General features: G+C 56.9%; 6 protein-coding genes across 15 annotated transcripts; 2 read left to right on the top strand and 4 right to left on the bottom strand.

The window, feature by feature from the left end:
* Nucleotides 1–7,975: 7,975 nt before the first annotated feature.
* Nucleotides 7,976–17,299, bottom strand: SCARF2 (scavenger receptor class F member 2; the record flags this gene model as incomplete). Its single annotated transcript, XM_080717746.1, has 11 exons — nt 7,976–8,658; nt 9,445–9,597; nt 10,364–10,479; nt 10,555–10,672; nt 10,743–10,846; nt 11,609–11,737; nt 11,814–12,032; nt 12,102–12,621; nt 12,970–13,071; nt 13,149–13,207; nt 17,166–17,299. The coding sequence occupies 11 exons, from the start codon at nt 17,297–17,299 to the stop codon at nt 7,976–7,978; spliced, it is 2,337 nt and encodes a 778-aa protein (XP_080573872.1).
* Nucleotides 17,300–22,915: 5,616 nt separating this feature from the next.
* On the bottom strand, nt 22,916–40,872 carry KLHL22 (kelch like family member 22; the record flags this gene model as incomplete). The annotated part of the gene is made up of 6 exons (XM_080717925.1): nt 40,643–40,872; nt 33,786–33,951; nt 30,381–31,099; nt 29,036–29,228; nt 26,380–26,613; nt 22,916–23,281 (listed from the first exon to the last, which is right to left on the bottom strand). The coding sequence occupies exons 1-6, from the start codon at nt 40,867–40,869 to the stop codon at nt 22,916–22,918; spliced, it is 1,905 nt and encodes a 634-aa protein (XP_080574051.1). The 5' UTR covers nt 40,870–40,872.
* A 7,539-nt stretch (nt 40,873–48,411) lies between these two features.
* Nucleotides 48,412–78,547, top strand: MED15 (mediator complex subunit 15; the record flags this gene model as incomplete). 6 transcript variants are annotated; one of them, XM_080717388.1, is made up of 17 exons in its annotated part: nt 48,412–48,479; nt 58,288–58,375; nt 62,845–62,896; nt 65,057–65,086; nt 66,624–66,836; nt 69,515–69,729; nt 70,722–71,060; nt 72,568–72,687; nt 75,639–75,766; nt 75,842–75,969; nt 76,464–76,598; nt 76,667–76,730; nt 77,222–77,288; nt 77,371–77,531; nt 77,610–77,776; nt 78,125–78,223; nt 78,411–78,547. In XM_080717388.1, 17 exons carry the CDS (start codon nt 48,412–48,414, stop codon nt 78,545–78,547), a joined length of 2,211 nt encoding a protein of 736 aa, XP_080573514.1. The 6 variants fall into 6 exon arrangements, with proteins under 6 accessions (XP_080573514.1, XP_080573515.1, XP_080573513.1 ...); XM_080717389.1 differs by having other exon boundaries at nt 70,719–71,060; nt 75,690–75,766; XM_080717387.1 differs by having other exon boundaries at nt 70,719–71,060.
* Nucleotides 78,548–79,736: 1,189 nt separating this feature from the next.
* CCDC74B (coiled-coil domain containing 74B) lies at nt 79,737–84,980 on the bottom strand (the record flags this gene model as incomplete). Its single annotated transcript, XM_080717881.1, is given in 8 exon segments — nt 79,737–79,875; nt 80,699–80,755; nt 80,840–80,929; nt 80,931–81,179; nt 81,843–81,978; nt 83,297–83,356; nt 84,075–84,119; nt 84,716–84,980. Coding segments are annotated over 8 exon segments (1,041 nt in total).
* Nucleotides 84,981–87,737: 2,757 nt separating this feature from the next.
* On the bottom strand, nt 87,738–110,409 carry SMPD4 (sphingomyelin phosphodiesterase 4; the record flags this gene model as incomplete). 4 transcript variants are annotated; one of them, XM_080717415.1, is made up of 20 exons in its annotated part: nt 87,738–88,067; nt 88,165–88,293; nt 88,400–88,531; nt 88,622–88,855; nt 90,019–90,224; nt 90,529–90,692; nt 91,038–91,138; nt 91,308–91,398; nt 91,753–91,898; nt 94,500–94,586; nt 98,008–98,079; nt 100,749–100,881; nt 103,914–104,065; nt 104,208–104,260; nt 104,361–104,469; nt 104,896–104,971; nt 105,443–105,585; nt 106,128–106,214; nt 107,562–107,645; nt 110,335–110,409. In XM_080717415.1, 20 exons carry the CDS (start codon nt 110,407–110,409, stop codon nt 87,738–87,740), a joined length of 2,604 nt encoding a protein of 867 aa, XP_080573541.1. The 4 variants fall into 4 exon arrangements, with proteins under 4 accessions (XP_080573541.1, XP_080573543.1, XP_080573542.1 ...); XM_080717417.1 differs by lacking the exons at nt 94,500–94,586; nt 110,335–110,409 and having other exon boundaries at nt 107,562–107,615; XM_080717416.1 differs by lacking the exons at nt 94,500–94,586; nt 110,335–110,409 and having other exon boundaries at nt 90,529–90,728; nt 107,562–107,600.
* A 559-nt stretch (nt 110,410–110,968) lies between these two features.
* On the top strand, nt 110,969–117,043 carry MZT2B (mitotic spindle organizing protein 2B; the record flags this gene model as incomplete). Of its 2 annotated transcripts, XM_080717632.1 has the most annotated exons (4): nt 110,969–111,135; nt 111,305–111,453; nt 112,069–112,248; nt 116,889–117,043. In XM_080717632.1, 4 exons carry the CDS (start codon nt 110,969–110,971, stop codon nt 117,041–117,043), a joined length of 651 nt encoding a protein of 216 aa, XP_080573758.1. The 2 variants fall into 2 exon arrangements, with proteins under 2 accessions (XP_080573758.1, XP_080573759.1); XM_080717633.1 differs by lacking the exon at nt 112,069–112,248.
* Nucleotides 117,044–138,066: the final 21,023 nt, after the last annotated feature.

Here is a 138,066-nt window from a genome sequence, read left to right as displayed (position 1 = left end):
CTCCTGCGCGTCCTGCCTGGAGTCTGCAGTGTGTGCGTGACACTATACCAGTGTACGTGGTCCCGGCCACCTCCCTAGGACCTTTAAAGGAAAAGAGCCGCCAGGCGTGGTGGTGCACGCTCGAAATCCCCGCGCTCGGGAGGCGGAGACAGGAGGATCGCTGGTTCAAAGCCAGCCTCAGCTACTTAGCGAGGCTCTCAGCAACTTAGTGAGACCCTGTTTCAAAATAACGAATAAAGAATAAAAATCAGGGCTGGGGGTGTAGCTCGGAGGTAGAATGCCTCTGGGTTCCATCCCCAGTAACACACACACACACACACACACACACACACACACACACACATCCTCCCAAGCAAGCACTGCGCCCCGACCCACACCCAGGCCGGTCGGACCGACTGGCTGATATTGCAACGCCCACTTCATGCCAAGTCCACCCCTGGCGCCTGGCTTTTCGGTCGAGCTGTCCTGCTTCGGGGACTGACCTGCGCCCGGGGCCCCACATCCCTGCTTGGCGACACGGCCAGTACTAAGGGAGCCTCTTCCAGGCCAGCGGTTCCACTTTCGGGTGCCACCTACAGTCACTAGATGGCGCCACAAGCCCATTTCTGCCTCCCCGGCAAAGGTCTGTGTTCAAGGAGGTCACGCGGGCATCCCACCACAGGGGGCAGCAGAGGGCTGGCAGCGGCTCTGCTGAATCTGCTAAATACCCTACCTGGCCTCAAAATCCACTCAGGCCGGTAAGGAAAAGCCACTGGAACAGGCACAGTGGTGCACGCCTATAATCACAGTGACTCTAAGACAGGAGGGTAGCAAGTCCATGGCCAGCCTGAACAATTTAGCCAGGCGCTGTCTCAAAATAGAAAGTAAGCCGGGCGTGGGGGCGCACGCTTGCAATCCCAGCATTTGGGAGGTTGAGACACGAGGATCGCGGTTCGCGGACAACCTCAGCTACTTAGTGAGACCCCCCCCCCCGCAACTCGGTGAGACCCGGTTTCAAAATAAAGAATAAAAAATAGGGCAGGGAGTGTAGCTCGGAGCTCGAATGCCCCTGGGTTCTATCCCCAGACCCGCAAATAAATAAATAAATAAATAAATAAATAAATAAATAAGATGGGCATGGGGCACACACTTGTAATCCCAGTACTTGGGAGGCTGAGACAGGAGGATTGCAGGTTCAAAGTCAGCCTCAGCAATATAGTGAGATTTTAAGACTCTGCCTCAAAAAAAAAAAAGAAAGAAAGAATTGGGGTGTATCTCAGAATGTGTTCAAACCTCAGTTTGAAATCAATGAATCAATCAATTAATGGAGCCGGGCATGGTGGCACACGCTTGTAATTCCAGCATTCAGGAGGCGGAGACAGGAGGATCATAGCTCCCGGACTGCCTCAGCTACTTAGGCCCTCCGCAACTCGGTAATACCCTGTTTCAAAATAAAGAATAAAAATAGGGCCGGGAGTGTAGCCTGGAGGTAGAATGCCCCTGGGTTTCATCCCCCAAACCAGAAAATAAATAAATAATAAATAAAGAGGAGCCGGGTATGTACACCTGTAATCCCAGGTTCAAGACCAGCCTCTGCTTCAAAGTAGAAAGAAAGCCAGGGCTTGTGGTGCACGCTTGTAATCCCAGTACTTGGGAGGCTGAGACAGCAGGATCACAGGTTCAAAGCTAGCCTCAGAAACTTAGTGAGGCTCTCAACAACCTAGTAAGACTCTGTTTCAAATAAGATATAAAACAGGGCTGTGGTTGTAACTTGGAGGTAGACAGCCTCTGTGTTCAATTCCCCAGTACCAAAATAAAAGTAGAATTTTTTTTTTTTAGCAGCACTGGGGATGGAACCCAAGGGCATTCTACTTCTGAATTATACCCCCAGCCCTATTTATTTATTTATTTATTTATTTATTTATTTCTTTATTTATTTATTTATTTTGTGGATCTGGGGATGGAACCCAGGGGCATTCTACCTCTGAGCTACATTCCCAGTCCTATTTTTAGTCTTTTTATTTTATTTTATTTTATTTTATTTTATTTTATTTTATTTTATTGTGGTACTCGGGGGATAGAACCCATGGGGCTTTTCTACCCCCGGGCTACATCCCCAGCCCTATTTTATAATTTATTTGGAAAAAAGGTCTCACTAAGTTGCTGAGAGCCTCACCAAGTAGCCGAGGCTTACTTCAAACCTGTGTGGATCCTCCTGTCTCAACCTCCCAAACAATGGGATTACAAGTGTGCACCACTTGTCGTGTGATGGTGTGTGTGTGTGTGTGTGTGTGTGTGTGTGTACGCTGTAGCTCGTCTTGCTGTATGTACGTGTGCTGTGATTGAGGTGTGTCTTTTTCCGTGTGTGAGTTGTGTGTGTCTTGTAGTCCTCTGCATTGCTGGCTGGACGTGTGCCGTGTGCACAGAGATCCTTTTTCAAAATACTTTTTCCCCCTGTGGCACTGGTGATTGAACCCAGGGCCATTTTAACCTCTGAGCTACACCCTCAGCACTATTTAATTTTATTTTTGTGGTTCTAAGGATTGAACCTAGAGACCTTCTACCTCTAAACTACACCCCTTATTTTATTTGCGAGAGTCTCACTAAATTGCCAAGGCTGGTCTCGAACCTGTAACCCTGCTGTCTCAGCCTCCCAAGTCCTGGGATGGCAGGCGTGCACCACCACGCCCAGCCCTCGTGTGGCTCTTCTGTGGGTCCAGGGGCAGCAGACCGTGTGTGTGCGTGCACGCGTGGGTGTGTGCATGCGCTGTGCCCACAGGGAATCTGGGGCCTGGTTCCCCCGGGTGAGCCCAGGGCCTCTGGGTAACGTGCTCCAGCCCTGCTGGAAGCCAGACCGGCCTAGGCCCTTCTCCAGCCCCCACATTCCTTTGTGCTCTGTGCTACAAAAAATATTTGCATTTTCCACGACTCGTAATTTTTCCTCCTCAATCGCTACCAGATGTGGGGCCTGTGGTCCCCGTCCCCATGGCAACGGAGGTTCCAGCAGCCGCGGTTCCTTGTGTGGCGCCTGCCCTGGGAGCTGGCACTGCAGCTGGCGCAGAGGGTGGGGAGGAGCCAGTGGCGGCAGCAGGGGGCCTCTCGGGGGCCCCCGCAAGGGGTCCCACAGACGGGCTCTGGCAAATGGGGCTGGGAGCGTGGCTGGGACAGGAGGAGGGGCGGGTCCCCCAGATCTAGCCCTAGGACATCCCTGATTTCCCTAAATCATACTGGTGCCGGGCTTGGGTTGGGTACAGCCTTGAGTGGGGGCGGCCTGAGCCTCCGTCCCAGCAACCCTCCCACCCGACGGTCACCGTCCTGCGCTTGGAGCCCGTGGGCGCTGCCCTTCTTGGCCAACATTTTATTATTTGGTGCTGCTACTGAATCCAGGGCGTTCTACCACCAAACTACACCCTCAGCTCTTTTGTTTATTATTATTATTATTTGTGTGCGTGTGTGTGGTGCTGGAAACTGAACTCGGTTCAATTCTACCTTTGTGTTACACATCCAGCCCTATTTTGCTTTTTATTTGAAGATAGGGTCTTACTAAGTTACTGCAAGCCTCGCTAAGCTGCCGAGTGGGCCCAGTCCTTGAGCCTGGCCCTCATTACAAGCGAGCACGTCCTCATTCAGCTTGTTTTTTTTTTTTTTTTCTTTTGTACTGGGGGTGGAAGCCAGGGGACTTCTACCTCTGAGCTACACCCCCAGCCCTATTTTATTTTTATTTTGAAATATGGTCTTGCTGCTGGGCGTGGTGGCGCAGGCTTGTAATCCCCGCGCTTAGGAGGCTGAGACAGGAGGATCCCACAGGTTCGAAGCCAGCCTCAGCTACTTAGTGAGGCTCTCAGCAACTTAGTGAGGCCCTGTTTCCAAATAAAATATAAAAAAGGTCTGGGAGTATAGCCTGGAGGTAGAAAAGCCCCTGGGTTCCACCCCCAGTACCACACACACACACACACAAAAAAAAAAAATACACACACACACACACACACACACACACACACACACACATATGGTCTTGCTAGGTTGATGAGTCTCAGACCTTGCTGCAGCTGTCCTCAAACCTGTCATCCTCCTGTCTCAGCTTCACAAGTCCTGGAATTACCAGGCATATGCTTCCATGCTAGGCTTACCCCTGGCTCTTTTTTGTTTGTTTGTTTTTTGATGGTACTAGGGTTCCTGGAAGCCCTTCTAACTCCGGGCTACACTCCCAGACCTATTTTATATATTTTTATTTGGAGACAGGGTCTCTTAAGCCAGCGCAGCTGGCTTCGAACCTGCACAATCCTCCTGTCTCCGCCTCCCAAGCGCGGGGATTACAAACGTGCGCCAGGGCCCTTTTTAATGTTTGCTTTGAAACAGGGTCTTTCTCTAGCTGGGTGTGTTGTTGCACACATGTAATCCCAGCATTTGGGAGGGTGAGACCGGAGGATTGCAGTTCACAGACAGCCTCAGCTACTTAGTGAGGCTCTTTAAAACTCAGTGAGACCCTGTTTCAAAATAAAGAATAAAGAATAGGGCTGGGGGTGTAGCTTGGAGTTAGAATGTCCCTGGGTTTCATCCCCAGTACTGGGGGAAAAAAAAAAAAAAAAGCTGTCTCTAGTTAGCGGAAAGTCTCATTGAACTGGTAAGGCTGTTCTTGTCCTTGAACCTGAGATCCTTCTGCCTCAGCCTCTGAAGTATTGGGATTACAGATGTGCACCACCTCACCCAGCTTAGTTTTATTTTAATTCAGGGTCTCCCTAAGTTGCTGAGGCTGACCTTGAAAACCTGCGATCCTGTCTCTCCTTCCCAAATACTGGGAACACAGAGGTGCACCAGCCCGGCCACCCACCCACCCCACCCCACCCCCACCACCCATGAGCCTGGATCCTCCAGGCCAGCAGCTGCCCGGTGCCTGCTGGAAGGGCGGCCAGGGCCTCGAGGGCAGCCGCGTGTTCCAAACCAACAGGAGTGGGGCTGCGTTCCACCTGACCAGGCCAGTCACAAGGACGGCGCGCCCGCCAGCGGCTCCCATGTCCTTCGTGGCTGGAGACCAGCTCCGTTCAGCGGCTTAGCCCTGCGTGGGTGAGCAGCATGACCTCAACATGGCCTCCAGCCAAGGGCCGAAGTTCTGCCAGGGAGCTGTCCCAAGCCGCTACAGCGTTAGTCACAAGCGGCTGGTCTGGGGCTGCAGGGGGTCAGGGAGCTGTTTGGAGGCTCTTTGTTTGTTTGTTTTTCTTGTGGTTCTGGGGATGGAACCCAGGGGCATTCTGAGCTACACCCCTAGCCCTATTTTTATTCTTTATTTTGAACAGGGTCTCACTAAGTTGCAGAGGGTCTCCCTAGGTAGCTGAGGCTGGCTTCGAACCTGTGATCCTTCTGTCTCAGCCTCCCAAGTACTGGCATTTTCAGGCCTGTGCCACCACACCAGGCTTGTTTTCTTTCTTTTTTTAAAATGTCTTTTCAGGGTTTAACACACTTTATTCTTATGAGGGAAGCTCCACAGAACAGGGCCCCTGTCTGTGGTCCCAGATGTCACCATGGCGACGTGGAGACGATTGCAGAGGTGGCGATGGATGGAGAGGTCATGATCGCAGAGGTGGCGATGGGATCCAACATGATGGGGAGGTAGCCAGGGATGCAGAGGACCCGCAGCCCCGGGCGCGAGGCTGCCCCTTCATTCCGCTTCTTGGTTCTTGTGGCTCTCCGGCCGTGACAGGACCCAGCCGCCCGCAGGAGGACACACAGGAAGCAGGAGGTGAGACCGGTGGCCATATCCAGGGTCCGGTGCTGCTCCCGCCACGGCTTCAGTGCACCGGGAGCTGGTTCCTCAAGCTGCTCAGGGTGACTTTGAACCTGTGATTTTTCTGTCTCAGCCTCCCAATTACTGGAATTACAAGCGTGTGCCCCCACACCTGGCTCCCCCACCGTGTGTATGTGTGTGTCTCTGTTGTGTTGTACTGCGGATTGAACACCTAGGGGTTCTACCTCTGGGCTACACCCCCAGCACTATTTTATTTTATTTTATTTCATTTTATTTTATTGCGGTACTGGGGACGGAACGCAGGGACATTCTACCTCCAAGCCACACCCCTCAGCCCTAGTTTTTATTCTTTATTTTGAAACAGGGTCTCACTAGGTTGCTGGGGCTGGTCCTGAACTCATGATCCTCCTGCCTCCGCCTCCCAAGTACTAGGATGGCAGATGTGCGCTGTCATTCGGGGCCTCTTGCTGGAGGATTTGGGCAGAATCAGTGGATGGAGGTGGGCATCAGTAGAAGAGGGTGGCCGGCGTGGTGGGCACGCTTGTAATCCCAGCATTTGGGAGGCTGAGACAGGAGGATCGCGGTTCGCGGACAGCCTCAGCTACTTAGGCCCTTTGCAACTCGGTGAGACCAGGCTTCAAAATAAATAATAAAAAATAAAGTAGGACTGGAAGTGTAGCTCGGAGGTAGAATGCCCCAGAGTTCTATCCCCAGTACGGAAAAAAGAAAGAGGGGTGGAGGAGAAGGAGAAGCCGCCTTCTAGACAGGCAGGGAGATGGGGGAGCCAGAACAGACCAACGTTTGGAACTTAAGGAGAGACGTAGAAGCCAGAGAAAGGTAAGGGCTGTGGCTTGGGATGGCCACGAGGGGGGCTGCCGGGAGCTGGAAGTTGCCGGAGGCAAAGGCTCCAGATGGAGCCCGGCGGGGCTCTGGACGGCTCCCCTCCCCTGCCGGCCTCCGCTGGTGGGTAGGGCAGGCGGGTGAGGAGTTTCCGGCTGAGGACAAGGGGCCCATTGAGGTGGACAGCAGGCCTCTGTGTGGCCGCAGGCCGTCCTGTTTGTGGCAGCGGAGGCCCGGCTGGAGACTGCGTGCGCGCCCGCTAGCCCCTTGGCCCCAGCCTCTGACCACCCCAAACAGCTCTGACCTCCAAGTGCAACAGAGGCCTTGGCGTGGGAAAGACTGATCAGAGGCAGCCCGCCCAGCCAAGGCCACCCTCACCCCCAGCTGCCCGCAGGAGCGGCAGGCCCAGCCGCGGGGCTCATGAACCCCAGCGAGAATGAACGGTGCAAAGGTGAGCAGGCCCCCTCTCCTCGAGCTCCCTGGGGCCACACCTCAGCTCCCAGGCCGGCTTAGGCGGAGGGGCCCCGCCGGTGTGCGTGTCCACCAGGAGAGGTCAGACCCCGCTTGCGATTTCTTTACGGGGGCCGCTTTGCCCTGGGTCTGCACACAGAAAGTAATCAAAACGCAGGGGAAAAAAAAAAAAAAAAAAAAAGGCACTTTATTTAAAAGCTTTGGCCAAGCCCCTGCTGGGAGGAGCCCGTCCTGGGGCTCCAGGGTGGGGCGGGAGCAGCCCTGCCGGGGGGCCTATAAATACATCTCCGCAGGCCACTGGAGTCGCCCCTGGGGTTCCCAGTGTGCGGTGGCCGGAGGCCATCCAAACCAGCTCGATAGCCGAGGGGCAAAGACTGGGAGGCCAGCACAGGGGAAGGGGGATCGGCTGGGCCGGGGCCAGAAGGGCGGGACCCCTGAGGAGCAGAGACCAGCCCTCCTCCCCAGGCTCGGTCGACTGGATGCCCTAAAGCCCAGCCAGTGGGAGTAGCCTGGAGCTACTGCCAAGCCAGGTAATCCTCCAGCCAGAGGCGCCAGGCCCTGGCCAATGAGAAGAGCCGGGGCAGAAGTGCTTCTGGCCTCAGCCAATGAAAAAGTAGCCCCAGCCAAGTGTACTCTTGGCCAGTAAGAGGCGGTTTCTAAGCAAAAGCTCCTAGTCTGGGCCAATAAGACGCGAGTTGGTCGGATAGTCCGACCCATGGAGAAGGAACCACCCGTTAAGAACTCAATCAATAGTAGTGGGGGGATTCCGAAGCGTACCCTCCAATCGAGGAGCGGCTGCTAGAGCCCGGACCAATCAGATAGAGCCCCCCACTCGGGCCTCGGCCAATGGGAGGCCCCCGTGCCAGGCCGCGCGGGAAACGCCGAGGGCCGCGCGGCGGGGAGGCGAGCAGCAGCGAGGCGGAGCCGGGGGCGCGGCGCGGGCTACAGGGTGGGCGCGCCCGCCGCCTCGCGGCTCTTCTTGCGGGGCGGCTTCTGGATCGGGGTCTTCTTCCGCGGCGCCTCGGGCGCCGGGGCCGCGCGGGCCGGCGAGGCGGGCGGCACGGAGCGCTTGGCCTTCTGCGGCGGCGCCGGCCTCTCCCGCGGGCCCTGCGCGGCCGGCGGCCCCTCGGCGCGGCCCAGGCTGCGGGGCTTGCCGCGCAGCTCCGCCGCCAGCATGGAGGCGGCCTCGGGCGCGCTGCGCGGGGGCCCGCCCGCGTCCGTGGGCTCCGCGGGGCCCCGACCCCGCGCCCGGGCCCGGGGCGGCGAGGGCGCGGCGGGCGCCGGGGCCTCCTCGGCGGGCGCGGGCCGCGCCGACGCGTCGCTGGGTGTCCGTCTGCGCTGGCTGGGGCTGGGCGCGCCATGCTTGCCGTGGATCCAGGACACCTTGGGCTTGGTGGCCGGGTCCGGTGGCGGCGGCTTCCTGCGCTCGGGCGATGGCGACGGGCCCCCAGCTTCGCCCCGGGCCCGGGCCGGCCGGGCCACGCGCGCGTACAGCGCCCCGCCGGGCCCGTCCACGCTGCACGCCGACCGCTCGCTGTCCGAGGACGCGGCCAGGGGCGCCGCCTCCTCCGCGGACGCCGGGGAAGGCGCGGGCGCCTCCGCGTCCCGGCCGCGGGCTGCCGCTTCTGGCAAGGGAAGGGCGGCGGCTCCAGCCTCGGGCGCCGGACCCCCCTCCCCTCCCCCGGGGCCGGGCCGGTGCAGCCTCAGTTCCGAGCTCCGCGCGTGGCCGACGGCCGGGGAGGGGCTCGTTTGGGGCAGAAGCCCAGCCCTGGCCTGTGCCCAGCATCAAATCTGACCCTCCAACATCTCCGAGGGGGGTTTATTTAAGAAATAAAGCCTTGGAGGCGCCGCGGCCCCCTGCCCAAGGTCACCAGGGCCCCCTGCCCAAGGTCACCAGGGCCTTCGTCGGCTCTTCCTGCTGTCTGCGGCCCAGGACTGCAGGCTCAGGCGCACCCCAGCCCTGTGGAGCCCCAGCCCTTTCCTCGCTACTCACTACCCGGGCCGAGAAACGTTCCTTTGCCTCGTTTCCCCAGAAAGGAGCTTTGCTCCTGACTAGTGACAGCGAGCCCAGCCCAGCCGTGGCTCTGCAGCTCTGACCTCACCCTCAGCACGACCACGCCCTTGCTCCAGGCGCTGTCCAGTGCCTCCAGCACAGGTAGGGCTAGCCACTGCCCACTGGGGACTGAACCCGGGCGCTCTACCTCCCAGCCACGCTCTCAGCCAGCTTTTGTTTTTTCATTGGGAAACGGTCTTGCTAAGTTGCCCAGAGCCTTGTTAAGTTGCGGGAGGCTGGCTTCCAACCTGCCATCCTCCTGTTCCAGCCTCCCCAGTGGGCTTGCAGGTGTGCATAGGTATCTTACGGCGGGCACACTGCACTGGTCTAAAAGGATGCCCAGGCAGACCTTACTCACCCTCATGGGGTACGCAGTACACGGGGCCTTCATCTGTGGTGTCGAAGGAGGAGAAGGAGGCCCGGGAGGACCAGGAGGGTGAGGGCTGCTCCAGCCCCGAGGGCGGCTCCAGGAAGCTGCAGCTGAGGGTGTTGTCCAGGTCGTGATGGGCCACTAGGGGGGACGGACAGGAGCTGCAGGGTTCGCCTCGCCCCAGCCTGTGCCCTCGTTTGCCAAATGTGAACAGAGCCCAGCCCAGGCTGGCATGCACTGCAAGTGAGCACGACACGCAGCTGGGCTGGGAAGTGCCCAGAGGGAGAGGTGGACAAAGAGGGGCAGAAGGGTGCAGCGCACGCGGGTGCAGAGGCACGGAGGGTGGAGGGAGCCCAGGTGGCCAGGCCGCCCTTGGCTCAGGTCACCTCCGCAGCCCGCCTAGGCCTGGCCTCGGGGAGGCACCACACTGCGCGGGGTGGGGGGCAGTGGGGTCCTGCTCACACACGAGTCTGGGGACAGTAATCAGGAAGGGCTCAGGGCACACTGCTGGAGCCAGACAGTGGGGGGCCCTCGCCTTGGGCAGAGCTGTGAACTCGGCCTTTCTACCTCCAGCCCTAATTCACTCTGCAACAGGGCCTCTAAGTTGGGAGGCTGCCCTTGAAGCCGCACCCGGTCCCAGCCTCCCAAGTCCTGAGGTGACCGGCCTCGGCTGGGCCGGGCGCCCTGTAGGCCCGCACTGGCGGGCTGTGGTCTACACCGGAGGGGCCTACCGGGCCCAGAGGTCCGCGCAGCTCTGACCAATTCGCTCGCAGGACCACCCGCCTCCCCGCACACCCAGAGCCCTGCCTTCCTCAGGCTACATCAGGCGGTAGCCGGGGTTCACAGCCGCTGCCCGACATCCTCCGGCACCCGCGGGTGTTCCCCGAGACCCCGCCCCCGTCCTCACCTACGACCTTGGGCAGCTTCTGTCTGCGGAGAGGGATGCGGGGCAGCTTCATGCTGATGCGGCTGAAGCGCCCGCACAGGCGATGCGGGGCTTTCTTCCTTCCGAGGGACAGCTCCCTGCGGGGCGGGGCCTGAGTTAGAGCGGGCGGGGCCTAAGCTCGGGTGGGCGGGGGCTGGCGCGGCGGGGCTCACCTGCGGGCGGGGTCCTGGCCGCGACAGGCGCAGCAGCAGCCGAGCAGCGAGAGCAGCAGGCCGAGGAGCAGGGCGAGCAGCGCCCCCGCGCCCATCACGCCCTTGCGCTGGTTGGCCTCTGCGGGGGGCGCCGGGTCAGCGAGGCCCGCACCCTCCGCGCTCCCCAGCCCGCGGCCCTGCCCACTCACCCAGGCGGCAGGCGCCGGTGACCGGGTCGCACGAGTCCTCGCGGCAGCTGCAGGCCTGGGCGCAGTCCACGCCGTGGAGCCCGGGCGGGCAGGTCTCGTTACAGCTGCGGGAGCGTCGGGTCAGGCCGGCCACGGGGCCGCGGCGGTTGCCTGCCACCGCCTCCCTCTCCTCCTCTCCCTCCCTCCCTCTCTCACGTGCGCGCGCGTATTACTGGTGTTCTACCTCCAAGCTGCACCCCAGCCCTATTTTTTTTTCTTACTTTGAAACAGGATCTCACTAAGTTGTTGCGGATCTTGCTAAAATCGCTAAGACTGGCATCTAACCGGAGATCCTCCCGTCTCTGCCTCCCACGTACGGGGTTACAGACATGCCCCGCTCCTATTTTATTGGTACTGGGGATTGAACCCAGGGGCATTCTACACTGATCTACACCCTAGCTCTAATTTTTATTTTTTTAAACAGGGCCTTGAGCCGGGCGTGGCGGCGCACGCTTGTAATCCCAACATTTGGGAGACTGAGACCGCAGGATCGCGGTTCGCAGACAGCCTCAGCTACTTAGGCCCTCTGCAACTTAGTGAGACCCTGTTTCAAAATAAAGAATAAAAGTTAGGGCTGTGGGTGTAGCTCGGAGGTCGAATGCCCCTGGGTTCCATCCCCAGTACCGGAAAAGGGTAGTGGTGGGGGGACAACAACCCACCTTCCTGGAAGGCCCCCAACTCCCTGCCCTCAAAAAATAGCTCCATAAAACGTTTCAACCTGCGGGCCCTTCACCGGCCACGGCCTGCTTTCTGCCCGGCCTGCGGGCTCCCCCCCCCCCGCCTCGCACTTCGCTCCGGGCTCGCGGCCCCCGCCCATCGCCACTCACTGGGGGCCCTGCACGCCCGCGCTGCACACGCAGCGCCCCGACTGGAAGTCGCAGTGGCCGCTGCCGCAGTCGGCGCACACGAAGGCGCAGTCCTCGCCGTACGTGCCGTTGCTGCACTTGGTCTCGCACCTGGGGGCGGGGGGGGGCGTCAGCGGCCCGCCCCCGCCCGCCGCCCGCCCGGCCGCCCGCCCCGGAGGAGCCTCACCGGTCGCCGATCCAGCCCGGGTTGCAGCGCGTGCACTTGCCGGTGACGTGGTTGCAGGCGTGGCCGTCGCGGCAGGGCGGGCAGCGCTGGCCGCAGCCCTCGCCGTAGAAGCCGGGCGCGCACGGCTGGTCGCACTTGGTCCCGTTCCAGCCCGGCTCGCAGGTCAGGCAGCGGCCCTCGGCCACCGTGCACGGCTGCTGGCCCTTGCACTGGCCGCACCTGCGGAGGGTCAGGAGCGGCTGCCCTCACGCCGCGCGCCGCCCGCCCCCCCGCCCGCCCCGCGCTTACCGGCGGCGGCAGCCCAGCCCGTAGAAGCCGGCGGGGCACGGCTCGCGGCAGTACTTGCCGCGGTAGCCCGGCTCGCAGGCGCACGTGCCGTCCAGCGGGTGGCAGCGGCCGCGGAAGCACTGGCAGTAGCGCTCGCAGCGCGCGCCGAACGTGCGCTCGCGGCACTGGCAGCGGCCGCTCTGCTGCTCGCAGGGCGACGCGTTGCAGGCGCACTGGTTGTTGCAGCTGCGGCCCCACCAGCCGGCCTGGCACAGGCAGGCGCCCGTCTGCGGGTCGCAGCGCGACGTGGCGCTGCAGTAGCAGGCGCTGGCACACTGCGCGCCCCACCAGCCCGGCTCGCAGCGGCACGCGCCGCTCCGCGGGTGGCACGCGCCGTGCTGGCACTGGCACGCGTGCTCGCAGCGCGCGCCCCAGCGCCGCGCGTGGCAGGTGCACTGGCCCGTCACGTCCTCACACTGCCCGTGCGGGTGGCAGCTGCAGCGCTCCTTGCAGTCGGGGCCCCAGAACTGGCGCGGGCACTCTGCGGGGACCAGGGGGAGCGAGGCTCCAGCGGGCCCCGCCTCCGACGAGGCCCCGCCCACCCGGGCCCCACCCACGCCAGCCCAGCCACCGCCCATCTCGGCCCAGGCCACGCCCACGGGGCCCCACCAGCCCACCTCGGCCCAGACCACGCCCACCCGGGTACCGCCCCCCAACACCATCCACCTGGGGCTAGGGGCACGCCCACCAGGGCCTCACCCACCGCAGATACCCCTCACCTCGGCTCAGGCCCCGCCCACCAGGCCCCGCCCATCGGGGACCCACCCACACCCGGCCCCGCCCACCTCGGCCCCGGCCCCGCCCCCAACCCGGGCCGGCCCGCGCTCACTCGTGTCGCAGTTGGCCCCGAAGTAGCCGTGGCGGCAGCGGCACTCGCCCGGCCGCACGCACACCTCGTTGTCCGAGCACGTGGAGTTGCCTTCGCACACCGCTGCGGGGAGACAGCCGAGCTGCGGCGCGCCCCCGCCTCCCGCCGGCCGCCCGCCGCCCGCCGGGCCCCGCACTCACCGATCCCGCACTCGTCCCCCTGCTGCCGCCAGCCCGCGCAGCACGTGGGCACCTGGGAGCTGAGAGCAGAGGGCGCTGAGCCGCGGCCGCCCCAGCTCCGCACCCGCCGGGCCTCCCCCGCGCCGCCTCCCGCGGCCTCCCCACCGCCGCCGGCCGGGCGGCCAGCGCGGGCCCGCACCCGCACTGCACCCGCGAGGGGCACCCTGAGGACGCTCGTCCTGAGCAGGTGTGCGGCCAGGCCCCGCAGAGGGCCCCGCTCAGGCTGAGCTCCCTGCGTGACCGCGCAGTGGGTGTAGACGGTCCACGCAGAGGGGCGCGGGCAGTGCGGTAAGGCTCCCCGTGGCTAGAGGCCGAGCCGGACAGCGGTGGCCCCGGGCTGTCGGGCAGGGTTTGGGGTGGAGGCCAGGTGTGGTGGCCTCTGTCTTTGATTCCGTACTGGGGGAGCTGGCCGGTGCCGCCAGGCCTGGCTTTCCAACCCTCCTTTATTATTTTCTTATCTTTCCTTCCGTTCTTAGATTGAACTCTAGCATTCTATCTCTGAGCTACACCCCCAACCTTTTTTTTTTTTTTTTTTTTTGCGGGTCTGGGGCTGGAACCCAGGGGCATTCGACCTCCGAACTATACCCCCTGCCCTATTTTTTATTCTTTGTTTTGAGACAAGGTCTCACTAAATTGCACAGGGCCTCACTAAGTAGCCGAGGCTGTTCACAAGCCGTGATCCTCCTGTCTCAGCGTCCTGAATGCTGGGATTACAAGCGTGCGCCACCACGCCCGGCTCAGAAGGCCATTTCTAACAGAGTGCTTCAAGGTGGAGCAGCCTCTAAGGCCCTTGGGCACACAGGATGGAGGCCCTGGCCGACAGGAGCCAGTGAGCACATCTGCGTACTCCGCAGGTGTGTGGCCAAGCTGGGGCAGAGGGACAGCGCCCAGGCTGCAGCTCCCTGCGCCATCAGACCCAGAAGGACGTAGCCTCAGTCCTACAGGGGCACAGCAGCCATTCACACCTTAGAGAAAAGGAGGGCCGGAGGGCTTGGAAGGAGAGGGAAGCCCCTGGCCCTGGCCGGGGGCAGAAGGAAGGGAGGCCCTGCACACTGTTCCCCCGCAGAGCCGCCCCATCACGCCCAGCGCGAGATAGCTGGCACACCTGGACAGGGCGCAGGGCCCACGGGAGCCTCCTCCCACCAAGAGCTCGGCTCTCCCCGGGGCCAAAGTTGGAAACTGGGGACCCATAACATCCAGAACCTGAGCCGAGCACGGCGGCCCAGCCTGTAACCCGTTACTTGGGAGGCCGACGTGAGAGGATCGCACGCTCCCGCCAGCCTCTGCAATTTACCAAGATGCTGTCTCCGTTTTTTTTACTTTATTTATTTGTTTATTTATTTACTTAGTTATTGCAGTACTGGGGATGGAACCCAGGGGCATTGTACCTCCAAGGTACACCTCCAGCCCTATTTTTTATTTTTTGAGGTAGTGGAGATGGAACCCAGGGGCATTTGACCTCCGGGCTACACCCCCAGCCCTGCTTAATGTTGTTTTGAAACAGGGTCTCACTAAGTTGCAGAGGGCCTCAGTAAGTGGCTGAAGCTGTCTGCGAACTGTGATCCTCCAGTCTCAGCCTCCCAAATGCTGGGATTACAAGCGTGCGCCACCACGCATGGCTATTTTTGTTTGTTTGTTTGTGTATTTATTTATTTATTTGGTCTGGGGATGGAGCCTAGGGGGATTTGACCTCTGAGCTCCACCCCCAGCTCTATTTTTTATTCTTTATTTTGAAACAGGGTCTCAATGAGTTGTAAAGGGCCTCACTAAGTATCCTGAATGCTGGCATTACAAGTGTGTACCACCTCACCAGCCCTATTTTTTATTGTGTGTGTGTGTGTGTGTGTGTGTGTGTGTGTGTGTGTGTGTGTGTGTGTTGCTGGGGACTGAACTCAGAGGCATTCTATTTCCCAGCTGCACCCCTGGCCCTATTTTTTATTCTTTATTTTGAAACATTATTCTTTATTTTGAAACAGGGTCTCACTAAGTTACAGAGGGCCTCACTAAGTAGCTGAGGCTGGCCACAAACCTGCCATCCTCCTGTCTCAGCCTCCCTAGTACCAGGGTTACAAGCGTGTGCCACCACGCCCAGCCTATTTTATTATTTTTATTTTGAAACAGGATCTCCCTGTCTTCAAACCTATGATCCTCTTGACTTTATTATAAAGAATAAAAAAATCGAGCGGGGGTGGAGCTCAGAGGCGAAATACCCTTGAGTTTAAGCTCCAGTACTAAAACAAAACAAAACCCCCCAAATGGCCTGAATTTTCCAGCCGTGGGCCGCGGGGAGCCCTCCACAGGGAGACCCGAGGCCTCCGGTCCGCGTCCTCCCCGTTCCTCCTGGTTCGGAACCTTGCTACCCCGCTGCGAGAAGCCCTGGGCTCGCATGGCCTGTGGCTTCTGCACCTGGTCTTAGGGCCACACCTCACTGGCTTGATGCCCGGGCCTTCCACTTGCTGTGTGACCTCAGGTGGGAGCTTAACCTCCCCGAACACAGGCTCCTCCGCTGAGGGACGGGGCCTGCGCTTGGCAGGACAGAGCGAGATGCGTGAGGCGTCTGGCACGGGCAAGCGCTCTGCCAGGCTGAGGTGCCCGCGTGTGCTCCAGGGGCCCCGGGGATGCTGGAGTGGGCTGGGGTCCAGCCGGTCACCCAGCACAGACCCATGTGGGTCCAACAAGAGCAAGACCCTTGCTCCTTGGACGGCCTGGCACACAAGGCCAGGGGGCTTCGAGCGCCCACTCGTGCCATCGCAAAGGCAGCGTGTGCTGGGGCGGACACACGGCCCTCGGGAGGCTGAGACCAGCGGACCCAAGTCTGCGGCCTGCGGGAGGCCCTCCAGCTCTTAGTGGGATGTTTAAAAACAAGGCTGGGGATGTGGCTCAGATGGGACCTTGGATTCCACCCCCAGTACCACAGAGAGAAAGAGAAAGAAAGAAAGAAAGAAAGGGAAAGAAAGAGAGAAAGAAAGAAAGAAAGAAAGAAAGAAAGAAAGAAAGAAAGAGAGAAAGAGAGAAAGAGAAAGAAGGAAAGACAGAGAAGAAAGAGGTCTCACTACGCTGATGAGTCTCCGGCTGCTCGCACCCTCCTGTCTCAGCCTCCGGAATGCTGTGATTACAAGCGAGCGCACCACGCCGGGCTTTGTTATTTTATTTTGAAGCTGGGTCATGCTAGGCGGCCAAGGCTGGCCGGAGTCTGCAATCCTTGTCTCCGTCCCAGGTCCTGGGTTACAGGCCTGGGCCACCTTACCGGCGGTGCTCCGCTTAACCTGGCTAAAGGCGCCCTCCCTTCCCGGTCTTCCAAGGGTAGCAAGGAGAGGTGCAGCCCCAGGGGCTCAGAGCACGCCACCACGGCGGGCGACACCCCTCCACGCCGAGTGGGGGGCCCATCACCAAGCACAGAGGTGGAGACGGCCAGGGAGGGGGAGGCGCTGCCCAGGTCCGGCCGGGATGGCCCGCGAGGCCCGCTGGTGGTTGCAGGCAGCCGTCCTCCGGGCAACCCCGGCCGGCGGTGGGGGCGCAGGGGTCTCCAGGCCCGGCCCGGCTCGCCATCCCTGGCCGGCCCCGCGGGGAGGAGGGTCTGCGCGGGAGGACGGCGGGCGCGCCCTCCCCCGCCCCGCCCCGCCCCGCCGGCCGCATTCCTGGGCGGGGGAGGCCCGGCCGGGCGCAGTGGGGAGGGTCTGCGGCCCCAAGACCCCGGCGCGGCTGGGCAGAGACCCTGAGGCGCGGCCTGCGCTCCCCCGCGAGCCCTCCCGGCACCGGCGACGGGCCCGGGCCTCGGCCCCCGCCCCCGCCCCTCGGTCGCCGCACGCCCCGGCCCGCGGTGGCCCCTACCCGCGCCCGCGCCGCCCCCCGCGCTCAGGCCGCCGGGGCGCAGGGCCTTTGCACATGCCGCCCCGCGCCGCCCCGCGCCTCCGCGGGCGCAGGGCCTTTGCACATGCCGCCGCCCCGGCCTCCCCGCCTCCCCGGCCCCGGCCCTACCCGGGCGCGCGGCACACGTTGCGGCCGCGCGGGCTCAGCTCCTGCGACGCCGCGGGCCCGGGCAGCAGCCAGAGCAGCGGCCCGAGCAGCAGCCAGCGCGGCGGCCCGGCCCCGCGGGGCCCTGCGCCCTCCATGCGCGGCGGCAGCCAGGCGGCCGGAAGCCGAGTGCGAGGCCGGGCGGGGGGCGGCAGGAAATTCCACATCGGCGCCCTGATCCCGGGCCAGCCGCGGCGGCCAGGCGGCAGCGCCCGCCCCCGCCGTCCCACCCCGCCCTCCGCCGCCTCGCGGCCGGCCGGCCGGCTGCCCACCGCGTCCACACTGCCCGGCCCGGGGCACGCCTGGACGCGTCCCGGGAGGCCGGGGCCGGAGGACAAGGGTAGAGGCCGCCCGGGCCTCGCCAGTGTGCCCAGAAGCAGGTGCAACAAACAGGGCCCGGAGGTAGAAGGCGCAGGGTCATCCCAGCACCGTGCAGAAGGGGGAGACGGAGGAGGCCGCCTGCATCAGTTACAAGAAGTCTTCCTTTAGGTTCGCCGGAGCCAGGGATGGCCCTGACCTCAAGACATGGCCTCCAGCCAGAGCCAGGCATGGCAGCGCCTGTCATCCCAGTACTCGAGAGGCTGAAGCAGGAGGATGGAAGTCTGAGGCCAGCCTTAGCAACTTAGGGAAACCCTGTCCCAAAACGAAGAAGGAGGAGGAGGAGGAGGAGGAGGAGGAGGAGGAGGAGGAGGGGAGGAGGAGGAGGAGGGGAGGAGGAGGAGAAGGAGGGGAGGGGGAGGAGGAGGAGGAGGGGAGGAGGAGGAGGAGGAGGGGAGGAGGAGGAGGAGGAGGGGAGGAGGAGGAGGAGGAGGAGGAGGAGGAGGAGGAGGAGGGGAGGAGGAGGAGGAGGAGGAGGAGGAGGGGAGGAGGGGAGGAGGAGGAGGAGGAGGAGGGGAGGAGGAGGGGAGGAGGGGAGGAGGAGGAGGAGAAGGAGGAGGAGGAGGGGAGGAGGAGGAGGAGGAGGGGAGGAGGAGGAGGGGAGGAGAAGGAGGAGGGGAGGAGGAGAAGGAGGAGGAGGAGGGGAGGAGGAGGAGGAGGAGGAGGAGGAGGGGAGGAGGGGAGGAGGAGGAGGAGAAGGAGGAGGAGGAGGGGAGGAGGAGGAGGAGGAGGAGGAGGAGGAGGAGGGGAGGAGGAGGAGGAGGAGGAGGAGGAGGAGGAGGAGGGGAGGAGGAGGAGGAGGAGGAGGAGGAGGAGGGGAGGAGGGGAGGAGGAGGAGGAGGAGGGGAGGAGGAGGGGAGGAGGGGAGGAGGAGGAGGAGAAGGAGGAGGAGGAGGGGAGGAGGAGGAGGAGGAGGGGAGGAGGAGGAGGGGAGGAGAAGGAGGAGGGGAGGAGGAGAAGGAGGAGGAGGAGGGGAGGAGGAGGAGGAGGAGGAGGAGGAGGGGAGGAGGGGAGGAGGAGGAGGAGAAGGAGGAGGAGGAGGGGAGGAGGAGGAGGAGGAGGGGAGGAGGAGGAGGGGAGGAGAAGGAGGAGGGGAGGAGGAGAAGGAGGAGGAGGAGGGGAGGAGGAGGAGGAGGAGGAGGAGGAGGGGAGGAGGAGGAGGGGGGGAGGAGGAGGAGGAGGAGGAGGAGGGGAGGAGGAGGAGGAGGAGGAGGAGGAGGATGGAGGAGGAGGAGGTAGAAGAGGAGGAGGAGGAGAAGGAGGAGAAGGAGGAGGGGAGGAGGAGGAGGAGGAGGAGGGGAGGAGGAGGAGGAGGAGGCTGCAGCATGGTAAACACTTGTAATCCCATCATTCGGGAGGCTGAGACCAGAGGATCCTGGTTCACAGACAGCCTCAGCTACTTAGTGAGGCCCTTTGCAACTCAGTGAGACCCTGTTTCAAAATAAAGAATAAAAAATAGGGCAGGGGGTGTAGCTCTGTAGCTCGGGGGTCGAATGCCCCTGGGTTCACTTCCCAGTACCAAAAATAAATAAATAAATAAAAAGGCAGGAGGGTGGAGGAGGTGGAGAGGCCCCGGCCAGCTGCCTGGAGGAAGCAGGAGCCCTGGGCTTGGAGAGCCCCAGGACCCGGACCCGGGGTGGGAAGGCACCAGTGTCCTGTGGCACCCAGGTCCCCAAGGAAGGGCGTGCCCTTGGAGTCTGAGGCAGGGCACCCTTTTTTGTCTTTCCTTCTTTTCTTTTTTTTTTTTTTTTGGGCGTGTCTGGGAATGGAACCGAGGGCCATTCTATCTGGAGCTACACCCCAGCTCTATTTTTTTGTGTGTGTGTGTGAGTCTGGGGATGGAACCCAGGGGCATTTGACCTCCGAGCTACACCCCCTACCCAATTTTTTATTCTTTATTTTGAAACAGGGTCTCACTGAATTGCAAAGGGCCTCACTAAGTGGCTGAGGCTGGCTTCCAACCTGCCTGTCTCCCAAGCGCGGGGATTAGAGCGTGCGCCACCACGCCCGGCTAGTCTTTTCAGTTTTGAAACAGGGTCTCACAGAGTTGCAAAGGGCCTTGCTAAGTAGCGGAGGCTGTCCACAACCTGTGATCCTCTGGTCTCAGCCTCCCGGATGCTGGGATTACAAGCCTGGGGCACATGCTGGGATGCTGGGCCACATGCTGGGATTGGAGGCGTATTCTTGTAATCCCAGGATTTGGGAGGCAGAGACAGGAGAATTGCAAATTTGAAGAACAGCCTCAGCAAGTGGTGAGACTCTCATCAACCTAGCAAGACCCTATTTCAAATAAAAAAATAATAATACATAAATAAAATAGGGCTGGGGTTGTAGCTTGGAGGCAGAGTACCCTGAATGTTCAATCCCCAGTAACACACACGTGCACATGCTTGCGCACACACGCGCGTGCGCGCACACACACACACACTACAAATAGGACACCTAAATGGGACATGGCAGTGTACACCTGCGGTCACAATACTTGGAAGGCTGAGACAAGAGGATTGTGGGTTCGAGTCCAGCCCTAGCAAACTAGCGAGATTATTTTAAAATAAAAAGGGCTAGGGTACAGCTTAGAGGTGGAATGCATCTGGGTTCCATTCCCAGTACAAAATAAATAAATAAACAAGCCGGGCGCGGTGGCGCACACTTGTAATTCCTGCGCTTGAGAGGCTGAGACAGGAGGATCGCGCAGGTTCGAAGCTGGCCTCGCTGGCTTAAAGAGACCCTGTTTCTAAATTTAAATTATATATATACATACATACATACATACATACATACATACATACATACATAGTAGGTCTGGGAGTGTAGCCCGGAGGTAGAAGGCTCCTGGGTTCCATCCCCAGTACCACCAAAATAAATAAATAAATAAATAAAATAATAAAATAAATAATAAAATAAATAAATAAATAGCACCTGCTTCCTCTCTGGTGGCCCATGGAGACTGGCTGAGCAGGGTAGGGCGAGGTGTGGAGGGTGGGGCTGGAGGGTGCGGAGGGGGGGAGGAGGAGCAGCTGTTCTGCCTGGCCTGTGGGCAGCTGGAGGGGCCATGGGAGGGAAGCTGCCAGGGCAAGGGGACGCCCTCCAGGGTGCCCAGGAACGCAGGCAATGCAGGCAGTGGGGGCAAGTGAGCAGGCGGCTGCTCTGGGCAGCGGAGCCTGGGCACGGCCCTGACCTCACAGCGTGCTGGGCCTGCCGCCCAGGCCAGCCCGGGGCCCTGGGCTGCAGTGTCTGTCCAGGCCTGGCGCCCCTGGGCAGGAAGGGACACTCACTTCAGCTGGGCCAAGTTCATGGACAGGCACCTCCACCGGCTTCTTCCCCTGCCCAAACCTGTCACCATCGTCCACGATAGAGCACAGACATAGCACACCATCACCGTGTGTAATCCCAGCATTCAGGAGGCTGAGACAGGAGGATCGCAGAGACAGGAGGATCGCAGTTTGCAGACAGCCTCAGCTACTCAGTGAGGCCCTCTGCAACTTAGTGAGACCCTGTTTCAAAATAAAGAATAAAAGCCGGGCGTGGTGGCGCACGCTTGTAATCCCCGCGCTTGGGAGGCAGAGACAGGAGGATCGCGCAGGTTCGAAGCCAGGTGCGTGTGCTGGCTTAAGAGACCCTGTTTCCAAATAAAAATACAAATAGGTGTCTGGGAGTGTAGCCCGGAGGTAGAAGGGCTTCCAGGAACCCCAGTACCACACACACAAAAAAAACAACAAAAAACAAAAACAAAAACAAAAACAAAAATAAAAAAAATAAAGAATAAAAAAATAGGGTAGGGGGTGTAGCTCGCAGGTCAAATGCCCCTGGGTTCCATCCCCAGACCTGCAAAAATAAATAAATAAAAAAATAAAGAATAAAAAATAGGGCTGGGGGTGTAGCTTGGAGGTCGAAGGCCCAGGGCAGGGAGGCATCAAGCTCATCGTCTCAGTACGTGGGAGGCGGGGGCTTTGGGTGTGTCAGCTGCCAAGGCCCGCCCTTATGGTGGGAGCAAAGGAGTCCGGGTGAAGTGACTGTCCCCGCCGGTCACCAGGTGGACACCTGGATGAAGCTGCGTTCCCAGGTGCTTCTGGAGGAGGCGGACCTGGAGGCGGAGTGCAGGAGCTTGGGGCCCCCCAGAAGCTCCTGCAAAGCTAGGGCTTGGGAAAGCGGGGACAGTGCCAGGCGAGGGATGTACTGGACAGTGGTCAGGCCCTTCTGGTCCTTCTTTGGAGACCCTGGCTGGTGGGAGGCACACAGGGAGCGCCGTCTGGCCGAGTGGGGTTCACAGTGAGCTGTTCTAGGACCACAGGAAGCGGCACCCTGTGCACTGGGCCACTCCAAGGTCTGGGCGCCAGGTCATTTCCTCCCGGGACCTACGCCCCGGCGACAGAGCGGTGGGTAACACACTGCGGTAACCAGTCAGCAGTGGGGCGGCGGGGCGCAGGCCTGTAATCCCAGTACATGGGAGGCTGAGACAGGAGGTTGGCAGGTTCAAAGCCAGTCTGGGCAACTTTGCAAGACCAGGTTTCAAAATAAAATAAAATAGGGCTGGGAGTATAGCTCAGAGGTAGACCGCTCCTGGGTTCAATCCTGTCTCTTTCTCTCTCACACACCCCACCCCAAAAAAGAATGTGTTGCCTGCCGTTTCCCCACCGTCCAGCCTTTCCCGTCTGTGCCAGGCACCAGCGCCCTGGCCCTTCAGGAGGCCGGGGCCTCAGTGGGCGCCAGTCCATCTGCTGGGCAGCCTCAGCTTGAGCAGAGGAAGAGGCCCAGAAGCGGGGCCCAGGCCCCAAGGGCAGGCGAGGCTCGGGGGCTGTGATGTGCCGTGGCTCCCTGCTCTCCCCCACCGCGTCCTGCGTGCTGGTCACCCCAACCCTCGCCCCATGACCGGGAGGGCGTGGGGATCCTCCGAGCCCCCCTCCCAGGGGCTCTGTCTTCATAATGTTCTGCACCGGAGGTGGGGCCAGCTGTCGGCTGCCCCAGGACGGCAATGACCCCGCAAGTCCTTCTTCCCCGAACGTCGCTGGGACACTGTGCAAAGAAGCCAAGGCCGTGGCTGCGGGATGGCGGTTAACACCTTTTGTATAATGCTTTATTTTGTTCAACAACAACAACACGAGCAGAGAAGGCCGGCGGCGGGGGGGAGGGGGGGGCTCGCCATGGAACCAGCGGCCGCAGCTCGCCCAGCTGCAGCCCGCTCACACCAGGGACGCGGAGGCGCTGCCGCGGGCCCCTCACCCAGCTGCCCGGCTCTGGAGGACGGGCCTGAGGAGGGGAGGCCGCCGGGACACAGCCGTCCAGGGCTGGGGGAGGCCGGCTGCCATGGCCACCGTGCAGGAGAGAGGGCCGTGCTCCTAGTCCTCGCTGGAGTTGTCGAACTCCTCCCAGTCCGACACGCTCATGACCTCGGAGGCGAAGTCGGGGTCGGCCGGGCTGCGGTCGGGGGAGCTGCGGGGCTGCTGGAGGAGCAGGGTGCGCGGCAGCGTGAGCACACAGGCCGCCAGCCCCGAGATGGAGTTGTCCAGCTGCGGCCCCTCTTCCCAGCGGTCCTTCGCCGCGTCGTAGACGTGCACGTAGCCCGTGCGGCTGCCGCGGTTGTGCGAGCGGCCACCCAGCACGTAGATCTTGCTGTCCAGCACCGCGATGCCTGGCTCGCCGTGCCCGGCCGGGAGCGGGCAGACAGACGACCACTGCCCCGAACTGCAGCTGTAGCAGGCCACCTGGAAAGCCAGAGGGTCAGCACGGCGCCTGCTCTGCCTGCCGGGGAAGACGGCACTGCCCCTGCGGCCACGCGAGGCCCAGCCTCCCTTCTTCCAGGCCGCCTCCGTGGGCAGGGGTCTCCTCGGCAGGCTGGCCTCTTGCTTTGGGTCGTCCTGAGGGTGGGACCCAGGGCTGTTCCGCCTCCAAGCAGCACCCCAGAACTTTTTTTTTATTGTTGTTATTGTGTACTGGGGATGGAACCAGGGGCATTCTCTCTCTGAGCTCCACCCCAAAATTTTTAAAAGTTTTTATTCAGAAATAGAGTCTCACTAGGCTGCTAAGAGCCTCACAAAATTGCTGAGGCTGGATTCGAGCCTGCGGTCCTCCTGTCTCAGCCTCCTAAGCACTGGGGTCACAAGCGTGCAGCATCACGCGGCTTCTACTTTGTTTTTAATGCGGTTTCACCAGGTCGCTGAGAGCCTTGCTGACTTGCTGGGTGTGGCCTCAGACCTGTGATCCTCCTGTCTCAGCCTCACAAGTACCGGGATGACAGCCACCATCCTGGACGTGGGTTGTAGGGACACATGACCCGACTCTCCTGAGGCTGGCCGGCAGGAGCAGGCCGCAGCCCTTCTAGCCATGTCTGCAAGCAACCGTGCTGCCAAACTGTGACGTCCGGTGGTGAGGTGGTGAAATGCACATGTACAGATCTGCATGTTGGTGCTGGGCAATGGACCCGGGCATCTACCTCCAAGCCGCACCCCAGCCTTAGTTCCCATTCTGAAGCCAACTTGTGCTAAGTTGCCGATGTTGGCTTCAAGCTGGCAATTCTTCTGTCTCAGCTTTGCAAGCACTGGGATTACAGGCGTGTGCCACCACACCCAGCAATTAAATGCTTTTGGACCTGGGACCCTCTCCATATACCAAGGGTTTATGGGGTGTACCGCCTCATAAATGTGAAGGATCTGTGACTGCGTGAGCCCCAAAGGTGGAAGGGGGCAGACAGGCCTCAGCGGCCCTTCAGTCCTGCCTCCTCCACAGAGCGGATTTGCCTGCGGCACGCGGGAGCCAGGAGAGGGGCCCTTCTGGGGCCTCCATGGAGAACGCCTCAGCGACACCTGACCCTCAGCAACTGCAAAGGAGCATGGGCCGCTGAGCCCAGTGGCAGGGCCTCACCCGGGCTTCTTGCAGATGAGCCGTGGGCGCGTGGCTGCGGCTCGCTGGGACGCCCTGGCAACAGCAGCAGGAGCTTCTCCCTCACCCTTTGCTACCTTTACAAGGGTCTAACTTTATTTTTTATTTTTGTGACAGTGGAGATTGCGCCCAGGGACATTCTATATCAAAGCTCCAAGCCCCATTTTATTTTTATTTATTATAATTTTTGTGTGGTACTGGGGGCGGAACCCACCCTCTGAGCAACACCCCCAGCCCTGGTTTTTTCTTTTTTTTGGTACTGGTGGTGGAACCCAGGGGCTTTTCTACCTCCGGGCTATACTCCCAGACCTATTTTATATTTTATTTGGAAACAAGGTCTCACTAAGTTGTTGAGAGTCTCACTAAATAGCTGAGGCTGGCTTCGAACCTGCGCGATCCTCCTGTCTCAGCCTCCCAAGCGCTGGGATTATAAGCATGTGCCAACACGCCCGGCTCCCAGCCCTGTTTTTTATTTTATTTATTTTTGCGGTACTGGGGCTGAAACTCATGGTCATTCTTTCTCTGAGCTAGACCCCCAGCCCTACTTTTTATTCTTTTTGTTTTTTTGGTGGTCCTGGGGTTCCTGGAAACCCTTCTACCTCCAAGCTACACTCCAAGCTACATTCTATTTTTTTATATTTTTATTTGGAAACAGGGTCTCTTACTGGCTTCAAACCTGAGCAATCCTCCTGTCTCCGCCTCCCAAGCACGAGGATTACAAGTATGTACCACTACACTCAGCCTTTTTATTCTTTTTATTTTGAAACAGGGTCTCACCAAGTTGCATAGGGCCTCACTAAGTATTAGCTGAGGCTATATGTGAACTGTGATCCTCCTGCCTCTGCCTCCCAAGTACTGGGATTACAAGTGTGTGCCATCATGCCTGGCCTTATTATTTATTTATTTACTTTTCTGGGGGTACTGGGGATGGAACCCAGGGGCATTCTACCTTAGAGCTACACCCCCAGCCCTAATTTTTAGTCTTTTTAGTTTTGAAACAGGGTCTAAACTGCCTCGCTAAGTAGCTGAGGCTGTCTGCAAACCATGATCCTCCTGTCTTCACCTCCTGAATGCTGGGATTACAAGCATGCACCACCACACCCGGCTTCTTATTACTTATTTTGACACAGAGTCTCACTAAGTTGTAGAGGGCTTAAGTAGCTGAGGCTGGCCTTGAACCTGGAACCCTCCTGTCTCAGTCTCCCAGAAAGTACAAATGTGCACCACCACGCCCAGCCTTATTTTTAATTTTGAATCCAGGTCCTGCTAGGTTGATGAGAGTCTCACTACTTACGGAGGCTGTCCTTGAGCCTACAATCCTCCTGACTCCTCCTCTCAGGTACTAGGATTACAGATGTGCACCACCACACCTGGCTGGGCTCTAACTTCACAGTGAGAGTTGGTTTTGTCTTGAAACAGGCTCTCATTGTGTTCCTTGAGAGCAAGGGATCCTCCTCCCAAGTACCGGGGGCAGAGGCACATGCCACTGTGCCCGGCCATGGACTTTTAGAGCAATAAAATCCCAAGTCAAACTACTCTGTACCAGCCAGGTGCAGTGGCACGCTTGTAATCCCAGCACTTGGGAGGCTGAGACAGGAGGACTATGCAGGTTCGAAGCCAGCCTCAGCTACTTAGTGAGATCCTGTTTCCAAATAAAATGTAAAATAGGTCTGGGGATGTAGCCCGAAGATACAAAGCCCCTGGGTTCCACCCTTAATACCACACAACAAAAGGGGACTGGGGGTTTAGCCCAGAGGTAGAATGCCCCTGGGTTCAATCTCCAGTACTGCAAAGAAACAAAGAACACCACTAAAAATAGAACAAATGACTCTGAAGGGTTCTCTCGGAGTGAAGTCATGTCATCGCACACCAGAGCACGCAGCCTGGAGCCTTCCCGCGAGCCGACCTGGGCTCTGGCGCTCACCTGGTGCACGTCCCTCCTGTAGCCGGCGTCGTTGTTGCTGCCCCCAATCACGTACAGCTTGTCGAGGAGGGCAGCCATGCCGTGCCAGGCTCGCCGCACGGGCCCGTCGGCCAGGGCGTGCCAGGTGTCGCTGCCCGGGTCGTAGCAGTGCGTCTCCCTCAGGTAGTCCTCCCCGCGGCGGCCGCAGGTGATGTACATCTTCCCCTCCAGCGTGGCGCCTGCGTGAGCGTACACCTGCGTGGGGCCACCAAGGCGCCAAGACAGGCGGAACGCGGGGTGAGGAGGCAGCCAGACCCTCCCTCGCCCCACTGCCCAAGAGGGGCACATCTACCGCTCCAGAGATCAAAGGGGTCTCCAAGAAAAGGGGTGTCCCCGGACTCAGGAGGCTGAGACAGGAGGATCACAGGTTCAGAGCCAGCTTCAGCTACTTAGTGAGGCCTTCCTGAACTCGGGGAGACCCTGTTTCAAAATAAAGAATAAAGGGCCGAGCATGGTGGTGCACGCTTGTAATTCCAGCGCTTGGGAGGCTGAGACAGGAGGATCGCACAGGTTCCAAGCCAGCCTCAGCTACTGAGTGAGGCTCTCAGCAACTCAGTGAGACTGTTTCCAAATAAAGTATAAAATAGGAATAGGTCTGGGAGTATATAGCCCAGAGGCAGAAAGCCTCAGGGTTCTACCCCCAGTACAAAAAAAAAAAAAAAAGAGAAAAAGAAAAACAGGGCTGGGGGTGTAGATCAGAGGTAGTCTAATCCCCAGTACTGCAAAAATACATACATAAAAGATAAAAGATGGGAGGATCGCGGTTTGCTGACAGCCTCAGTGACTACTTGGTGAGGCCCTTCACAACTTAGTGAGACCCTGTGTCAAAATAAAGAATAAAAATAGGGCTGGGGGTGTAGCTTGGAGGTAGAATGCTCCTGGGTTTCATCCCCAGTACTGCAAAAAGCAAAACAAAGCCAATTATGCCAGAGGAGGAGTGGCAGTTCTCTGCGACTGCGCTGCCACTTGTACAAGGGACGGGAGCCTCAGGGGTCTCTGGTCTCCTCTGAGGGTCCTGGAGCCACTCCTCTCTGGGTACCAAGGGAAGCTGTAGAGACGATGCTCCCGCTCCAGTGACGGGTATTAATGGCTGTGGGTGGGAACACACACTACACCATGGTTTTTGTGTGGTGCCGGGATTGAGCCAGGGGTGCCAGTGCTTTTTACTTTCCATTCTGAGACAGGCTGTCACTAAGTCACCATGCTCTGGCTTCACACTGGCGATCCTCCTACTCAGAAAGGGAAGTGGACTGGCCGCCCGGCCAGCTACATGAAGGCCACGACTGCCCCCCGGTGGCCACGCAGGAGACGGCCGCTCCAGGAAAGATTCCCCAGGTTCCTCCCTCAGCCTCCTGCCTCCAGGAGGTCCCCGGGGCCTGAGCTTTCCCTGGCAAAGTCGGCTCCCTTCTCCAGGCCCAGGTGGGGACTGCCCTGCCCCTCCCAATAGGCTTCCTTCCCCAGAGAGGCTAAGGAACAAGGGCAGGCTGCAGACGCAGTGTGGAGGTGGGCAGGGCGGCGCGGCCTCAGGGAGGAGAGGGAGGCCAGGCAGTGGGAAGGCCTCCAGAGCGAGCGCGTGCCAGGCTTGCCGGCGCTGTCTGCTCTCTGCCTGGGATGCTCAGGGATCCCTGAGGCGCACCCAGCCCGCTGCAGGTGCTCATGAGCAGCAATGCGATTAGCCGAGTGTGAGCCCTTCCTCAGGGGTGGTCTGGGGCCACATCTGAGCACCCCAAAGCCACAGGACAAGAGAGGTTGTCCTTCAGGAAGCAGCACCGCCGCCAGCGAGCACAACTGCAGGTTTTCAAATAGGAAGAGCCATGCACGGCGGTGCGCTGCACACGCAAGACGTGCCGGTCATCTGGAAGCCCTGCTGCAGGTCTGCGAGCCAGCCTCCTGGGAGCCCTCCTCTCTCAGGGCCTCCTGTCGGACGCTTTTAGAAATATTCCAGTTCGGAGCCGGGCGTGGTGGCACATGCTTGTAATCCCAGCATTCGGGAGACTGAGACCAGAGGATCGCGGTTCGTGGACAGCCTCAGCTATCTAGTGAGGCCCTCTGCAACTCCCTGAGACACGGTTTCAAAATAAAGAATAAAATATAGGGCAGGGGGTGTAGCTTGGAGGTCGAATGCCCCTGGGTTCCACCCCCAGACCTGCAAAAAAAAAAATAAAAAATAAAAAATAAATAAATATTCCAGTTTGCCAGGCATGGTGGCACATGGTTGTAATCCAGCGCTTGGGAGGCTGAGACAGGAGGATCACACAGGTTTGAAGCCAACCTCAGCTACTTAGTGAGGCTCTCAACAACTTAGTGAGACCCTGTTTCCAAGTAAAGTATAAAATAGGTCTGGGAGTATAGCCCGGAGGTAGAAAAGCCCCTGGGTTCCACCCCCGGTACCACCAAAAAAAAAAAAAAAAAAAAGAATATTCCAGTTCACTGTAGCTGGGCTGGGGCCAGATTAGGGGAAGGTTTCTGTCACATAAACTAGGGGGTTAAAGCAGCTTGGGCCCAGGCAACACATGAGACTGGGGCTCACTCCACTTGTCTGAGGAGTGAGTGAGACCTGGCGCCCTCGCCCTGGGGGCTTGCTGAGCCTCAGGCCCTTGTCCGAGGGCTGCCTCACCTCCTTCTTGAGCGGGGCCACGTAGGCCCAGGCGTTGGTGGCGGGGTCGTAGCGCTCCACCGCACTCAGGTCGCTGTGGTAGTCGCGGCCGGCCACGGCATAGATGTGCTTGCCCACGACACACACGCACAGGTCAGCGCGCTCCTGCTGCAGGGACTGGATCTGGAACCAGCGGTTGTGCCGCGGGTCGTACCTTTAAGGAGCCAGGCCAGCGGGTCACCGGCCAGGAGCAGCTTCCCCGGCCCACTCCTGCCCCGCCCCCTTGGCTGCTGCTTGGCCTGGAGGACATACCCTGGCTCCCCCACGGCATGGGCCTCCGCCAGCTGTGCGCACAGGGGCGTCTCCTATGCCCACCTCCAACCTCAAGTGGACTGTGGCAGTGCCCCGTGGGCACCAAGCGCAGTGCCCGGACGTACCCCTCGGCTCTCCTGTCCCCAGCCCGCCTGGGAAGGGGTGGCAGGGAGGAGGGCGGCCTGCACTGCTGCAGGCCTCCCTTCACGGATGGCGCGGCCATCCCAGCACAGCCCTGCTGTCACCCTCCTGCAGGCCAGCTGCCAGCGACGGCCACCTCCAGCCCTGCCCCACTCCTCTCTGCAAAGGCCTCTGCCCGCCCACCTGGCTGCCGGCTGTCCTGAGCATAGCCCTCCCGCCCGTCCACCTGCTCCCAACCACCCCCAGGGCCACGCGGGGCCAGGGGATGGACGAGGGGGCGGAGGTGGTGATCTCTCCTGGACGCTGCCGCTCCTCACATTCAACTCAACACGCCATTGGCAGGGTTCAATTCACATTGGTCCAACAGCAGTGACGCTTCCTGAGACAGCAGCAGAATGGCCGCCTCCCATCAGGCCCCGCAGCGGGAACACAGCGCAATTTGGCTCAGGCGGCCCGATGCGGCCGCCTCAGTCTGCAGGGTGCAGAGCCTCTACCTGCACCGAGGCCATGGGGCCGGGGCCCGCTGTCCCTCACTCTGCCTGGGACGACAGCCCGCTGACCGTGGCTGGATGCAGCCTGCAGGCCGCTCTGGGAGCTCATCGGCTCTTCCTGCTCCCTGGCTGAGCCACACCAGAGCCACTCAGCGGGCAGTCACTGGAGCAGAGAGGGCAGCCCAGGAAGGGGCTGCGTCAAGAGGGTAGCACGCCCAGGCTGCCCCCCCCCCCCAGGCGCACAGGCTTCTGAGGATAGCAGTGGAGGGAGACGGTGCCCCTCGCGCCCTTTCCCCTTCCGGCACCACGCCCCGCACCCCGCGGCCTCAGAACTCATTTAGTGGCCAGGCCCTGAGCAGCCCTCAGCGCAGGCTGCTGCGCTGCAGGGCCCGCAGATAATGGCGCTGACCGGGCCTTCCTACCTCCAGCACCGGGACTCGGCACGGAACCCCTGCACGTTGTTGTCCCCTCCGATCAAGTACACGAAGTTGCTGAGCACTGCGACGCCCTGGTTGGACATGCGGGGGGCCAGGGAGGCTGTGAAGTGTTTCCACTCGCCCTGCAGGGGATTCAGGTACTTGGCCTGGTCGCTGAGGACCGTGGACGGCGTGGAGTGAATGCCCCCGAAGCCCACGACGCACTGGAAGTCCGAGCGCAGCTCCGTCTGCGGGCCCTGCAGGCTGGGCTGCAGGCTCTCGTTGCGGTGGTACAGGAGGGCGCTGGCCACTGTGTCCCTCAGCGGGCTGGGCTCCAGCTTGTCGTGCAGCCGCTGGAGGACGTCCGCCTCCATCAGCGGGAAGCGCACCGTCTCAAGGAGCTTGGGGGGCTCGTGCAGGGAGATCTGGCCGGCCCGCACCTGCTCGGGGGTGTAATGATAGAGCAGGGCCCCCTCGTACACCTCGGTCTCGCAGGACACCTCCAGGCGGTTGCTGCTGAGGAGGGCGTAGACCTTCTCCGGGGGCAGCTGGCGGTACTTGTCAGTCCGTGAGAAGGCTACAAAGTGTTTGAGGATGTAGGTGTCCAGCTGCTCGGTCAGGTGGCTCAAGTCAAAGAGCTCCGCCAGCCGGTACACGTCGAGGATGTTCTCCTCGTCCACCCACGACATGAGGAAATCGCAGCAGAAGTGGATGATCTCTGGGATCTGCAGAGAGAAAGACACCTACTCGAGCGGCCTACAGCGTGGGAGACGGACGCTCTGCGCGGCGCCCCTTGGCGGGCCCCACCGCGCCAACACTTCAGAGACGGGCTGCGGCGCTGGCTGGCAGGCTCGTCCTTAACCTCTCTAAGCCTCCCATCTAGAAGACGGGAATGGGTAAAGTGGACAGGACTGCATTGAGGGTGAGCGCACAGAGCTGCCCTCCAGCCCTGCCAGCGGCTGCTAGAGCCACAGCGCTGGCTCTCCAGAGAAGCGGAAAGCGGCGGACGGTCACCATGGCACACACTGTAGTGGAGGGGCTGGGGACCGCCGCCTAGCCCACCTGGGCCTCTCCGAAGGTGCTGGGACTGAAGACGGCCTGCTCTTCTCCACAGGCAGCTTGGTGGAAGCTGTGGGCCCCATGCCGCCCCTGGGCCGGGCACACCCAGGCTATCCAAGGACACCCTGGGATCTGACAGGTACAGGGAGGTGCCCCAGGAAAGACTGCCTGGAGTAATAGGCCAGGCTCTGATAAATGCTTTAGGAAAATATAGTTTCAGAGTTTCTCTAAAAATAGGAATACAAGCCAGGTGTGGTGGTGCATACTTGTAATCCCAGCATTTGGGAGGCTGAGACGGGAGGATCATGGTTCACGGACAACCTCAGCTACTACTTAGTGGGGCCCTTTTGCAACTCAGTGAGAACCTGTTTCAAAATAAAGAATAAAAAATAGGACTGGGGGTGTAGCTCGGACGTAGAATGCCCCTGGGCTCCATCCCCAGCACCGCAAAAACAAAAGCCAACCACCACACATAGAATTTTGCTGGCGTTTTAAATGCGTCAGCAGGTTTTCCTTTCTGGACTGGGAACAGAACCCAGAGGGATTCTACCTCTGAGCGACACCCCAGCCCTGCTTTACTTTTTATTTGGGAACAGGGTTTCACTACGTTGCGGAGGCCTTGCTAAAGCGCTGAGGCTGGCCTCCAGCCTGCAGGCTTCCTGCCTCAGCCTCTCGAACACTGGGGCTGCAAGCGCGCCAGCACGCCCGCCCAGTGTGTTCCCGTGTGAGAGGGCGAGAACCCCGGCCGTGTGGCGCTTCATCTCACTGTCAAGAAGAACGGGAGGAGGTGACTGGGCTCAATGTTTTTTTAATTTTTTGGTGGTACTGGGGGTGGAACCCAGGGGCTTTCTACCTCCAGGCTCTCCTCCCCGACCTATTTTATACTTTATTTGGAAACAGGGTCTCACTAAGTTGCTGAGAGCCTTACTAAGTACCTGAGGCTGGCTTTGAACCCGTGCGATCCTCCTGTCTCCGCCTCCCAAGAACTGGATTACAAGTGTGCGCCTCCACGCCCGGCTGAGACTGGGCTTAGACGGCCCGATGAGCATGTCTGTCTCCGCCCTGTGCACTGTCCCCTAGATACTAAGATTCAGCATAACCCTCCGAAACTTAAGGTCTTCGTCAAAGCTTCAGGAGACCTGCGGCTCCTGTAGGAAAACAGGCATTTGAAGGAAAAGCAATTTTATAAGATAGGAGTGAGTTGAACAGGATGGCGTCAGCCTGTAATCCCAGTACTTGGGAGGCTGAGAGAGGAGGGTCTGATGCCAGTGTGCAGTTAACTTAGACTATTTCAAAAATGAAAACTAAGCCGGGCGTGGTGTGGAGACAGGAGGATCGCGCGGGTTTGAAGCCAGCCGTGCATGCTGGCTTAGGAGACCCTGTTTCCAAATAAAAATGTAAAAAAATAGGTCTGGGAGTGTAGCCTGGAGGTAGAAGAGCTTCCAGGAACCCCAGTACCACCAAAAAAAAAAAAAAAAGAAAAGAAAAGAAAACTAAGCTGGGCATGGTGGCTCGCGCCTGCAATCCCAGTACGGAGGAGGGGGGGGGTTAGACAGGAGGATCGCAGGTTTGCAGCCAGCCTCAGCTACTTAGTGAGACTCTCCGCAACGTAGTAAGACTCTGATTCAAAATAAAGAATAAAAAGGGCTGGAGTTGTAGCTCGAAGGTAGAATGCCTTTAGGTTCCATCCCCAGTAGAGAGCGGGCGAGGAGAGGGCGGGGGCGGTAGACTGGAACAGCCCGAAAGTGGGTGAGCAGAGGGCTGCGGCCTGGGCATGTGGGGCGTCTCTAGGCATGGCAGTGCAAGCCTCACCTGGGCGAGCCTCAGAACCGGCCGGCCTTCTGGCAGGGAGACCAGGCCTGCGGAGGCAGCAAGAGGGCAGAGGGCAGCGGGGTGAGGCGCTTGCCTGCCATCCAGCACTTGGGAGGCTGAGATGGGAGGATCGTAGGCTCCCGGCCAGCCTTAGAACTAGCGAGGGTCTTAGCAATCTAGGGAGGCCAGACCCTGTTTCTAAACAAAAACATAAAAGGGATGCCAGGCGTGGTGGTGCACGCTTGTAATCCCTGCGTTTGGGAGGCGGAGACAGGAGGACCTCGCAGCGCTGGCTTAAGAGACCCTGTTTCCAAATAAAAATATGAAATAGGTCTGGGAGTGTAGCCCGGAGGTAGAAGGGTTTCCAGGAACCCCAGTACCACCAAAAACAAAAACAAAAACATAAAAGGGGCTCAGAGGCAGAGCCCCTGGGGTCACAAAAAAAAAAAAAAAAAAAAGAGGAAGGGCAGAGGTCCTGGGGCGCTGTGGACGCGGGCCGGGCCGGGGTCCGGGCGGGGTCAGCCTGCCCGGGTGGCTCACCTGGAGCTGGCAGGCGGCAACCAGCGTCTCCTGCACATTGCTCAGGCTGAGCTCCAGCTCCGAGGTGTAGATGAAGTGCAGGATCTGGCACATGGCGTTGTAGGACACACCGTGGATCAGGACCTCCTCCTGCTCCATCTCCTTCAACCCTCCGGCAAACATTCCCCTGCACGTGTGAAGATGTAGGGTTACACCGGCCAGGGCGGCCGCCCAGGACGCGGCGCTGACTTCTCTGCGCAGCCGCAAGTGCACGGGAGCAGGCTCTGCAGCAGCCTCCCGAGAGCGCGGCCACCCCAAACGCGGCCTGTCCCCTCCCGGCTCCTTCCCAGGGCTTCGGAAGCCGCGTGCACCTCACAGGGCAGGCCGGCTCTCTGCGCACTTTCTGCTTTGTCGACCAGTGCGCCCCAGGCAGAGCAGCAGCGACCCCACAGTGTGTTTGAAAAGAATGTGTCAGCCGGGCGTGGTGGGCCGCTTGTAATCCCAGCATTTGGGAGATTTGTAATCCCAGCATTTGGGAGACGGAGTATGAGGGATCACAGTTCATGGACAGCCTCAACTACTTAGTGAGACCCTTCGTAACTGAGACCCTGTTTCAAAATGTAAAAAGACTAAAAAATAGGACTGGAAGTGTAGCTTGGAGGTGCAATGCCCGAGTTCCATTCCCAGTACCTAAAAAAAAAAAAAAAAAAAAAAAGAAAAGAATGTGTCAGCCACGCGCCACGCGTGGTGGGCGCACTTGTAATCCCAGCATTGGAGAGGCTGAGACAGGAGGATCCCAGTTCATGGCCAACCTCAGCTTAGTGAGGCCCTCTGCAACTGAGTGAGACTCTGCTTCAAAATATGGAATAAAAGCCAAGTGTGGTGGCGCACGCATGTAATCCCCGCGCTTCGCTTGGGAGGCTTGAGACAGGAGGATCACACAGGTTTGAAGCCAGCCTCAGCTACTTAGTGAGGCTCTCAGCAACTTGGTGAGACCCTATTTCCAAATAAAATATAAAATAGGTCTGGGAGGATAGCCCGGAGGTAGAAAGCCTCTGGGTTCCATCTCCAGTCCACAAAAAAAAAAAAAAAAAAAAAAAAAAGGAATAAAAAACAGGCCTGGAGAGGTGGAGCTCAGAGCTCAGAGGTAGAATGCCCCTGGGTTCCAACCCTGGTACTGCAAAATAAATAAATAAATAAATAAATAAATATAAAGAACGGTTAATTGCTGGGAAACAAAAACAAGAGTCAAAGCCAGGCATGGTGGCCCACCATTCCCAGTACCTGAGAATCTGAGACAGGAGATTACAGGTTCAAGGCCAGCCTCAGCAACTTAGTGAGGCCCTGTTTAAAAAAAAAAAGTGGGGCTTGAGTATAGGTCTGAGGCAGAATGCCTCTGGACTGAACCCCCCATACTGCAACAAAGGGCTGGGGGTGTAGCTCAGAGGCAGAATGCCCCTAGGTTCAATCGCCAGCACCACAACAAAACAAGCCACTGCACTCAGCTCACTTTGTTGAGTGCCTGCCAGATGCCAAGTACCTCTTACGAAGCGCCAGCAACAACGGCGGGATCCCTGCACGTAAGTTTACATGTGAGTAAAGGCCAGCAAGCAATATATGGGGGAAAGAAACTGTGGACTGAGAAATGTTGGAAGGACCTGGAGAGGGCATCTGACCCCGAGGACCTCCCTGGAGACCCGGGACGGGCAGGGATGGGCCCCTCCAGGGAAGCAAGACAGCACAGGCCAGCAGGGGAGGGGCTCAGTGAAGAGGCAGGGGCACAGAGCTGGGGCCGAGGAGGAGTGGGAGGGAGTGAGCCAGGCAGGTGGGGCAGGGCTGAGCGTGCACTGAACCCCAAGCACAGCGAGCCAGGCTGCGGGGAGGTCTAGAGAGGCGCCAGCTCACAGCAGTCTGATGCAGAGGAGCAGCAGGGGCCAGAGAGGTGGAGAGACCCCTCAACCGGCATGGTGGCGCACACTGGTAATCCCATTACTTGGGAGGATGAGCTAGAATAGGACTGCAGGTTTGAGGCCAGCCTCAGCAACTTAGTGAGGCTCTCGGCAGCTAATAAGACTGGCTTTAAAATGAATAAAACAGGGCTAATGCCCCTGGGTTCAATCCTCTGTCTTACTCACACACAAGAAACACCCCCTCCCCCGGAAAAAACCAGAGGCCTCTGTGGGCGGTGCTGGCCCAGCGTGGCTGAGGGCTCTGGAGGGCTCCTCTGCCGGGAGGCTGGTTCCAGGAAGACCCAGGGTCCTTGGCCCTCTCCTGGTGACGCAGCAGGGCAGTGGGAGCTGTACTGACGAGTGCAGGAGGAACTGTTTAGGATACTTGGAGTGGGCGAGCCGCCTGAGGGGGCGTTGACTGGCTGCTGGGAGGTAAGCGGTTCTGGGCCAGGGCAGACGTGCTGGGGACAGAACACGAGAACCCACGGCATTGCTAGGCAAGGGCTCCACCCTAGGGATGAAGGCTCCAATGACAGGCCTTGGAGGCGGCAGAGGGCGACCGCCAAGGCTCGAGGTCCTCAGTATAGAGGCTCGAGGTCCTCAGTATAGAGGCTGGGTGCCTTCCCCGGCGCCTCCCTGAGGACAGCTGTACTCGGCCTCTTACTCAACTGCATCTACATCTTGGAGGCTGAGCCTCACCTGTCAGGCGGTCACCACTCACTCCAGGGCTCAGCTAGGTGCCTCCTAACCTGTTACCTCCCCTGACCGACAGCCCTGGCCCGCAGCGGCCTGTCCGTGTATTCCAGGGTCAATTTTTCCGAGAGCAGCTGTTGGATGCATGTCTGCACGCTGACAGCATGAGCAGCTGCTCTTCTCACGTCGACTCCTGCCTCCGCCCAGCCCACAGCCCGGGAGACACGGCGCTGACTCTACAGCCACGAGGCAGACCTGATTATGAACGGGACAGAGACGCGCGCCACACGGCTGGGACCAAGCCCAGTGCTTCTATCAACAGCCAGAATCTGTCCATTTTCTAGTAGACTCGAAATCTGTCTTTTGCAGATGAGTTCAACTTTTCCCATCTTCTGACGTGTGTGTGTGTGTGTGTGTGTGTGTGTGTGTGTGTGTGTGTGTTACTGGAGCTTGAACTCAGGGGTATTCTACCTCCCCCAGCCCTATTTTATTCATTTTGAAACGGGTCTCACTGGGTTGATGAGTCTCACTACGTGCCGAATCTGTCCTCACACCTGTGCTCCTCCTGTCTCAGCCTCCCGGTACTGGGGTTGCAGGTGTCGCCACCAGTCTCCAGCCCAGCCCCATTTTTTATTTTCTTTCTTTCTTTATATATTCACTTTGTGTGTGTGTGTGTGTGTGTGTGTGTGTGTGTGTGTGTGTGTGTGTCTATCTCTGAGGTAAACCCCCTATTTTTTTTTTTTCGGTACCGAGGATACAACCCAGGGGCATTGTACCTCCGAGCTACACCCCCAGCCCTAGTTTTTAGTCTATTTTTTTATTTATTAAATTTTTTTGGTAATGGGTGGAAGCCTGGGGCTTTTCTACCTACAGGCTATACTCCCAGACCTACTTTTTTTATTTTTTTATGGTATTAGGGGTGGGACCCAGAGAGGTTTTTTTTTTATCTCCGGCTAAACTCCCAGACCTATTTTATATTTTATTTGGAAACAGACTCTTATTAAGTTGCTGAGAGCCTAAGTTGCTGAGGCTGGCTTCGAACCTATGTGATCCTCCTGACTCAGCCTCCCAAGCACAGTGATTACAAGCATGCGCCACCACACCCGGCTTCTCCCAGACCTATTTTATATTTTATTTGAAAACAGGGTCTCACTAAGTTGCTGAGAGCCTCATTAAGTAGCTGAATCTGGCTTTGAACCTGTGCGATTCTCTTGTCTCAACCTCCCAAGCGCTGGTATTACAAGCGTGCGCCACCACACCTGGCCAACCTAGTCTTTTTATTTTTGAAACAGGGTCTCACTGAGTTGCAAAGGGCCTGGCTAAGTAGCTGAGGCTGTCTGTGCTATACACCTCCCAAATGCTTTATTCTTTATTTTGAAACAAGGTCTCACTAAGTTGCAGATGGCCTAAGTGGCTGAGGCTGTCTGCAAACTGTGATCTTCTTGTCTCAGCCTCCTGAATTCTGGAATTACTAGCATGGGCCACCATGCCTGCTGCCCAGCTCTATTTTTTATTCTTTTTTTTTTTTTTTTTTTTTTTTTTTGCGGGTTTGGGGATGGAACCCAGGGGCATTTGACCTCCAAGTTACACTCCCTGCCCTATTTTTTATTCTTTATTTTGAAACCGGGTCTCACTGAGTTGCAAAGGGCCTAAGTAGCTGAGGCTGTCCATGAACTGGGATCCTCTGGTCTCAGCCTCCCGAATGCTGGGATTACAAGTGTGTGCTACCACACCTGGTGTTATTTTCTATTCTTTATTTTGAAACAGGGTCTCACTAAGTTGTGGAGGACCTCAATAAGTAGCTGAGGATGGCTGTAAACCTGTGATCCTTCTGTCTCGGCCTCCCAGGTACTGGGATTGTAAGTGTGTGCCACCATGCCTGGCTTGAAGATTTGTTGAGACAAGGTCTTACTGAATACCTGGGGCGGCCTTCTACCTGTAATCCTTCACTTGAGCCTACCAAGTTGCTGGGATTACATGAGGGCACCACTGTGCTGGATGTCTCTGTGGGGTTTTTCTGTATGTATAGGTTTTAGGTTTGTATGGTGCTAGGGCTTGAATCAGGGGCATTCTATGGGATAGTTCAGCGATAGAAAATCCCAGTATTAAAAAAAAAAAAAAGAAAGTAAAGAAAGAAAAAAGAAAGCACACTAAAGCTGGGTGGGAGGCACATTCATGATGTGAGACAGAAGGACTGCAGGTCAGAGGCCAGTACGCAGTCACTTAGGAAGACTTTTTTTTGGTGGTACTGGGGAATCTAGGGGCATTCTACCTCTGAGCTACACCCCCCAGCCGTATTTAGTATTTTTTTTTTGGCGGGTCTGGGGATGAAACCCAGGGGCATTCTACCTCTGAGCAACACCCTTTGCCCCATTTTTTAAAATTCTGAAACAGGGTCTAAATTGCGGAGAGCCTCACTAAGTAGCTGAGGCTGTCCGCAAACCATGATCTTCAGGTCTCAGCCTTCCAAATGCTAGGGGATTACAAGAGTGTACCACCATGCCCGGCTTATTTTGTATTCTTATTTTGAAACAGGGTCTCACTGAGTTGCAGAGGGCCTCACTAAGTAGCTGAGGCTGTCCGGAACCGTGATCCTCCGGTCTCAGCCTCCCAATGCTGGGATGACAAGGGTGCGCCACCGCGCCTGATAGGGAGACTGTTCTGAAATAGGAAAGAACATTTGGCTGGGGGTGTAGACCGGAGGTGAGCTCCCCTGGCCCCCCCAGTACGAGGCAAGCAGGCACCAAAGAGAGGCACACTGAAGTGTCTGGGGCAGAATGCCAGGCCCTGCACTGTCTCTCAAATCACACGCAAGGTTAGCTGATGAGTCCAGGCCAAAGGCACAGATGTCCACTCTATCTTTTGACTGCTCTGCAGGGTCAACGTCTTTCAAGACGAAGATTGAATAGGAAAAAAATTTCACGAAAAAATGAACACATATATGGATATGCTTTCTGATTGTTGGTTGGAAATGGGATAGACTCAGAGGTATTCTACCTCCCAGCTATACCTCTAGCCCCCCTTTCTGTGGTACTGGGGACTGAATCCAGGGCTACACCCCCAGTCCAATTTGACTTATTTTGAATCAGGGCCTCACTAAGTTGCTGAGGCTGGCTGTAAACCTGGGACCCTCCTGCCTCAGCCTCCCAAGTGCTCAGATTACGGGCCTGCACCACCATATCTGGCTACCCCAACCCTTCTTGTCTTTATTTCTTATTTTTCTTTTTGGGGGTACTGGTGATTGAATCAAGAGGCATTCTACTTTTGAGCTATATCCCCAGCCCGATTTTATTTCTGGTTTGGAAACAGGGTGGTTGCCAAAAGTTTCACTACTTACTGAGGCTGTCCTTAAACCTACAAGCCTTCAATCTCAGCCTCCCAAGTACACAGATTACAGGTGTGCACCACCACTCTGGGAATTTATTTATTTATATATATATATATTTTTGGTGGTACTGCGGGTGGAACCCAGGGACTTTTCTACCTCTGGGCTATATTCCTAGCCCTATTTTATACTTTATTTGGAAACAAGGTGTCACTAAGTTGCTGAGAGCCTCATTCAGTAGCTGAGGCTGGCTTGGAACCTGTGCCATCCTGTCTCAGCCTCCCAAGCGCTGAGATTACAGTGTGCGCCATCACACCCGGCTCACACTGGGGATTTAAAAAAAATTTTTAAATTTTTGTTGTACTGGGGAAAACCCAGGGCCTTTTACCTCCAGGGTACACCACCAGACCTATTTATTTTTTATTTGGAAATAGGGTTTAAGTCACTAAAAGCCTCATTAAATTACTTCGAGTCTGCAATAATTATACCGGAAGCAGCTCCGTCTTATAAAATGCCATGTTACAATAAAACCAGACAGCACTATCTTGAGAAAAAGGACACGCCCAAGAGATAAGACAGCAGACAGAAGTCCGGTGTGCTGGCACATGCTTGTACGCCCAGCACTTGGGAGGCTGAGACAGGAGGATAGCAGATTCAAGGTCAGCCTTAGCTACTCAGTGAGGCCCTCTGCAACTCAGTGAGACCTAGTTTCAAAATAAAGAATAAAAAATAGGGCTGGGGTATAGCTTGGTGGTAGAAAGCCTCTGGGTTCAAATTCCAGACCTGCAGAAGTGCTTGCTGACCGGGTCTCTACAGCGGGCAAGGCTGCTGTGACCACAGCAGGAGGCCCGGCACGCCTGCTCTGGGGAGCGGCAGTCACTGTGCTTGTGCAGACACACATAGGTCCTCACCTGAAGTAATCACAGGATGCAGCCAAAAGGATGCGATGGGCCTCGATGTGCCTCCCCTCCACCACCAAGACCACGTCGAAGAGGATCCCGCTGTCCCGGAGAGCCAGCAGCCCCCGCAGCAGGGCCTGCGAGTGCTGCGAGCTGCGGTAGGTGTTGTTGATGCAGTGTGGGTGGGATGGCTGCAAGGGCAACTTGCACAGCTGGGTGAACTCCTGCTCCTCCGCCATCCTGACAGCGCGGCTGGAGAGACAGAGGGGAGGTAATGAGCAGGGGGCAGCTGCCTGGCTCCTCCCACCTGCGCTGCAGCGCGGCCTTCTCCTGACGCTGTGCTCCCCAAGGTGCTCCCTTCCTGTGCGGCTCCTTCAGCACCGCAGAGAAAGGGAGTTGTTTTGGGGACCCGGGCTGGACACGGCTAACCAGAGCCTCAGGTTCCTCAACTGTAAAAGGGGAGGTAAAGGAACCCACTCGGCAGAGAGAAGTGCAGCTCAGCGGAGGCGCACGTGGCCAGCAGGGTGAGGCCCTGGACCCGGCGACACACACGCAGGCCGAGGTGGCCAGGAGGCCGGGCGCAGTGCCCAGTGCTGGAACCCGCCCCCTGGAGGTGGTCAAGGGTAGCAATTCTAGGACCTGCCTCTTTTTCTCTTTTGGTACTGGGATTGAACCCAGGGCATTCTACCCGAGCTACCCCACCCCTACTTATTTTCAAACAAGTTGCTGAGGCTGGTCTTAAACCTGCAATCCTCCTGTCTCAGCCTCCCCAGCACTGGGATTACAGGTGTGCGTCACCACGCCTAGTTCCCTCAGCCCTTTTTATTTTTTATTTTCTTATTTTTTTTTTTTTTTTTTTTTTTTTGGTACTGGGAATGAAACCCAGGGGCTTTCTACCTCTGAGCTAAATCCCCAGACCTTTTTTTTTTTTTTTTTTTTTTGCAGTACTAGGTCTGGAACACAGGGGGATTGTACCTTCGAGCTACACCCCCAGCCCTATTTTTTCGGTCTTTTTATTTTTGAAACAGGGTCTCAATGAGTTGTAAAGGGCCTTGCTAAGTAGCTGAGGCTGACCGCGAACTGCAATCCTCCGGTCTCAGCCTCCCAAATGCGGGGATTACAAGTGTGCACCACCACACTCGGCTCCCCCCAGACCTATTTTTCATTCTTCATTTTGAAACAGGGTCTCACTAAGTTTGTGAGGGCCTCACTAATTAGCTGAGGCTGTCCAAGAACCTGCGATCCTCCTGTCTCAGCCTCTTGGGTGCTGGGATTACAAGTGTCGCCCAGCCCGGCTTTTTATTTTGAAACCTGGGTGTGGTGGACCAGAGGCTCCTGTGAATGCACCATCTGGACTCTTAAGTGCGGGCTTCCTGTGACCAGGCTCCAAAACCCTCCTCCAGGCCCTCCGACCGCGGTCACTCACTGTTCCTCAGACTGAAGGACCTTACCACCCTCTTAGCACCTCAGTCTCCCCCTAGGCCCGCCTCCCCCAGCCCTGTACTGGCCACGGACTCTCCCTACACCTCATCATGCGCTTGATGAGCGTGTTCCGTCCACCACTGTCAGGTATCTTACTCCGGGAGGGGTGTGTCTCGCACACACCTCCAGCCTCCCGTGGCCACACTAGGTAACCAGACGGCAGACACGTGGCTCCTCTCTCCGAACCTCAAGCTATCACCACCTTGACCACCATGGGGCTGAGGCCTTCCCCCTCTGGGCCGAGCGCTGACCACCTCAACAGATGTCAAGCCCAGACGGAGGCCTCCCGGCTGTGACCCAGTGGCCCACCTCTTCTCTCGGGAAGGGACCTCCTAACCACCCACCCCAAGGACGAGCAGAGAAGACAGGAAGGCTGCTCCCGTGGGTAGCAGAGCGTGTGCATCAAGCACAACTAAAGGAACTCAGCTGCTGCTGAGTGGGGACAAAAGAAACAGTTCCCTGCTCTGAAAGAGCCCAGTCCTGACTGAGCCAACATTCAAGACCACACGTACGAAGGAAGCACTGGCCATCACCCAGCCTCACCCTCAGGATAATGGTGTGGAGGCACAGGGGTCCAGCCGGCCACAGGTAACACTTCAAATGGGCAAATTAAAACCCAGGGCAGCGGGCGTGGGGGTACAGGCGAATCCTAGTACTAGGGAGACGGAGACAGGAAGATGTTCAAGGGCAGCCTCAGGAAGCAGTGACACTTCAGCAATTGAGCAAGACCCTGTTTCAAAACAAAAAATTAAAATAGGGCTTAGACGGGCGTGGTGGCGCGAGCTTGTAATCCCTGCGCTTGGTAGGCTTGGGCAGGGGGATTGCACAGGTTCAAAGCCAGCCTCTGCTACTTAGTGAGGCTCTCGGCAACTTAGTGAGATCTTGTTTCCAAATAAAGTATAAAATAGGTCTGGGAGTATAGCCCCTGAGTTCCTCCCTCAGTACCACAACAAATAAATAAATAGGGCTGGGGATATAGCTCCAAGGTAGAATGCCCTGGGTTCAATCCCCAGTACCTCCCTCAAAATACTATCTTAAGACAGATATGATGGTATAAAACAATATAAACACATTTAAAACAATATAAACACATTTATAGTAATGAGAAGTGCTAAAGTCAGAATCCTGATTATCACCAGGAAAGAGAAAGGGCTAGGCTATTGAGAATGTCAATACGTTGCTGAGGCTGTCCTCAAACCTGCCATCCTCCTGTCTCAGCCTCCCAAGTAATGGGATTACAGGTACGCTACCATGCCTGGATTAAATGTGTCTTTTGTGTAGATGAGTGTGTGTGTGTGTGTGTGTGTGTGTGTGTGTGTGTGACCTACTTAATGAGGCCTTTTGCAACTCATGTATGTGTGTGGTATTGGGGACTGAACCCAGGGGCATCCTGAACTATAGCCCCAGCCTTAATTCTGAAACACAACCTCACTAGGTTGACATTGTAGCACCACTTGCTAAGGCTGTCCTCGAACCTGCGACCTCGTCTCAGCCAGCTAAGTACTGGGGCTATAGGTATGCACCACCATCCCCCACTTGTAACAATTCACACAAGTCAAGTTCACCTGCCACAGAAGGAGCTACCCTTCCATCTATGTTCCAACCAGATCCTCTCGGAGGCCACTCACTTTCCTCCACAGCCTTCCAGAGACACACGTAGGATTTCAGGTGACTGTGTTAAGCAACATTCCTCCCCTCTTTTTATTTGGCACAGAACTTTATACCCCCGTTATAATCCACGCTCTGGAGAAACACGTCTTTGCAGTACTGGACGAAACCGAAGGCCTTGCTCATGCTGGGCAAGCTATCTACCCAAGCTCCATCTTCAGCCCCTCCCTGCCTGGTGGAGACGGGGTCTCACTAAGGTGCCAGGAGGACCTCAACTTGGAAGTCTTGTGCCGAGTCTCTAGAGTAGCTGAGATCACAGCCATACACCATCCCAGTCCACTGACAAACACGTTTTATTTAATCAGTCCTAATCCAAATCGGACATCTGCGTTTCCTTCTCTGAGCTACACTCCCAGCCCTATTTCATGTTTATTTTGAAATAAGGTCTCGCTACTTGGGAGGCTGAGACAGGAGGATCTAGGTTTGTGGCCAGCCTCAGCTACTTAGTGAGACACTGTTTCAAAATAAAGAATAAACCAGGCATAGTGGCCCACACTTGTAATCCCAGCATTTGAGAGTCTGAGACAGAAGGATCGCTGTTCCTGGACAGCCTCAGCTACTTAGTGAGGCCTTTTGCAATGCAGTGAGTCACTCTTTCAGAATAAAGAATAAAAAGTAGAGCTGGAGGTGTAGCTCAGAGATAGAATGTCCCTGGGCTCAATCCCCAGTACCGTTTAAAAAAAAAAAAAAGAAGAATAAGCCAGGCATGGTGGCACACGCTTGTAATTCCAGCATTTGGGAGGCTAAGACGAGAGGATCACGGTTCGAGGACAGCTTCAGCTACTTAGTGAGGCCTTTTGCAACTCATGAGACCCTGTTTCAAAATAAAGAATAAATTAATTAAATTAAAAATAAAAAAATCGGGCTGGGGGTATAGTACAGAGATAGAATGCTCCCGGGGTCAATCTCCAGCACCACAAAAAGAAAAAAAAAAAATAGGGTCTTGCATAGCTGATGAGGGTCTCACTACGTGCTGAGTCGTCCTCAAACCTGTGATCCGTCTCAGTCTCCCAAGTACTGGGATTACAAGTGTGAACCAAAACACAAAAACAACAAAGCCTTACTAAGTTGCTGAGGCTGGCCAGGAACAGCGATCCTCCTGTCTCAGCCTTGCAGGTACTGGGATCGCAGGCGTGTGCCGTGACGCCTTTCATTAGCCCTTCCACCTCAATTCCATCACATCCCCCATTTTTTTTTGGTGCAGTACTGGGGATTGAACCCAGGGGCATTCTACCTCCAAGGTACACCCCTAGTCCTATTTTTCATTCTTTTTTGAAACAGGGTCTCACTGAGTTGCGGAGGGCCTCACTAAGTAGCTGAGGCTGTCCGCGAACCGCAATCCTCCGGTCTCAGCCTCCCAAATGCTGGGATTACAAGTGTGTGCCACCACATCCACCCCCCTAGTTCTAGTTCTAACAATCCGGGTCCCTCCATTCTATGCTGTTCAAAGATTTAGGGACAAGCAGAAAGGAAGTTTCATGATCCAAACAGGTACAAACTCGAGGACATGGAATTAATTTTATGAACTTATGATGAGATGTCACAAGCGTTTTAAAGGACAACTGAAAACCATTTACTAAGTAAACATCTTCAATCTTCACAGTGCCCTGGAGCAAGCAGGGTCAGCCCTCAAAAACCCCCAGGCCTCCAGAGTACCACACAATCAAGGTCTTACTGTAACCAAGGAAAAGGGGCAGCTTGGGAAGAGCAGAGGAGGAAGTGGGCCCTAATTTCAACAGAGGAACCTCCCCAAGGGCTGCTTCCTGGCACTCTGGCATGAGTTTTCTAGAGTGCAGACAGAACTCTCCCTCTGAGCTCCAGGCCCGGGCCCCAAAGGCTGGGCTCGAGGGCCCCGGGAGAGGAACAGAAGGGGGTGGCACAGCGATTCCACCAGGCCAGGATCTAGAATAGTGAGCCGTAGCTGGGTGCACACCTCTAATTCCTGTACTTGGGAGGCTGAAACAGGAGAATTGCAGGTGCCAGGTCAGCTTTAGCAACCTAGTGAGACGCCAACCTAGTGAGACCCCCGTTCCAAAGCCAAAGATATAGATGGGCGTGGTGGCGCACACTTGTAATCCCGGCATTTGGGAGGCTGAGACAGGAGGAGCGCGGTTCAAGGGCAGCCTCAGCTAATACTTAGTAAGACCCTTTGCAACTCAGTGAGATCCTGTTTCCAAATAAAGAACAAAAAATAAGGCTGGGGGTGTAGCTCAGAGGTAGAATGCCCCTGGGCTCCATCCCCAGTACTGCTAAAAAAAAAAAAAAAAAAAAAAAAAACACCAAAGATACAAAAGGTCTGGGGGTTCCGGCTCAAAGGCAGGACGCCCCTGGGCTCAATCCCTGGGACCACCAAGTCAATAAATGAGTAAGTAAATAAATAAAGAATAAAGTCGTAGGCCTGGAGGCCGCCGCTTCTGGCGTGTGATTCTGCAAGGCAGTCCGGCGTCTGTTAGGAAGCCTGGCGGGCTGGCGCGGGAGCACCCCCGGCCCCGGAGGCTCGGCCTGCGGCAGCCGTGCGGGGCGACGCCGAGGCCGCGCTCCGGGGGCCCGGGGCCGGCGGCTGCAGCCGCGCGGAGGCCCAGACCCCGGCCCGCCCGCGCCGCGCCCCCGCCACGTCAGGCCGCTGGGTCCCGGGCGCCGGCCGGCCTCGGGTTGCGCCCGGCCGCGCACAGCCCGGGCCGCCGCCCCGCGCCACCGGCCCGCAGCCCGCGCTCCCGCCGCCCGCCGCCGCCCAGTCCGCGGGGCCCACAGCTGACCTGCCGCCGCTGCAAGCCGAGGCCGCACTCGCAGGCGGGGCGGGGCCTCGGCGTCACGTGACCGCGCCGCGCAGGCGCAAAGCGGCCCGGGGCGGGCGCCCGCGGGCCGGGAGGGCGGGGCGGCGCTGCAGGGGCGGGGCCGGTGCGCTCCTGCGCGGGACACCTGGGGCCCCCTTTTTTGGGGGGAGGGATACTGGGGATGGAACCCAGGGCATTCTACTTCCGAACTACAACCCCTCCCCTCTTTTTATTCTTTACTTTGAAATGGTCTCACTGAGTTGCAAAGGGCCTCACTAAGTAGCTGAGGCTGTCTGCAAACTGCGATCCTCCTGTCAAAGCCTCCCAAATGCTGGACTTATAAGCGTGTGTCACCACGCCTGCCCATTTTATTTATTTTGAGGCACTTGGGGTTTTTTTTTTGGGGGGGTTTGGAGTGGAGGGTGTGATTAAACCCAGGGACATTCTACCTGCAAGCTACACTCCCGGCTGTTTTATATTCTTTGTTTTGAAATAGGGTATCACTACGTTGATAAGAGTTTTACTACTTGCTGAGGCTGCTCTGGAACCTGTGAATCCTCCTGTCTCAGCCTGTCAAATACTGGGATTACAGGTATGTGCCAGGCTGAGAATGATGAGACAAGATGATTACAGGTTTGAGGACAGACACAGCAATGTAGCAGACTCTCAGCAACAAAGGGAAACTCTATTTCCGAACAAAAATAAATGAAAAGGGCTTGCTTAGCTGGGCGTCGTGGCGCACGCTTGTAATCCCAGCATTTGGGAGGATTTGAGACGGGAGGATTGTGGTTCACGGATAGCCTCAGCTACTACTTAGTGAGGCCCTTTGCAACTCAGTGATATCCTGTTTCAAAATAAAGAATTAAAAATAGTTCTGGGGGTATAGTTAGGATGTAGAATCACCCTGGGTTCTATTCCCAGTACCAAAAAAGGGGGGGGGGGATGCTTAGCCGGATGTGGTGGCTCATGCCTGTAATCCCAGTACTTGGGAGGATGAAAGAGGAGGATGGCAGGTTAGAGTATAGCCTCAGCAAGTAGTTAGACTCTCATCAATGTAGTGAGACCCTGGGAACCCTTCTACCTCCAGGCTACACTCCCAGACCTATTTTTTATATTTTTATTTGGAAACGGGGTCTCTTGAGCCAGCGCGGCTGGCTTCGAACCTGCACGATCTTCCTGTCTCCGCCTCCCAAGCGCGGGGATTACAAGCGTGTGCCACCACGCCCGGCTGAGACCCTGTTTAAAAAAATATATGTTGGGCTGAGGTTGTAACTGAGCTACAGTGACCCTGGGCTCAATCACTAGTCACACACACACACACACACACACACACACACACGTTCCTTGTAATCCCAGTATTGTGAGGTTCAGACAGGAGAATCTAAGGTTTGCAGCCAGGCTCAGCTACTTAGGCTCTCTGCAACTTAATGAGAATGTTTCAAAATAAAAAATAAAATAGTGCTGGGGATGTAGTTCGGAGGTAGAATGCTTCTGGTTTCAGTCCCCAGTACTACACACACACACACAGACAGACACACACACACACACAGTCACACACACACACACACACACACACACACACACACACACACACACACACACACACACACTAGAGTTGGGGGAAAAAAATAAAAATAGACCAGGAGCTGGTTGGGAGACCTCCACGGGATGCAAGCCCCTGTGGGGGCCGGGAACTCCATTTCCCCTAAGCCCCCGCGCTCGACTCCATTTCCCACAATCCCGCTCTGCTTCCGGCACGGCGCGGAGCCGCGCTCGGCTTCCGGGTTCGGGCCTGGCTCTGCAGTCGAGGCGCCGGCGGCGGCGGGTCGGGCGCGGGCGGCGGAAGGGGCTGCGGCCATGGATGTCTCGGGGCAGGAGACCGACTGGCGGAGCGCCGCCTTTCGGCAGAAGCTGGTCAGTCAAATGTAAGTAGGGGCGGGGTGGGGGCGCCGTGGCCGGGGGCCCTCCCCGGCTGGACCGCGGTGGGCATCCCGCTGGCTCCCGAGGGCGCGGACGGCGACCCGGGGCAGGGCGCGCCCCCGCTGAGCCCCCGCGCGGCCGGCGGCCGAGGATCGCTCGGACTAGGCTTTCCTGGGGCCGAACTCTGCAAACCAGAGAGCACTGGCTTATGAGTCATCGTCCTGAGCGCTCCCATTCGTCATTTGTGTGTCTCGTGCAGATGTGCCCCCTCCCCGTTTGGGTGCACACTGAAGACGGGAAGGGAAAGCGGCCGCCGCCGATGAGTTTCTGGGGATAGGTGCTCCGAGCTTTCTCTTCCAGGAAAGCACATCGGGTGAGCGAGGAATGAATTGGAAGAGGTGGGGAGGGTAGGCGCTTGGGCGCTCGAAGGTGGGGACGGAGAATAGAAGGGTGACCCCCCGACGGAGTGTTTGGTGGGAGGGTGGTGTGGGTTTTGAAAGAACGAGTGGAGAGCCGGGGTGAGTGCCTCCTCCCACCGGAACTCCAGCCCCCCACCCCCGAAGGCTAGTTTCACGTAGCGGCTTTCTTAACTGAGCTTACTGGCACGCAGGTCACAAATTCCTTGAGAGGTGGCACTGTCTGTAAAGGAACAGACACAGTAGGGTCTTGCCAGTGCTTACTCTTGCTGGGGGTGTTTCATGGGTTTCCTTCGAAGTAGCAGTCCTCTTGACTACCGGGAGCAGCCTTGCGGAGTCGATGACTAATAAACCGACTCCTAGAAACACAGGGAAGGGCGCGGAGGGTCACCATTCTAAGCTGATGATTAGGGAAGCGAGAGCGCTTCCGGCAGGAAGAATCTCGTCGTGAGCTGACAGTTCTGGGCTTGGGTGGAAGCTAGTTCAGGGTTAATGGCGGAGGCTGAGCAGGTAGTGGCTTCTTCGTACAGTTAAGCTTGTGATTGGCAGGTTGCCCGCTTTAAGGTGGGGACATGCGGTGTTGGGAAGATTCCCGTGGTCCTTGGGAGGTAATCAAGGGCAGAGAGGAGAGGCCAGTGGGGCTGTTTCCGGAGTTTTAACTTCTTGCGGGGCGGGGACTGGTCCTTGTTCATCCTCGGATTCCCACCGCTGGATCCCTGCCCTCCGTTGCTCCATGAAATATTTGTGGGATGGCTTAGTCTCAACAGAGATTATAAAGATGTGCCTCAGACAGTGGTAAAAACGGAAAGAGTGAAGTCGGGTGTGGTGGCTCCTGCCTGTAATCACAGTACTCGGGAGGCTGAGACTGGAGGATCACAGATTTTGGACCAACCTCAGCAATTTAGGGAGACCCTGTTTTTTTTTAATTTTTTTTTTTTTTATGGTACTGGGGATAGAACCCAGGAGCATTCTACTTCTGAGCTACACCTTCAGCCCTACTTATTTAATTAATTAATTTATTTTTGCAGTACTGGGGATGGAACCCAGGGCATTCTACCTCTGAGCTGTATCCTCAGCCCTATTTTTTATTCTTTATTTTGAAAAAAGAGCTCACTAAGTTGCAGAGGGCCGCACTAAGTCGCTAAGGTTGTCTGCAAATGTGTAATCATCCTGTCTCAGCCTCCCAAGTAACGGTATTACAAGCCTTCACCACCACTCCTGGCTTTTACTTTTTATTTTGAAACGGCCTCACTGAGGCTGCTGGGGAACCAGTGATCCCTCTGTCTCAGCCTCCCAGGTTTGAGACCCAATTTCAAAAGAAAAAAGGGGGAGGATAAGGGAAAGGAGTGTAACTTGGAGGCAAAATGCTCCTGTGGTTAATCCCCAGTATTGCCAAAAGAAAAAACCCAAAAACTGAACACGCAAGACAGATACCAGGGAAAGGGAAGCCGTGGACAGCCCTTGATGACCAGCGGGATGAAGGGGGAGGCGAAGCAGTGGGAGGAAGGAAGCGGCTCGGAAGCCTCAGTACAGCAGAAGGAGTGGGTCTGGAGGACGGCCTCCGCACTCCAGGGTAGGCCTCGCAGGCCCTGGGGCGTGCGCAGTGCTGCGCTTGAATTGTCTCTAGGGGGCATCCTGAGGGCCGGGCTCCCCCAAGTGCCCATCCCTCCCTGGAGAAGCCCAGTGGTGGAGAGCAGGAGGGAGAGCTGCCCTCACAGGCCTTGGGGGAGGGCTGGGAGCTATGAAGAGCCTGCGGGTGCCCAGATGCACGGCCACTTCAGAATTCGGCTTCCCTGCGCTTCCAGGAGAACACGAGTTCTTTTTTTTTTCTTCCAGATTGTTGCTTATGTGTTACTTTTCTTTAGCTGCTATGACAAATCCCCACACATGTAGCATCTTGAAACAACAGAATTTCTCCTCTGGCCATTCCTGGAGGTCTTCCTGCTTGGCGGGGTACAAGGCCCAAATCAAGGTATTTGCAGGGTGCGCATCTTGCCGGAGGCTCTGGGGTGGAGCGCAGTCGGGCTGCCGGCCAGGTCAGCTCCTGCGTGCCTGTCAGAGGTGTCCTGTCGGCTTTCCTTCCTGGCTGTTAGCTAGGGGTCAGTTTTTGTTCCTAGAAGTTGTTCCTTCTTGTGCTTCGTAGGTGACCTCTTCAGCCAAGGCCGGTTTTTTTTTTTTTTTTGGTACAGGGGATTGATCCCAGGGAGCCTCTACCTCTGAGCTGCATCCCAGCCTGATTTTATCTTATTTATTTATTTTTGCTTGTTTGTTTTGAAATAGGGTCTCGCTAGGTTCCCGAGAGTCTCATTCCTTGCTGAGGCTGGCTGTGAACCTGTGACCCTCCTGTCTCAGCCTCTTAAGCACTAGGATTACTAGCCTAGGCCACCGCGCACAGCTGGTGCACTGATTTATTGTGTTCACAGGGTTAAAAAAGGACTTGTATGAGTGTATCTACACTTTTTTTTTTTTTTTTTTTTGGTACTAGGGGTTGAACCCAGGGGTGTTCTATTTGTGTGTGTGTGTGTGTGTTGCTGGGGATTGAATCCAGGGGCATTCTCCCTCTGAGCTACATACTCCCAGCCCTATTTTATTTGGAAGCAGGATCTCCCTAAGTTGCTGAGAGCTTCACTAAATTGCTGAGGCAGGCCTCCAACTTGTAATCCTCCTGTCTCAGCCTCCCAAGTGCAGGGATACGGGGTGCGCACCACCCGGCTCCGTGTCCTCTTCTGCCTGTGCCTGAGCCCTTCTGCGCTCGCCTTGCATCTGAAAAGAAGGCTTGCTCTCTTTCTCCTGAAATTGCTCGCTTTTTTTCCTTGAACTTGTATCCCTCACTTTCCTACATAGACTGTCTTTGCCTCTGAAGAAAAAAAAAAAAGACTGGGGTTCAATCCCAGCAGCACCAAAAAGAAAGTATAGCAAGGAGTGGGAGGGCTCGGAAGTCTGGGTGGAGCGGCCGCGTCTGGTGTCCTTCACGGTCTCGTCCTGGCTCCCGAGGAGCCTCTCGGACAGGCTTCATTTTCCTTTTTCTTATTTATTCTTTGTGGTGCGGGGACTGACCTCGGGTATTATACCTCCGAGCTAAACCCCAGCCCATTTTGTTTTTGTTTGGAGCCAGGGCCTCACTAGGTGCTGAGTCTCACAACATGGCTGAGGTTTCCTCTAACCTGGGATCCTCCTGCCTTCGCCTTCCAAGATGTAGAATTACAGGTGTGCGCCACCGTGCGCGGCTCAAGTTTTAGTTTGGCCCTTTTGGTTTTCCAAGCCCTGCAGAAGTGAGTTCCCTGAAGGCCTGGGAGAGAAAGGCCGTAGCCCGCCTGCTCAGGGGCCCAAGCCTAAGGCGCCTGTGGTTGGGAAAGTGTTGCTGGCCCAGACTGGCCCTCACTGAACACCAGCTGTCCCTGCAGGGCCTCAGGAAAAGCAGGCTCACGCCCCTTAGCGGGCAGGGCCTGGGCAGCAGTGTGCTTGAATAGAGTAGGGAGTATGTGAACAGCGACTAAGGAAAGCCTTTGCTGAGCCAGGCATAGGGTGCTGCCCGCAGCCTCGTCCTTGGGAGGCTGAGGGCTACAGGTCAGAGGCCGTTCCCAGCACTGAGACCCTCAGCAACTCGGCAGGACTGCTCAAAATGAAACAGGGCTGGGGATGTAGCTCAGAGGTAGAATGCCTCTGGAGTCAGTCCCGTGTGTGTGTGTGTGTGTGTGTGTGTGTGTGTGTGTGTGTGTTCACAAGTTGCTAAGGCTGTCTGCAAGCCTGTGATACTCCTGTCTCAGCCTCCCAAGTACTGGGATAACAAGCATGTCCCACCATGCCCCGCTGAGCAGAAGCTTTTCCCCCCCCAGAAATATTTTATACTTATTTGGAAACAGGGTCTCACTAAGTTGTTGAGAGCCTCACTAAGTAGCTGAGGCTGGCTTCAAACCTGTGCGATCCTCCTGTCTCAGCCTCCCAAGCGCTGGATTACAAGTGTGCGCCACCACGCCTGGCAGAAGCATTTTTTAAATATGGTTTGCAGGCCTGAAAACAATGCTCACGGTATTTGGGTTTATTCTTCAGCCACCAAACACGCAGAGGCTGTCCAGGCAGGTACTGTGGAAGAGTCGTGGGCGTGGCGGTGTGGCGCTGTGTGGGCCGGGTACAGAGGCCCACCTCCTCCTGCGCCTCCCTGCTCCGTTCCTGCTGTGGTAGAGTGTGCGCTGGCTTGACAGGATGGCTTATTTCTGGCCTTGAGCCAGACCAGTGCTCCTCAGACCTGTACCCATGTGATCGTGGTGTTGCCCTGGCAGGCCAGGTGGGCTGGTCCCCCAGGGCGTCCCCTGGCACCCAGCGCTCTTTGCCTACAGCTCACCAAGCATGCTCATCTGGCCTGGATAGCTGTTCACCGCCTCAGAGCTGCTGTGGCAAGGTACATCCCAGGCCTGGTCTCTGCATGCGCCAGGGGCCTTTGCTGCATGGAGACCCGCAGCGCCCTCTGGAGGACTGCTCAGGAGCCTGCTGAGCCCTCAGCGATCACTGCTCTTCAGCACGGTGACCCCGGTGATCACAGCTCCCGAGCACGGAGACCCCGGTGATCACGGCTCCCGAGCACGGTGACCCCGGTGATCACGGCTCCCGAGCACAGTGACCCCGGTGATCACGGCTCCCGAGCACGGTGACCCCGGTGATCACGGCTCCCGAGCACGGTGACCCCGGTGATCACGGCTCCCGAGCACGGTGACCCCGGTGATCACGGCTCCCGAGCACGGAGACCCCGGTGATCACGGTCCCGAGCACGGAGACCTCGGTGATCACGGTCCCGAGCACGGTGACCCCGGTGATCATGGCTCTCCAGCACGGTGACCTCAGTGATCACGGCTCCTGAGCACAGAGACCTCAGTGATCATGGCTCTCCAGCACGGTGACCTCGGTGATCGTTGATTACGGCTCTCCAGCATGGTGACCTCGGTGATCACGGCTCCCGAGCACGGTGACCTCGGTGATCACGGCTCTCCGGCATGGAGCCCACTGGTGCCATCGCCGCCCCGCCTCCCGTGTTCACGCCCTGTGTCTGGCTGCACTGCAGCCGCCTGCTCCCGATCTGGGGCTCAGGCTGGCCCTCGCTGCAAGTGCTCGCTGTGTCAGCTGTGCCCTGGCTTTGTGGCTGTGGGTGTGCGGTTCTTGGCTCTCAGCCTTTTTTTGTTTTTGGTGCTGGGGATTGAACCCAGAGACCTTTTACTTCCAAGCTATACCCCAGCCCAATCTTATTTTTTATGTGGAAACAGGGTCTCCCCAGGTTGCTAAGGGCCTCGCTAAGTTGCCGAGGCTAGCTGTGAACCCACGATCCTCCTGCCTCAGCCCCAGTACTGGGATCACAGGTGTGCGTCACTGTGCCGTCACCCTCAGCCTTCTGCGTCCCGGGGGCAAGCTTGCTTCCTGGCCCCCTTTTCCTGCTATCAGAAGGCAGGAGGAGGAGCAAGTAGGGCTTGGGCTCAGGTGAGGCGACGGCGGCATCCTCTTCTGCTGCACACGCGCAGGGCCTTGCTCACTGGTGCCTCAGAGCTCCGGTGCCCCCTGCTGCCTGGGCCCGTAGCATCTGCCCTGCCGGGGCCTGGCCTGCTTCTGCTCCTCGCCTGGATGCCTGCTGCCGCCTCTGTGGCCTGGGCCAGGCTCCAGAAGCACAAGGGACACGGAGGGCCCCGGCCGGCTTGGGGCTGAGGGAGCAGCGCAGCCGGGCACCTCGCTCACTGGTCTCACATGCAGGCAGGTGTGCGTGTCTCTCGGCTGGAGCCTCCTCTGGGGTTTCCTCTTCTTTCTTCCTTTTTTTTTTTTTTTTTTTCAGGGGAGGGTACTGTGGATGGAACCCAGGGGATTCTACCTTCGAGCTACACCCCCAGCCCTATTTTTATTTTATTTTATTTTATTTTTTTGTGGGTCTGGGGATGGAACCCAGGGGCATTTGACCTCCGGGCTACACCCCCTGCCCTATTTTTTTTATTCTTTATTTTGAAACCGGGTCTCACTGAGTTGCAGAGGGCCTCACTAAGTAGCTGAGGCTGTCCGCGAACCGCGATCCTCCAGGTCTCAGCCTCCCGAATGCTGGGATGACAAGCGTGCCCACCACGCCCGGCTTTATTTTTATTTTTTATTATGAAACAAGGTCTCACGAAGTTGTTGAGGGCCTCGCTAAGTACCTGAAGCTGGCTGCGAACTTGGGATCTTCCTGTCTCAGCCTCCCAAGTACTGGGATTATAAGTGTGCGCTACCACCCTGGCTTTTTTCTTTTTAGAGGCATTGGGGATTGAACTCAGTGACACTTGACCTCTGCACTATACCCCAGCCTTATTTATTTATTTATTGTGGTACTGGGGACAGAACTCAGGGGCCTTCTACCTCCAGGCTACACCCCCAGACCTATTTTTAGTTTTTATTTGGAAGTAGGGTGTTGCTGAGGCTGGCTTCAAATGTGCGCTCCTCCTGTCTTGGTGTCCTGCGTACTGGGATTGTAGGGTGCACTACCACGCCTGGCTTGCCTTTCCTTTCCTCAGGGACCCAGGTGTGAGCTCGCAGCCATGTGCACTTTTGTGTATTTTTGGCAGTGGTGGTCCTGGGGGTTGAATCTAGGGTCCTTCTGCCACTGAGCCACACCACCGGCCCGTTTGTTATTTTTTAAAAATTTTGAAGCAGGATCTTGCTAGTTACTAAGTGCTATTCTTGAACCTGTGGGCCTCCTAGCCGAGCCTCCCCAGCTGGAATGGCAGGCTGCGCCACCGTGCCGGCTACCACCCGCGTGTTCTTCAGCAGCCGGGCGTGGGTGGTGAGCGTGTGGAGTGGTCAGTGTTTCCAGGCAGCAGCTGGGTGGCTTGTGGGCGAGGCTGTGGACCGCCGGGTGCCGGGAGGGACGCAGAGAAGAGACCTGATGTGGACGAGGCGGCCTTGCGGCCTCAGGGCTGCTCGTCTCTGACCAGTGCGCACCTGGTGTTAGGTGGTGGGGTGTGTGAGTGTGTGCGTGCAGCGCATGGTTTCGTTCTGGCGGGTCTCTGGAGCTTCTGTTGCAGGGCCTTGATCCTTGAGAACCAGCAGCAGTGGAGGGCTGCTCGTAGGATTTCCTCTTACTGGACCTTCATCAGCAAACGTGTTTATTTATTTATTTGTTTATTTGTGGCACTGGGGATTGAACCTTGGTTGCATTCTACCTCTGAGCTGTACCCCAGCCCTGTTTTTTTTTTTTTTCCTGTGGTACTGGGGGTGGAACCCAGAGGCTTTCTACCTCCGGGCTATACTCCCAGACCTATTTTATACTTTATTTGAAAACAGGGTCTCACTGGCTTTGAACCTGTGCAGTCCTCCTGTCTCAGCCCCCGAAGCACGGGGATTCCAAGCGTATGCCACCACACCCGGCTTTATTTTTATTCTGAAACTGTCTCACTAGGTGGATGAGAGTTTCACCACTGCTGAGGCTGTCCTTCATTCAACCAGCGATCCTCCTGTCTCAGTCTCCCAAGGACTGCGATTCCAAGTGTGTGCCCCACGCCTGGCTAGCAAGTGTGTTTTATTTTATTCATTTATTTTTTTGTGGTAGCGGAAGATCGAAGCCAGGGGCATTCTACCTCTGAGCTACACCCTCAGCTCTATTTTGTTTCTTTTTAAATTTTGAGACAGGGTCTCACTAAGTACCCGAGGCTGGCTGCAAATCTGCGATCCTCCTGTGTCAGTCTCCCAAGTACACAGGCATGTACCCCCATGCCCTGCTTGCTTTGCACACTCGTGTCATCTGTCTGTCGCCCCAGCTAGAAGCTGTTGAAGTTAGGCTAGTGTATCGGTCACGTGAGGACAAATGCGTCGTCCTACACAGCCGTTCCTGGGCTGAGAGACGACTTCTGTGGCCTCAGGGTCTGACTGAGGCCTGCTGTGCTCAGCGGCTGAGTCGGGGAGGCACTCAGTCTGCCAGAAGGCGGAGCTGGAGGCTGGCGGAGCTGGAGGCTGGCGGAGCTGGAGGCTGGCGCTGGGCCTTTGCTTTGGTCCTGGCAGTGGCCTGTCCGTCTGGCCCCATCTCCTCCAGCCAGGGCTTCCTCTTTGCTCTTCCTCTCCTGCTCCCTCCCTCTCCTGGCTCTGTCCTCTGTGTTGCTTACTGCCTGTTTTATTATTGTTTTTGTGGAACTGGGGGCCGATCCCAGGGTGTTCCGTTCCACCTTTGAGCTGCACCTCCCCTCCTTTTGGTGGATGTGGTACTATGGATTGAATCCAGGGGCAGTCTGCCTCCAGCTAATCTCCAGCTCTATTTTATTTTTTAGTTTCAGAGCCGGGCATGGTGGCTTATGCTTGTAATCCCCGTGCTTGGGAGGCTGAGACAGGAGGATCGCGCAGGTTCAAAGCCAGCCTCAGCTACTTAGTGAGGCTCTCAGCAACTTAGTGAGTCCCTGTTTTTATCCAAATAAAAATATAGTCTGGAAATATAGCCCGGAGGCAGAAAGCCTCTGGGTTTCATCCCCAGTATCACCAAAAAAAAAAAAAAAAAAAAAAAAATGGTGTTAGTTTCAAACATGGTCTCACTAACTTGCCGAGGACCTCACTAAGCTGCTGAGGCTGGCCTTGAACCTGCAGTTCTTCTGTCTCAGCCTCCCAAGTCCTGGGACTGCAGGCATGTGCTACCATGCTTGCTCCCTTACCCCCAACACCCCCCCCCCCTTTTGCGGTACTGGGAATTGAACCCAGGGGCATTCTACCTTCAAGCTACACCCCCAGTCCTATTTTGTAATTATTTTAAAACAGGGTCACACTAAGTTGAGGAGAGCCTCACTAAGTTGCTGAGGCTGGCTGGGAACCTGCGATCCTCCTGTCTCAGCCTCCCAAGTACTGGGATTATAAGTGTGTGTCACCACACCCAGCTCCCCTAACCCCCTTTTTTGTGGTACTGGGGTTCCTGGAAGCCCTTCTACCTCTGGGCTACACTCCCAGACCTATTTTATATTTTTTTTATTTGGAAACAGGGTCTCTTAAGCCAGCACGGCTGGCTTCGAACCTGTGGGATCCTCCTGTCTCCGCCTCCCAAGCGCGGGGATTACAAGCGTGTGCCACCACGCCCGGCTCCCCTAATCCTTTTTAAAAAAGCATTTAGGCTCTTGATGCAGGCTCCCTAAAGGGTAGCCTGCATTCTCCCTTGAATGGATATCACTCACTTTCCTAAATAAACCTCTGTCTTTGTCTCTGGGGAGAAAAAATATCTCTCATAGCCAGACGTGGCGGTGCGCTCTGCCCTGCCCTCTCCTTCCCTGCCCAGCTGTCCCTCACGGCTTGCACCCTTCCCCTGTTGGCTGTGCAGGGCCTCAGCCGGCCACGTGCCGGGACAGTTTCTCACCCACTGGGGGCAGCTGGCACATGGGGCTGCTGGCAGGGCCGTGCATAAAGGTCTCTTCTTGTGTTTCAGTGAGGATGCCATGAGGAAAGCTGGCGTGGCCCACAGTAAGTCCAGCAAAGACATGGAAAGCCACGTGTTCCTGAAGGCCAAGACCCGGGTAAGGGCCGGAGGGGCCTGCTGAGAGGCCGGGGAGGGGCGGCACCGAGGTGCAGAACCTTCTGCCCGGGCACTGGGCCTGGGGCAGGGTCTCTGGCCGCCCGATCCGGGGCGGGGCTGGCTTGTCTGTGATCCACCAGTTCTGATGTGTGTTCAGGGCACCAGAAGGACCCCCGGTGGCATCCAGGGACAGGCCTCGCCTCAATTCTGGGCCCGCCGTGTGGCAGCTCCGACGGGATCGACCCCACAGATCCCCGGGGGCTGGCTCACCCCAGGGAAGGAGGCGGCATCCCGCTGTCCCCAGCCTGGGTTCAGGTCCTCCCTGCTCCCGCGCTCTGGCACCTGGGTGCGAAGTGCTCCTGGACTGGCCTCTGGCGTGGTGCCTGGGCACCCAGGGGAGTGGGGAGAAGCGCGGCCGCTGCGTGGGCCCTGCCCTGGGCACCTGCTCTCACGACCGTCCCTGCGCAGGAGCCTGCTAGTAGAAAGGAGGCGAACAGAGCCGGCGCGGCACGCACCTGTAGTCCCAGCAGGCTGAGGCAGGAGGGCCACTGGTGTACAGCCTAGCAATTCAGGCCCTCCACAACTCACCAAGACTGCAAATAAAAAGTCAAATAGGGTGCGGCCTAGAGGTGGCATGTCTCTGGGTTCCATCCCCAGTGTCACAGAAGAGAGCAAGAATCCATCCCCAGTGTCACAGAAGAGAGCAAGAAGAGGGCTGGGGGTGTGGCTCAGTGGTAGACAGGCCTCGGGGTCATTCCTCAACACCGCCCCCCCACAGTGAAATAAAGGAGGCTGAATAGCCGGAAGTGAAAAACCGTGTGTGAGCACGTGGGTGTGCAAGGGGCGGCTGCAGGAGCTCACCCTGGCGGCAGCACTCTCCCCGTGTGGGGGTGGCAAACATTTCCTCTTAGGAGCGTAATGGAATGCTGGCCATGGTGGCGCATGATTGTAATCCCCGTACTTGGGAGGCTGAGGCAGGAAAATTGCAGGCTTGAGGCCAGCCTCAGAAATTTAGGAAGGCCCTCTGTAACTTAATGAGACCCTGTTTGTTTCAAAATAAAAATTAATGTAGGGCGTGTGTAACTTTTTTTTTTTTTTTTTTTTGGTGGTACTGGGGGTGGAACCCAGAGGCTTTCTACCTCCAGGCTATACTCCCAGACCTTTTTTATATTTTATTTGGAAACAGGGTCTCACTAAGTTGCTGAGAGCCTCACTAAGCTGAGGCTGGCTGCAAACCCTTGCGATCCTCCTGTCTCAGCCTCCCAAGCGCAGGGATTACAAGCGTGTGCCACCACGCCCGGCTGGGTGTGTGTAACTCAAAGACAGAAAGCTCCTGGGTTTAGTCCTCAGTACCATAATCACATACAGGTTGTGAATGTCTCAGTGGTCGAGCACCCCTGGTTCAGTCCCCAGGATTGCCAAAAAGTAAAACACATGTATCACCATCTAATACTTGTCCCAGAACATTCCTGTGGCGCCTGCTCTGGAATTTGATGTATGTGGAAAACTTCCAAATATTGTATCTAGAAATTACTGAGCCGAGTGGGATGTGGTGACTCAGCGCTTGCAATCCCAGCTCTTGGGAGGCTGGGACAGATTTGGAGGTTCAGTGGTAGCCTCGGCAACTCAGCAAGGCCCTGTTTCCAAATAAGAAATAAAACTGGGCTGGAGTGTAGCTTGGAGGTTGACTGCCCTGGGCTCAATCCCTAGTACCAATTTAAAAACAATGACTGAACAAGCTGATCTTAAAGAAATTGAAGGGCCCGGCATCATCAGAACAGCCTTTTTTCTCCTTCCTCGGTAGTGGGGATTGAGCTCAGTGTTCTAATTCTGAACCACACCACAGCCCCGGCTTTGTGTGTCTGTGTGGTACTGCGGATCCGAGTCTTCGCGTACGGCCCGGTTTTTTCTGTTATTTATTTACTTACTTAAGGTACTGGGATTGAACCTCGGGGACTTTTACCTCTGGGCTACACCCCAAACCCTTTTTAAAAACTTTATCTTTGAAATTGGGCCTCACCAAGTTGCCTGGGCTGACCTTGAATCTGCAGTCCTCCTCTCTCAGCCTCCCATGTACTGGGTGGCAGGTGTGCTAGCAAGCCCAACTTTTTCTTCTAAAATTGGAAACGGGGTTGCTAAGTCACTTTTTTCGCTCCTGACCTCGAATCTGCGATCTTCCTGTCTCAGCCTCCCAAGTACTGAGATTCCAGGCACGTGTCACCGTGTCTGCTGTCAAATCAACCCTGATAAAGCACGTTGGAGCCGTAAGCCCAGCACTCGGAGGCTGAGCTGGAGAACCAGTACAAGGCCAGCCCGGCAGGCGGTCCCCAGCTCAGCCCAGGCCGCTGGAGCTGCAGGCGGCACCACACGCCCAGGTGACTTTTAAGCTCTTTTGAGTTTTGCGTGTGGTAGGAAGTTGGGGTCCAGACTATTTCCTACGTGGCGATGCAGCTGTCCAAGCACCTTGTTCCTTTGAAACCTCCTTCCTCCCCGTTTTCCGGCTGTGGTAGGAGAGAGAACGCGGCTGGGCTTTTCAGACGCCGCGGCCCCCGAGGTAGTTGGCCCGTGAGAGGCCAGGGGTCCCGGCCAGGCTCTGACCGCCTCGCACCTGTCCCGAGCTTTCTTTGGCCCCGCCCACTGACCCGCCGTCCGTGGGGGACCTGGCCTTGCCTGCAGCTGACCGTGGGCTCACCTCACCAGCCACCAGAACCGGACGGGGCCGGCGGAGGGTGGCGCAGTGGACAGGCCTTCCCAGCGTCTCCCCATCCCTCTCCGCTGCCCCCGTGGCGCCGTTCCTCCAGCTCGCCCGGGCCTTCTCCCTCCATGTCACCCCATGCTAACTCCCTGGCTGACAGCTGAGGGAGAGCACGGTGGACGGCCTCCGCTCTCCTGCACCCGGCGCACACTGCTGCCCCGGCCCTTGCTCTGACACCGCATCCACCTGTGTCCAGGGCACGCTCAGTACCACGGCCACCGAGAGCAGCGCGCAGCTGGCGCCCCTCCCCATTTGGGGCTGTCTTCCTTGAAGGATGGACTTCCACAGGGGAAGATGCGTTTCTCAAATAAGAATTTTTTCTTTTGGTTGTACTGGGGATTGATCCCAAGAGCATTCTTCCTCTTGGCTACAGCCTCAGCCCATTTTATTTTATTTTTATTTTTGTTTATTTTTTGGTACTGGGGATGGAACCCAGAGCCTTCTACCTCCCAGCTACACCCCTAGCCCTATTTTTTATTCTTTATTTTGAAAGAGGGTCTCACTAAGTTGCAAAGGGCCTCACTAAGTAACTGAGGCTGGCTACAAACCGCAATCCTCCTGTCTCAGCCTCCCGAATGCTGGGATTACAAGCATGCGCCATCACGCCCGGTGTTGTTTTTACTTTTGTGGCACTGGAGATTAAACCCACAGGCTTTCTACCTCTGAGCTACACCCCCGGTCCTATGTTTTTCTTCTTTTTTTTTTTTTAATGTAGTACTGGAACCCAGTGGTATTCTCCTTCCAAGCTTCACCCCCAGCCCTATTTTTTATTCTTTATTTTGAAACAGGGTCTCACTAAGTTGCAGAGGGCCTCACTAAGTAGCCGAGGCTGTCCACATACCTGCAATCCTCCTGTCTCAGCCTCCCAAGTACTAGTATTACAAGCACACGCCACCATGCCGGTTATTTTTGTTTTAAAACAGGTTCTGGAGCTGGGTGTGGTGGTGCACACTTGTCATCCAACCTGGGGAGGCTGAAACCAGAGGATCACAGGTTCATGGCCAGCCTCGGCTACTTAGTGAGGCCCTCTGCAACTTAATGAGACCCTGTTTCAAAATAAAGAATAAAATAGGGCTTGGGGTGTGGCATAGAGGTATAATGCCCCCGAGCTCCATCATCAGTACAAAACAAAACAAAACCAGGACTCAGTAGGTTAATGGAGCCAGGTCTCCATAGGGTAGTGGAACCTTGCTGTTGATGGGCTGGCCGAGTCTCCGCTGCTATCCTCCTCCTGAGCCTCCTGGTGACTTGGGTGACTGGCGTGCTCCACCACGCTTGGCCTGAAGTATGAAGGTTTTAGCTCCCACACGCCCTGTTGACCTCAGCAGTCACTGTCCCAGTCCTGATGGCTGCAGAACGCCTTGGGGCTGTGCCCTCGAGGCTGGAGAATGGCTGGTGGGAGCAGCCTTGCTGGGCGCTTCCAGAGCGCGCTGGGCCCTTGGTGCCATCCCACCATCCCCAGTGTCGCTTCGCTCCCGCCTTGCCTGCGCAGCAGCAGAGGGGCAGGTGCCTAGCAGGCGCGGCCGGCCGCCGCACGGCAGCGGGGAGGAAGGAAGAGTAGGGCGCAGTGGTGGCACCAGCCAGCAGTGCAGGGCAGCACCAGCCTCGTGCCCTTGGAGGAGGAGTGGTGGAGGCAGGAAGAGCCTCAGCTTGGCAGGGGCCGCGGGGCCGGCTTCTCCATCTGGGATTCAAGCGCTTCCTGTTTTTCCATTTAGGACGAGTACCTCTCCCTCGTGGCCAGGCTCATCATCCACTTCCGAGACATCCGTAAGTCAGACTTGGGTATCCGGGTCCTGCTGGGCTGTGCGTGAGCGCCGGCTGGCTCTCTTGGCGTCTGTCAGGCGCTGCGGGCGGGACCTCCGTGCCAGCTTGCCTGCTTCTGTGAAGCTCCTCACGGCGCAGCATCTGGGCCTTGGGTGCAGATGTCCACCGGAGGCGGTGCTGGCCTCCAGGGTCCAGCCCGGGCCGCCGCTCTCACCTGCTTCTCCGTCTGTTTTTTTTTTTTTTTTTTTTTTGGTGGTACTGGGGTTCCTGGAAGCCCTTCTACCTCTGGGCTACACTCCCAGACCTATTTTTACATTTTTATTTGGAAACAGGGTCTCCTAAGCCAGCGCCCGCAGCTGGCTTCGAACCTGCGCGATCCTCCTGTCTCTGCCTCCCAAGCGCGGGGATTACAAGCGTGCGCCACCACGCCCGGCTTCTCCGTCTGTTTTGAGGTACTGAGGATGAAACCCCAGGGCGTTCTATCTCCAAGTGACACCCCCAGCCCTATTTTGAAATAGGGTTTCACTGAGTTGCAAAGGGCCCCACTATGTAGCTGAGGCTGTACTCAAACTGCAATCCTCCTGTCTCAGCCTCCCGAATGCTGGGATTACAAATGTGCGCCACCGCGCTTGGCCTCCGTCTCCTTTTTAATAGCATTTTTACCTCTGACATGTCTGACACGAGTGGTTGGCCCTGGAACTTAGCGTGTCCCTGTGACTGGGAGCCGTTGAGGCCAGCTTGCTGGGCCCCGGCCCTGGCCCTGCTGTGCTGAGTGTCCCCTCATCTTGTGTTGGCCCCTGATTTGGGGGCCTCTGCGCTGGTTCTCGTGGCCTGGCCCGCAGTGGCCCCATTCTTAGGGAAGGTGTGTGTTTTCTTTGTGTTCTGTGGATGCACAGGGCCCTGAGCGTTCCAGATGGCCACAGCCATGGAGGGAGGCCTGGGCTGGGCCGCCCTGGTGCAGCCAGCAGCTCTTCTGCCAGGCCTGGTTGTGTGAACACCAGACGGGCCTCTCTGGCTGCAGGCCTCTTGCCATTCCCTGTGGTCAGCGACCGTCAGATGTGGGTCATTGAGGTGGCTGCTGCCTCAGCAGGAGTCACCAAAGCAACAGCAGACATGGAGAACCCCGCAGGCCACGCCAGGGGTGTGGCGCACACCTGTAATCCCAGTCAGGATTGCAGGCGCGGGGCTGGCCTTGGAAACTTAGCAAGGCGCTCAGCAACTTAGGCCCTGTTTTAAGAAAATTAAAAAAAGAAGCAGAGCCAGGCATGGCAGCGCACGCTTGTGATCCCAGCATTTGGGGGGCTGAGACTGTAACGTCGTGGTTTGTGGACATTCTCAGCTTCTTAGGTGAGGCCCTTTGCAACTTAGTGAGACCCTGCTTCAAAATAAAGAATAAAAAAGAAGGCAGGGGGTGTCACTCGGAGGTAGAAGCCCCTGGGTTCCATCCCCAGATACGCCAAAAAAAAAAAAAATAGGGCTGGGGGTGTCACTCTGAGTTTGAAGCCCCTGGGCTCAATCCCCAGTATGTGAGTGTATGTCTGTCTGTCTGTCTGTCTGCCTCTCTCACTCTCTCTCTCTCACACACACACACACACACACACACACACACACACAGATCAGCTGAAACAGCTGGCTTCGTCCCTTCTGGTCACCTTTTACCAGAGGGCCAGCAAGGTGGACCTCAGGGGATCTCGCTTTCTTTGGGGGTGTTGGGAAGGACCTGGACAGTGTAGAAGAGAAGGGACCAGGGTCTGAGGAGGAAGCAGCCGGCCCCGAGGGCCTCACGGACCCCTGTTGTGGGGCCAGCTGGCCCTGCCTCTCGTCAGCGGCCTGGGCTTCCTCCTCGGGGGGAGGGGGGGGCGCCGCTGCTGCGCCCACATGGGCTGAAGCAGAGGCCATGCTGCACCTGCGCCATTGAGCACTCATGTCCTGTGGCCAGACCCTGGACTGCAAGGAAGGCCAGACAGAGTAGGCCAGAGTCCCGACCCCAGGGCCCGGGCGTGGGGACAGCCGAGGCCGCGGTTGCGGTTCTGGGGCCGCCTGTCTGGCCTCCAGTCAGTTCAGCTTCACCAGTGACCTCTGGCCAGATGCTTGCAAAACCCACCAACCCCTGGAAGTACACGTCTTTATAAAACTTTGTTTTTCTGTTTGTTTTTTACATAGATAACAAGAAATCTCAAGCTTCCGTCAGTGGTAAGATTTTCCTTTTGAATAGTTTTCCCAGCCAAAGCTTCGGGCGGCAGGAGTGAGGCGGCACATGCCTTGTGTGCGGGGCTAAGTTTAGGAGGGCGGTGCAGGCCCCGCGATGGGGAGAGGCCGCCAGCCACACCGCCACTGCACGCTCGGCCCTGCCCTCCACTCAGACCATGCTGCCCCCCTGGACCCAGCAGAGGGAACACCCCCAGAGTCTGAGCGCTCTAGAGAACTATCACGATTTGTTCAATATGGTAATCTACAGTGACATGTCTTACGGAGGATCTGAGAATTCATGTCCCGAAAGTTAAAAATTTCTTTGCACATGCAGAAACCTTTCCGCTTTGATCTTGAGGCACTGTGGCATGGGCTCTGTCGGCTGAGCCATTCCTTCTTCACCGAGCTGCTGCGGAGGGCTGAGCAGACCAGGCGGCAGCATTCTGCCTGTTGGGGGCGTGGCTGCGTCCGCCCTTGGTGCTGTGCCCGCCCCGTAGGCCCGCCCAAGCCGGGAGGGGCACGTGTGTGCGACCAGGGTGCGCTGGCTCTCTGTGGCAGGGGACCCAGCCAGGCCCACTCCCTGCGGTGGCTGAGTCCACACTGTGGCTGTGGCAGCGACAGGTGGCTGAGTCCACACGGCAGCCGACAGCCGGGCTCCGTGTCCTTGAGGCTGCTCCACACCTGCCCGGGCGGGCCCTGCTCAGGCCCCGTGCCTCTGCCTGTGGGGGGCCCCTGGCACTTGTCCCCTGTGCTGGGCTCTGAACTTCTGTTGAGCTACGTCCCCAGCTCTTCATAGTTTATTTTATTTATTTACTTAGTTTTGCGGGTCTGGGGATGGAACCCAGGGGCATTCGACCTCCGAGCTACACCCCCTGCCCAATTTGTTATTCTTTATTTTGAACCAGGGTCTCACTGAGTTGCGGAGGGCCTCACTAAGTAGCTGAGGCTGTCCGCGAACCGCAGTCCTCCGATCTCAGCCTCCCGAATGCTGGGATGACAAGCATGTGCCTTAATTTTTTTAGTTTTTGGAGATTCGGAATGGAACCCAGAGACATTCTATCTCCACATTATGCCCCTAGCCTTTTTTTTGTTTTTAAATAGAGGCTCACTAAGTTGCTGAGGCTGGTTTCAAACCTGTGATCCTCCTGTCTCAGCCTCCCAAGTACTGGGATTACAGGCATGTGCCACCATGTGGGCTCCTTTATTTGAGGCAAGGTTTTGCTGAGTTATCCAGGCTGGCCTCCAGCTTGAGGTCTTCCTGCCCTTGCCTCCTGAGCAGCTGGCTGCTCCTCACATGTAGTTGTCTCTGGGATCCCGCACTCGTGCCCCGGGCAGGAGGCTTGCTCAGTCTCAGGGCTCCTCGCTGCCTCTGTCCAGCCGCAGGTGCCAGCATGGCAGGCCGGCGGGTGTGCTCCCGCTCTGAGGCTCTCGTCCAGCAGAGTGCGCGAGGCCGCCCCGCGTCCTGGCCTGGCGTCTGGGGGGATGGACGGGGGAAGCTGTGCCAGCTGCCTGGGCTCAGCCCGCGCCCCTGTTTCTGCAGATCCCATGAACGCGCTGCAGAGCTTGACCAGCGGGCCCGCCGCGGGAGCCACAGGGATCGGCATGCCTCCACGCGGCCCGGGACAAGCCCTGGGCGGCATGGGCGGCCTTGGTGCCATGGGCCAGCCCCTGTCGCTCTCAGGGCAGCCGCCCCCAGGGACCTCGGGGCTGGCGCCTCACGGGATGGCCGTGGTGTCGACGGCAGCGCCACAGAGTGAGTAGCAGGCGCCGGGCCTGTGGTGTTGGAGCTCCCAGGCCTCTGCGCTGCACAGGGGTGGGGGCAGGCGGCCAGCGCGGGCGCAGGTCACTGGTCTGTCCTCTGGGCAGCTCTCTGTGAGGTCAGGTTTGCAGACAGCGCTGCCCTCCTGGGAGGCAGAGGCCCTTTTCCTCTTCTCCCTGGACCTGTCGATGTCCTGCCAACGCCCAAGTCCCCGCCGCCCGCCCGAGCGCGGTGCTCTCCCCCCTTACCTAGCTGTTGGTCTTGGAAGCTTGACAGAGAGCTGGAGCGCAGCGCGGTGGCCCTGCCGTTCCTTTGTTTGTTTTTGGTAATGGAGATTGAACTTGGGCATTTCACCTCTGCATACACCCTGCCTCTCGTATGTTTTATATATTGATTGGTTGCCCTAGGATTGAGCCCAGGGTCATTCTACCTCGGCTATGCTCTCAACATCCCCTTTTTGTGGTGCCTCTTTTTCTACCTCTTTTTCTTCCTTTTTCTACCTCTGAACCATACCCCACCCAGCCCTTTTATATCACTAAGCTGCCAAGGGCCTCGCTAAATGGTTGAGGCTGGCCGCGAACCTGCAACCTTCCTGCCTCTCAAGTACTAGGATTCCAGGAACGCGCCAACATGCCCGGCTCTCGTTCTTTGCATTTTTCTACTCTGAGACTGTCTCACCAAGTTGCTGAGGCTGGCCTCCTGTGTCCTCCTGTGCCGGCCTCCTCAGTATTGGGGTGACAGGCAGGCATCACTTGGCCTGGCTTTCCTGACTTCTTGCCCTGGAATGCTAAGTACGTTCTGACGTCACCCTCGGGCCCGCCCTCTTCCAGTGCAGGGCGGGTCTGCGAGGGCACGCGAGGCTCCTTTGCGTTACATTCTCGTGTGCTGGATGAGTTTGCTTTTGCTTAAGTTTCCAGTTTGCAGTTAGAGGTGTTTTGGAAGCGTGTGGGCTCAGGGCAGGCCTTCGCTCCGCCTGTAGCCCGCTCCTGAGGCGTTGTGGTGCAGCTCTGCCCTGGCTGCCTCCTGCCAGGCCCTGGCCGCGCCCTGTGTCAGCTCACGCTGCGGGCGCAGTGTGCAGTGCGGGGCGTGTCTGCCCCAGGAACAAGCACACTCTTAAGTTTGAAAACATTTCCACTGGGGAGCTGGGCCCAGCCCATGGAAGGTCTCTGTCAGTTCTTCTTTTCCTTTTTGGCAGTAGCTTCATTGCTACACAGTACTCAGCATACGATTTGTCTGTTAAGGGTACCATTCAAACAGCCGGTGGCGCAGCCTATAATTCCAGTGCTTGAGAACAGGAAGATAACAGGTTCGAGGCCAGACTCGGCAAGCTAGTGAGACCCTGTTTCAAAATAAAAAGGGGCTGGGATGTACCGGGGTCAGTGGGTGGCCTCTGGTGTACTCAGTGGTATGTCGCTGTTACTGGGATTGATTAGGACCGTTTCCTCACCCCAGAGAGATCTCACCACCCAAAATCTTTTTTTTTTTTACCTTTTTTTTTTTGAAAACAGGGTCTCACTAAGTTGCTGACAGCCTCACTAAGTAGCTGAGGCTGGCTTCGAACCCATGCAATCCTCCTGTCTCAGCCTCCCAAGAGCAGGGATTACAAGCGTGCACCACCATGCCCTACGTTTTTTTTTTTTTTTTTTTTTTTCCTTTGGTACTGGAGATGAAACCCAGGGGCATTCTACATTTAAGCTACACTCCCAGCCCTACTTTTTATTCTTTATTTTGAAACAAGGTCTCACTGAGTTGCCTAGGGCCTCACTAAGTAGCTGTCTGAACTGTGATCTACCTGTCTTGGCCTCCCAAATGCCGAGATTACAAGTGTGCGTCATCATGCCTGTTGCAAAAAAAAAATTTGTGTGTGTGTGTGTGTGTGTGTGTGTGTGTGTGTGTGTGTGTGTTACTGGGGATTAAGCCCTGGTACCTTCCACCTCTTCTTTATTTTTTATTTTGTAACTAGGTTTGACTAAGTTGCTGAAACTGGCCTCAAACCTGTGATCCTCCTCCCAAATATGGTACCCAAATATGCACCTCTGTGCCCGGCCCCAGCAGCACTGAGCACCTCACAACTGTTATGTCAGTGCTGTTCACAACAGCTCCGGGGGGAGACCGCCCAGCTGCCCATCAACTGCTGAGTACACAAAGGGGGAAATCCATGGGGCAGAATGTTACGCAGCAGTAAAAGCACCCGTAAAGCCGGTAACGCTCCCGAACACGGCAAGCTTTGTAAATACGGTGCTAAGTGGAAGAGACCAGAGGCAAGGTTGAGTGGGCTTACTGTCCATCCAGCGCACTCTACCTCCGAGCTCCACTCCAGCCCGATTTTTTTTGTTCTTTATTTTGAAACAGGGCCTCACTAAGTAGCTGAGGCTGGCTGCAAACCTGCGATCCTCCTGTCTCAGCCTCTCGAGGATTGGGGTTACAAGTGGGAGCCACCACACCTGGCTCAGCCCTTACTTTTTAATTATCACAGAGTAATTTATGGGAGCAAGTTCCATAATCAACACAGACTCTACTTCTGTCTGGTTTAGCTCTAGCAAACAGAGTGTCCAGACTCCAGCGGCCTGCGCCCACTCCATGCCCTCCTGTGTGCGGCTGTGAGCCTGGCCTGCCCTCGCTGGGGCCCCCTTAGGCCCCAGGCGCAGGCTCAGACTGGGTCTCTGCTGCAGCCCAGCTGCAGCTCCAGCAGGTGGCGCTGCAGCAGCAGCAGCAGCAGCAGCAGCAGCAGCAGCAGCAGTTCCAGCAGCAGCAGCAGGCGGCGCTGCAGCAGCAGCAGCAGTTCCAGGTGCAGCAGAACGCCATGCAGCAGCAGTTCCAGGCGGTGGTCCAGCAGCAGCAGCAGCAGCAGCACCTGATTAAGTTGCATCACCAAAACCAGCAACAGGTACAGGCTCCCTGGTTGCCGGCACTCGAGCCCTGGATGGGTGCCCGCCACGGTGCTGGATGCCAGGCCCAGGCTGGCCCGGGTGCTCCTGAGGAGGCTCTCTGCCCTGCTCCATGGGCTTTTCGAAGTGCGCGGCAGGCGGAAGGGACAGGCGCTGCCATTACAGGATGGCCCCTCGGGCCCAGGTATCTGGCTGAAGCCCGCCGTATGCTGTGGGGTCTGTAAGCCATTCACGTAGAGCTAGCTGAGGCTGACGTGGCGTGTGCACCTGTGGCCCTGGTACTTGGGAGGCTGAGGTTTGAGGATGGCCTCAGCACCTTAGCCAACTCCTCAGCAACTTAGTGAGGCCCTATTTCAAAGTTAAAGAGCAAATAGGGCTGGAGTGTATTTCAGGGGTAGAATGCCCCTAACTCCCTAAGTACTGGGATTAGGTGGGTACCACCATGCCCGGCTTCTGAAGCTGCTCTGGAAGCTGGGATGTGCCGTGCTCCCAGAGGGCACGCTTCTCATTTTGTGTCTCTTGGTTTCTGGGCGTGGAGCCAGCTGATCGCCGGCCAGCACTCTGCAGGGTGATGGCTGTTCCTGCCCCAGGGCTCAGTCAGAAGCTGCGCACCTTCACATGCCCTCCCTGTGGGCAGCCAGGCGGCAGGCACACACTGACCATCCTCGGGCCCACTGGCCGCAGGTGCTGCCGAGGTCTGCAGAAGCCGAGTTTTCGGCCCGGCTTCTGTGGGGTCCCACCTAGTCTTTGCCGCCCCTTCCCGAACCTTCTAGATATTTCCCTTGAACATCCCAGTGGCGGGCCAGCCTCTGGCCACAGGCTCAGAGTCCTTTCGTCGTCGGCCACGCTCCCCTCTGCAAGTGAGGGGTCAGCCAGCCATGCCCCAAAGGGCTGTGCCCCCCTCCTGGGGCCAAGGGGGTGCAGGGAAGTGTGGGCAGCCAGAGGCCGGCGAGCACTAACCCAGGCTGCCTGATCTGACCAGATACAGCAGCAGCAGCAGCAGCAGCAGCTGCAGAGGATGGCCCAGCTGCAGCTGCAGCAGCAACAGCAACAGCAGCAGCAGCAGCAGCAGCAGGCTTTGCAGGCCCAGCCACCAATACAGCAGCCCCCCCTGCAGCCGCCGCAGCCGCCCCCCTCCCAGGCCCTGCCCCAGCAGCTGCCGCAGATGCACCACCCGCCACACCACCAGCCGCCGCCGCAGGCCCAGCAGCCCCCGGTGGCACAGAACCCGCCGTCGCAGCTCCCGCCGCAGTCCCAGAGCCAGCCTCTGGTCTCACAGGCGCAGGCCCTCCCTGGCCAGATGTTGTACGCCCAGCAGCAGCTGAAGTTCGTAAGTACCAGAGCAGGTGTGAGGCACGTCCAGTCTCCTCTCGGCCCCAGCATTGGCTCTTCGCAGGCAGACAGCATGTCTTCCACATGCTGGGACTCGGCTGCGTATTGAGCCAGCGCCAAGTGTGTCCAAGAGGTGCTGCAGCGGCAGCGCTGCCCCCTGCCGCGATGTCGTGGGCATTCCTAAGTGGCGGATGCAGGGCACACATGGCCGCCTTGTGGGAGGATGCGCTGGATCTGCCGGCATCTACCGTGGCTCACCAGCTCCTGAACCCCCATGTGCTTTTTGGTGCTGGGGCGAAGAGCAGGGCCTCGTGCCTGTGCGCCGTGCTCCGCTGAGCCCCAGCCCGCCACTCGAGGTCTTTTGTCTCTCCTTACCATGCTCCTGAGAAGGGCATTCACATAAACTGTGTGTGTGGTACTGGGGGTGGGACCCAAGGGCATTCGACCTCCAAGCGACACGCCAGCCCTATTTTAGTCTTTATTTTGAAACGATCTCACTGAGTTGCGAAGGGCCTCGCTAAGTAGCTGAGGCTGGCTGTGACCAATGATCCTCTGGCCTCTGCCTCCCGAATGCTGAGATTACAAGCGTGTGCCACCATACCCAGCTAAAACCTGTTATCCAGATATGGTGGTGCATGCCTGTAATCTCAGTACTTGGGAGGCCGAGAGAGGAGGATCACAGGTTCGAGGACAACCTCCGCAAGTAGTAAGAATCTCATCAACCTAGTGATACCATTTCCAAATAAAAATAAAATAGAGCTGGGGTTGTAGCTTAGAGGTAGAATGCTGCTGGGTTGAATCTCCAGTATCCCCCCAAAAAAACCCAAAACAAAAATACCGTTACTTTTAGTCTGGCACATCCCTGTGAAGGTATATCCAGTCCGCAACATTTACAGAGGACAGGCTTCCGTGAGGGAGCTGCCACGGAGCAGCTTGAACACCCCTCGGCCCCTGGTTGTGTGGCCTCAGCTGTCTGCGACCTTGAGTGGTGTGGGGGAGAGGCCTCGCCTGAGCTGACATGGGGTGAGGGGCTCCACAAGGCACCTGCCCAGGAGCCAGCACAGGGTGTGGAGCCCTGGGGCGCCGCGCCGCTGGGTTGGCCTGGTGCTGGGAGGTGTGCGGGAGGGCCGCCTCCTGCGTCCTCCTGCGTGGTCTGCTGTTTGTTGCCAGCTCTTGCTGCACTGCCTTGCTGCGGCTGGCAGTGTGTTTGGGCAGCTGGAGGTTGACACTTCGCTTGAAGCGTTGCTGCTGTGGGGATGGCTGAGAATCCCAGGCAGCAGACTGCGCAGCCTGGAGGCAAGGCTCAGCCGTGCCGGCTCCGCGCCCAGCTGGTGTGGGGCCTCTGGTGGCCTCATGGGTCAGGGACGGCCAGGTGGGTGGCACTGTGGCCTCTGGAGTCGTGACCGCCTCTCTCCCTCCAAAGACAGCGCGACTCTGGCTTTGCACAGGTAGCAGGCGCCCTGCTCCTGCCTCGTGGGCTCCAACTCGTGCTCTCCCTTCTCAAGGTTCGCGCTCCGATGGTGGTCCAGCAGCCGCAGGTGCAGCCCCCGGTGCAGCCCCCGGTGCAGCCGCCGGCAGCAGTGCAGAGCGCTCAGGCCGCGCAGATGGTGGCCCCAGGAGTCCAGGTAAGGGCTGGGGCACCCAGGGCATCTGAGTTGCTGGTGGTGCGTGTCCACTGCGTGCAGAGCTCTATACCGAGGGTCCTGGCGGGGTTAGGGCTGAGTTGATAAAGTGTCCTGAGTTGGAAAAGGTTCTTTGGGTGGCAAGTTTCACGCTGAGCTCTGCTTCCCTGAGCCGCCCAGAGCTGGCTGGGGTGGAAGGGAGCACTTTGGAGACCCAGCAGCAGACGGAATACGTGGGCACCTGGCCGAGGCCCTGCACACCTGTGCCGCAGCGGCCCTGCTGCAGGGACTTTGGCACCGCTGTGTCCTTTCCCGGCCTGTGCCAGTGCTGTGCTCCTGCTGTCTGGAGATTGGACGCCCATGATCCCTTGGCTGCCTGGTTCTGGCTGGCGGCATGCCTTCGGAATGTGCCAGTCGGTAGCGCTTTCTGCCTGGGGACTGTCACCCGCGAGCCTGCCCAGCCTGGCATCCATGTGGCTCCCTGCAGCAGGAGGAGGGCCAGCCAGGGTATCTGGGAGGAGGGCTGTGATGGCTCCTCCTGCTGCCCACTGGCTCAAGGCTTCTGCGAAGGTCCTTCTGGTGGCGTTTAGTGGCAGCCTCCAGGGTTGCCGCGCCGAGTGGCCCAGGCACAGGTTCCCGTGTGCCTGTGTGAAGCCTCCGTGGACTCCATCTGTGTGGGCTTGGAGTCGCTCGCCACCACAGCGGCCAGGCGCTCCTCGGGGTCCTGGGGCGGCTTTCCCTGGCCCTCTGGGGAAAGGACATGGTGTGTTGCAGTCGCCACCCTTGCTGCCCTGGGACCCCCTGGCCCCGGCCTGGGACCCACTCATGGAAACCTGCAGCCCTGGGCGCGCTCCAGCGTGGAGAGCAGGGGCCTCAGCACAGACACGTGTGTGCCTGGTGCAGCCACCCTCTGGGCCTGCTCGTGACTGCTGGACAGGGCAGTGTGCGCCCCACCGCCTGGCTGGCCTCCATCAGCTGCTGGAAGCAGGGTGCTAGCCGTGTGAGCCTGGTGCCCGTGCCGAGACTGTGAGGGGCACCATGCCTGTTTCAGCTCTACACCTGCCTCAGCACACCCCAGTGTGGGCATTGCCCAGGGCCGCTGCGATGGCAGGGAGGGTCTGGGAGCACCTGTGCCCCTGGCGGCTCCTGGGCTGCAGGCTAAGGTGGCCTCCACGTCCGCCCCGGGCGCAGTGGCTCCGAGTCTGGCCCGGTCTTTAGTGGCGGTGTGTGCAGGCCGCACACAGTGGGACCGCTCCCTCTGCTCTGGGGTGAGCTGAGCACACTGAGGGAGGGAGGGCGAGACTGGAGCTGGCATTCTGCTGCCACGGCCTCGCCACCCTGGGGGACACGAGCTTTAGGCTGGGGCAGGGCTGGGCGCCGAGGGGCAGGGCTGCGGGGTCCTGTGGGCTGGGTCCCAGGACCTTTGGTCAGCTCCCTAGCACGCCCACAGTTTTCTGCACAGAACTCTCTGCCCTAGAATTTTGTGAGTACCTGGGTTGATTCTAGACATGTTTTCCAACGTAGGGTCATGCTGCCTGTCCTGGTCCCCAGGACTTCCGGGGTGCCAGTCCTATTTCTGATGACCTTGTTGATGCCAGCCTGGACCCGCTGGAGGCAGGACTGGGCTACACCACAGGCCTGCTGCTCACTGGCGCCCCCTCCCTGGCAAGGAGGTTCTGTCACCAAGCGGCCCGTTGGTCTGTCCTGGTAGCGACCTCTGGGCCGAGGCTTTGGTTGCCCCAGTCAGCAGACGCGGGAAGTGCCCTGTGCCTCTGGCCCCGCTGGACCTTGCTTAACACTAGCAGCGGCGGGCAGCCGGGAGCAGAGGGAGATGGGTGGCGTGAGTGCGGCCAGTCGGCACTGAGCGGGTACATCCAGTCCGTGCCGCTGTCCTGACGTCAATCTGCAGAGCTGGCTGTGCCCTGCACCCTTGGGAGCTCTGAAGGAGCCGCCTCGGGGGCAGCCAGGAGCAGAGGGAGAGGCCGCCTCGCGCTGCCCGTGGGAGGCGTGGGCGCATCTTGCTGCGGCTTCTGCTCTTGAAGTTCGTGCAGAAGACTGTGTGTCCCCGCTGGGACAGTGGGCAGGTGGGTGTGGAGGCCCAGGCCTGCAGGGCAGAGCTCGCTCTGCGCCTCACACAGATGCCGGCGCTCGCCTCCCCATGGGCTCGCCAGTCCACTTGGGGCACGGGCGGGCCAGGTCTGCCAGTGGCTCGGCGTGGGCTCCTCCTGCCCTGTCGCTCCCATCAGGCCGGACCAGGAGACCTAGTGGAGTCACTGTCACCCCTGCCTGGCACTGGTCGGGTGAAGGACAGAGGACTCCGTGGCCAGCCTCGTCCTAGTGCAGTCCACGGGGGGCTGCGGGCTGTGGCAGGCCACCCAAGTTCACCAGAGCAGTGTCCCAGGCCAGGCACCTTGTGGTGGGCAAGAGGCCGCCCTCCCTGGCTGCCTCATCCCAAGTGCCAGAAGCATAGGGTTCAACACAGGCCTTGCGGCCCCAAGGAGACAGGCACCGCGAGCCTTCCTACCTGGTGTTCATGCGTCCACATGGTCCCTGAGAAGGCCAGGCCTGGGGAGGCCGCGAAGGTCGGAGCTTCGTGTGAGGGGGACGGGTCCACGGGTGGGGGGATGGGCCTGCAGGTGGGGAGACAGGCTACCTGTTGGAGATGGGGCTACGTATGAGGGGATGGGGCTGCGGTTGAAGGTACGAACCTGCGGGTGGGGGGCGGGGCTGCGGTTGAGGGTACGGGCCTGCGGGTGGGGGATGGGCCTGCTGGTGGGGGCACAGGGCTACCTGTGGGAGATGGGGCTGCGGTTGAGGGGACGGGCCTGTGGGTGGGGGGCTGGAGCTGCGTGTGAGGGGGCTGGGCTGGGCTGTGTGTGAGGGGGCTGGGCCACGTGTGAGGGTGATGGCAGGGGCAGCTGGTGGCAGTGAGCAGCTGAGCCCCTCCACTCCAGGTCAGCCAGAGCAGCCTTACCATGCTATCCTCGCCATCGCCGGGACAGCAGGTGCCAACCCCACAGTCGATGCCGCCTCCCCCCCAGCCGTCCCCGCAGCCTGGCTCGCAGCCCAACTCCAACGTCAGGTAGGCCTGGCCAGGGCAGCCAGTCTAGGCCTCGGCAGGCACGCGGCGCCCCGCTCACCTGCTTCTTCCCCACAGCTCTGGCCCCGCCCCGTCCCCGAGCAGTTTCCTGCCCAGCCCTTCGCCACAGCCGTCCCAGAGCCCGGTGACAGCACGCACCCCACAGAACTTCAGCGTCCCCTCCCCCGGGCCCTTAAACACCCCAGGTAAGTGGGCTGGGGTCCAGCTTTACCCTAGCCTGGCTGGTGGCGCAGGCCTGTCATTCCCAGTGCCCGGGAGGCCAAGACGGGATTGTAGATTTGAGGCCAGCCTCAGTAGCATAGCCCATTTCAAAATATAAAATGAAGTAGGGCGCACGCTTATGAAGTAGGGCGCACGCTTATAATCCCCGCACTTGGGAGGTAGAGACAGGAGGATTGCGCAGGTTCGAAGCCAGCCTTGCTGGCTTAAGAGACCCTGTTTCCAAATAAAAAGTATAAAATAGGTCTGGGAGTGTAGCCCGGAGGTAGAAGGGTTTCCAGGAACCCCAGTACCACCAAAAATAAATAAAATATTAAAAATGAAGTAAGGTTGGGATTACAGTTCAGAGACAGAGCCTCTTGGGTTCAATCCCCAGAAACATAAAGATAAAATAATGAAAACGAAGAGGGCTGGGGCGGGGCCCTCCGGGCCTTGTGCAGAGCAGCTGCGTGTCCCGCAGTGAACCCCAGCTCCGTGCTGAGCCCCGCGGGCTCCAGCCAGGCCGAGGAACAGCAGTACCTGGACAAGCTCAAGCAGCTCTCCAAGTATGTCGAGCCGCTGCGCCGCATGATCAACAAGATCGACAAGAACGAAGGTGGCCGGCGGCGGCGGCGGGCGGGCGGCGGGCCGCGGCGGGCGTCTGAGTGTCCCCTCTCTGTGCAGACAGAAAGAAGGACCTGAGCAAGATGAAGAGCCTCCTGGACATCCTGACCGACCCCTCCAAGCGGTGAGCGTCGCCGGGCTGGGGACAAGCGGGGCTTCGCCAGGCATACAGGGCGCTGTGGGCCACACGCCTCCACCGCAGCCGCAGCGCTGGGCTCCCGGCCGCCGGCCCCGTGGCCATGACAGCCCGAGCCTGCCCCGCAGCTCTGCCCGACCTGCCAGCAGCCCCGCGCAGCCTGCAGCAGGCCCTACAGTGCAGCCTGCAGCAGGCCCGACAGTGCAGCCTGCCTGGGCGTCAGCTCCCTCCCCTCTCCCCCGCAGTTCAGGCTCTGTTGCCTTCTAGAAGGTTCTCGGAGGCTGCCACCTGAGCCGACTCCACTCACTCGCGGCCGCCCGGGGCCTGCTGGAGCTGGGCGGCCCCGAGGGCGACCCCCATGGCTTTGGAGGGCCGGAGCGGGCCTGGCGGGCCTGGCCTTCGCGGGGCCCCTTTCCCAGGGAGGCCCCGTGGTGGAGGCCAGAGGCGGCGGCGGGGTCACCGCTGTGTCGCGTCCCCAGGTGTCCTCTGAAGACGCTGCAGAAGTGTGAGATTGCGCTGGAGAAGCTCAAGAACGACATGGCCGTGGTGAGCAAGCGGGCGGGCTGGGGGGGGGGGCGCCCCTGCTCGCAGGCGCCTTCTGCCGCTGCTAACACTGACCCGCCCCCAGCCCACGCCCCCGCCGCCCCCAGTGCTGCCCACCAAGCAGCAGGACCTGTGCCAGCCGCTCCTGGATGCTGTCCTGGCCAACATCCGCTCTCCTGTCTTCAACCATTCCCTGTACCGCACCTTCGTGCCCGCCATGACGGCCATCCACGGCCCGCCCAACACGTGTGTACAGCGCGGGCAGGGGGCGGGCGGGCGGGCGGGCGGGCGGCGGGGCTGCGTGGTTACCGCCGCCTCCCACAGGGCCCCGCCGCTCTGCACCCGGAAACGCAAATTGGAGGAGGATGAGCGGCAGAACCTGCCCAACGTGCTGCAGGGGGAGGTGGCCCGCCTGGACCCCAAGTTCCTGGTGAACCTGGACCCCTCTCACTGCAGCAACAACGGCACGGTCCATCTCATATGCAAGCTGGGTGAGTGGCCGGTACCAGGTGCAGGTGCCAGCCCGTAGCCCAGGACCCCCCGGCTCAGAGGCCAGAAATGCCTGGCCCTGGCCACGCAGCTCCCCGCCCCCCATGTGCGCTTCAGCCTTGGCTGCGCTGGCACCCACCCACACCTCGGCCCCAGCCCTCGCCCGAACCCACACACTCCTGGGAGTACAGGCTCCAGGCCCAGGGTGGCGTGAGCAGGAGCCCTGGCTCTGGGAGCCCGGCCTCCCGCCCTGCGGGGCCTCTCCGGAACCTCCCGGTGTGAAGAGCTCTGCTCCAGGGCAGGCTGTGGGGCAGGGCAGGCTGCCACCAATGCCACCCTGTGCCTTGCAGATGACAAGGACCTGCCGAGTGTGCCGCCCCTGGAGCTGAGCGTGCCCGCGGACTACCCCGCCCAGAGCCCGCTCTGGATCGACCGGCAGTGGCAGTACGGTGCGTGGCAGGCGTGTGGCAGGGGCACACCTCCTAGCACGGCAGCCCAGGGTGGCTGTGGGGAGGGAAGGTGCACGTGTGCTGCGGCCCCCGAGCCCCAGGGTTAGAGCTGCCGCTCTGAGCCTGGCCGGGTCCTGAGGGGGTGGCGAAGGGAGCAGCCGTGCTTAGGGGCACCTCCCTCTTGCAGACGCCAACCCCTTCCTGCAGTCTGTGCGCCGCTGCATGACCTCCAGGCTGCTGCAGCTGCCCGACAAGCACTCGGTCACAGCCCTGCTCAGCACCTGGGCACAGAGCGTCCACCAAGCCTGCCTCTCGGCTGCCTAGCCACAGCCCGGCCCAGCGCCACGCCTCGGCTCCCGCAGCCCGGGTTACATTCGCTTCCCGCTTTTCTCTTCTGCCTCGGGACCTGCACACGCGTGCCCCCATGCCTGCCCAGCCCTGGCCCGGCGGGAACCCAGAGGCCACCTGCGCCCAGCCCTGAGGCCTGTGTCCCTTGTGCGGCGGTCCTACCTGCTGCTCGTTGGGGAGAATGTGGAGGACTCTGGGAAGCTCAGCACAGCTGGGACAACACTGGCCAGGCCGTCGCTGTGGCGCATGGGCCCCGGGACCTGAGGGCCCGTGTGCAGGCTGTCGGAGGGAAGAGTGCCCTGCTCCACTGGGCCTCGGACCTCAGGGAGCGCCTGTTTCCTGCTCAGCACTGAGGGGACTGGGGCACCCAGGGACTGTGTCCTGGCACTCTGTGCTACCCTTGGGTGAGGGATGATACGTGGCCGGGGCGCTGCCTTTGCCCCCAGCAGTGGCCGGCAGCTCTGACGCTGCCCCTTTTTATAAGTGCACTACTCTGTCATGTGGTTCTTATAATAAATTTATTACTCCTGTGTTTGTCAGGGCCTCACTGTGTCCCGTGTCCTGAGTTGGGCCTGCTGTCCTCCCAGGGACAGTGGAGGTTCCCGTCCGGCCCAGTGCAGGGCGCCTCAGACGCAGCTGTGCTGTTCCTCGGCCCATCTCACGCCAGGCTCCGGTCCTGGTCCTGTGGGGATGAGCGCTCGGGCGGGGCAGTGGGCCAGAGGACGGGTTGCCAGGCGGTGCTGGGCACCGGGCTGCCCTCGGGGCCTCGCAGAGCTGCGGCGTGCGTGGCAGCTTCCTAGGGGACAGTCCTTCCAAGGCTGTGGCCCTCCCCACCGAGAGGCAGGAGGCCATGCCGCTCTGCCCGCCCCGTCCTGGGTGGCAGGCCCCTCCTACGCCAGTGAGCGCTGGTCAGGGACGGATGCCCATGACCCACCAGGTGGTCACCGAGGAAGGAGCCCGGGGTTTGGAGAAACGAGCTTTATTCTCAGTCTTCAACAGTAGGTTAATACTAATTTCATAATGTGCTCTCCCGTAAATGCAGAATAGCAAACAATAGAAAATAAACAGTTCCTCTGTCCCAAGACCAAGGGCTTATCTCATGGGCGTCGTCTGTCGCGCCAGCGCGGCTGAGGAGAAGCTGCGCGGCTGCTCTGCGGGGACGCGGTCAGAGCACGGAGCGGTGCAGGCGCCGGCTCTGCACGACCTGCAGCCTCTTCTGCCGCTCGGCGAAGCTGCTCCTTAAACTCTGCCTGAGCGCGGGCAGCATGGCACGCTCCGCCGCGGGCACCGGGCTCAGGACCAGGCTGGGGGCGGGGAGGGCCGCCTCCGTTACCTACGCTGCTGCGTTACTTTTGTAATGCTGGAGACTGAACCCAAAGGCGTTCTACCTCCGAACTACACCCTCAGCCTTATTTTTTTTTATATCTTTTATTTGGAAACAAGAGTCTTGCTAAGTAGCTGAGCTGGTCCTCAGGTTGCAGCCTGGCCTCCCGTGATCACAGATTAGTGCCAGCACACCCGGCTTCTCCTTGTTAGTGGGAGTTGAACCTGGGCACTTTAATGAGTGTGGTGGTGCACACCTGTAAACCCAGCACTAGGGAGACTGAGGCAGGAATGTTGCAGGTTTGAGGACAGCCTCAGCAATTTAGCAAAGTCCATCAGCAACTTAAACCTTGTTTCAAAATAAGAAAAACTAGATCTGCAGATGAGCCCATGATCCTCCTCTCCGCCTCCCAGGTACTAGGATTACAGGCACGGGCCAACGTGCCTGGCTCCAGGCTCTACCCCTGAGCCACACCCCGTCTCCTCCTCCTCCTCTCCTGTGTGTGTGTAAAAGTGACATATACTGGGATTGAACCCGGCCCTGTTTTTATATTGAAATGGTCTAAATTGCTATGGTCGACTCCCTGAATTGCTGAGGCTGGCCTTAAATGAAGGATCCTCTTGCCTCAGCCTCCAGAATACTAGGATTACAAGTGTGTGCCCAGCCTGGCAGGCATCTTTGAGCCGCCTGGGGAGGAGGCTGGGCTGTCAGCGTCCTTGTCCAGCCCCAGCAGGCGCCCAGCCCTCTTCCTCCCTGTTGGCTCTAGGCTGTGGGGCCACCGCCCCTCAGTGACGGGCACTTACCATTTCTTAGAGACGCCCTTGGTGGGGACCTTGGGGAACAGCATGGCCTCCTGGTCCCTGGGGAGGGGAGGAAGGAAGTCAGTCGGTGGTGAGCCCAGGCCGGGCTTGGGCTGCGCTGGGCGGCAGGGGCTCAGTGCTCACTTGGGAGAGCCAGGCCCAGACTCCTGGTGAGCAGCCTTCGATCTCTGGCTCCCTTCCAGAAGGGACTTAAGGTGCTGCAGCTGGAAGACAGGAGGCGTGTTGGGGCCCGGGGAGGGCCGTGGGCGCCCCCGCCGCCCGGCCAGCCGGCCTCACCTCTTGGGCCTGCAGGAGGTTGGCGTTCCACAGCTGCCGGATGACCACCTCGCACTGCTGCAGCGTGGTGGGCTTGCGCAGGTGCGGGGGCAGGCCCGAGGGCGCCGCCCCTGCCCCCTGCCTGCCCCGCGGCTGGCTGCCCCCCACCAAGGTGGCCCCTGAATTAGAGGTCTCTGCATCTTCGCCTCTGAAACGTCACAACAGCAGCCCAGAGGTGGCCTGCGGGCCTCACTTGACCACCCTGCCCAGGGCAGGAAGAGGGCTGTCCACGCCCAGAGGGCGCTGGGACAGTGTGGTCCTGGGAGGGGCCCCAGCTCCTGAGCTCACGCTTCATGCTGCAGCGGGGAGGGGGGGCGGGAGCCTGAGCCCCGGCTATGGTACCCAGTGAGCACGGGGCATCCCAGGGGAGTGATTCCTGGGTCACAGAGCTTGGTCCCGTTCGGTCTTGGCGGCCCGGGGCCGGGACCGACACCTGCAGAACTATGTGGCTTTGGCCGCTTTGCTCTGGAAAACGTGGCTTAGAGGCGGCCACCGGTCCTTGCAGGGGCCCTGCAAGCCCCACGGGATGGGAAGCCAGCACCCAACAGCCCACTGGGCTCACACCAACTCACTTTTGTTTGGGTACTGGGGATTGGACCCAGGGGTGCTCAACCTCCAAGCCAGACCCCAGCCTCTTAGTTTTTTATTCTTGAAACAGGTTCTCACTAAACTGAGGCTGGCCTTGAACCTGTGGTCCTCTGCTCTTGGCCTCCCAGGTACGGGGCCCCAGGTGTGCGCCGCCGCGCCGGCTGCCTGCTTCTAGTAGCCAGAGTCCTGTGGAGGCAGGCCTGGGCCCACGCGCGAGCCTTACTTGGACTGCCCCTTGCTGCCATGGGGCTGGGCGGCGGCGCTGACCGGCTCCTCCTCCAGGTCTGTCTTGGGGCCCTCAGCTTTTGACTCCTGCCTCTTGGAGCCGAGCTGTGGCCTGGCCTTGCCTTGAGAGCTGGCTGCAGTCAAACCAACAGCCATCATGCCCCCACCCTTGGGGGCCAGGCGCGTGTACCCCAGGGGTCCCTGGCCTGTAAAGGGAGGCTGCAGGGAGGAGTGGGCAGGGCGCGGGCAAGCACAGGCCTGCAGCCATGCTTCTTTACGGCTGGAAGCAAACACGGTAGCCAGGCCCTGGCCAGGCCTGGGCCTCTGGGGCAGCACGGCGGCTGGGCGCCCGGCCTCTTGCTCTTTGTTTATTTTTGTGGTACTGGGGATTGAACACCCCGCTTCTTTTTATTTATGGTATTGGAGATTGAACTCGGATATCCTACCTCTGAGCCATACCCCAGTCCTTTTTATTTTGAAATAAAGTCTTTCTCTCTTTTTTTCTTGGAGTACTGGGGATGGAATCCAGGGGCATTGTGCCTCAGAGCTACACCCCCAGCCTTATTTTTTTAAGTCTTTTTTTTTTTTTTTTTTGGTACTGGGAGTGGAACCCAGGGACTTTCTACCTCCAGGCTATACTCCCAGACCTTTTTTATATTTTATTTGGAAACAGGGTCTCACTCAGTTGCTGAGAGCCTCACTAAGTAGCTGGCTGCGAACCTGTGAGATCCTCCTGTCTCAGCCTCCCAAGCGCGGGGATTACAAGTGTGTGCCACCACGCCTGGCTTTTAGTCTTTTTTATTTATTTTTATTTTTTTATTTTTGGTGTTACTTGGGTTCCTGAAAACCCTTCTACCTCCGGGCTACACTCCCAGACACCTATTTTTTATATTTTTATTTAGAAACAGGGTCTCTTAAGCCAGCACAGCTGGCTTCGAACCTGCGTGATCCTCCTGTCTCTGCCTCCCAAGCGTGGGGATTACAAGCGTGCGCCACCATGCCCAGCAGTCTTTTATTTTGAAACAGGGTCTCACTGCATTGCAAAGGGCCTAAGTAGCTGAGACTGTCCACAAACCACGACCCCCTGGTCTCAGCCTCCTCACTAAGTTGCCGAGGCTGGCCGTGAACCTGACACTCTCTAGTCTCAGCCTCCCAAGCACTGGGATGATAGGCGTGCGCCCAGCGCCTGGCTCAACACCTGGCCTCTCATGGGAGGCAGAGTTTGAGAAGGGGCTCCCTGTGCCCCACCCCGCTCTGAGGAGGCCCTGGGTCTACAGCAAGGCTGCCACCGCCCTGCTGGGGCCCTGCTGCTGGGCTCCCTGCAGCGCCTCCCTTCTCCCCTCGGGAGCTTCTGCTTGCCACCCCCCTTGCCACCTTCAGTGCTCCCCCACCCTGAGGCCCCGGGGTCTCCCCAGGGTCCGCCTAACAGAGCCACCGGCCCCGGCCACTCACCCGACACCGTGGAGGTGGAGACGGACTTGTTGGACTGGAAGCTGGAGGTGGACAAGCTACCTATGAAGAGTGTGCAGGCCTCTGCCCAAGAGCCCCGGCAACCACCCTGCGGCCATCCTGCGCCTTCCCCGGGAGCCCCGAGCCCGGCGGGCGGTGTCTTTCCTCCCAGCTCTGCCCAGCCCAGCCCAGCCCAGCTCAACCCAGAGGTCACCAGGAAGGTGGGTCCTTAAGGGGCCACCAGGAAACAGGGACTGGAGACCAAGGCCACCAGTCCTGAGAACGACCTCTCCAGGTCCCGCTGGCCCCGAGCGGCTTGCAGGGCTAACCCAAGGGTCTTCTACCTCTGAGCTACACCAGTGGTCCTATTTATTTTTAGGTTTCACTGAGTTGCTGAGAGTCCTCCTAAGTTGGTAAAGCTGGCCTCCAGCCTGTGGTCCTCCTTTCTCAGCCTCCCAAGTACTGGGATGATCACAGGCCTGCATCACCAAGACCAGCTCACCGCCCTGTTTTCTGCATGTCTTCAGGGATGGCTGGAAGGATCCCTGCAGGGGCGTGCCTGGGCTGAGGGGTCGGAGGCAAGGGTGGGGCCTGGAGTGCTGCGGCCCAGGGCTTGGGCCTGGGCTCCCTAGGCGGCCTGGCTGTACTTGGTGCAGTCACCTGGCCTCTGCCTGGTTCCCTGGTTCCCCAGCTCAGCGGGGGCTAGAGTGGGCCCCGGCAGCCCTGAGGGTGCTGTGGCCAGCAACCTCCCTCCAGACACCAAGGGCCCAGGGCCCAGTACCTTTCTTCGGTGGCTTCTGGTTCATTATTAACTTGTAGTGGAGATCTGAAAACAAGCACAAGCTCTCCTGTCTCCTCCCTCCCCCCTCTTTCTGGTACTGGTGATTGAACCCTGGGCATTCTCGTCCTGAGCTACAAGCCCGGCCCCTTCTGTTTTTTGTAGCACTGGGATCAGACCCATGGCCTCACATATGCCAGGCAAGCGCTTTACCACCAAGCTACATCTCCAGCTCTTTTTATTAGGAAACACCGTCTTGCTAAGTGGCGGAGGCTGTCCTCACACCTGTGATCCTCCTGTCTCGGTCTCCCAAGGACTGGGATTTCAGGTGTGCACCCCAGGGATCTGCTGCCACCCTGAGAAAAGAATGGGGCGTGCCGCCCATTCCCGCCTGCGGAGCCTCGGGGTCCTGCAGGCAGTGGCCCTGCCTTGCCCGGGGTGCTCTGGGGTCACCTCTGGCTGCCCCCTTCCCTGATGTCCACAGGGCATCCCAGGAATTCCAGCGGTGGAGGCCAGCCGGGTGGCCCAGGTGGTGGCGTGCGATGTGGGTGATGGCCAAGTGGCGCCCGGCCAGGGCCGGCCCGGGGTGAGACGGGGGGGGGGGGGGGCAGCGTGAGACGGGGGGGGGGGCAGCGTGGCCTCACCCTTGTTCTCGCGCTTGAGCCGCTCGATCTCCTCGTGCAGCTTGAGCAGCGTGTCCGAGTGCTGCTGCTGCAGGAACTGCAGGCTCTTCTCCAGGTCCAGGACGCGCTTCTGCGCCTCCAGGAGCCCGGGCGGCGCGGCCGGCGGCCCGCCGTGCGGCAGGTGGGTGGGTTGGCGCGGCCGCAGGCGCGACCACCCGCCCCGGGAGCCCGCCGCGCTGGGGGGCCGCGCCCCGGCCGCCCCCGCCCCCGCCCCCGCCCCGCTCATGTCTGCGTCCAGCCGCGGCCGCCGCGAACCCAAGCTAAGGCGGCCTGCGGGCCTGGGCCGCGCTGCCATGGCGACGGCCGGGGGGCGGGGCCTGCGACGTTCGGCGGGGGAGGATGGAGCGTGGGGGTCCGGGCGGCCCGCCCCTGCTGCAAAGAAAAATCGAAGCGGGGTCGGGGGTGGCCTGAATCCTCCTGGACAGCGTCCTGACTCGAGCTTCGGAGGACCATCTGCATTTGATGTCCGCGGTTTTTTTTTTTGGCAGTACTTGGATTGAGCCCTCTAAGCTACACCCCAGCCCTACTATTTTTTTTTTTTTTTTTTTTGCAGTACTAAGGATTGAACTCAGGGACATTTTCCCTCTGAGCTACAGCCCCTATCCTGTTTTTTTATTTTAAAATGGGTCTCACTGAGTTGTGGAGGGCTTTACAAGGTTGCTGAGCCTAGTTGCAAAGCTGCGATCTTCCTGTCTCAGCCGCCCAAGTGCAGAGACTACAAGTGTGCACACCTGCCTCTGTTTTTTTGTTGTTGTAGTGCTGAGGCTCGAACCCAGGAGCATTCGACTTCTGAACCCCTACCCCCATTTTTTTTTAGAGTGTGAATTTCAAAAGCCTTGATGAGTAGCTGGGGCTGGCCAAAAACCAGGATCCCTCTGCCCCTTCCTCCCAGTACTGTGATTACGAGCATGTGCCACCATGCGCATCTCTACTTATTTGAAACAGGGTCTTGCTAAGTTGCTGAGGCAGGTTTGGAACTTGGGATTTTTTTTGTGTGTGGTGCTGGGGATGGAACCCAGGAGCATTCTACCTCCAAGCTACACCCCCAGCCCGATTTTTTATTTTGAAACAGGGTCTCACTAAGTTGTGGAAGGCTTAAGTAGCTGAGGCTGGCTGTGAACCCAGATCCTCCTTGTCTCAGCGTCCCCTAAACTGGGATTACAAACCTGTCCCACCACCCCCAGCCAGCTGCTGTCTTGTGTGTGTGTATGTGACACTGGGGTTGTACCTAGGGGCATTCAACCGCTGAGCTACACCCCAAGTCCTACTTTATTCTTTATTTTGAAACAGGGTCTCACCAAATTGCTGAGGCTGGCCACAAACCTGTGATCCTCCTGTCTCAGCCTCCCACGTACAGGGATGACAGGCTTGTGCCACCTCATAGCTTTTTTTTTTTGCGAGTCTGGGGATGGAACCCAGGGGCATTTGAACTCCAAGCTACGCCCCCTGCCCTATTTTCAAGACAGGGTTTCACTGAGTTGCAGAGAACCTAAGTAGCTGAGGCTGTCTGCGAACCCCAATCGCTGGGATTACAAGCGTGCACCACCACGCCCGGCTAGGAAACTTCATCATATTAAGGTAAGGCTACTTTGTCTCTTGTGGGCTGGGTGTGTGGACCAGTGGGAGAGGCTTTTGCTCAGCACGTACAGGGGATTGAGTTCCATTCTCAGTATTGCAGAGAAAAAAAATTCCCTCAGATGAGTGCAGAGCAGGGATATAGGTAGGACTGCGGCCCAGGCTCGGACCATGGGGCAGGGACCTCCTGAGCGACAGCTGCAGGCTGTGCCAGCAGGTGCTCCCCAGCCTGCCGGGGACTCCCAGAAGCCACAGAAGAGGCCAGGCTTGCCAAGTGTGGTGATGCAGGCCCGTAATCCCAGGGATCTGCCAAGTTTGAGCCCAGGCTCGGCAATTTAGCAAGACCCCGCATTAAAGCAAGATACAGCTGGGCATGGCGGCACATGGCAGAGATCCCAGTGGTTGTGAGGCAGGAGGATCCCGCTTGAGGCCAACCTCAGCAACCCAGCAGGGCCCTCCTGACCGTGGCTCTGTTGCTCATGTACAGGGACCTACAACTCCCTGGAAGAGGGCCGCGAAGAACGGCTGCGCCAACAGGTGAGCTTGCTGCACACCAAGCCCTGTACCACAGACTCGGAGGCCAGAAAGGGTTTATTGAAATACATGGTCAAGTTTGGGTTGGTTTTTTGGTCATGGGCCACAAAATGTACTTTGAGTGTACATCAAAAACGAGGGCCTGGTTTAAACACCACAGCGAGAGGCTGTTGCTGCTGGTCTGTCGTCTGCAGGATGAACATGGCGAGATGTTACTTGAAGGTGAGCGTGTAATGACCTTGGGTTGCGAATGTGTCAGTGTGGCCCCCGATCGTCTGAGCACTTGGTCTTAGCGAGGCTTCTGACTCCGTCTAGCAGTCCAGAGGCTGTCAGACCTCGCTGACACCCGTGCCCACCTGCACCTGCATCTGCCTGGGCTGAGGCCCACGGGCTGACCCGGCTGTGAGGGCCAGAGGCAAAGCACGGCCCCATCACGCACCTGGACACCAAGCCTGTAGCATTCAAAAGTAGAAGTGTACAGGCGTCCGGCGAGGCACTGGACAGCGACCCTAGCTTTGCCAGACGGGGCAGCAAACGAGTTATAAAGGTGAGCACCTGGAGAGCTGTTTTCTAGCTCTTAGGAGATTTAGCAACTCTGATTCTTCCCTGGAGTGGGAGAGGCGGAGGCCAGCTCCTCAGGCAGGACAGGCCCAGCACTTTCCACAGGACGGCTTACAAAGGCCCTGAGAGCCAGCCCAGCCGCGTGCGGCCCAGGCAGCGCTGGCTGCCTTACAGCATGGCGCCTCTTCCCTGAGGGTCTGGACTGCCTGTCTCCTTTCTTGTTTCAGGTTCTAGATGCCTCCAATGCTGCTGGAATCCCCAGAAGGCGCCGCCCAGGCTGGGCCGGCCCCTCGGCCAGGGGCCGCGGTGCCTGTCAGAGCTGGTGCAGCTTACCCCGCTCAGTCAGCAGCGTCATGGCCATGGCGTAGAGGAGGTAGCCCAGCACCAGGAGCAGGGCGCAGGGCCCGGGCCCGATACCGACCAGGAAGGCTATGAGGAAGGCCAGCAGGAGCGAGAGCAGGGTCCGGTAGCTGCCCAGGAAGCGCAGGCTGAGCCTGGGGCCTCGGGCCTGGTTGGCTGGCCGCCTCCGCCCCGCAGGACTCAGCAGGTGCCTGCCAGCCAGCGCGGCCCCCGTGAGGTGGTAACGGCAGAAGCTGCCCAGGAAGTCATCTCGGGCGCACAGGGCCACCATCTGGTCTGCAAACTGAAGCACAGACGGCTCAGCTGGGCTGGCAGCGGTGCCTCGGGCCCCATCCCCGAGGCCCCGAGAGCACGCGAGGCACCGTCCCATGCACACTCACCCTGCGGTTGATGGCAGTCGACAGCCTGAAGAGCACCCGAACCAGGCTGGCGCTCTCGAAGCTCCGGATAGGCTGCAGCTCTGAGTCCCCCTGGTACTCGATTTCAAACCTTCGCAAGCCATTGATGACCTAGAGGCCCAGGCCGTGGGATGGATGAGGACAACCGGAGGCAGGCACGGCGGGGTGGGGCAGATCCCGTGCTCAGCAGGCGCCCCTCAGCGCCAAGGCCTTTTACCTGGTAGCGGCCCAGGGGTGTGAGGACGAGGCCATCATCCCCCACGATGCAGTCCGGGAGCTGCTTCTTCCCATTCTCGTCTGGTGCCGTCCCCAGGGCGAGCGTGAGCTGGGCCAGCTGGGCTTCGCTGAGCTGCAGAGAGAGGCGCCTCTGCTTTCATTTCACGAAGGGAGGCGCTGGTCTCCACCCCGCGGGCCTGCCCCTCGGCGCCTGCGCTCGTACTGGGAATATCTGGCGCAGCAGCTCCAGGGCCTTCTCCAGGTACTCGTCAGTCTTGCGGACGCTGTCCTGGCCCAGCTCATCTAGGTCGCTGGCTGGGTAGAGGCCGTTCGGGTCCGTGGGGCAGAAGCCCAGCCATGACAGGAAGGAGCGGCCAGTCGGGTTCTCCACATACTGGTCAGAGATGGACTTGGCGGTCTGCTTGGCCTGCGTGATGAGCTGAGCGAGGCGCAAGACCTGCGAGAGAGGCCCAGGTCAGCAGCCCGGGCCGCCATGGGGCACGTGCGCTGCCGGCTGGGCCCGGTGGCCCGGGAACGGCCACTGGAGGGTGCGCGCTTGCACAGGCCAGGGGCCAGGCCGGGCAGCTAAAGCCTGTCTTCCAAATGCAAAAATGTTCCAACAAACTGTTTTTAAACTGTTCTTGGTACGTGAGATGCCCCCCAGGGGCACTCTGCCCGAGCCACACCCTCAGCTCTTTTTTTTCCTGTGGTACTGAGGTTTGAATCCAGGGATATTCTACCTCTGGGCTACACCCCTGTTTTATATAACTCTGAAACAGGGTCTCACTGGGTTGCTGAGGCTGGCCAAAAACCTGCAATCCTATAATCCCCCTGTCTCAGCCCCCCCCCCTTTTTTTTTTTGAGTCTGGGGATGAAACCCAAGGACATTCGACTTTTGAGCTACACCCCTGCCCTATTTTTTATTCTTTAGTTTAAAACGAGGTCTCACTAAGTTGCGGAGGGCCTCACTAAGTAGCAGAGGCTGCCCGAGAACTGTGACCCTCCAGTCTCAGCCTCCCCAATGCTGGGATTACAAGTGTGCCCACCACACCCGGGTCCCCCTTTTATTTTTAATTCTGAAATAGTGTCTAAGTTGCTGAGGCTGGCCTCAAACCTATGATCTTCCTGTCTCAGCCTCATAAGGATTGGGAGCACAGGCATGCAACACCACACCTGGCTCTTTGCCTTTATTTTTTTGTGGTACTAGGGATCGAACCCAGGGACATTCTACCTCTGAGCTACACCCCCAGCCCCATTACTTATTCCTCCTTTGGAAACAGAGTCTAAATTGCAGAGGGTCTTACTAAGTAGCTGAGGCTGGTCTCCAACTCCCTATCCTCCTGTCTCAGCCTCCCAAGTACTGGGATTACCGGCCTGCACCATCACACCCGGCTTTAAAAAAAAGTTTTTAAATCCGAAATAGGGACTTGCTCAGTTACCCCATGCTGGCCTCAAACCTATAATACTTCTGTTTCAGTACCCCGGGTACTGGGATTACAGGCGTGCACCACTGTTCCCAGCTGCCACTATTATTAGAGAATATGGCTTTATGGCAAGGGGGAAGCCGTGGAACAACCTACTCAACACCCTCCCTCCCGCCTCTGGAACCCGGCCACTCACCAGGGTCCGGACCTCGGGCCCAAACATTGGGGTGTACTTGCAGTCCTGGCCTTCCAGGCTGTAGACATGGTTCTTGACCTTGAACGAGGCGTCAGTGACGGCTGGCGGCCATGGTGACAGGAAGCTGCCCGTGACCGTGGGCGCGGTGAAGAGCCGGTGCTGGCGGTGGGGAATGACGAGCTCTGGCTCCAGAAACAGCTGCTCGCCTGGAAGCAGGACAGTCTGGGACCTGCCTCGCAGGGTGGGGCCTGCTGCTGTGCCCCAGGCCTGCCTTGCAGCCTCTCTTGGGTGGGTCATGGACATGTGGGTGGGTCCAGCAGCCTGAAGACCCAGCTCTTGGTGCTCAGGCAGTGCCAAGAAGGTGGAGTCCAGGGAGGGGCCACAGGAGCCAACGCCCAATAAAGCCCAGAAGGCAGGCTGGAGACCAAGACGCCCCTTGCCCCTGTGAGCCAGGAGAGCCCGCGCTTGGAAGAAGGCCCTCTCTGCCTGCTGCAGGCTGCCCACTCGTACCTTTCTGGATCATCTCGGCCAGGTTGGGCTGCGCAAAGACTTTGGCCACTCGGAACACCATGAGTGCATTCTTGGGGCTGACCAGGTCTGTGCGGAGGGCTCGATTCAGGAAAGCCACAAAGAGCTTGGTGTACATGAGCAGGTTCTCCTGGACAAAGGGCGCCCTGGGGTGGGGCAGCAGGTCAGGGCCAGGGGGCAAACTGGAGGCAGGGGCTGCCCGCCTCCTCAGAAAGGTTTCAGGAGTGAAGTGTAGGGGGTGGGGGCGGGGCAGAGGTGAGAGCCACACTTGGGAGAGGCTGAGGTGGCGGCTGCTGCCCGTGCCGGATGGGGCTGACATCAGTGTCCACTTGGGTCAGAGGTGGGTTAAGGGCCAGCAGATGGGGAGAGGATCACCATTTCCTTGGGAAATCCTTCCCAGGGCTGATAAGGCTGGGCCAACCAAGGCCTGGCCTGGAATCTGCCCACCAAAGCAGCGTCCCAGGAGCGCCAGGAGGCAGGCTGGGGCTCACCATTTCTCAGCCACGCTCCGGGGCTGGGAGTCACTGATCTGCGCCTGTTTCTCAGGTGCGTACCTCCATGGCTGCAGGTAACTCAGCCACATTTCCAGGACCTGGTGAGAGATGCGTGTGCCAGGAGCCTGGCTGGTGGGAGGGGCTGGCCTGTCCGTCACCAGTGCAGATGACATAGCACCCCACCCCGCAGCCTTTTTAGCTAGGAGGCCCATGAGGCCACGGGAGCCGCTCACCTCCCTCACCAAGGACACAGGGGCTGACACTCACAGCTCTGAAGGACGCGTCCAGGGGCCAGTGGCTGAAGCAGTGCTGCAGGAAGAGGTAGAGCTTCTGCTGGACAAACCTTGGAACAGCAGCCCTGCAGGGACAGGAGGCTCACCGGGTGCCACCCACCTTGAGAGGCCCTGCGCACTGCAAGCCTGGACTCTGGGCACTCCTCGCAGAGACACGAGGTTAGAAATGCAGGTAGGACACGCAGCACAGCGTGGGGCTGAGCTGGTGCCACTCCTCCCATCTCCAGCCTGTCTCCTACTCTGGGGCCCCAGCCTGCCCTCCGGAGGGAGGGGAGATGCCGTCACTAGAGCTCCCATTCTACCTGCCATAGGGAGGGCGCAGAAGACCAGCAGGGACGGGCCTGGCTCCTCCCACTCGAGAGGGCAAGTGTGGAGGGCAGCCTGCTGGGATCAGGGTCTCCACCCCCCACCCCACGCACCGCTTGAACTCGTCCAGGGGGCTGGTGGCGTGCGCGTGGGCAGAGGCGGAGGCCTGCTCTGGCTTCAGGCTGTTGGCGAAGGCGTGCAGATGTTTCAGCAGCAGGCGCACCACCAGCACATGCTCCTCGGTGGGCGCGAACGACTCCTGAGGTGAACAAGGGGCGTTGGGGCCCGCTGTGCCCACCCCGAACCCTACTCCAGCAGCACATGGCCAGCAACCCAACAGAGTTCTGGAGCCAGCGGCACCTGATGCGAAAAGGCCACCTGGCTCAGCTGCACAAGAGGAGCCCGTCCTCTCTTCCCGGCTCCCTCTGGCCACAACCCGGACCCTCCCCCAGATCCCTTCTGGTCATGGTGATGGGGCTGGGCCCCGGGAGCGCAGGGAGTCACTTCCTCCAGCTGAAGGTGCCAGGATGAGCGCGCCCTAAGTCTGTGAGCTGAATTTGGGTTCCTGACGTGAAGGCAAGCTCTTTGAGGCCAGGAGCCCCAGGAGAAGCCTTCCTGTTGGCTGCCTTGGAAGTAGACCGTGGCATGTGTGGGTAGGCCCCAAGCGTGGATAAACACTTGTCCCCTCTCGACCCCGATGCACCGGCAATGCTGAGCCTGGCACAGGGCCTGGCCCCCAGCACACCCAGAGCCCACTAAGGCCTCCCTGGCCTAGGCCCACAGGCACAGCATGGCTAAGTGTGAGGATGGGACCACAGATGGGGAGTTACTTTCTTCTGCTTATGTGTAATTTTAATCTTTTTTCATACTGGGAAGTGAACCCAGGAAATTCTACTTTCAAACTACATCCCAGCATTTTAAATTTTGAAACAGGGTCTCATTAAGTTGCTGAGAACCTTTTCCCAAGTACTGGGATTACAAGTGTGCACTACCAGACCTGACTCTGGTGGACCTTTAAGAGGTGACTGATGGCCTAGTACTTAGGAGACTGAGATGGGAAGACCAGGTCCCAGGCAGACCTCAGCAACCTAGCAAGACCCTGGTTCAAAATAAAATAGAGAGAGGTGACTGATCCAACCATGCGATCATGGGTTGGAGTGCCGTGTCTGAGCTGAGGGGTCTGCCCCGACACTGTCTTGGCTGAACTCTCTTATGAGGCTGTCTGCACCGCCACCACCACAGGTGGTCGGTCCCTCATCTTACACCAGGGCTGTAAGCCAAAATAAACTTTGTGTGTGGTGGCAATGGCGACTGAACCCAGCCCACTGAGTCCACGTGTGAGCTAGACCCTCAGCCCTATTTTATTTCTGTCCCTTTGGGGATTGAACCCAAGGCCATTCTACCTTGGAGCTACACTCCCAGCCGTGTTTTAATTTTATTTGGAAACTGGGTTTTGCTACGTTGACAAGTCTTGCTACTTGTTGAGACTGTCCTTGAATCTATGATCCTCAGCCTCCCAAGTACTGGAATTACAGGTGTGTGCCATCACACTCAGCTAAAACTTCTTTTTCTCACAACTCACCAGTCTGTGGTATTGTCCTATTAGCAATAGGTAATGGATGGAATATACAACAGTAACATTAATACTAGTTAGTATCATCACCCTCAGGAGCCTCGCCTCCCCTTCCGTGCAGCCGAGACCCAGGATGGAGAGGTGCTGTCATCTTTGGCCCAGGGAGGAGCCGGCACCTTCTCACGCCTGCATCCTGCAGACCTGGGGCCATATGATCTGTGGCCTCCTTCTTTCTTTTCTTTTCTTTTCCTTCCTTCCTTCCTTCCTTCCTTCCTTTCTTTCTTTCTTTCTTTCTTTCTTTCTTTCTTTCTTTCTTTCTTGTGCTAGGGACGGAGCCTGGGGACTTGCACGAGGCAAGCACTCTGCCCCCGCCCGCTCACTTCTTGGAGACATGTTCCCAAAGCTCAAAGCTTTTCTCACTTAGCCCAGCATCTCAAGGACTCTCTCTTTTGGTCCTAGGGACCAAACCCAGAAGTCTACCTCCAAGTTAATCCCCAACCCCTTCTATTTTGAAACAGGGTCTCACTAAGTTGCTGAGGCCAGCCTTGAACCTGTGACCCTGCTCTCAGCCTCTTGGGTCCACCAGGCCTCGCTTGCTCCTCTCCTGGTCTGGGGTTGAACGGAGCCCTCCCTTGTCTTCTGCTCTGCTCCCCACCCATCCACCCCTCTCATCTTGTACTCAACTAACTGCTATGTAGCCTCTCCAGGCTGAGCTACCGGAGCCGCCGCAAGCAGGGCCCACACTGCACTTCCCCAGTCAGCTAGCCCACTGTCCTAGGACCCAATAGGTCTGAAGCCCACTCCACTGACCCCAGACCCACCCGCACTGGTCGTCCTGCCTCTGCTGGCCATACCCGCCAGGTCACTGCTGGCTCTCTGGCTGGAAGGCCAAGGGCTGACCCTCCCGCCTCCTACCACACAGACTCGGGGGCTGCAGCCTCAGGTGGGCCACGGCTCTGAGCAGGGCAGAACCTGCGCCACCCATCAGCCCCTGCACGGCGAGGGTGGGCTGGGCCACGCAGCTCCTCCTATCCCCGCTGGCTCCCCGGCCACCCAGGGCCACGTGCCTCACTGTACCTCGGGGCTGCCCCCAACCACCAACTAGCCTAGCAGGCTGGGCCAGACTCCATGGAGGCTGCCCCTCACCCCCCCCCCCCCCCGGCACAGGGACAGCGCTGCTCAGAGCCAGCCTCAGCTGCTGCAGCAGGCCCTGGCCAGACGGTGCTGTCTCCTGCGAACAGCGCTCTGGCCCCGGGGCAGGAAGGGAGGAAGGAGAGCGGCCAGTACTTGGTACGCGTGCAGGGCCTGGAGGCTGGGTTGGGCAGGGCTGTGGAGGGTGCTGGAGACACTGAGTCGGTAGTGCAGAACCTCCAGCTGAGACAACACAGAGAGAAGCCAGAAGAGTCAGGAGGGCAGAGGCGGAGACGGGACGGGGAGGGCAGAGGGAGAGAAAGAGAACAGTGCCGAGGAGCCCAGAAGGGAGCAGGAGAAAAAAACAAGAACAAAACAAAACAAAAACAAATCAGTGACAATCCAAACCATCAGAGCCCGAGCTGCGAGACAGCAGCACCGCCCCTCCTGGTGGCCCTACCTCCTCCCACGCGCCTGCCAGCTGGAGACGCAGGCCCTCAGGGTCAGCACGGAGGCCGCTCCCACCTGAGGCTGCCCCAACACCGGCTGGCGTGGTCCCTGCAAGCGCCTGCCAGCCAGAGCCCAGGCCCTTCGCTGGACCTGCTGCTGGCCACCATGGCCTCAAGGGCCTCCACGTGCAGGAAAGAAACTTTTTTTTTTTTTTTTTTTTTTGGTGGTACTGGGGTTCCTGGAAGCCCTTCTACCTCCGGGCTACACTCCCAGACCTATTTTTACATTTTTATTTGGAAACAGGGTCTCCTAAGCCAGCGCGCGCGGCTGGCTTCGAACCTGCGCGATCCTCCTGTCTCTGCCTCCCAAGCGCGGGGATTACAAGCGTGCGCCACCACGCCCGGCAGGAAAGAAACTTTTTGTGGTGCCGGGGATGGAACCCAGGGGTTATTCTACCTCTGAACCACACCCCAACCTCATTTTATTTTATTTATTTATTCATTCATTCGTTTTTGCAGTACTGGGGATGGAACCCAAGGGCATTCTACCTCCAAGCTACACCCCCAACCCTATTTTTTTATTTTTATTCTTTATTTTGAGACAAGATCTCACTGAGTTGCAAAAGACGTCATTAAGTAGCTGAGGCTGTCTGCGAACCACGATCCTCCTGTTTTAGCCTTCCACATGCTGGGGTTACAAGTGTGAGCCACTACGCCCGACGACTATTTTATTTTACTTTATTTTGGGTTTGGGGATGGAACTCAGGGGCATTCGACTTCCGAGCTACACTCCCTGCCCTATTTTTAAATTCTTTTTATTTTGAAATAGGGTCTCACACACACTAAGTAGCCGAGGCTGAACTGAACCTATAATCCTTCCATTTCAGCCTCCCAAGTACTACAGGGTGTTACAGGGCACACTGCCACACCCAGCTGAAACTTTTTTTGTGGTACTGGGGATTGAACCCAGGGGTATTCAACCTCTGAGGTACACCCTCAAGCCCTTTTTCATTGTTTAAAGTGGTCTTGCTTAGGTTGCTGAGTCTTAGCCTACCAAGTACTGGAATTACTGGTGTGTGTCATTGTACCCAGCAGGACACTGAAATTTACTGGGTTTCCCTAGGCTGTCTTGAGAAGAAATTTACCAAATCAGCAGGTATTCCAATCAACATCCCTCCCAGGAATGGTCCTTTGGAACTGAGAGGACAGAGACAGCGATGGGTACAAGCTCAGCCTAGCACGCTGGTCTTGGGGATGGTTAGAGGCAGTGTGCCGTCAGTTCTAGCCCTGGTCACACAGCCTCTCCTACCTCATCAGCACCGCCCCCTCCAAACACACCGAGCTCCTGAGGGAATGTGCCCCCAAAGTCCAGCCACAGCTACACACTCCCAGAGGCAGCAGGAACCTCGAGGCTCAGACAGCCAGGACGGTGGGCGATGGCCAAGCCAGCACGAGCCTCTCCCACTGTTACCACTCCCACCGAAGCAGCCCAGCCAAGCACAGGTCCCAACCCTTGAAGGCTGTGCCTCCGGACCAGCAGCATGCCCGCCAGCCTCCTGCGAGAGGTCAGCACGTCCTCGGCAGATCCTAGGGTGGTTGGTGGCAGCAGTGGAGTGACCAAGGCCTCACAGCCTTCCTGGACCAGACCCAACCTTGGCTGTGCGCTCACGGCGGGGTCTGGAGCAGGTTCTCAGGTGAGTGAGTCCCTGCCCCTCCCTGTGGGAATGCAGGGCAGCCCACAGGGCCAAGTTACTGCTTAGTCACTGGGCAGGGACACATGCCTGGCAAAGACTTCTGTAAGACAGGCGCAGCACAGGCCGAGGGGCAGGACAGGCCTTGCGTGACGGGGACTCTACGCTCTTCTCCAGCCCCTCCACTCAGCTTTCTTTTCTGCCTCAGCTGGAGGAGGCGAAGGCAGAGCCTCTCTGGCTCACCCTCCCACAGCCAGTCCATTCTGGGTAGGAAGCGCTCACCCCGTCTGGCCAAGAGGAAGAAAACGTGGGGGCAAAGGGAAAGCACCTCCCTCCCCAGGCAGAGAGCCCACTGGCCCCTCCCCGCCCACGGAGACAGCGGCTGGCCCTCAAATGTGGGTGTGGCTTCCACACAGGCATGTGGCCAGGCCGCTGGGCAAGGCAGCAGTGGCCCCAGCCTTTGCACAGCCAAGACTCATGCACCGGTTAAGCAAGACTCCTGGGTGCCAACGGAGGAGCTGGCTGAGGGCACCAGGAACAGGCAGCAGGCAGGGGCACTGCAGGCTCCAGGTGGCACGCAAGGCCCAAAGCAGGGACCAGGGCCTCCTGTCCTCCTCCTCCCAGGGATGCCACGGGCAGAGCCCTGAGCTCTGAGACATGGGCCCAACCATGGGCCCAACGCCCTCCACACAGCGGAGCACTGGCTGCAGAGCTAGACTCTCAGCAGGTGCATCAGAGACTCGCTACTGTATGTCCTGCTCAACGGTAACTCCAAGGCCTCAAGAGTTCCGCCCAGTAGTGAGAGAACCATTCTCCATACACACTGCAAATAGCCGCAGACGCCAGCCAGGAGGCCGGGCCCAGACCACCATGCTCTCAGCACCCCGAGCCCCTCGGCGACTGCGCTGAGCTGGCTCACCCTGCAGAGGCCTCGCGGAGCCCGGCCCGGGACAGCAGAACCGGAGGTCCCGGTACCTCGCCACCTCCGCTTCTGCCCACAGGGAGGAGGGCGAGGAAAGGCCAGGAGGCGCTGCGGAAGCAGGCTGCATGCGGGACAGTGCCAGGCCCACCACAAAGACGGCCACTGGCTGCTGCTGCGGAAGAGGCTGGGCTGCAGGCAGCAACGGAGGTCCACTGTGAGTTCACTGTGGCCGGCAGGGGTCTGCCCAGGGCCGCCACCTCACCTGAGAGCTTGAAGGCGCTACTCACAGCAGTCAAGACCCCCAGAGGTGCCGGCAGCCCCCACGCCCCCACCAAGAGCACCAGAACCTCGGTGTTCCTGCTGCCAGGGAGGGACTTCTGGAAGCTGCATAGGGAGACCCCAGAAAAACCACCTCAGGCCTCAAGGGTCCACCTACTGGGGCGCAGCCCCACACAGCAGAGGGCCAGCCTCCTTGTGCTGCATCGGAGTAAGGGGACGGTGGCCACCCGCTTCCTACCATCCAGGCTGTGAGGCTAAGCAGCCTGAGCACCAGCAGGGGGACCAGACAGGGGGCAGGGGGCAGGAAGGACTACGGGACGAACCTTAGCATGAGGAGACTGCATTTTCTGGTACATCTCCAAGGAGTAATGATGAAGCCACATCTCCACAAAGACCTGCAAAAGAGCAGTAGCTGGTCAAACTGACAACAGTGCCAGAAAATCCAAAAGGGAAGGAGATCTCTGCAACAGAGTGCTGGCAAGACAGGAAATGCCCACACAAAAGAATGAAGACAGCCTGCACTTGGGAGGCAGAGACTGGAGAAATGCAGGTTCAAGGCCAGGCTCAGCAATGAAGCCTGACCTTGTTTCAAATTACAAAATTAAAATAGGGCTGGAGGTGAACCTGTCTTTAATTCCCAGCACCACAGGGGAAAATAAAAAAAAAAAAGAGAAAAGAATGCAGAGAAACCGGAACCCTGTCCCTGCCAGTGGGAATACAAAAGGTGCAGAAACTGCAAACAGTACGCTGTTGCTTCTAGACCTAACTAAATGACTGTGTGTCCCGCAGTAGCAGCACCCTGACAGCCAGAGCGGAGGCCTGGACAAAGGGTGTGCGTCTACCCGCCTCCGCCTTCACAGGAGGGGCCTGACACCGCCCGGCGTGAGGAGCGCTGGGCCGCCAGCTGGGGGAGGCAGCCAGCCACAGAAGGCAGCACTGCGAACCTCCGCGAGCACTGAGGCAGGAGGCATAAAGTCAAAGTCAAAGAAACAGCGCAACAGTGAGGGCTGTGGAGAGGGGAGAGGGGAGCTGTTTAATGGGCACGGTTTCAGTTTTTCAAGATAAAAAGTGTTTATGCACGCCGGGCGTGGTGGCGCACGCTTGTAATCCCCACGCTTGGGAGGCAGAGACAGGAGGATCGCGCAGGTTCGAAGCCAGCCGCGCGCGCTGGTTTAGGAGACCCTGTTTCCAAAATGAAAATGTAAAAAATAGGTCTGGGAGTGTAGCCCGGAGGTAGAAGGGCTTCCAGGAACCCCAGTACCACCAAAAAAAAAAAAAAAAAAAAAAAAAGTGTTTATGCACATTTCAGAGGTAAAATGATCCTGGGTTCAATCCCCAGTAACTAACTCACATGCATCTCACACACACACACACACACACACACACACACACACACACACTTTTTGTGGTACTGGTAGTACTGGGGATTGAACCCAGGGGCATTCTACTTATGAGTTACAAAACCAGACCTATTCTATTTTTTATTTTGAAACAGGGTCTCACTAAGTTGCTGAGGCTGGCTGCAAACATGCTATCTCCAAGCACTGGGACTACAGGTGTGCACCACCACACTTGGCTCTTCACTATAATTTTAATAGAAAAATAAGAAGTAGTAGTGCTTTGGTCCAGCAAGCAGAACCCTCCACCTGTGCCTGGAAGCATCTTGGCCCCAGCTGAGGCCCCACAGTGCGAGCCAGCCTATCAGCAGTCAACTGCGAGCAGAGCTGAGGATGCCTGTCATCTGGCCCCGGGCTGCTGTGCAGACAACCTGAAAGCTTCTACAAGCACAGCACCATGCTCAGCCCCAGGTGGGCATGGAACCCCTCCTGCTCACGTGCCAGGCTGTCACCAGCCCCAGATCCAGCACTGGAAGCAGCTACCTCTCCAGGGTCTGGGAGGTGGCAGCCAGTGCCAATCGGCCAGGAGCACGTCTGGGTGAGGACAGACCCGAGGCAGACCAGCGGGGACGCTGCCCCCCTGTGCCCTGCTCACCAGGGCAGAGGCTTCGCAAGGCCCGGCCCTTCGGCATCAGGAAGATGCTTCTGGGTGGGATTTAGTGTCCCAAGGCTGAATGTAGAGACACCTCCCACAGCCTGGGAGAGGGACGGGGGGCAGGGAGGAGAGCACGGCCACGGACACAGAGACTAGAAGACTGCCATGACTCCATCACCATTGAGAACCACGAGAGCCACCACGGGGCGGGACCTGGGACGGAAAACACGAGGGGCAAGGACAGGTCCGCACGGGCTCTCAGTCTCGCAGTAAGAAACACCAACACCGAGAACAATGCTCAGGCTGATGAGATGTCTGCCCACGTGGTGGAGGGGGGCTGAGCAGGGCTGAGGGATGGAGCCCAGGGGCCTTCTATTTCTAAACTACACACTTAGCCTTTGTGTGTGTGTGTGTGTGTGTGTGTGTGTGTGTGTGTGTGTGTGTGTGGTGTGCTGGGGATGGAACCCAGGGCATTCTACCACTGAGCTACACCCCCAGACCAATTTTTTATTCTTTGGTACTAGGGATTGAACCCAGGGGTATTCTACCTCCAAGTTACACCCCATCCCCTCTTTTATTTTATTCTTTGTGGCACTGGGGGTGGAACCCAGGGGCTTTTCTACCTCCGGGCTATACTCCCAGACTTATTTTATATTTTATTTGGAAACAGGGTCTAAGTTGCTGAGAGCCTCACTAAGTAGCTGAAGCTGGCTTCAAACCTGTGTGATCCTCCTGTCTCAGCCTCCCAAGTGCGGGGATGACAAGCGTGCGCCACCACGCCGGCACCAATTTTTTATTCTTTATTTTAAAACAGGGTCTCATTAAGTTGTGGAGGGCCTCACTAAGGAACTGAGGCTGGCCAAGAACCCAGATCCTCCTGTCTCAGCCTCCTAAGTGCTGGGATTACAAGCATGTGCTACCATGCCCAGCACCTGTAGCCTTTTAAATTTTTTACTTGAAACACTGTCTAAATGACACTGGCCTTGAACCCAGATCCTCCTGTCTCAGTCTCCTAAGTACTGAGATGACAGGTGGGTTTTTAAACACAGAGATCAGCCCTTTGGGCTCTCACCTGGAGGAGTGTCTCTGACCTCCAGATCTCATGGGAGGCAGGGTCTGCGTTCACAGGTGTTTGGTGAGAGAGATGGCGCTTCAGGAGGCTGGTGTGGTGGAGTCCATAGGAGGCAAAGGGCACGGCTGGGGTCCTGCTGGCGATATGAAAACAAGTCCGAGTTAGGGACCCTGCTGGCCACGCCCGGGGACACCTGGACATCAAAATCAACAAAGGGCCAGGAAAGGAGGTGCAGAGCTATAATCCCAATATTTGGGAGGCTGAGATACAGGAAGACCATGGATTCAAAACCAGCCTCAGCAACCTAGCGAGACCCTGTTTCAAAATAAAATATTGTCGGGTGTGGTGGCGCACGCTTGTAATCCCCACACTTGGGAGGCGGAGACAGGAGGACCGCACAGTTTCAAAGCCAGTCTCCACTGGTTTAAGAGACCCTGTTTCCAAATAAAAATATAAAATAGGTCTGGGAATGTAGCCCGGAGGTAGAAGAGTTTCCAGGAACCCCAGTACCAATAAATAAATAAATAAATAAATAAATAAATAAATAAGCCGGGCGTGGTGGCGCACGCTTGTAATCCCCGCACTTGGGAGGCGGAGACAGGAGGATCGCGTAGGTTCGAAGCCAGCCTTAGCTGGCTTAAGAGACCCTGTTTCCAAATAAAATATAAAATAGGTCTGGGAGTGTAGCCCAGAGGTAGAAGGCCCCTGGGTTCCATCCCCAGTACCACAAAAAATAAAAAAATAAAAATAAATAAATAAAATAAAATATTAATAGGGCTGTGGATGACTTGGAGATACAATGCCCCTAGGTTTAATCCCCAGTACAAAAAAACAAACGTAAACAAATCCAATAACTGATTAAACCGTGTAGAATCACACCATGATCCCGCAGGTCCATGCTGCTATGGACTGCACCTGCATGTCTGTGTGTGTGCATGTGTTACTGGGGACGGAGCCCGGGGTGCTCTACCACTGGGCTACATCCCAGATCTTATTTTGAAACAGGATCTCACTGAGTTACCCCAACTGAGTTATGCTGGCCTCAAACTTGCAATCCTCCTGTCTCAGCCTCCTAAGTACTAGGATTACGGTTGTGTGTCACTGTACTCAGCTCTGATAGTCTTTGTGTGTGTGTGTGTGTGTGTGTGTGTGTGTGTGTGTGTGGTACTGGGGATGGAATCCAGGGGCATATAATCTACCTCCAAGCTACATTCCCAGTCCTATTTTTTATTATTTTGAAACAGGGCCAAATTGTGGAGGACCTCACTAAGTAGCTGAGCCTAGCCGCGAACCTGCAATCCTCCTGTCTCAGCATCACAATGAAATTCTTAAATAAATGGGAAAGAGAAGTCTTCCCAACGACAGGGTGCCGACTTCACGTAGGAGGGATGCATGAGGAAACCACCACTTCTGCCCTAGTGAGAGCTGATCTGGATGAGGACGCTAATGTAAGTGATAAATCGCAAAAGCGCAATGGATCTTCCCACTAAATTCTCAGAATTGACTTAGGTGCAAAGTATGGGTTCAACTTTACAGTGGAAAACCTGGTGGACACCTTAGCCCTGTGACCAAGTTCCTATCACCAGGGTCTCTGGGAAGGACCCGGCACCAGAGCCCAGGCTGGGCCTACCTAGGAGCAGACAAAACCAGGGTCCAAGTGCGGCGTGTCTCCACACACTGGGCTCCACCCTAGATCAAAGCTGAGAAGGCCAAGGGCCTGTCCAGCCGGGCACTAGAGGGAGCAGGGAATGCAGGCAACAGGCGGGGCCGGTGGTGATCCTGCGCAGGCTCTGAGGAGCCGCGGGGGCCCAGCTTCCCGATGGGGCAGAAGTGCCACAGCCGGCTCCTATGAAACCTACGCTGGAGTAAGGTGCTGGGTGGCACATCTGTCACTTGCTCTGACCCCCTCCTCCAGACAAGTGGAAAGAGGCACACAGCAAAGCGCCAACAATTCCAAAATCTGAACGATCTGTGCAAGTTCCTATGTTCTGCACGGCAGCTTTTTTGTTTTTTAACTTCTTTTGTAGTACTAGGGATGGAACTCAGGGGCACTGCGCCTCTGAGCTAAATCCCCAGCCTTACTTTTTAGTCTTTTTTTTTTTGGGCAGGTCTGGGGGTGGAACCCAGGGGCATTTGACCTCTGAGCCACACCCCCTGCCCTATTTCTTATTTTTTTGAAACAGGGTCTCACTAAGTTGTGGAGGGCCTCACTAAGTAGCTGAGGCTGTCCACGAACCGCAATCCTCTGGTTTCAGCCTCCCGAATGCTGGGATTACAAGCGTGCGCCACCATGCCAGGCTAGTCTTTTTTAATTTTTGAAACAGGGTCTCACTGAGTTGAGAAGGACCTCGCTAAGTAGCTGAGGCTGTCCGCGAACTGTGGTCCTCCTGTCTCAGCCTCCCGAATGCTGGGATTACAAGCGTGCACCACCACACCCAGCCTACATGGCAGTTTTTTGTAAGTCTAAAGTTCCTTCAAAATAAAAAAGTTTACATGGCCAATAGACCAGAGCCAGAATGCTGCTGGGTGGCTGAGCTCAGCCTTGAAGAAGGCAGGAATCCGCCCACCTCCAAGTCCTACTTCTCTACCACAGCAAGGCCAAGGTGTCAGGGTCGCCAGCTGCCGCCGCCTCTCCTTCCTCCCAGGCCTGCCCCCCACTCTCTGCCCACACCGTGAGCTCTGGGGAAGGAAGGGCTTGGCGCGCATACCCACAGACAGGAGCTGGGCCAGTAAGGCTGTGGGGAGGGGGCTCAGGGGGACAGCCGGATAGGAGGTCCCAGGTGGAGGTCATCAAGTCCCCAGGGCGGGCAGCTTCAAGCCCCATTCACCTTCAAGCCAGGTGGCTGCACCGGGCCAGCCTGCCCATGGCCTGGCACCAGGGCTCTTCACCCCACCCCAGCTCACAGCCCTACTTCTTCTTCTTGTCCTTGGGACCACCTCTCATTGCCTCAGGGGCTTGGAACCCCCTGTGGGGAGGGCCACCACAGTAGAACACATGCCTGTCCCAATACCACAGCGAGGATCCCCAAGTAAGGCGGAGGCCTGCAGTTCCACCCACAGCCACAGGCCATGAGCCCAGGGCACAGGCCGGGACTACCTTCCCTGTGGGCAATGCCACTGAGCAGGCTGTGCCCTCCAAAGGGCCGGGACTCATGAGTGCCTTACCTGGGGGCCGGCGAGGGGCTGGTCCCTCCCAGACTGGAAGAGAGTGGAGGGGGCACGCTGCCTTCAGTGGGAAGGAACCACGACAGGAATCTGTCCACCAGGAGGAAATAGGCACAGTCTGATGTGCGGACATGGAGGGACGCAGGCAGAGGCTGGGAACCAAATGCATCGTTAGTGTGGCTGTGGCTGTGGGCGCCACCCTCCCGCCACACCAGCAACTTCAGGGCCCCCAAGCCAAGCCCGCCTCCTACAGGAGCTGGCAGAGCAGGCGACAAGCAGTGGCTCTGTCTGTACCTTCTGAGTGATGAGGCTCAGGGCAAAGAAGAATATGTAATACTCGAATGGATCTGTTGGCGGTGTCAAGGGGCCGACACAGCGCTGGGCCACCCTCCAACAGTGCAGGCCACACACAGCCACCCGCCCACCCTCCGGGCCACCAAAGGATACTGAGGGCCAGGTTCAGGCCGAGGCCCCCGGCGGCGGGAAACTGGACCTTGTTGTGGTACAGAGGGCTGTCAGGGAGGACTCGCTCCTGGATGGATGCCTTCACGGGGCCCTGCAGAGAAAGGGAGGCAGGCTCGTGGTGTGCACCAACACGGCCCCTGCGGGCAGTGCGGCTGCTGAGAGGACCAGCACAGAACCTGCCTGCAGGGGCAGCGCCCTGGCTCTGCTCGGCACTGGCCTGTGTCCTCATAAAAATCCACGAGGAGCGAGGGCAGCCTCGGTGTTTCTGAGCCCCGGCCCCACAAGCAGGTCACTCCTCAGTTCACCGAGGGACTGGAGACTTGGGAGAAAGGTGCAACTAGTCATGTGCCCCCACCACAGCCAGGCCCGCCCGGCAGCAGGAAGCCTAACAGCGGCGGGCAGGGCTGGGCGATGCCTTTACAAAGCTGCTACCGGAAGATCTACTCTGCGTGGCTCCTAGGCGCTCATCAGTCCCCTGCCTGCGAGGCCACCCGCTCTTACCATGTGGCTTACTTACAGGGAGGTAGGAGACAGGAAAGTCAAACTTATAGTCTTCAGCCTGGAGCTTATAAACCAACTTCATCATTGGGCCACTGAATGTGAATTTAAACAGAAACAGGGCAAATGAGTTGCAAACTGTTTTTCTCTGATTCTATTTTTTTTTTTTCCCCAGTCCTGGGATAGAACCCAGGGGCATTCACCTCTGAGCTACACCCCCTGCCCTATATTTTTTCCCTTTAGTTTGAAACAGGGTCTCACAAAGTAGCAGAGGGCCTCACTAAGTAGCTGAGGCTGCCCAAGAACCACAATCCTCCTGTCTCCGCCTCCCAAATGCTGGGATTACAAGCGTGCCCACCACGCCCAGCTTTCTTCTCTTTCTGTGGCACGGGGATTGGAACTAGGGGCATTCCACTGTTGAGCCACACCCCCAGTCCTTTTTAAGCTTTTATTTAGGGTCCTTCTGCCTCAGCCTCCTGAGGAGCTGGGATTTTTAAGAAATAGATTTAAAATTGGGATCAGCAGCAGGAAGCACCTGGCCCTTCTCTAGCTGCAAACCTCCTCACCCAGGGTCTAGGAATTCCATCGCGATGCTGTACTCCACGGGGTTCACGCGCCCCTGTAGACAGCGGAGGTTCCAGCCAATGAGGACGCCATCCAGGCTGCCGAAGATGCTCTCTACCAGCCACGGGAAAATGGCATGCAGCTCCTGAAAGAGCAGGCGGGAGGCCACAGGCAGGCCTGCTGAGGGCCTGCCCGTGCCAGGCACCTGCCTTCCCACAAGGCAGAGGCCACAGGACCAGCCCTGCAGCCACGGGAACACACGTGATGTGGGTTTCCCAGGCTCACGTGCTTGCCAAGCACCGCTGCGGTATACACGGCCAGTTATATGTGGTCAGCCCATGCGTTTAAAAAGATTTGTTTAAATATTGGGAACTTTTGACCTGAAGAGACAGCTTTTAGAAAGGAAAGCAACATACTTCCTTCCTCATGAGTAGATCAACAACCTACTGTTACTTAGCATTAACTTGTCCAGGCCAGCTTCCTGAGCCTGACAATTCAAAGCAGGAATGTATACATATTTTCACAGTCTTTCTGTCAGGGCTTTCTTGGCAGTACTGACACTGGGGTCGGATACTGTCTTGTCGCAGAGGTCACTCCTGCAAGGAGTCTGTACACTGCCGGAGGTTTCTAACACTCTCGGCCTCTACGCACTGGAGATGTGTAAGAGTTATACTGGCAGAGCGGTACCTTTGCTGGAAAGTCCTCGATGACCTTCACCAAGTCTTGGCACCGCTGTGCAAAGGGCTTGTTTATAGAGTCGGCTTTCAGGCTCGCCTAGAGACAAAGGAAAACTCACAAACGGATTCGCTCCACAGCTTCCACAGACCTCCCAGCTCCAGTCACAAGCCCAGGGTGAGTGTGGTGGTGCACACCTGTAATCCCAGCTACCTGGGAGGCTACAGAAGGACAACTTTAAGCTGAAGGCTACCCTGAGTCACTTAGCAAAACCCTGTATCAAAAGGAAATGTGAGCCGGGCGTGGTGGCGCACTCGGGAAGCTGAGACAGGAGGCTAGCAGGTTCGAGGAGAGCTCCAGCAAGTAGTGAGACTCGCATCAACCCGGTGAGACTCTTTCCAAATAAGAAATAAAACCGGACTGGAGTGTACCTCAAAGGTAGAATGTCTCTGGGTTCAATCGCCAGTACCATGAAGAAAACAAAATGAAAAAGGGCTGGGTGTATAGCTTTGTGGTCCAGCACTCGCCAAGCATGTACATGGCCTGGGTTTACACAATACAAGCAGTAAGTATGAGTTACACAACTGCAACCCCTCGCTTGGTTCCTGGGACCTCATGCACTAGATGGTTCTAGAAGAGATAAGTTTCCATCCCTTTGTACCAGTACTCCTCAGGCCTGCCTCCTAGTACCCTCCCTTAGTCACTGCGTGTGGTACTGGGGACTGAGCCTGGGGACACTCGACCTCTGAGCTCCACCCCGAGAACCTATTTTATTTTTTTTGTCCTGAAACAGGGTTTCATTAAATTGCTGAGGCTGGCCTTAACCCTCAATCCTCCCAAGGGAGACCCTGTTCCAAATGCGGGTGAATTCCAAGGGGTCCAAGTCACAGATGGAGACCAAGGCTATTCAGGTCAGGGGTCAGGCCTGTTTGCAAGCTCTAGCAGGGCGCACCAGGGAAGAATGTCCTTCCAAATAAATGCCCATGAAAGAATCTTCTGGGGGCTGGAATTAGGACATGGTGTCACTGGTGCCCACTGCAGGCCCAATTTCTCTGGCCTGCGCCAGATGAGCGCAAGCTGTCCCAGCTCCCCAGGCACCCTCCATGTCTCACTGGCGACACTCCCAAGTACCATTCCAAGCACGAGGCCTAGGGGTCAGACATTCTGATGCCTCTCCTTCTTACTTGCTCTAGCCTCCACGTTGGGAAGCAGGGAAAATGGCAATCGAGGCAGTCCATTTTGTAGATAAGAAAACTAGAGTCAAGAGGTTGAATGGACCTGAAGTCCTTCACCACGGAGGAGAAGCAGCCATGCTCAAGCACTCTGAACCCAAGACCGAGGTGTTCCCACCACACATCCCTCAAAGACAAACACTAGAGCCCTTCAGTCAGTGGAAGGCCTCTCTGGGCACCGGCGCTTGTGAAGGCGAAGGCAAATGGCACTCACCAGCAGGAAGCTGGGCTGCTGCAGGTGGGGGAACGCCATAGCAGCCTCCCTCGGGGGGTCAGCGATGGCCGCCGGGGGAAGCCACTGTGGAGACAAATGGCAGAAGCTCCCACGTGCTGCACGAGACACGAGCGCTTCGTGACGCCCAGAACAGCTGCGTGGTCACACGTAGCACTGGTCACACGTAGCACCGACGCCTCGTCTCACAGGAATGCCGTTCTCTCAGCTTACAGTGCCAGCGGCAAGCCGAGTCCATGGTGGTGAGCCCTTGCTGGATCTGTACAGCACTTGCTAGGTGCCAAGGCTGGCTCTGAGGTCTTTCCATAAATTTCCTCATCTAATTCTGCGACAGGCAGGATTCTAAAGAAACCCCTGCCCCCATATTCCTATCCCTTGGTTATTCTATCATCTAGGTACTGCTGGGAAGGGATTTTGCAAATGTAATTAAAAGCCCCAAATTAGTGGACCTTCAAATACAGACCTGTAGTCCCAGTACTTGGGAGCCTGAGACAGGAGGATCACAGGCTCAAAGCCAGCCTCAACAATTTAGGGAGACCTCAGCAACCCACTGAGACCCTGTTTCAAAAATAATAAAAAGGAGCTTGGAGATAGAATGCTTCTGAGCTCAATTCCCTGTACTAAAAAGAAAAAAGAATAGCATAGCCCCCAGCTGGTAGCAAGTTGTACAAATCCACAGAGCTGGATTCTCCCAGTGACCTAAGCTTGAAAGCAGAACCTGCAGAAAAACACCTAGATTTTAGCCTTATCAAACCCTAAGCAGGCCAGGCATCGTTGTGCATGCTTGTGATCTCAGTACTTGGGAGGCTGAGACAGGAGGACAAGAGGTTTGAGGTCAGCCTCAGCAAGGAATGAGACTCTTCATTAACCTAGCAAGTCTCTGTTTCAAAATAAAATTTAAAAAGCCGGGTGTGGTGAGGCATGCCTGTGATCCCCGCACTTGGGAGGGTGAGACAGGAGGATCACGCAGGTTCGAAGCCAGCCTCAGCTACTTAGTGAGGCTCTCAGCAACTTAGTGAGACCCTGTTTCCAAATAAAGTATAAAATAGGTCTGGGAGTATAGCCCGGAGGTAGAAAGCCTCTGGGTTCTACCCCCAGTACCACCAAAAAAAAAATTAATTAAATTAAATTAAAAAAAATATAGTGCTGGGGTTACCACTTGGAGGTAGAATGAATGGCCCTGGGTTCAATCCCTAGTATCAAAAAACAAACACCAAACCAAGACCAAAAAATAAACCCCAAGCAGAAAACCCAGCTAAGATGGGCCAGAAAATTAGGAATGTTCTTGGGAGGCTGAGACAGGAGGATCACAAGCCTGGGTAACTCAGCCAGACTGGGTAACGCAGAGAGACTCTGTTTCAAAACAAAATATAGAAAGCCGGGCATAACGGCGCACGCATGTAATCCCAGCCTTCAGGAGGCTGAGACCGGAGGATCGCGGTTCGCGGACAGCCTCAGCTACTTAGTGAGGCCCTCTGCAACTCAGTGAGACCCGGTTTCAAATTAAAGAATAAAAAATAGGGCAGGGGGTGTAGCTCGGAGGTCGAAAGCCCCTGGGTTCCAGCCCCAGACGCGCAAAAAAAAGAAAAAATACAAATACATATATATACATATATATACATATACATATATATACATATACATACATATACATACATATACATACATACATATACATATACATATACATATACATATACATATACATATACATATATATATATATATATAGCTGGAGGTGCTGCTCAGAGGTAGCATGCTCCTGGGTTCAATCCCCAGTACAACAAAATGAAAATTAGGAATGATTCCCCAGATCCCTACCTCTCTGTCCACCCTGGTTTAGAAGCAGAAAATACTCGAAGTTGGACAGAACACAGAGCAAGACTGCACAGCCCCGCTTTCTTGGCACAGGCCCACCCAGCACACAACGGAGGCCAGGAGAGGCAGCGGGCAGTCTGCGGAAGGACAGGGCCGGGCAGAGGACCCGGGGGCGCCGGCGCCGGCTGCACGCTCGCGATCCCGGCACCGGGGAGGCGGGGGCAGGACCGCAGGTTTCTCCCCAGGCTCCGCAGCTCAAGTGAGATTTTCCTCCAAAATGAGAAATAAAACAGGGCTGGGGGTGTGGCTCGGAAGCAGGACGGCCTGGGTTCAGTCCCCAGCACCACACACACGGAAGCCAGGGAGGGAGGGAGGCGATGAAAGGAAGCGCCAATCTCCGCAAAGCGGCCAAAGGAACGTCTCCCAGTTTCCAAACGAGGACAGCAACGCAAACCTGCACTCTGGCCGGACACAACTTCAGGGGCGATGGAGTGAGAGCGTTTCTTTGCTCAGAGGAAGCTAGCTTCCTTCTCGTGGCCCGGGGCTCAGGGGCTTTCTACCTCCGAGCTACAGCCCCATTTCGTCCTTTTAGTTTGGAATCAGGTCTCGCCAAGTTGCGGGGCTGGCCTCGAACGTGCGGCCCCCCCGTCTCGGCCTCCCAAGGACTGGAATGACAGGCGCGCGCCATTGCGCTCGGCCCAAGGCTGGCCTTGGCCTCGAAGCTCTCCTTCTGTAACTCGTTCAACGGACTTCCGCCGAGCCCGACCCGGCGGGGTGCGGGCCGCGCGGGAGGGCGGCCGGAGGGCGCGGACACGGCCTGCCTCCCCGCCCGAGCAGAGCGGCGGCCCGGCGGAGTCCCCGGATCGGCCTCGGCGGGGACAGCTGGAGGAAGACGCCTGGAAGCGGGGCTGTCTCGCGCGCGGCTCCCGCCACTCACCTGTGGAAGCCCAAGAACCATTCGCCTCAGCAGTGGAAGCCGCCATTCGGCCAACCGGCGCCGCAGTGTCGTCATCAAACTGCGCGCGGCGTCACGCCCCTCGGGCCCGGCGGGAAAATCGGCCCGACCTTTTTGGGCCGCTGTCTCCCAAGGCGCATGTGCAGAGTGAAGGTGGGGGGCCTTTGTGGAAGGCGCGTGCGTAGTAGTGGCATCCAAGCCCAAAGTGATGGCCTTCCCCCCGCTGGTACTGAGGTACTGCGCGTGCGCACCAGCAGGGGCGATTTTTAGAGGCCTCAGGGCACGCCCCCTCCTGAACCGACGCGGGATAGACAATAACCAATGACGTTGCACGCCCTTCATCCCGTAGCCACTGATTGGTCCATTATAGGGCAGGCACTGCGCCGCGCGCTATTACTTGAGTGCGCATGCCCAAAGCAACCAATCAGGGAAGCCCCGAAGGCCGGGGCTTGGGTCTCTGCGTTCCCCTAGGGCATCCCCACGCCTCACTTCCCGGCGCACCGGAGGCGCTCCGTAGAGTGACGGCGTGACCGGCCCCGGCGCCCGCCGCCCGCCTGCGGCTGCCTCTTGGCTCACAGAGGCGGCAGAGAGGCCGGGCCCCTTCTCCGCAGCGCCGATGGCGGCGACGGGCGGCGGCCCGGGACTCGCGGCCTCCGCGGGTCTAGAGGCGGCAACTCTGCAGAAGCTCGCACTGCGGCGGAAGAAGGTGCTGAGCGCCGAGGAGACCGAGCTGTACGAGCTGGCGCAGGCGGCCGGGGCCGCCATGGACCCCGACGTGTTCAAGTGAGCGGCCGCGGGTGGGGGCTTGGCGCTCGGCGGGCCCCAGACACCCCTGCCCTCCGCCTCCTCCCGGCCCAGGCCGCGGGTGTAGACTAGCCCCCGCCGGCGTGGCCCTGGAGTCCCGACGCGGCGGCGGGGAGGGCTCACGGCGCATCGCATTTGTTCTTCCCAGGATCTTGGTGGACCTACTGAATCTGAACGTGGCCCCAATCGCCGTCTTCCAGACGCTCAAGTCCATGTGCGCCGGGCAGCGGCTGGCGAGCGAGCCCCAGGACCCTGCAGCCGTGGCTCTGCCCATGTCGAGCGTGCCCGAGACCCGAGGTCAGAGCCGGCCCGTGCTCTCCGCCCCAGGGGCCGGGATGGCAGGGCACAGCCTGGCTTGGCCCTGAGTGGCCTGGGCTGCAGTCTCTTCTCGGGGGCCCCAGGGTGGCGCTGGGGCTCCTGTGGCCCAGCTTCTTCCCAATTCTCGCAGTCCACAAGCACGGGAATTAGGACGGTGTTGGTCCCTGCCCTCCGGCATTACAGGCTCCTGAGGGGACAGGGCAGACTTAACCTCACCCATACCCCACCCTGCTCAGGTTCTGTGCAGCGGTCTGGCCAGCCAGCTTCCTTCCTAGGATTTCCTTCCTTAGAGTAGAGCCCAAGAGGCAGAGCCTGAGGTGCTCAGGTCTGGAGGGCTCCTCCCTCTCCCAGCATCAGGGCAGGAGGGGCAGATGAAGCTGGTGTTGACGTCGTGTGAGTTGGAGCCTGCGTCTCCCCAGCAGGTCCTGGCCAGCTCCTTCCTTCAAAGCCCTCAGACAGGACCGGGCCCCTTTGGGGAGGAGTGCCAGGGCCCTGGGGACCCAAGCCCCTGCTCTGAGAGGCCCAGGGCCCTGGTGCCCGGGCATCCTCACTGACCCAGCCTCTGCTCTCTTTGTGTCTCTCTCTGACCTCCAGAGGCCTCCTTTCTCTCTGCCAGGAGCAGTAGCCCCCCTGCAAGGCCCTCCTTTTCCTCTGCCCTGCGGCCTGCGGCCTCTCCGGTTCTGCTCCACGGCCCAGCTGCCACGTACTCGCCTCTCTCTCCAGGGCCCCCTGCTTCCCTCCAGTTCTCTTGCTGCCTGTTCTCTCCTTTTGCAGGTTGCGTTTCTTGGCTTATCTCTGGGGGTTGGTGCTTGGCTTATCTCTTGTTCCCAAGGAAACTACCGGTGGTGCCCAGGAGGGCAGAGCCGCTTTGAGCTAACAGGGCATAGCTTTGCAGACATCCCTGCCACACAGCTTAAAGCCACGCCCCTCTTTCTGGCTCAGTGCACTAAAGCACAGTGTTTCTACAATGTGTAGTCAGGCCGGTGTGAGGGGGATGGGCCAACATTCTTACAGCCTAGGAGGCTGAGACAGGAGGCTTGCAGATTCAAAATCAGCCTCAGCAACTTAGTATAGCACTCTGCAACTTAGACCCAATTTCAAAATAGGAAATAAAATTGGGCTGGGGGTGGCCTGGACCCTGGGTTCAATCTCTTAAAAAGAAAAAAACTAGGTGTGATGGTACATGCCTGTAATCCCAGTAGTTGAGAGGCTGAAACAAGAGGATTACAGACCTAGGCGTGTCATCTGGAGGTAGAATGCCCCTAGGTTCAGTCCTCTCCTCTTTCTCTCTCTCTCTCTCTCTCTCTCTCTCTCTCTCTCTCTCTCACACACACACACACACACACACAGACATATATACTTGTCCTTCCCTTTTTTTTGGCACTGAGAATTGAACCCAGGGGCACTTTACCTCTGAACTACACCCCCAGTGCCCCTTTATATGGAACTGGAGATTGAACCCAGGGACATTCTACCTCCGAGCTACACCCCCCAGACCTATCTTTTTATTCTTTATTTTGAAATAGGGTGTCACTAAATTGCAGAGTAGCTGAGGCTGGCTGCGAACCCGCGATCCTCCTGTCTTAGCCTCCCAAGTACTGGCATTATAAGCATGCACCACTTCGCCCGGCTCCCTTTTTTATTTTGAGACAAAGTCTTGCTAAGTTGCCGAGGGTCTCACTAAGTTGCTGAGACTGGCCTAGAACCTGTGATCTTCCTATCTCAGCCTCCCAACTTGTGGGGGTTACAGGTGTGTGCCATTGTGCCTACACCCAGCTATTCTTGTCCCTTAAGCCACCCCCGGCCACTGAGTCCTCTCTTCTGCCAGGGAGGGGCTGGTCAGGGTAGGGTGTCGCCAGGTGTGGCTGCAGCACCCTCTCCCCACCACTGTGCTGGCCAGGCCTCCCTCTGCAGCCTCTTGAGGCCAAGAGGCAGCCCCAGCCAGGAGAGCGGGCTCCAGGGCCAGGTCACGCTGTCACTCAAACCCTGAACATTTCTGGGCACCTCTCATGTGGCAGGCAGTGTGTTAGGTGTAGGGATGCCCTAGCGGAAAACAGACCCACTCCTTCGCAGTCGGGGCTTCTGTCCTCTTTTTTTTTTTTTTCCCCATCCTGGGGATGGAACCCAGGGGCATTCTACCTCCAAGCTACACCCCAACCTTATTTTTTATTCTTTATTTTGAAATAGGGTCTCACTTGAGTTGCCAAGGGCCTAAGTAGCTGAGGCTGTGTGCGAACTGCAGTCCTCCGGTTTCAGCCTACCAAATGCTGGGATTACAAGCGTGCACCACCACGCCCAGCTTCTGTCCCCTTTCTACTTCCCTGTCACCTCTCAGGTTCCAGAGGGCCCTGGTACTGTCGGGGCTGGGGGTAGGTGACCAGCTGGCTTGTGCGTCTCCCTGCCACTGCTGTGTGGTGAGCTGGGCTGACCCACACCTATCATGTGCACATCTGGGCTCCGAAATGGGCCCATGGCTGTGGACAGTCTCACATTCCCGAGCTGGCCTGTGGAGAGACTGTGACCCTGCAGAAGGGTGCCTGCGTGCTGTGGCGATGCTGCGGGGTGAGGGGACCCATCCACCCACAGGTTAGACCCGTGCCTGGGTCACGGGTCGCCAGGAGACTGAGGGGCCCCAACTTCACCCTGTCCCCGGCTCCTGCCCGCTCCCTCCATGGCTCAGGGTAGATTGTTGCTACCACTTCATTGGATCAAGCGTGCGTGAGCTCTGAGTGTGAACGGAGCCCAGGGACCTGAGGCAGGAAGAGAGGACATGCCCTCCACCCCAAGTATGGCACCTGTCACCCCTCACCCCACCAGGCGGCCGAGGTCCCTGGCTTTGAGGACAGGGGCTGTCCTATCCTGCAGAAATCTGGGGAGTTTCCAAGTCAGGATTCGGGCACGTGGGAAGGGGCTGGAGGAGCCCAGTCTCCAGCATCGTAGACTCAAGTGCCTGTCTGAGACACCGCTTCTTGTGACAGGCAGCAAAACAAAGTGGTTCGTGGGCCTGAGACGCCCCAAGGCACCTTGCCAAGAACAGCTCAGCATCCCCAGCTGGGTGGGCGTGGTGGCACACTCTGATCCCAGAGCTCTAATCACAGAACTCCCAGGGAGGCTGACCCTGGAGGATCACAGATTCAAGGACAACCTTAGCAAGTAGTGAGATTCTCAGCAACCTGCCAGACCCTGTTTCAGAAATAAAAATAAGAGCCGGGCGTGGTGGTGCAGGCTTGTAATTCCAGATTTGGGAGGCTGAGACCAGAGGATCATGGTTCACAGACAGCCTCAGCTATTTAGTGAGGCCCATTGCAACTCAGTGAGGCCCTGTTTCTAAATAAAGAATAAAAAATAGGGCTGGGGGAATGCTTAAAAAGTCCAACAGTGAAAGTTACCCTCTAAGGAGCCCACTGGCTCATGCAGCCCCTAATTTGCAGTTTTTTTGTTCTCGGGATGTTTTTATGTTGCCTTGTTTCTCCTTGGTGAAGGTAACCCGAGGACTTAGCAAGCTGCACGGTGGCTAGCGCTTTCTTTTAAAGGGAAAGCTCCTCCTGGGCTCTGGGTTTTACTGCATCAGCAAGACTGAAAAGCCTCCAAGGACAAGCTGTGCCCCAACATGAGAGCTCTTTCACTCTGGCCCAGCAAGGCTGCCCGCAGGCTCCGCCCAAGCCTGTGTCCCCTGCTTGAGCCACGCGCCATGTTCCCCTGTTCTCCCCATCCCATTTTCTCCTTCTGAGAGCAGCGTCCCAATTGCTCTGTGGGCTGGCCGGGAGCACGTCTTTCCCAGAGGATCCAACCTAAGCCTGGCCTTCAGACACTCCCACTCATCACCAGGCTGAAGTCCTTGCCTGAAATACTGTGAGCAAAATACTGAAATACTGTGAGCAAACGCATAGAAACGAGCTCCGCCGGCAGCCAGGTTCCTGGACCTCACAAAGTCCAGAGGCTGTAGCCTCCTGGGGATGAGTCTAGTGCCCTGCTCGAGTCTCCAGACCTCTGTACTCCCCCAGCCCAGTAACACTGCCATAGCGCTTCCTTCTTGGCAATCCAGCTGACCTCACGCAACCACGGGCTGGGGCCATCCCCAACAGGAGCTGCTCGGCTGCCACTTACGGAACAACTCCAGCTGGGTTTGGCCATTTGATCACGGTCTGCCCTGGTGTGTGTGTGTGTGCGTGCGCACAGGAGTGAGTGGGGGACAGCCCAGGGGCATTCTACCTCCAGGCTATACCCCCAGGGTTTTTTTTTTTTTTTTTTTTTTTTTTTTTTTTTTAGTACTGAGGATGGAACCCAGGGGTATTCTACCTCCAAGCTACACCCACAGCCCTATTTTTATTCTTTATTTTTTAAAACAGGGTCTCACTAAGTAGCTGAGGCTGTCCACAAATTGTGATCCTTTAGTCTCAGCCTCCCAAATCCTGGGATTACAAGTGTGCGCCACCACGCTTGGCTAGGACAGTGACTTTGAGGCCACCCTGGGCAACCTAGATACCCTGTTTCTCTCCCTCCCCTCTCTTTTTCCCCTTTCTGGGAGGGGAGGATTAAACACAAGGGTGTTCTCCTTCTGAGCTGTACCCCAGTCCTAGTTTATATTTGTGGTACTGGGATTGAACCCAGGGGCATTCTACCTCTGAGCTACACCTCCAGCCCTATTTTATTTTTATGTTTTGAAACAGTCTTGCTAGGTTACTGGGAGTGTCACTACTAGGTGAGGCTGTCCTCAAACCTGTGCTCTTCCTGTCTTGAACTCACGACTATTGGGATTATAGGAGTGCGCACCACACTCAGTTCTGTTTTATTTTGAAATGGTTTCCTACTAAGTTACTAAACGCCAACCTCAAAACCGATGATTTTGTCTCAGACTCCCAGGTAGAAGTTTATAGGTCTGTGCTACGGCCCCCAGCTGAGACTTTCAGAATTTAAAAAAAGGGGAGGGCCATGAGTGTAGCTCAGGTCCCTGGGTTCAGTCCCCAGCGTCACACACAAAAATAAGGCTTGGCCGCTGTGTTAAAACAAGTAGTAGAAACAAGTATAGAAGCCACCCCTGGAATCAGAAACCGGCCCTTAGCAGTTGTGGCCTGTGAGGTCAGTGAGGCCCTCCTGACATCTGCCATGGGGAAGGTCCCATGAGCGGTCCAGGGCAGATGGCCAGCTGGGCCATACCTCTCCCAGCTCCGGGCTCATGCTTTCAGGACATCCTGCTGCCCCTGGGGCATCTGGAGCCCCCTGTGTGCTGGCAAGGGATTTCCTGGGACGTGCTGGCTGAGGCAGTTCTGAGCTGCGAGGCTCTGGGCTGAGGTGGGTGCCCAGACGAAACACTTGGTGGGTCTGTGCAGATGTGTACCCTGCTGGGAGCACAGGACTAGTGTACAGAGACTAGGGAGCCCCATACCTGACAGCTGTGTTCTGTGTCTTCTTAGGGAGAAACAAGGGTGGGCCTGGTCTTGGTGGAGCACCTGCCCTGGCAGAACGTGGTAGCCGGGAAGGATCCAGCCAGAGGATACCCCGCCAGCCCAGTGCCACCAGGCTGCCCAAGGGGGGCGGGCCTGCGAAGAGTGCCTCGCGGAGCACGTAGGACAGCGCAGGTGGCCTCCCCCACCTCCTCCCAGCAGGACGCGAGCCGCTTCTCCTGCTAAACCCTTCGGAAAAGTTCTCACTTTCTGGATGTATTAAAGGCAGAGGTTTCGAATGAGTTGTGTGCCGGTCCTAGTTACACTATAGCCCAACTAAGCCAGGGACTCGAGCCAGTCACCGCCTCTTGACCTGGTTTTCCAGCCTGAGAAACAAAGTGTGATGGCAGGTTTGTTGTTATCTCATTGCGGCCGGCCCCCTATGAGCAGCACAGCAGTCTGCCTGGCCTGGTACAGAAATGTTCATCGTAAACAGCTTGAAGCCAGCTGTGCTCGTTGCAGAAATTCTCTGGAATAACTGGCCCAACTGTGTGCCAGTCAGTGATGGGAGGAAATCCCTAAGCAAGTTACAGCCGCACACGGCATTTCCACCTGCAGCACGGCCTCCACAGCTGACGGCCTGTTAGGCCTGTGCGACGTACGGCCTACTGGGGGAGTTGCCTGGACGCGTGGCCTTCCGTTTAGCACCTTTCCTACCACATCCCCTGCTCTCCCTCCACTAATCCCTATGACTCTCTCTTCTTTCAGGAGACCCGTTGGTCTGCCCTGCGTAACTCGTGCACCTACGCTAGTTAAGTCCTGATAAACCCACTTGAGAGGTTAGTGACGCCGAGCCCGTGAGCAGGCCCAGCAGGATCATGGTGTGTCATTGGGTCCATCAGCGGTATCAGAAGCAGGATGCCTAGAGAAGCCTCATCTTGCTTTTCCTTTTAGGAATCTTTATCCCCCTGTGGGGTGTCCAGGGACCGGCAGCCACTGTCCACGTCCGTTCTGGGCTGGAACCACTTTCATGTGGGAATGGTGGACCTGTGGCTTGACACTTGCAACTTTAAGGGCTGAGAGTGGTAAGAATAACTTGATATGGTCCCTCCCACCTGGGGTCTAGGCTACCCTGCACTGGTACCCTGCACTGGGACTTTTACGTAAACCCAGTCTCCCGGACTCCAGGAGGGGACACTTTTAAATGTTCAGCAGTCTCTTTGGCAGTGTTAGCTCTGCCTTTAAGAATCACTGGAGGTGAGTCTCCCCAGACTTTTGGAGGTGCCCTGATTCCCTTGGGAATAATGGGGAGCCCTGCACTTGCAGGGACTACAATGCACCCTAAATGGTATAAATGGTAGAATCGCCAGGGAAAGCCTTTTCTTGGCAGCGTCCTAAGCACTGGGATTCCGAGCGTGTGCCACCGTGCCTGGCTCTCTCCGGGTTTCTTTACTGGGAGCAATGGGTGCTCTGCAGGGATTTTTGTCTTTTGATATGAGGCGCTCTCCCCAGCGAAGCTTCAAGGGGGATTGGATGTTGCTTCTGTCTTACCTTGTGGCACCCGGCTTTAATGCTACTGCTCTTGTTGGGTGGCCTCTTGCAAGGCCGACCTCCCCTTGTATATCCCAGACTCCGGGAAGCCCTTGGGTCCCAGTCCATGTTAGTGGAGGTGTCTTTGGTCCTTCCCTGATGAGCCTCCATTCCAGGTGGATTTCTACTGGCGGCTCAGGCAGGGAGCCCAAGCTGGCCATGGGGCCTGAGTGCCACACCTGCCTGCCATGTCTAGAGCAGGCAAGACGGTCACGCACCAGCAGACAGTGTGAGTGCCTTGAAGGAGGGAGCCGAGCCGAGGCGCAGGCCCTGCACTTGCCGTGTGCGGCGCCACCTGCGCAGCGGAGGGATCTCCACAGCCCGCCTACTGTTGGCAAAGCCGAGCCCCACAGCAGTGACCTTCATTCACAAACCTTTCGTTTCCTCATCCCGCAGTGTCTTGCGCCTGCAGAGGAACTGGAGGAGCACAGCCCGCCCTTCCCTGAGGCGGCCCGCCCCCCAGCACAGCCTTCCTGCAGGCCCCGGTGCCTACCGACCACGGTTGGCTCCAGGTCCACGAACACCGCTCTGGGCACGTGCTTGCCAGCCCCGGTCTCGCTGAAGAACGTGTTGAACGAGTCGTCCCCGCCACCGATGGTCTTGTCACTTGGCATCTGGCCGTCGGGTTGAATGCCATGTTCCAGGCAGTACAGCTCCCAGCAGGCGTTGCCGATCTGGACGCCCGCCTGCCCCATGTGGATAGAGATGCACTCGCGCTGGAACCAGAACACGAGTGTGAGGCGGGGCCACCTCACGGCCATGCAAACTGTGCAAATGCAGATGAGACTTTTGGCATAAATCAACATCTGTAATGTATGTTGGTTTCTAAAGTATTCCCATACACAGTATCCTACAAATTCCCAATGACCATTTAGCATTAAAACACCTGCCCAAAGCTGGGCGTGGTGGCATAAGCTTGTCATCCCAGCATTCGGGAGGCTAAGACAAGAGGATCACGGTTCACGGCCAGCCTCAGCTACTTAGTGAGGCCCTCTGCAACTCAGTGAGACCCTGTTTCAAAATAAAGAATAAAAAATAGGGCAGGGGGTGTAGCTCGGAGGTTGAATGCCCTTGGGTCCCATCCCCAGAGCCGCAAAAAAAAACAAAAAAAACAACAAAAAAAAAAACTGCCTACCCAACATGGATACATATATAGTTAAGCTATTTTTTATTTTATTTTTGTGGTACTGAGGATGGAACACGGGCATCCTACTTCTGAATTACACCACCCAGTCCAATTTTTTTTTTTTATTCTCTATTTTTGAAACAGGATTTCACTGAGTTGCAAAGGATCTCACTAAGTAGCTGAGGCTGGCCTTGAACCACAATCCTCCTGTCTCAGCCTCCCAAATGCTGGGATTACAAGCGTGCGCCACCATGCCTGGCTTTGTAGTTGAACTATAAGAAAAGTGTCATTATGCCCAGGTGTGGCGTGTGCCTGCAATCCAGTACTTGGGAGGTTGAGACGGGGATTGCAAGTTTAAGGATAGCCTCAGCAATGTAGGAAGATTCTCACTAACCTAGTAAGACTCTGTTTCAAAACAAAAACAAGTCAGCCATGGTGGTGCACGCTTACATTCCCAGCTGAGACAGGAGGATTGCAGGTTCCCAGGCAGCCTCAGCTACTTACTGAGGCCCTCCAAAACTTAGTGAGACCCTGTTTTCAGATAAAGAATAAAATAGGGCTGAGGGTGTAGCTCAGAAGTAGAATGCCTTTGGGTTCAATCCCTAGTACCACATGCATACACACACACACACAAAAAAAAAAAAAACCAAACAAACACATAAAAGGAGCTACAGGTATAACTCAGAAGTAGAATGCCTCTAGATTCAATTCCCAGAACTACAAAAAGAAAAATTAAAAATAATATGGTTATTACTACCTGGGTATAGTGGTGCATGGCTGTAATCCCAGTGCCTGGGAGGATGAGACAGAAGGATCACAGGTTGAAGATCAGCCTCAGCATCTTAGCATGACTCCGTTTCAAAACAAAAAAGGTGAGCCAGGCATGGTGGCACACGCTTGTAATCCCAGCATTCAGATAGGAGGATCACAGGTTCAAGGCCAGCCTCAGCTACTTAGGCCCTTTGCAACTCAGTGAGATTCTGTTTCAAAATAAAGAATAGGAACAGAAAAATGGAGGTCGATACTCAAGACAATGAATCTTATAATCCTAAATTGGAGTCAGAGTTTCTGCTATTAGGCGATTTTGCCCCTTATCCCACTGATAGTACTGAGCCTCATCCAGGAATCCGGAAGAAGGAAGACTTGAAGAGGAACACTGTCCATGCTTAACAATGAGCACTGAGCGAAATTCCACCCTGCAACTGGGAGTCTTGTATTCATAGGCCACATATTTTCTGGTTTATGGGAGGCCATGGCAGCAGCTGGGGTTCTGGAAAGATCTTTCTTATCAGCTCCTGTTCAAACAAGTTCTGGTCTTATTTGTGATACTGCAACACTTCGGATGGATGGTCTGGAAGAACAACTAAAGTCTCTGGAAATGTCATCTATACTCGGACACTGTTGCACCTTACTCATAGGTGTAATTGGGTCATCTGAGAAAATTCACATTAATGGTTATACTCGGCAAAGGAGGACATGGTGAGTCAGCCACTCACCTCAATGTATACCAACCATCTGCCGCTGTGGATTGGATCAACTCCCAACCTTGGGCCGGAAGACATTCTTGGTCTCCTCATGACTAAGTTTAAATCTCCTGGCAAAGAACTGATGGAGTAGATCAGGATGGTATCATATGTGCAAATGACAACATATGTAATGATTAAACAATACCTTGACCAGTGTATGGATGGAACCATAGCGCTACCTGGAGTGGTTTCCGAGATACCAGCCTTTCTGGCTGCGGGGAAAAATTAAGAAAGAAACCGGAGCCTGGTTCGAGTATCTCGGGGCTATATGCCACAGCGACACCATAAAGTTAGCACCTCGTGCATTCCCTAACCTTGCCTCTGCGGCATTGTATTGGAGTAGACGAGAAAGTGCAGCCATGACAACTTTCAAGGCACGCATAATCCAACCTGGTTCCAGTTTAACTGAGCCCTTATTGTCAGATCCAGAGGAAGAGGGGAAATGATTCCAAATACCACAAATATCTTAAAGTTAATAGGAGTTACTGGGTTTTCCAATGACAGGTGAACCAATTCTATAAAAAAAAAAAAAAATAGGGCTGGAGGTATAGCTTGGAGATAGATTGTCCCTGGATTCCAGCCCCAGTACCAAAAAAGAAAAAAAAAGGCTTGGAGTGTAGCTTGGAGGCAGAATATCCATGAGTCCAATTCCAAGTGCACAAAATAAATGTCATCAGGCATGGTGGTGCACGCTTGTAATTCTCATGTGTGGGAGGCTGAAACAAGAGGATCACACAGGTTTGAAGCCAGCCTCAACTACTTAGTGAGGCTCTCAGCAACTTAGAGCCTGTTTCCAAATAAAATAAAAAATAGGTCTGGGCATATAGCCCAGAGGTAGAAAAGCCCTTGTGTTCCACCCCCAGTACCCCCCACACACAATATAAATGTATACCTAGATAAGTGGATAAATATTAATACTATCTCCCAAAGAGGCAAAATGCACAAGCTTCTATTCCTGAGGCTTCCTTTTAATCACTGGATCCGAAATTTCTTTCCATTTACACTTAAAATAATTCACCCTTAGAAAAATTGAGCAGCAGCCCAGTATGGTGGCCCACTCCTGTAATCTCAGGGTTTAGAAGCACAGGGCCCCAGCCTCCCCCTCTGTCTGCTGCCCACCGCCCTGCCCAGCACAGCAGGGTGGGCCTGGAGGGGGCAGGGCTTCCTGGGCCAGAACTTCCTGCAACCCAGCGGTGGCCTCTGGACACCCCTGTCCTGCAGCCCCTGCCCCCTTTTCCTCCGTACAGGCCTGCGTCCCCTCGCACCCTGCTGGGAGAAACAATTCTTGGTATCACGCTGGAGCCCAGCCAGTACCAACACAGGACTTCTCAGGTGGCAGGCGGGTCGTCCTGATGCGCCAGGGTGAAAAGCCAGCGGCCTTGGCCCACTTGAGGACGGGAGGGACAGCCACCATCATTGCATAAGGCAGATGTGTTTCCCAGAATGTGGATGTGCTGATTTTTCTGGGAGCGGAGAAAGAGAAACCCTTGTAGGAAAACTGCCTCATCTTCAGGATCTGAGAGGTCAGGAAAAGAAGTCAGAAGGTTGCTTGGGGAGCGGGGTATTGGAGCGCAAAGGGATGGGGGACCTTGACCAGGAGGCTAGACCCGGCCATCGCTCCACGCCGCGCAGGCCGGGCACTCGCCTCGTCCTCAGGACGCTGACGGCTGTGCGGGGTGGGGGTGGGGGGGCTTAAAAATTGGAAATGTACCAGTATTGGGAAAAGTTTCAAAATGTATTAATGTACCAGTATTGGGAAAGATTTCCAATTTTAAAAATATATCTTTGGTAATAAAGAAAGCCAGGAGTGTCAGGAAAAAGGGCCGTTTTACATTTCTAAAGAGAAGTAAAGAAAAGCCAGGAACACCAGGAAAAGGGCATCTCCCATCTCTCTCACTCTCTCTCTCCATATATATATATATATATATATATATATATATATATATATATATATATATATATATAAATTTTTTTTTTCCGGGTCTGAGGATGGAACCCAGAGGCATTTGACCTCCGAGCTACATTTTTTTTTTTTTTTGGGTGGTACTGGGGGTGGAACCCAGAGGCTTTCTACCTCGGGGCTATACTCCCAGACCATTTTTATATTTTATTTGGAAACAGGGTCTCACTTAGTTGCTGAGAGCCTCACTAAGTAGCTGAGGCCTCACTAAGTAGCTGAGGCTGGCTTCAAACCCATGCGATCCTCCTGTCTCAGCCTCCCAAGCGCAGGGATTACAAGCTTGTGCCACCACGCCCGGCCTTTTGATTCTTTTTTTTTGGAAACAGGGTCTCACCAAGTTGCAGAAAGCCTCACTAAGTAGCTGAGGCTGTCGGCCCGTGATCCTCCAGTCTCAGCCTCCCAACTGCTGGGATAACAAGCATGTACCACCACACTCCTAGCCTCTTTACATTTCTAAGAGAGACAAACTGCCTCAAGAATGAGAGGAAATCCCAGATCCCGGATAAGCAACTTAACACATGTTGGGAGTGTAACAAAAGGTGTGGGGTCTATGCCAGACAGAGCTGCCCCCCCTCAGAGCAGACACCTGGGCTAGGGCAGCATATCTGCGTAGCAAAGGAACTGCCGCAGACTTGGTCGGGATAAGAGCACTCAGCATGCAGGGACTTTAGGTGAATTCATTCGACTCACCCCGCTGTGCCATTTCTGAATGGCATGGGGTTTTAACTGTCTTCTGTTGTGACAGACTGGCTCAATCGGGATGGCCGCTGAGTCCTTTCCCCGACCGAAATTATCTCAGAAAGGTGGACAAAGGTTAAGGTGGTAGTTCTGCAGCCACTTATCTGCAGCGATTCTTTCCCTTTTATGAAATAAATTCCTTTAAGTTCCTATTAACAGCGCTAAATGTGGAGATTACTCTCCGGGAAAGAATCTGACATGGATCAATACTTCCTGTGCAATCGAACACTTTATTCTAGACACAATATTTTTTATATTTTCCCATTTCCCCATGATTCCCTAGTAGAAAAGTGCAAACACCCAAAATACAATAGTGAGATACACATGTAAATCACCAACCCTGAACAAGACAAAAGTAAGGCCTGTGACATCACAGGTCTTTGTGATTGAAATCAGTCCCATGACCCTGCAGGTGGGTCTTGTGCTCCGAGTCAGCCCCTTTGGCCTTGAAGCTGCAGAGGCTTTTAGTGGGCAAATTCCAGAAGAACAAAAGTCACACCCAAAATCACTTGAAGAATCCAGTTTTTAAGAGTTTTCTTTAACCCTTTCAGAACTTTCCATTCCTAAGGCTTAGTCCATATGGCAGGCATGGGGAGATATGGTGATCCAGGGGGATGCGATGGAGGTCTCCCAGGTTTCATCTGCATTACCTTCTAAAGTCTGAAAGCTTAAGCAAGCTCATAACACAGTTTAGCAGGTAAACACGAAGAAATAACATGAAGTTTTTATTATGTCTTTTGTTCTGTCATAGCTATTTTAACCAGGTGGTGTCGCCCTGTCTCCAGGCAGCGCTATCACTAGGTGCAAAGGTCAAGATTCCATCTAGCCCTTGGCTCTATTGTAATGGTTAGAATGAAGGTCAAAGATGGGGAGGAATTCTGCATTTGTAATTGCGGTAGCAGGACTGCTTCCACAGTATCTGAATTCTGACTAGATTTACATCTTTGAGCAAAGCCGAGGGTGTTTAGAGGCGTAGACAAATTATTAGAAAATTTTCCATGGACTCAGTTTCTCCCACAGTCCTGATTCTTGGGATCCTGTTTTACATCATTGGAGATTTTTTTTTTTTTTTTTTAGTGTAGAAATCTAAGAGCAGGGAGTATTTCTGCCAGAGATGACGCCTCCTTCCTCGGGGTGTGGCCTCCTTGGATCTTGCCGAGTGATACAAGCGTTTGTCACGCTCGTATATGCTTGTATATGCCCAGGGCGGGTGGTGGCATTCTGTATTTCTATCTTTTTAATAACTTCTTTACATCTTCAGCAAGTGTCCGAGCTATGTATGCTTATCTTTAGCTCAGGACAAGAACCCGCGGTTTTTCTGTTTGTGTGGTTTTGTTGGGGGAATTATTTCTCCCCTCACACACCGCAACATATTTCACCATAACAGAAATCTTTCCCAATACTGATACATTAATGCATTTTGAAACCTCTTCTCAGTACTGGTACAGGAAGGACACTCCTTTCTGGGAAGCTTCAGGCCACAGCAGGACTCTGGGTGCATCCATGACCCTGGGTGTTTGGAGAGTCCTACACGTTACTGCGTCTTTTACATTCCCCAAACTATGGGGACTCTGTAAATCCCCTCTATCAACACCCACTTGTTCTTTTATGCTTTTTACTTAATATTTGCCCCAACCCTTGTCCCCGGCTTGGGGCAACCCCAGGGAAACCACTGCCTGTCACTCTTTGAACCAAGTCTGTAGGTCAAATGCCTCCCCCTCCCCTGCACCGAGCGAGGTCGGCGTCATTTCCTCCCAGAAGCAAAGAGCTCTCTGCAGGACAGATCCCACAGTGGTAATTCTCCTGGAAAGAGGCGTCCGGGGGCACCACGCAGTCCTGCTCGCACACTCGTGCCCCACGTGAAGGAAAGCTTGGGTTAATCTCCAGCAGTCTGAAGCATCCACGAGCTATGGGAGGGTGGCAGGATTGGGGGTGTCATTCTGTCTGTTGTCCGTGTCGCTCCCTGCACGAGGTTCTTTGCTCCGCTCAGGTATCATCCACGCAGCTCATCCCTGAGAGTGTCTATGAAAGCCACTCCGCCTAAGTACGGCTCCGGCTGCCCCCTGGATTGCGGTTGGCTGCGGGGCCATTTGAAGATCCGCTGCCGCGTGTTGCCCTCCGTGGCCAGCAGCCAGCCATGGCGCGGGTTCTCAGGCTTTCCTCCTTTTTCATCGCCGCTGCGTCCACCGAGGGCATCTCAGCAGCAGCTCGGCCTCTGCTGTGCAGAGCACAACTACCCAGCTGTGCTGAGGTCCACGCTGAGCAGAGCTCCCTCAACGATCCCATCCCTGCCGCCAGCGACCAACAGCTCCTCCGTGCCGTCCTAGGTGCGCAGGAGCCCCGGGAGCCGCCCGTAAGGGAGGAAGACCGGTGCCATCAGAAGCTCGGGTAAGGGACCTTGCTTTGCCAGGATCTGAATGTCGCTTCCTCCATTTCCTGATTTTAATGGGGTTCAGTTGTTGACACAGGACATGCACCTCAAAGAGATTAGAGGAACGCCAGTACTCGGGAGGCTGAGACAGGAGGACCGCAGGTTCTCATCCAGTCTCAGCAGCTTAGTGAGATGCTTTCAAAATAACATCAGGCAGGAGTATGGCTCAGAGCTAGAATACTCCTGGGTTCACCCCAGGACAATGCAAAAAAGGAAGACAGAAGTTAATTCTGGCTTCTGGATGGCGAAGTGACAGACCCCACCGACTGCTACCTGATGTGGAGGAACGTTTGCCAGTGCCAGCCTCGGGGACTGAAGGCACGCCATGCTGAGTGTCTCTTACTTGGAAGCAAGGTCTCCTCCCTGGATGAAGTACTCGGTCACTGATTCGAGCTGAGATGGCCCCCTTGGGAAACTCCTGTGTTTCGCAGAGGCGTAGCCCAGCGTGTTCTGGGAGCCTTTGACATAGCGCGGTTACCGTGCGTGAGAACCCAAGCGACGTGCAGATAAATGGCGACGCGACCTGGTCCTCAGGACGGCTTTGTTGCTGTAATCTGAGGCCACGCCAGCCCAAGCAGCCCTGGGAAGTACTCTGGGAGTACTCAGAGCGAGGGGAATCTAGACGCTAAGGCATCCTTACTGGCTCCTGCTCAAGGGCCGCCCCGACTCTGGTTCTGGTGGGAGTGAAGACAGCGGGATCATGGCGGCTGAGCTGCGTCCAAACCTGGGAGGACGAGGGGCCCTTCCCTGAGCCAGCTTGCGCGTGGTGCTGCACCCTGCAGGGCGTATGGGGCAGTGACCTCTCACTCAGCACCGTCCCTGTCTGGTTTTCTAAGTCATCAGGAGAACACAGACCTGGGTACCGCATGCAGCCTGGTCTGATGCTCAGTGTCTTCTACTGTTGCAGACCATCGCATTCAAAGAGAGGGGAACGGCAGGACATGATGGCGCACGCTTGTAATCCGCGCGCTTGGGAGGCTGAGACAGGAGGATCGCGCAGGTTCGAAGCCAGCCCTGCTGGCTTAAGAGACCCTGTTTCCAAATAAAAATATAAAATAGGTCTGGGAGTATAGCCCGGAGGTAGAAAGCCTCTGGCTTCCACCCCCAGTACCACCAAAAAAAATAAAATAACAGAAAAAATGCATCTGGGGCAGAGAGCTTAAGTGTAATGTCTGTTGGAAGGGACGGAGGGAGGCATGGGCACTCTCTCATGAGGCACCTGCACTAATGTGGAGCCATATCCTGGTATCTGAACGGGAACCGAGGTTGCTCATAAATTCATGCTGTGAACACTGGGGAAAGCACTGAAAATAGTAAAAAATAATTTATATGCTCAAAGAAGAAAAGTGAGTAAGATAAAAATGCCCAATTACAACCAGAGAGGGCAACAATAAAAGGAAAAGGGGGATATGTGTGAAAGACAAATAAGGGTAATAAATGGAAAACACTTTTTAGTATGGTAAATACCAATTCACCTATAGCAATAATCCCCTTGTTTTTTTTTTAATAAAGTAGTATTGTACTAATTTAATATTTATAGTATTTGCAATTTTTAGATTTATGTTTTTATACAGTCATGTATCATTATTACCCCTTTTATTTTTATATTTTATTTATTTTTTGTGGGTCTGGGTATGGAACCCAGGGGCATTCTACCTCCGAGCTACACCCCCTGCCCTATTTTTCTTTCTTTTTTTTTTTTTTTTTTTTTGGTGATACTGGGGGTGGAATCCAGGGGCTTTCTACCTCTAGGCTATACTCCCAGACCTATTTTATATTTTTATTTGGAAATAGGATCTTACTAAGTTGCTGAGAGCTTCAATAAGTAGCTAAGGCTGGCTTCAAACCTGTATGATCCTCTTCTCTCAGCCTCCCAAGTGCAGGGATTACAAGCATGTGCCACCATGCCTGTTCTTTTTTTTTTTTTTGGTGGTACTGGGGTTCTAATTTTTTTTTAATTTTTTAATTTTTATTGTTTGGTGGTACTGGGGTTCCTGGAAACCCTTCTACCTCCGGACTATACTCCCAGACACCTAATTTTTATTTTTATTTTATTTTTATTTTTTGGTGGTACCGGGGGTGGAACCCAGAGGCTTTCTACCTCCGGGCTATACTCCCAGACCTTTTTTATATTATTTTTGGAAACAGGGTCTCACTAAGTTGCTGAGGCTCTCTTCGAACCTGTGCGATCCTCCTATATCAGCCTCCCAAGTGCGGGGATTACAAGGGTGCGCCACCACGCCCGGCTAATTTTTATATTTTTTATTTGGAAACAGCAGCTGTTCACGAACTGGCTAATTTTTATATGTTTTATTTGGAACAGCAGCTGTTCACAAACTGCGATCCTCTGGTCTCAGTCTTCAGAATGCTGGGATTACAAGCGTGCACCACAATGCCCGTCTTTTTAAAAATTTATTTATTATTAACTAATTAATTAATTTATTTAGTGGTAGTGGAGATTGAAACCAGGGGAATTCACTCTGTGAGATACTCCCCCAGCCCTATTTTTTTCATTTTTGAAACAGGTTCTTACTAAATTTATGGAGGGCCTCACTAAGTAGCTGAGGCTGGCCACAAACCCATGATACTCCTAAGCCTTTCAAGTGTACACCAGCACACCCAACTTTACATATATATATATACATATATATATATTTTTTTCAGTACTGGGGATGGAACCCAGGGGCATTCTATCTCTGAGCTACACCCCCAGCCCTATTTTTTTATTCTTTATTTTGAAACAAGGTCTCATTGAGTTGAAAAGGGCCTCACTAACTAGCCGAGGCTGTCCTTGAACCACAATCCTCTTCTCTCAGCCTCCCGAATGCTGGGATTACAAGTGTGTGCCACCATGCCTGGCAACCTTCATTATTTTATAAGTCATAAAAGGCCACCACTTCTTCCTTCATGTGAAGTGAGGGCTTAGATTCCAAGATCCTTTCTAGTTCTTGGACTCTGTGTGAAAACCTTCAGAACACGGGTTCAGAACCAGCTTCCCCCAGTCGAGTCTCTTCCGAGCTTTGCATCATTCCCAGCCTGTCAGCGACACCTGTCAACGCTGCGGACACAGATCTTGCAGCTAATCTTGTGGTTGTTTATTTTGGCCGGTGGATGGTAAAGGACAGAACTGGGTGATGACAATCCCTTTAAATAAGAGTGGACTAAATAATGAGAAGACAAAGACTGGAGAGATTAAACAGCTGCAGCAGCAAGGTCCAGCATGTGTGAACAGAAAAGCCCACTTAAACATGAAAACGTAAGCTGTAGGGAGAGAGGCAGAGAAAGACGCGCCTGCCGTGCTAAGACAAATCAAAAGAAAGCCCGAGCGGGACTTCAGACTAGGCCGACTTCAGAATAAGGAGAATGATCAGGAGCAAGGGGGCCGTTCTATAATGTCAAAATAGCCAGTTCTCTAAGATAGCAATCTTAACCTGCATCGAAAAGCAGGCAAGGCAGAGACTGACAGAACTGCAGAGAGACGGACCAGCCCACTCTGCGTTCTGGGCCCCTGGGCTCCGAGGCGTGTCCCGTCCCTCCAGAAGCTGGTCCAAGGCTTCAGCTAAGGACGGGAGGGAGCACCGCCTCAAAACTGCTCTCTTCTGAGTTGAGTCCAACGGGGCTCATTTTGAACGGTCGAGACTGGATGAGTTTCAGAAACGTGATCTCTATTTATTGTTGGGGAGCAATTCCCTACTGCTAGCTGGATTTCTGAAGCACTTTCACTTAAGATACAGCCCAGGCAGGGCGCCTGCTGAGCTCCGGGCGGCCGCTGCACCTGGGCAGCCGACAGGGAGAGAAGCAGGGCGAGGAGGGCCGGAGGGACCCCTGGTCCTTCAGGGCGCCTTTCAGGAGAACGCACAGCTGCTGATCAGGGACACAGCGCGGAGGCAGGAGGACGGCCACTGCTGCCCTCGAGCGCCTCCCTCCCTGCAGGGACCTTGCAGTGAGAATATTGGGAAAAAGAGTAAGGGAAGCCCTTGGTTCAGGAGTCCAGAGCAGGAGCTAGGGACTCGGCTTCAGGGCTCTCTGTCCCCAGGAACCAACTCCATCTCCTGTCCCGGGCCCACCCCGTCCGTCCGTCGTCCGTGTGGCTCTAGCACAGACGCGCTAGCAGACAGTCGCCACGCACTGTAAGCTGCTCCCAGGAGGGCTGGAGAGCCACCTCCTCCCATCCTCCAGGGCTCCTCGCTGTCCGAGTTTCCTCGCTAGAGGCAACCAGCGCCCTGCGACCGCTACCCCTCCACGCGTTCAATACTGAACACTGCACCAGTCTTTTTCTTTCAGGTTTTATCGGTATTTGCTTATGTTAGGCTTTCAGACTAATAAGCAGGCCCGGTGAGCATTTCCACGTCACAGAACAGAGAACCAAGGACGAGGGGTAAAGTCTTTACCCAGGCTCCCGCAACAGCTTCTAAGTGGGACCCGCGCCCAGGCCCCGGCCCAGCCCCAGGCTCCCGGCCACTGTCCTGCCTCCTCTCAGGGGGGCCATGCCCATGGTCAGCCCCCGGGCACTTTATGTTCGCACCACACCCAGAGGACCCTCTTCCTAGGACTTTGATTCAGCTGGCTCCCAGGCAGCTGGGAACAAGAGAAGTGGGACCTGGAAGAGACTGATACTTCCAGGGCCTTCTGCCACCAGCACGTGCAGCCAGCTCTGGTTTTAATGTGCTTCCCAGGACCGTGGCTCAAGGGGAGACGAGAGATCAGAAGATGTTCAACTCAGAACACACTGGGCAAAGGGCCCGGGTCCAGGACACACACTGGCCGTGCCCAGCAGAGGCTCTGCAGCATCGAAATGGGCATCTGGCCAAGCGCCAGGGGTCAGCTTTGAACTCCTCCCTCGGTGCCCACCGAGGCGCTGCAAGGGAGCCTGCAGTGGACGCCCGGCACTGACCGCGGCTGGCACGGCGGGGACTGGGGCTGGCGAGGAGGGTCCTGAGCAGGAAGACGCCGCTGCCCGCTCTCAGCCAGCCCTCCGTCCCGGCCGCCCAGTCATTGGGTCAGGTCTGTCATCACAGACACGGGGGCTGGAGCTTTTCATGACCCTTCAGGCAGCAGCCCAGCAGCCCTGCTCCCCGGTTCACCAGTCTCATCTGCTCAGCACCGGGCGTGGTCAGTTAAGGCCCAGCTGATTATTTATGCAACTGTCAGCTGGGCAGTTGGTTTGGAACCTTCTGGGTTCTGAGCTGGTTGGGAGTTAAACAGACGCTGGTTTCTCTTTTCACCTGACTGTGTCCTTCTGGCATAATGGAACTTAGAGATGTTTATGAAAATGGCCCAAATGCCCAGTCCCTCTAAGAGAGTGCCCCAACTCATTGCTGGAGGAGCCCACGGGGCAGGATTTGGGTTGAGACAAACCCTGTGCGCTGCACGTCTCCGGGGCAGCTGCCCGTGGAGATTTGCTTCCCCGTACTCTTCGTGCTGTGCTAACGATCATTCCTGCCATTCCCAGCGCGAGAACCCAGGTCCTTCCCGCCTGGACCCGAGAAGCCGCTTCCTCCCGCTCTGGCGCACCGAGGTTCACCGCCTTCTGTCGGGACCCTGGGAAGCCAGCACCCCCGTTTTGGCCGTGCTAAAGATTCACAAACCTCGGATCCTCTGTGTGGCTTGCAGACCCTCCCCTGTAAATAATACTTTCTCCAGTCTTTCCGTGTGGCGCCGCTCTTGGCATCTGTCATCTGCTTCAGAGGCTGCAATAAACCAGACCCCCTTCTGGTCTGGCCTGGTTCCTCCTGGCCTTCAGCCTGGACCTGCACCGAGTTTCCTTTGGACTCTGCCCGTGCACCTTTTCCCTTGTGGACCCTGCTTAGTGTGCTTTCCCTGCACTACGGCATGTGGAATGAGCCTGTGGGCACTGCGGCCAGTCAGTCCCTCTGGAGACTCACTGGACCTGGGGTATCCTTGGGGCCTCCAAACACAGGCTGATACAGGGGGAAAAGCAGAAGGCACAGAAGTCCGTATATTAGATTCACTAGACAGAGACTGTAACAACTATTGTAAATATAAAAAGAATTAAAGGTAACTATGTCTAAGCCAGGCATGGCGGTGCACGCCTTTAATTCTTCATAAGGGATAGCAAGAAACGGAATTGATGAAACATCACATTTAACCTCTGTGGATTTTCCAATTTTAGGGCTTTTAGACTGTGAAAGACTGCCCTTTCTCCTCTTCACCTAAACCTATACAACGCGCCTCTTCCATTGCAGACCTAGGCAGGTGGAGCTGAGAAGCTTTCTATTGGGAACCTGTGGGCTGGTTTCTGGGAGTAAATAAAGGATGCCTACAGACTCGGTCTCCAGTACCCCGCAGCTCAGGCGGCACGCTGAGCAGACTGGCTCCCTGGTTGGCCGGGATCAAGATGCCATGTGGGTGAACCCTGCAATGCCCTGTGCCCAGGCCCTGCCCAGGGAAGACTGTGCTTGGCGGCCTGGGAGGGAGCGGGAAAGGGCTGCTGAGTGGGAGACCTGGCAGGTGGGCAGCAGGGCCCTCTGGGGAGGGGCCCGAGGTGCTGGGCTGCACTCTCTGCCTTTGGGCCCCGGAAGGTGCATGCTGGCCTGTCTTCCTACATGCCCAGGCCTGGGCCCCTGACAGGGAGATACAACCTGAGAGCTCTGGAAAGAGCTGGGAAGCGCAGGCCTCCTGGGCGCCCTCCTGCCAGCGTAGGAGCCCATCACAGCTCCTACCTCTCCAGCCAAGTTTCCCGCTCCGCACTGCCCCTCACCTGCCAACAGAAGAGAAGGGCTCCCCGGCTCTCCTGAGGCCCCGGAGGCTCCCCCAGAAGGCCCGGCCCCAGAAGGAGACACTCCCAACTTCCAGCAATGGCGTGCCCACCCCAGGCCGCCAAAGCGCAGGCTGCTGCTACTGCCTGCCGAGCCAGGGCCTGTGCTGGTGCCCCCCCACCCCGCCTCTGGAGCTGGGTTTCCGAGTTACCCCGACAATGTAGACCTGGAGAAGAAGGCGGCCTTGGAGCGCCTGATGGGTGAGGTCCCGGACCGCAGCGCTCGCAGCCTCCCCCTCTGTCTCCTGCCAGCCGCAGGCACCGCTCCCCAGGCACCAGACGCCAGTCTAAGGGCAGCTGGGCCTGACCACCCTTGGGGCCCCCAGCCAGAGCCCCTCTGTGGGAGCCAGGGCACCCAGCACTGAGGGAGACCCCGCTAGAGCCTCTAGCGCCCCTACTGGTGGAGCAACCCCCAAAGGCCCGCCCGGGCGGGAACCCCCAGTTGCAACCAGGGCTCCATCACCACTGTCAGCGGAGCTGCCTCGAGGGGCACCTCTGTGCCCGCCGCTAACCCTGGCAGGGTTAGGGGGAATCACGACTTTAGGACCCCTGCACCATCTGCCCAGGGCCTGCTGGGCCCAGCTCTGCTGAGCCAGCACCAGACCCTCCTCCGGGTCAGGACCCACTCGAGCGGGCCTGAGAGGACATCCCCTCCTCCCACGCGTGAGCCCCATTTGGATGGGACCCCAAGTCTTGCCCTGAGCTCTGTATCCTGAGACAAAGGGAGACCCCGTTCCCGCCCTCTTCTCGACCAGGAAGTATGGCGCTGTGGCCTCGTGCGAGCTCAGGGGTCGCGTCCTCTTCAGTACAGACCGAGGCCTTGGTTGTCTCTTCCTTCTCCCTGTTGAGCTCTTTTGAGCTGTTGGGCGTTGGCCAGTTGCTTTGAGGGGAACATTTGCAATTTGCAGATTTGGGTACCAACCGGTGAGCAGAGATGTAGGACACACAGAGGAACCGGACTGCTGGGGGCTCTGCTGTCCTGTGATGACGGGAAGCACGGAATCCATACTATCAGGACCCCCCTGGGAGAATTGTGTGGGACGCTCCGCTAGCAGCCATTAGCCTGCGTCCAGGAAAAAGAAGACCACTGCTGGGCACAGCGTGGCCTGTGTGAGGCTCCAAGGAAAGGGGCCTTTCAACGCCACTCAGCTCCTGCCCGCGGTGCAGGTGGAATCCTTCCGTCAAGGATTAGGCCAAGGGGCAGTCTTTCACACTCTCACACAGCTAAGACTCTTCCGACGGGACCTGCTGGCAATTTCTAGTTTCACTTCCTTGTGACCTGATAATATAAAAGAGATTAAGAAATTATTTTTAAAACATTTAATGCTTGGTTTAAGGCCAAGCTTGTTTTTTAATAGAGAATAAAAACAGGGCTGGGGGTGTAGCTAGGAGGTAGAATGCCCCCTGGTTTCCATCCCCAGTACCGCAAAAAAAAAAAAAAAAAAAAAATTAATGGGTTTCAAGCCTAATGTATAAACTGTCACGGAAATAGTTCCTTCTGCTGATGAAAAAAAAAATGTGTATTCTCAGCTTTTGCAAGGAATATTAGATGTCTGCTAAGTCCATTTGAACTACATTGTAATTAACTTTGATATTTCTTTGTGTGTGGGGGGGTACTGGGATGGAACCTTAGGGCATTCTACCTTCGAGATACACCCCCAGCCTCATTTTATTTATTTATTTATTCATTCATTCATTCATTTTGGGGGGTTACTGGGGCTGGAATTCATGGGCATTCTACCCCCAGCCCAATTTTTTATTCCTTATTTTGAAACAGGGTCTCACTGAGTGGCAGAGGGCCTCACTAAGTAACTGAGGCTGTTCCTAAGGGTCTAAGTTGCTGGGGCTGGCCCTGAGCCTACCTATGATTCTTATGTCTCAGGCTCCCGGGTACTGGAATGACAGGCGTGCGCCACCACACCTGGCTTGTGGTTGACGGTCTCACCTGAAAATTTTCTCTAACACACTGAGTTGTTCATATCCAAGGCTTTTATTTGTTTCTCTCTCAAAATATTTCCTCAGAGACGTGCTCTTTCATGCTCTGCATATTTCTTTACAGCATTCACCTGTTTATTTGTACTCTCGTGGATTTCGCTGAGCTTTCTGAAAATTCTCTGGCTTTTCATCCTCCTCGCTGTCTCTGGCAATGCTTGCCAGTAGTGATGAGGTCCAGGAGACGTCCCGCTGCCTGCTTTTTCATGCTGCTTAGTTAGTGCTGAGATTTGCACGTCTGTTGCTGTGGATGTTTCTCCCACATTTACACAAGGGCCTTTTAGTAAGGAGCCTTCTCTGGATCCTGTGTCCTGGATATCGGCTTGTTGTGCCATACTGAGATTATTTCCAAAAGGAATTAGTCGCGTCGGGTCTCTGTGGGTTCTGTGGCTGGGATTGGTGTGTTTGGCCACTAGGTCTACCCTGCTGGCGCCCCTTTCTCTGCATATCTCACAAGAGCGGGGATCCTGCGGAAGTTCCCGTGACGTAGACAGCAGAGTGTATGGGGTGTACACTCTGCTTACACCTCCAGTTGGAATGGAAGCCTCCATGTCAAAGGTGTCCTTGGTGAAAGGGGAAGGCCAGCGGCAGGGAAGGGACTCGAGCGTGGCCATCAGGCAGAACGGGCTTTATTGGGATACAACCTGTGGGGGGCGACCCCAGGAAAGGATGGGGTTACCTAGGTTAAGCAGGAGGGACATTCAAATTCTGGCAGGCAGCTCCTAAGGTGGGAAAATAGTAAGTCCCTGGGGCAGGAAGGGAGTTACCTAGCAGTCCCTTGCAGTCCCTGCCGAGCGAGACGTGGGGGATTTCAGTTCGGGGACTTTTCCAGAGGTGAAATAGGAGGTCCTGCCCAGTGAGCGAGGTAGACTTTTCCAGTAAGTGAAAGGCCTCCACAAACAGGTTGACTTTGTTGTCAGCCAGCTAACACTTTACAGCGCTTCTCTTAATAGAAAAGTGCTGGGGGCCAGGGTTTGGCAGGTGGGGGCGTTCCATTTCTCCTGCAATTGCTTGCTGCAGGGCAGGGACATCAGACCCAACGGGGCTGGCGGCCTTTGGCCTCTGTACTGTCTGAGAAGGACAACAGTGTACACGTGTTCCGGTGGCAGCCTGGATGATGGAGCTGAGCCTCTGTGTGGCCAAATGGTAGATTTAAAATGCAAGGGGTGGTCAGTAATACGAGGACGGGGGCCATGACGGGGGCCGTGTAGGGCCCAGCTCAGAGCTTTGGCCAGTGTTTCCAGGCACCAGTTGATTCCTCTGTAGTTTGGCTGCTCTCCCCCTTAACCTCTGAATGGCACCGTGAACTGTCTCAGAGTGGCTGACACTGAAACAGCTCCCCTGTAGGAGTAAGCAGAGGCCTCCCTTTTCAGAGTGAGGAGACCTAATCCTCCTCTTGTTTGGGTACGTCCTGCCAGGGCGTCAGTTTGCTTTGGGAGGGCTGTGACTGATTGGGCCAGGTCATCTAGGAGCCTGTCAAGGCTTTAGATAAGTGGTTGAGCACATGTGGTCGCCGTGGAGACCCCACTTCGCCGGTGGCAGGGGGGCGTGAGGCCTTTGCCAGCAACAGTGGGGACGCCCAGCTGGAGGGGGACAGGGAGCGAGGGAGGGAGGGAGCAAGGGGACAGGGAGAGCTTGGTTGTTGGGGATCAAGGCTATGGGGAGGACGAGGAGAGTTAGGATCCAGGCCCCTGACCAACTGGCCGAGAGGCAGCACAATTGTGAGGCGTGACCGAGGGTCAAAGCCCGGGGCGCCGAGTCCGAATCAAATGCGAGGGACCCTCGCCGTGAGAGGGTCTCTTCCGGGCACCTGGAGTGGCTTTTCATCTCCCCACAGGGGATGTTGTCCTGAGAGGACGGCTCTTGTGAGGCCTGACTATGGATTTAGGCACATGTAGAGGAGGCGCGTGTTCTCCACGCGGCCGGGCAGAGTGAGGAGGAAGTGGGCGGAATGCGTACGACGCCGTCGGTGGGGCGATTGGGATCGGTAGGAGGCAAGTGGAAGCCTCAGGACGGGGCACCCAGAAACGGCTCTAATACAAATGCAGGTTGTGCGTCCTGAGCAAACGGGGCGGTGAAGGGAGCCTGGGAGGGAGGAGATCACGGGAAGGTGGGCGTGGCGAGTTAGAGGCCGTTGTCGCTGTGTGTGAAGTCATCTTTGTAATGGAGCTGGGTCATTGCTAGTGTCCCTGCAGCGAGTGGTGGCTGCTGCCTTGGGAAATTCAGGAGCCTCTAGGGCCTGTGGGTGCGCTTCCCGTGAACGATGGGGTGCCCTTGGCTGTGAGGTATCCTCCTCCATTTCAGATCGAGGTATGGAAATGTAAGATGGGCTGCGCATATTTAGACTCAGTGCAGATGTCGAGCTGGCTTTCTCTGGCCAGGGTTAAAGCCCTCGTGAGGGCTACGAGTTCAGCCTGTTAACGCTGATGGGCGTGACGCTTTTATCCTCTGTCTAGACACTGGTGCGGCACCAGCAGTTCGCAGGGAGAGGCAGGGCGCAGGGCCACAGCTGCAGTCTTGTCAGCAATGCGGCCCTGAGGGCATGGAGCGGCAGATGCTGATGTCACTGAAGGGAGCAGCGCCCGCCAGAGCCTTGTCTTCCCTTTCTGCTGTTGCCACGGGTCTGAGTGTCCAGGAGCAGGACTGCAGGTCCCTCCCAGCCGTGTCTATTTGGGAAGGGGTTGGCAGGGGAGTCATCCTCCCCCTTCTTTAAGGTTTGAGCAGGTTTGATCCACAGGACCACAAAAAGAAAAGGAAAAAACAGATATATATATATATATATATATAAAATAAAAATTAATTCAAGCAACATAGGCAACACCAGTAACAACAGAAAAGAGAAATAGAATGTAGGATAAATAAAAGTTCAAGCTGGGTGTGGTGACACATGTCCGTAATCCCAGTACTCCAGAGGCAAAAAAAGAGGATCTCAGGTTGAAGCTAGCCTCAGCAACGTAAAGAGGGCCTTGGCGACTTAGTGAGACCCTGTTTCAAAAAAATTCAATAAAACAGGGCTAACGGAGTGGCTCAGAGGCAGATTGCTCTTTGGTGTAATGCCTGTTAATGC

This window comes from Muscardinus avellanarius (assembly GCF_963383645.1).
Source record: "Muscardinus avellanarius genome assembly, chromosome: 21".
Lineage (NCBI taxonomy): Eukaryota > Metazoa > Chordata > Mammalia > Rodentia > Gliridae > Muscardinus > Muscardinus avellanarius.
Note: the sequence above shows the minus strand (reverse complement) of the source record. Positions and strands in the feature narration are given on the sequence as shown.